Source organism: Abramis brama (genome assembly GCF_963993115.1).
Source record: "Abramis brama genome assembly, chromosome: 14".
In the NCBI taxonomy this organism is placed as follows: domain Eukaryota; kingdom Metazoa; phylum Chordata; class Actinopteri; order Cypriniformes; family Leuciscidae; genus Abramis; species Abramis brama.
Window position 1 is genome coordinate 6,148,576 of NC_139976.1, and position 122,376 is coordinate 6,270,951.

At 38.1% G+C, this 122,376-nt stretch overlaps 1 protein-coding gene across 1 annotated transcript; it reads right to left on the bottom strand.

The window, feature by feature from the left end:
• Nucleotides 1-14,475: 14,475 nt before the first annotated feature.
• LOC311095750 (cadherin-18) lies at nt 14,476-116,687 on the bottom strand. The gene is made up of 12 exons (XM_084134481.1): nt 116,538-116,687; nt 97,237-97,916; nt 69,529-69,823; nt 62,862-62,981; nt 50,484-50,651; nt 48,328-48,515; nt 46,387-46,640; nt 41,833-41,969; nt 35,175-35,296; nt 32,402-32,519; nt 19,135-19,386; nt 14,476-15,358 (listed from the first exon to the last, which is right to left on the bottom strand). Exons 2-12 carry the CDS (start codon nt 97,483-97,485, stop codon nt 14,805-14,807), a joined length of 2,457 nt encoding a protein of 818 aa, XP_083990607.1. The 5' UTR covers nt 97,486-97,916; nt 116,538-116,687; the 3' UTR covers nt 14,476-14,804.
• Between the last annotated feature and the right edge of the window lie 5,689 nt (nt 116,688-122,376).

The following is a 122,376-nucleotide window of genomic DNA, read 5'->3' on the forward strand; positions in this document are numbered from 1 at the left end:
GATAGGCAGGGTTAGTGTAGGGGGATATCATATACAGTTTTATATCCTTGTTATTACTTGTTGAAATGAGAGGACTGTTTGATGAAGTTGAAACCCTTGTCATCCCAGTCTCAGGAGACTGAAAACACGGCTCAGAGCAATGGTCACAAGTGACACTTAACAGTATTGCTGTGTGCCATGTCCAACAGGACAAACTGGACATTATTGATGTGAAACAAATATGCCAACAGTTAATTTCCGTTAAAGGGATAGTTCACTTAAAAATTTAAATTCTGTCATCATTTACTCAGCCTCAAGTTGTTTTAAACCAGTATGCATTTCTTTCTTCTGCTGAACCGACATTCTTCAAAATATCTTCTTTTGTGTTCAGAAAAAGACAGAAATTCATACACGTTTGAAACAACTTGAGGGTGAGTAAATAATGACAGAATTTTCATTTTTGGATAAACTATCCCTTTAATGACAGATGCAGCTCAGCTTCTGGGGATGTCCCCGTCCCCACCAATTTCAAAATCAAACCTACTCCCTTGATATATAGACCCCAAACTGATGTAGAATGTCCAAAAATGATGTCTAGACAGGTAGTACACTAGCTTTTGAGAAACACCTTGTTTTCTTGAGAAATAAAATGATTGATTTCTATAGTCCGGCTCGCTGGCTGAAACAGAGCCTCATTTTTAACAAATCACCATTTTGCTGACTCCAGAAGTTCCTGCTGTTGAGCGGATTGAATTCGCTTGAGCTCTGGCAACCAGGAGTACAGTAATAACAGTTGTTGAAGTCAAACCCAAATTTGAAACAGCTATACAAACTTTCATTCAGTCGTGTTAACAAGAAATCTCAGAGGTGATTACCAAAAGAAAATGTCTAGGTTTCTTACCGGGATATGATAAAGAGAACAAGCCAGGGTACAGAAAGAGGAAAGTGTAACACTCAGCAGATCTACTCAAGCAGAAAGTCAAGCCTGTCAGGATTACCACACAGAACACACACACTGTACACACACATATTTCCCCTTCTCCCTCATGTAAAGATAAACAACACTGCATCATACTGTACACTTCACTGCCAAAATGATTCACAGCGAATATAACACTTGTATGCGTTCTTATATATTCAAAGTGCATATTTGTGCACACTTTTATTTATATTTATGACTTAATAGTACACTACCAGTCAAAAACTTGGACGCACTTGACTGAATTGATGTTCTTCATGACATAAACCCCTTTTAATCTAAAGGTTCATGTTTAAATGCTTGCAGTTCTTTTGGTAGACACATTTAAATATATGTCTACAGATGAGTGTCTTTACAAAACTTTACTTTTTAAATGAATTTGAAGCATATGGTAGGAAAAGCAGCCTATTGCTTAGTTTTGATAGCTTCTCGAATGTGGTCTTCTAGTGTACACTACTGTTCAAAATACTTTTTAAATAAATACATTAATCATTTCATTCAGCAAGGTTGGTTTAAAATGATCAAAAGTAACAACAACATTTGTAATGTCATAAAATATTTCTTTTTCAAATAAATGTTGTTCTTTTGATCTTTTATCAAATAATCTTTAAAAAAACATCACAGTATCACTGTTTCCACAAAAATATTCATAGCATCAGAATATTAAAATGATTTCTGAAGGATCATGTATGAAGGACTAAAAATGACAGAACGAAAAATAAATAAATAAATAAATAAAAGTAGAAATAAATAAATAAATGCAGAAATGATAGTGAAAATAAATACATTTTGGTAATATAAACGGCTATTTCTGTATTTTTACATGTATTTATTTATTTATTTATGCATTTCTATATGTATTTATTTATGTATTTATACATTTATTTATATATGTATGTATTTATATATATATTTATTTATTTATTTATATATTTATATATGTATTTATTTATACATTTATTTATTCCTACATTTATTTATTTCTGTATTTCCACATTTCTACATTTATTTATTTCTGTATTTCCACATTTCTACATTAATTTATTTCTGTATTTCCACATTTCTACATTTATTTTTCCCTGCGCATGTATGCTAATTGACCAATGGCTAAGCCACGCCCCCAAACGCGATGAGCCAATCACAGTACGCATAGCTAACCCAATACACTCGGACATTCTCTGCTTCCTCGTCCATTGCAATGCATTGCGGTTATCAGTTTTCATTCGTTTTTATGTTTTTTCTTGTCATTTTGGTTTTTAAACAGTGTGTGTGTGTGATTTTGGTTGGGTGACAGTTGTAGGTTACAGTTTGACAAGAGTTTACAGTTTGACAAAAGCACAATGTTGTGTTTTACACAAATATAAGTAGGCTAAACACTTTGCAGTTTTAATTATGTCCTGTATGAACAAAATGGAGTATGTTTTTATGTTTCCACTGTTCGATCGCGCCCGCTCTCTGACACACACACACACACACAGACACACAAACACACACACACATTCCAGCAATGCAATCTTGACATCGCAGCCTGTTCATTATTCTGCGCTCACACCAAACGCGAATAGAGCGTCAAATTCGCGCGTATCCGCGTCTAGTTCGACGCTTGAACATTTTGAATCCAAAGCGAATAGGACGCGCGTATAAAGCGAGCGTTTGAAGCGAAATAGCACCAAACTATAACGTTTACACTGTGAACTGTAAATCTTTGTTCTGGAGCTGAAGCTTATCGACCTTCTCAACAATAAAATTATTAATATAACCCTCCAGTGCATATTTAAGGCCCTTTTGGTGACATCGAGATGATATATAATCTTTCTGTCTCCAAAAAACGCCTCGGTTACGACTGTAACCTCGGTTCCCTGAAGAGGGAACGAGCGTTGCGTCGAGAATGACGCTATGGGGAACGCTTTGCGTGATGACGTCTTGAAGCACATGTAAAATCAGTCCAATGGTGTAGCGGGACGTCAGAGGCGGGTGACGTCACGTACCAGGAAGCTATAAAAGCCGGCCCGAAACAGAAAACGAAAGCTTCGTAAAAGTCTGAAGTCGAGCTGACAGGCATGAAGGAGATATGGCAAGGCGACGCAACGCTCGTTCCCTCTTCAGGGAACCGAGGTTACAGTCGTAACCGAGGCGTTCCCTTTCAAGGGAACTCCCGTTGCGTCGAGAATGACGCTATGGGGAACGTCTATACCAACGCCTCCATAGCTACGAATGTCTGTCCTGTGTGTAATCTAATAGAGCAGCACTAGGATGACAAAACATGAGACCCTGGAGCAGAGTCTAGATCCAAAGAGTAAAACCTGACGAAAGTGTGCGGTGAGGACCAGCCTGCCGCATCACAGACATCCTGTAGTGAAACTCCTGAAATAAGGGCCTTAGAGGCCGCCATACTCCTTGTAGAGTGCGACCGGACAGCCAAAGGAGAAGGCTGCCCAGCCGCCTCATAAGCAAGTGAGATAGCCTCGACCACCCACTTGCTCATTCTTTGCTTAGACACCGGCCCTCCCTTGTTAGGGGAGCCAAAGCAAACAAACAACTGATCACTTCTGCGCCACAGGGCAGCTCTGTGGACGTAGGCGTCTAACGCCCGAACTGGGCAAAGCAAATTATTAGCTTCCTGGTCCGCATTCTGGAAGGGAGGAGGACAGAAGGCCTGCAGAATAATAGGTCTGGCCACATTAGTGGGGACCTTGGGGACATAACCCGGTCTGGGATGGAGAAAAGCTTTCACCATACCCGGAGCAAACTCTAAGCAGGACGGAGCAACCGACAATGCTTGAATATCCCCAATTCTCTTAAGAGAAGAAATGGCAAGAAGGAAAATAGCTTTCAAAGTCAGAAACTTTTCCGAAACCTCCTCAATGGGCTCAAAGGGGGCCAGGGACAGGCCTTGTAGAGCAATGGACAAGTCCCATGGCGGCACCCTAGAGCGGACTGCAGGCCTCAGCCTCCAAGTGCCACGAAGGAAACGAGATACCAGAGGGTCCTTCCCCACAGACATTCCACCCAAAGGAATGTGGTAAGCACCTATGGCCGCCACATAGACCTTTAAAGTGGACGGGGTCAGACCTGCAGTGAACCGGTCCTGCAGGAACTCCAGCACTGTACCAATTGGGCAGTGGACTGGGTCCAACCGACGGTCACTACACCAAGAAGTGAATACTCTCCACTTCAGGGCATAAAGTTTCCTCGTGGAGGGAGCTCTGGACTGTAGAATGGTCTCAACAACCTCAGTTGAGAGACCTGACTCTATGAGCTGGGCCCCCTCAGAGGCCAAGCCCACAGGTTCCACAGTTCTGGGCGGGGGTGAAATATTGAGCCCCCTGCCTGGGACAGAAGGTCTCTCCTGACGGGTAACTCCAGAGGATGCCCGTCGAGGAGGGAGACCAGATCGGGAAACCATACTCTGCCCGGCCAACGCGGGGCTATTAGAAGCAGGCAAACCCGGTCCCTGCGAACTCTCTCCAGAACTCCCGGGAGCAGAGCAACTGGGGGAAAGGCGTACAGACGTAGCCTCGGCCACGTCTGAACCATAGCATCCAGTCCCAGAGGAGCTGGATGCGTGAGGGAGAACCAAAGTGGACAGTGAGACGTCTCTCGAGACGCAAACAAATCCACTTGTGCTTGGCCGTACTCCCTCCATATCAGCTCCACCACCTCGGGGTGGAGCCTCCATTCCCCGGGCCTCGGCCCCTGCCTCGACAGAGTGTCTGCTCCTATATTCTGAACCCCGGGGATGTAGGCTGCTCTGAGTGACAGCAACTTCCCCTGGGACCACAAGAGGATATGGCGTGCCAGATTTGATAATGGGCGCGAGCGCAAACCCCCTTGGTGGTTGATGTAGGCGACTACCGACGTGTTGTCCGTATGCACTAACACATGGTGTCCCCTGAGGTCTGTGACAAAGCTCCTCAGAGCCCGGAAGACAGCTAACATCTCTAGGCGATTGATATGCCAGGAACGATGATGGTCTTCCCACAGACCTTGAGCTGAGCGACCCTCCAGGATCGCTCCCCAACCCGTGAGGGAAGCATCCGTCGTTAGCAGTCTGCGACGACAAGAAGCTCCCAACACTGGGCCCTGGGACAGGAACCAAGGTTTCTTCCACATAACCAAGGCACGTAGGCATCGCCGCGTGACCTTGATTGTGCGAAATGGGTTGCCCCTCGGGGAAAACCCCCTGGTCCTGAGCCACCACTGCAGGGGCCTCATGTGCAGCAGTCCAAAAGGTATCACGTTGGAAGCTGCTGCCATGAGACCCAACAGTCTCTGGAACTGTTTGACAGTGAGTAGCTGGCCTAGCTTTACACTTTTCACAGCTGCAAGGATGGACTCTATACGTGGCGGTGACAGGCGCGCCTGCATCGACACTGAGTCCCAAACCACGCCTAGGAAAGTGGTTCTCTGGAGTGGAGAAAGCACACTCTTCTTGGCGTTCAGCCGTAACCCCAGCTCTTTCATGTGGGCGAGAACAACATCTCGATGTTGAACCGCCAACTGATGCGACTGAGCTAAAATCAACCAATCGTCGATGTAGTTCATGATGCGAATCCCCTGAAGGCGCAGAGGCGCCAGAGCTGCATCCATACATTTCGTGAAAGTTCGGGGTGATAAAGCTAGGCCGAATGGAAGAACACGATATTGGTATGCTTTGCCCCCGAAAGCAAACCTCAGGAACTTCCAATGACACGGACGGATGGAAATATGGAAATATGCGTCCTTGAGATCTATCGTGACAAACCAGTCCTCGGACCTGATCTGTGGCACGATCTGTCTCAATGTCAACATTTTGAACTTGAGCTGCATGACTGACTCGTTCAGAACTCGAAGATCCAAAATGGGACGCAATCCCCCGTCCTTTTTTGGAACTATGAAGTACCGGCTGTAAAACCCGGTTTCCCTGTCGGAGGGAGGTACATATTCTATGGCCCCTTTCTCTAACAGAGTGTTTACTTCCTGTTCCATAACCAGAACCTGCTCGGGGCCCACCACTGTGGGTAGGACCCCCATAAACCGAGGTGGGCGTTTCTTGAATTGTATCTGATACCCTTTTCCTACGGTCTGCAGGACCCAACGAGAAACATTTGACAGTAGCTTCCACGCTGTCAAAGATTCTACTAGAGGTACCAGCCTCTCGAGACTGGTTTCTGGATTTTGTTGTTGTTGAGCAGTCAATTCGACGCCCTGTAACGGCGCACCGGCAGGGAGCGACCGAACAGACTGCTCTAACACCCTCCTCGGAGGGGGCGGGCATCCCGAGGCCACTACGTTTCCGGGTGGTCCTTGAGATATGTGCTCGCCGGAGACCGCTGCGCCCTGTAACACTGATGGCGGCAGGGTTGGCAGAACGGTCCCCTGAGGGTACCGAAGAGAGACGGGCACCGTAAAAAGAGGTGTTAACCGCTCTGCTTCGGGGGGGACTACCCTCATTAATCCTGAGCCCTCGGACGTCAGGATTTCTTCCCAGCAGCCTTCTTGGCGGTAATAACGGTCCGCAGATCCGTTCTACCCCTCGAAGACTGCTGGGTTTGAGCGCGCCCTCCGTGTCCCCGAGATTTTTGTGGGGGAGCACGGGAGGACACGCTCTGCTTCTGAGTGGCAGGATGCTCAGCACCCTTTTTAGAGGAGTGAGGCTGCTCCCGCTCAGCAGCCTCATAGAAAGAACGGCGGGGAAGAAGCTTTTGAAGAGCAGATGCTTGTTTAGCGGCTTCTTGTGATTTTGCAACCGCAATATTTACTGCATCCCCAAATAACCCGGCAGTGGAAACCGGAGCGTCTAACAGAACATGCTTTTCTTTGTCCTTAATATCGCTCAGGTTGAGCCACAGATGCCTCTCAGTAGCCACCAGGGCTGCCATAGACCGCCCGATAGATTTAGCGGTCTCCTTGGTGGCTCTGAGAGAAACATCCGTGGCTCTGCGCAGTTCAGCCACAGTGTCGGGACCGATTCCCCCGCCCTCCTCTAAATCCCCCAATAATTCTGCCTGATAGGCTTGTAAAATAGACATCGTATGCAGACACGCTGCAGCTTGACCAGCGGCTGCATAGGACTTATTAATCAGGGAAGATGTCAACTTTACTGGCTTTGAGGGAAGTGTAGGAGCCTTCAGGGAAGATGCCGTTGCTGGAGAGAGATAGCCCGCGAGCGTCTCTTCCACCTTCGGCATCTCCCCATAACCATGCTCTTTATATTGTGAAATAGTGGAATATAGAGAGGTGTGTGGTGTGTAAACTCTGTAAGAGACTGGTCTCCCCCACGATCTCGACACCTCGGTGTGGAGATCGGGGAAAAACGGCAGGCTCCTACGCTGGGGCTGAGCACGAGATGGCAGGAAGCGTTCGTCGAGTTTGCTTTTTGAACGAACGTCCTGCCTATCCTCTGGCCACTCAATAGACAATCTGTCAACTGCTCTCGTGATCACATCGAGCAGTTCTTCAAAAGCATGAGACTGAGGTGGCGAATCCTCAGACTCAGCATCAATACTTACAACATCCAACTCCTCAGAGCTGGATAGTTGCAGTATTGGTGCCTCTATCGGGGGGGAAGAAACCGCAGCGCGTGCTTCCACACCCTGATGAGAGGCACTGGATCTGTCAGTAAGAGGCTGAGATAAGGCAGAGCCCGTCTCAACATCCACTGACAGATCCATTTGCGAACCCCAGGTCTGAGATCGCCGCCGAGCCTCAGCCGCGGCGGGACCCGAGCCCTGGGGAACGTGGTCGGGATTGAACCGAGCCAACCGGGATCTGAGCGTCCGCAATGGAAGCGCACAGCAATGCACACAGTCACCACCCTCGAGTGCTGACTGGGCATGCTCCTCTCCCAAACAAACAACACAAAGAGTGTGTGTGTCACCTCCCGTTAAATAACGCGGGCAGGGATGGACACACACTCGATACTGCTGCTTGCTCGCCATATCTGAATAAATATATATATATATAGACAGACAACACCAAATAACAAGGACAGATTTCAACACAGAGCGCGACTGAAGACTCAGAAAGCTTTCGTTTTCTGTTTCGGGCCGGCTTTTATAGCTTCCTGGTACGTGACGTCACCCGCCTCTGACGTCCCGCTACACCATTGGACTGATTTTACATGTGCTTCAAGACGTCATCACGCAAAGCGTTCCCCATAGCGTCATTCTCGACGCAACGGGAGTTCCCTTGAAAGGGAACCATCAATTGCCTCCTGTGAAATGTCTCCTACTGTGACAGCTGCCAAAGCGTCTGTTACCGAATGTTGACTGTTTGTCCGAGTGAGTGGAGGGGGCGTGGCTTAGCCATTGGTCAATTAGCATACATGCGCAGGGAAAAATAAATGTAGAAATGTGGAAATACAGAAATAAATAAATGTAGAAATGTGGAAATACAGAAATAAATAAATGTAGAAATATGGAAATACAGAAATAAATAAATGTAGGAATAAATAAATGTATAAATAAATACATATATAAATATATAAATAAATAAATATATAAATGCATAAATATATAAATAAATGTATAAATAAATAAATAAATACATATAGAAATGCATAAATAAATAAATAAATACATGTAAAAATACAGAAATAGCCATTTATATTACCAAAATGTATTTATTTTCACTATTATTTCTGCATTTATTTATTTATTTCTACTTTTATTTATTTATTTATTTATTTTTCGTTCTGTCATTTTTAGTCCTTCATAATCATGTGACACTGAAGAATGTAATAATGCGGAAAATTCAGTTTTATCATGAATAAACTACATTTTATATAGATTAGATATATTAAATATAAATCGATTACTTTAAATCACAATCATATTTCAAAATTGTACAGTTTTTAGTGTATTTTTTAATCAAATAAATGAAGTCTTGGTGAGCATGCAAGACTTCAAAATCAAAAACAACGTAGGTATTGAAATGGGAAGTTGACAGTACACACAACATCCCACAATAGCAAAAAAAAAATCCAAACCTTAGATACAGTATAAAAACCTCTGCTTCTGCAATGATATCAGTTCAAAAACAATATATATCAGCTGATAATAAACAAACAATTGAATAATTGACACACAGCTGATTTATGTTGGGTAAACTGGGCCAACCACAGCTGATTCCAGTCTGGCTTAGACTCAGTGGCAGGGGTTATTTTTTTCTATTACATTGACACTTACACAGTAAAAGGAGGACTTTGAGGAGTGATGTTTTTGGAAACAGAAACAGAAAAAGACAAACACTGTAATGTCTGGATGAGGAAGAGTAATGGCGCTTTTCCATTACCAGGACCAGCTCAGCTCGACTCGACTCGACTCGACTCAGCTCGCTTTTCACTCCGTTTTCCATTGCAGATAGTACCTCCACAATAGCGAACGAATAGTCATAGCGACGCCGCAGGAAAATGCCGTGACTTAATCTTCTACGTGAGGCACCCGCTACCCAAACACACAGGACAATGGAGGAAATCGAGTGTATGCTGTTTTTGGATGTTTTTGTTTTTACTGTTTTTTATTCAGGATACTCCGTCTGGCGCGTGCAATGATGACGCAGTGAATGGTGACGATTCTCTCTGACCAATCAGCAATCTGTCGTGTTTTCACGTCACATTTTAGTATCGCCTCAGCTCGCTTAGAACCTCGCCGGAGGTGGTACGAAAAAAAGTACCTGGAAGCAGGTACAACTTTTACACAGTGGAAAACCAAACAAAGCCGAGTCGAGTCGAGGCGAGCTGGTACTGTATAGTGGAAAAGCGCCACAAGAGCAAGGGGCCCAGGGAGAAGAGCAGGCCCAGTGAGAGATGCAGTGAGAGGTGCAGGAGCAGTGAGAGGAGCAGGTGCAGTGAGAGGAGCAGGTGCAGTGAGAGGAGTAGGAGCAGTGAGAGGAGCAGGAGCAGTGAGAGGAGCAGGAGCAGTGAGAGGAGCAGGTGCAGTGAGAGGAGCAGGAGCAGTGAGAGATGCAGTGAGAGGTGCAGGTGCAGTGAGAGGAGCAGGTGCAGTGAGAGGAGCAGGAGCAGTGAGAGGAGCAGGAGCAGTGAGAGGAGCAGGAGCAGTGAGAGGAGCAGGAGCAGTGAGAGGAGCAGGAGCAGTGAGAGGAGTAGGAGCAGTGAGAGGAGCAGGAGCAGTGAGAGGAGCAGGAGCAGTGAGAGGAGCAGGTGCAGTGAGAGGAGCAGGTGCAGTGAGAGATGCAGTGAGAGGTGCAGGTGCAGTGAGAGGAGCAGTAAGAGGTGCAGGTGCAGTGAGAGGAGCAGGGCCAGGGAGAAGAGCAGGCCCAAGGAGATGGCAAGGTAGAGGTGTAAGAATGCGTGGTGGTGGCATTCCAAGGGCTGCAAGAACAGTAGACAGTGATGAAATTCGTGCCACTATCATTGACCATGTAATCAACCACGGTCTTTCACTAAGAGAGGCTGGAGAAAGAGTGCAGCCCAATTTGAGGCGATCAACGGTTGCCTCCATTATACACATCTTTCAACAAACCAACAGGTAAGTATTGCATTTTACATGGATAGTTTCTATTCTCACTTGACATGTCAATAAGGTCATACAGTAATGCATATGTTGAATTTTTTGTCCCTCTAAAGAATGCAACGTCTTCCACCCTCTGGGGGAAGAGGAAAGCTCCTCAATAATGATCAAGAGCTTGCCATTGTAGAAATGGTTGTTGCAAATAATGCAATAAAACTGCATGAAATTCAAACTAGAATTGTGGAGGACCATGAGCTATTTGACAATATCGATAGCATCAGCCTCACAACCATTACGCGGACATTCTCCATACACAGAGTGCGGATGAAGCAGCTCTACACTGTTCCCTTTGAGAGGAACAGTGAGAGAGTCAAGGAGCTACGACGACAATATGTCCAGGTATAGTGTATATTCAATTCAATGTCCAGTTCTATAAGCTTTGCACTTTGTAAGTAGGTAACCTACACAGTAATAGGTTACAGTACAGTATGGTATACAGTAATGACATGATTTACATAAACTTTGGTTATGGAATTGGAGGCCAACCAGGCCCCTCATGAATTCATATAGATAGATGAGGCAAGATTCAATCTGGCCAAAAGGCGTCGACGTGGACGAAATGTAATTGGAAAAAGGGCCACAGTTGATGTGCCAGGACAGAGAGGGGCAAACATTACCATGTGTGCAGCAATTGCAAATGCAGGATTACTCCTTCACAGATGTCAGGTTGGACCCTATAATACCGAGCGCCTCCTTGCCTTTCTCAATGATCTCCACCAGCGCCTGGTTCCAGAGCAGGATCAGGAGGGTGAAAACATAAGGACCTTTGTAATTACCTGGGACAATGTGGCTTTCCATCATTCGCAAGCAATAACAACATGGTTTGAAGTCCACCCAAGACTGGTAAGTCTCTTCCATCCACCCTATTCACCTTTCCTCAACCCCATAGAGGAGTTCTTTTCTGCATGGAGGTGGAAGGTTTATGACCATCAGCCACATGACTAGATGTCCCTCCTTGAAGCCATGGATGCTGGCTGCAGGGACATCACAGTTCATGATTGCCAAGGGTGGATTTGACATACCAAGCGGTTTTATCCCAGGTGCATCGCCTTGGATAATATCAGATGTGATGTTGATGAAAACATGGGGCCTAACCCTGAAGATCGCAGAGATTAGATACAGTAATGTTGTGCTTTTTTTAGTCCCCGAGCAAAAACTTCCGAGCAGCCGCAGGACAAAAGATAAACACTTTCACTCATAAATTAATAAAAAAATTTAAGAGGTAGTCCAAGTCCACCCCAAAATAATAATTCTGTCATAATTTACTCGCCCTTGTGTTATTCCAAACCTGTAAAACTATCTCTCTCTCACACACACACACACACACACACACACACACACACACACACACACTTACTTGTATTCTTACAATCTTTACAGTGGATATCCTGGAAAAGATAGCCCAAGCTAGCCACCAGCATCATTCAAAAGCACAAGAAACACATACATTCTCTCTGACACATGCAGAAATGCTGAAATATTCATAACCTTCTCACTTCATTCATGTAGTCACTATAAACTAGGAACCTGGGGAATATGGACAGAGACTGAGAAAGTGGAAAACAGAGTGTGTATCTTCTTAAGTGTCCAGTGGGAGTCCCACACTCATAAAAAATAAACAGGGTCCTGTAATCACAGTCATGAAGCAGAACATACTTTATATAATGAAATCCACTTCGCTGGTCCCAAAACAGTGAGTTGCCTACGTACTCATCAACGGGACACGCTCAAGAAAAAACACTGTTATAAAAGGTAGGGGGCTTCATTATGCTGCTTCGTGAGAAACTGCATGTATTCTTTTGGGGTAGGAAATCCAAGATGGCTGATTAGACAAGACAAATTATGAGGGGGGCAGGGTTTCATATAATATTGAAGCTTCCCCGGGCGCCGCCATTGATTAGCCGACCCCCACCTGCTGTTAGCATTCCATTGACTCCCATTCATTTTGGCGTCACTTTGACAGCGAATAACTTTACATCTGAGGCGTTTAAAGACTCAATTTGTCCATTATTTATTTCTAAAGAAACACGAAAATGTATAAAAGGCTCCATTACCTTGTATCTTACGTTATGGCCCCGTAGAAGCAGTTTTTGTAAAAATAGGCTAACGATTTCGTCATAACCACGCGACTCGTCGCACAGTAGACAAATTACCGTATGGACAGGAGGAGAAGCTCGCGGGCAATCGGGGGGACATGGAGGCAAAATGACAAAATAATTAATCAGAATTCTTAGCAAAAGTTGCTCCTGCTCCTAGCTCATGGACAGCTCTTACTAACACTCTCCGTCTCTGTAAGTTTCGGAAGGGAATGATTCAGATTTCTCTGGGCACAGCTACTAGAAGACAGATGGGTTGCTCACGTCACATCTACGTCGTCAAGCTCAGTTTGAGTCTGCGCAGTCCGCTCGACCCCCAGGAAGTGAGAGATTCTAATTGACTTCACTTGTCTCCGTTGAATCCAATGGGGTCGATGTGTCCAGTTTATATACTGTCTATGCAAATTATTATAATATACTTGTGTATCATTCAGTACATGCAAATTGTTGTTATAAATAGCTAGATCGAATTTAAAATGGACTTTTAACTTGTTTGATATGCATTTTTATGCTTATTAGTGATATGTTACCTTAGCTAAACAATCAGTCTTAGGTTCTGAGAAAGAGCCTGTATACTATGAAGTGAGCAATTATGGAAATGTTTATGCACAATAATTGAAATGCTTTTAGGCATATCTGGGTTTTGAAGATGATTTTCAGAATTAAAATTGAATGATGTAGTGGAGAGAAGCCTGATGTAACATTCAATGTGTCAGTCTAATATATACCAGTGGGAGATATAGTGTGTGTAGGTGATTCACTCAGAAACTTGCTTAAAAAAATATTAGGAACTTAGTAGACTATTTGATCAAAATTTAAATATCACATAAAACGGCATTGACAAGTTGGAAAGTATCTAAAAAACAGCAATTACCAAAAACAAACCTGTTAAAAGTTTGAAAACAATTTTTTTTATGTTTTTGAAAGAAGTCTCTTCTGCTCACCAAGGATGCATTTACTTAATCAAAAATACAGTAAAAACAGTGATAATGCGAAATATTATTACAAGTTAAAATAACTGTTTTCTATTTGAATACATTTTTAAATGTAATCTATTCCTGTGATGCAAAGCTGAATTTTCATCATCATTACTCCAGTCTTCAGTGTCACATGATCCTTCAGAAATCATTCTAATATGCTGATTTGCTGATCAAGTAACATTTATTATTATTATCAATGTTTAAATCAGTTTTGATTTTTGTGGAAATGTAATACATTTTTTCAGGGTTCTATAGAAAGTTCAATTAACAGTGTTCATTTTCAGTGTGTTTTTTTTTTGTTGCATTTTTTAAAATGTATTTATGAAGTTTATTAAAACATTTATAACATAGAAATATTTAGTAACATTATAAATGTCTTCACTGTCACTTTTGATCAATAGAAATATTAGTTTTCTCTCTCTTGAGCAGCAAATCATCATATTAGAATGATTTTGAATGATGCTGAAAATTCTGTTTTGGATCACAGGAATAAATTATTTTTAAATGTATTAAAATAGATAATATTTCACAATATTACTGTTCTTACTGTATTTTTTGATGAACTAAACGCAGCCTTGGTGAGCAAAAGAGACATTTTATTTTGAATGTTTCCAAAACTTTGATGTACTGTGTTCATATTAAATTATTAAATATTCAGTGTTCATTGTTTCTAAAAAAAATAATATTTGTGTTGTATATCTAAAATGTCTGTTTGAATTTTCCTAAGGCACCAACAAGAATCATAAATAATATACAACCAATACACAGATAGACAGACATATACACACAGAAAGATAGATAGACAGACATAAACACAGAAAGATAGATAGACAGACAGACAGACAGACAGACAGATAGATAGATAGATAGATAGATAGATAGATAGATAGATAGATAGATAACAGTGAAGGATAACTTCATGTATATTTATGTGTCAGGAATTCAGGACTTTATTGAGCAATAAAAAATATACACCAGTTAAAATAGTTTCCTTATTTCCATTAGTTTTTTTTTTATTCTTTTTTGCTTGATTTTCTTTTTAAAACCATTCTTGTCTTGTTGGGATTCAGAGCTCCGAACATCCAAAAGAAATGAGAGAAAAAAGGCAGCCAGTCTGACTTTACAGCTGTAGAGCGCGACAGTCCGAGAGCGTCTCGTTGTATTGATGAAACCATGACGGCGGATGTCGAAAAACATTTTTTTTATTTTTTTTTTTTACTGTTGTTCTTTCACAGTTTTCTCCGACATTGACAAATACTTATGTCTGCTTCTCCGACTCCGCCTTTTCAGTGGATTCAGACGCCGTTTCAACTTCCTCTCCGTAAAGTTCTGCTATTTTTTCAAATTTTGGACCCCAGTCCTCCAGAGAGTTGTAGTCCAGTTCGGAATGTGCTCCGGCTGACCCGAGCGAGCTGACAGAGCCTGCTGGCGACCCCTGACCCTCGTAGGCGTAGGTCTGTAAAGAATCGTATGGCGGGACGCTAGTGTCCTGATCCGCCTCGTCCACCCTCTGTTTGATAAACTCACCGACGTCCGTTTGCTCATCCGTGTCCAGGGACGAGGGGCTGACACGGCCACGGGCCGGTCTCCGTGATGACCACGGCCGGATGCACTCGGGCCGGACGTCCCGTCGGAACTTGAGTTCCTCTGCGGCAGCTGGGTTGCGGAGAGCGATGATGTCAAAAGCCTCGGTGTCCTCCTCCCCGCCTCCTTCGTCGTCATACGTCACGACGTTCTCACGGATGTCCTCCTCCGAGATGATCAACGGCTCTTTTTTGCTTCGCCTCAACGTAATGAACAGAATCACGATGGCTGTGAGGAGCAAGAAGAATACTGCTAATTATATCAAATAAAACTGCTTAATATTCATAAACATGAGTTCTGAAAAATAAAGAGAAATATGATTCAAATGAATGCATAGCATTGCCTTGATGAGAAAAGTTGAGAAAAGCCTGATATTATAACAAAATCAACAGGAATGGGAGATAATTGCATTGTGTTTATTAAATATCATCCGGAGCTGTGGGAAATTTTGCTAGGAGGTTGAAGGTGCATACTGTATTCATGTCAAGTACCGGAAAACTGAAACAATAAATAAATAAAATAAATAAAAATGATTCATCAATGTTATTAACACTGAATAATTTCTCCAGGGAACGCTCCACCATTACAGCAAATGTGTCACGCAGCAGGAGACGTGCGGCACATTACCGGGATAAGGGAAAAGCAGGTGTGAAGCATCGTCAATGCACGAACAAGCAACACATCAGGGGCCAGAGATCAGAGCGGATGAATGATCATTCTTTCATATCTCATTGGAACGGAAAGAGCCACGATAAATGAATAGCAAGTCAATATCACACATTAGTCTAGATTAGCTTTCAGTTCACTGATGCACTATTAGCTGACACAACTAAAGGTTTATGAAAGGACTTCTAACACTGTCTGTACACATGTGAAATATATCTGAATAATATTAAAAACAAGTTCTGTGTGATATTTATTTAAAGTTTCTAAGTCTACAGAGGACTATTTAATCGGATAGAAGGTAAAATCCATAGGAAACTCTTCAAATGAAATTAATAAAAAGTCATGAAAAGAATTATTAAAATAATTATACAATATATATATATATATATATATATATATATATATATATATATACACATACATATACATATATATATATATTTTTTTATATATATCTTTTTAAAAAGCAACTACTGTTTTAATAATTAAATAATTTTAAATTTAGTCATGTAGAATTCATGTAGGATATATACAAGTGCATATATTTTTTTTAAATAAATATATTTATATTATATATATAATCTTATCTCTTAGCTCTGGTACTTATCTACCATCTTATCTAATAAACATAATGATTCGACTAAACATGATTCAACCAAGAATGCAAACAATGTTAAATTGGGTAATTCTTGTGGTAGGCAGAAAGATAACGAAACATCGCGAGCTGTTGTATGAATATTTCATGGTAGCAACACACCATTGTGCTGTTACACAAAACGCAAAAAGTGACGCATTCTGTTCCGTGTTTGCTAACAAACAAGTAGCTCTCACTCTCCTCGATGTAATCAGCTGAGCTAAAGCCAGCAAATAGGAAGCAGATTTGTGGAGTGGAAGGAGGGAGATTTTATCAACAAGTAGATTTTACCAGGAGCAAACAGAGCCGTGTTTGAGCAGGGATGTGCAGAACAAAGCTAGCGCAACATGTAGCACGCCGTTCAGAACTATATTTAGCCCCGGCAGCTGCTAGGGTGAGCGGTGGAAATCTCTCTGGCTTTTGAACAGGAGACGGCATCACAGCCGAGAGGTGAGACCTAACCCATCTATGCATCCAGGGCCGGAGAGAGGGAGGAAAGGGATGAGAGGAAGAGGTGGTAAAGTGCTCATGGATGTCTGCATGAGAGAGAAGCCTATTTTTTTTTTGTTTTAGTTTGGGCTACTGAGAAGTATATATATATATATATATATATATATATATATATATATATACACACATATATATATATATATATATATATATATATATATATATATATATATATATATATATATATACACACACACTGTATACACACACTGTATACACACACTTCTGGTTCGCTATCTTTGTGGGGACTCTCCATAGACTTAATGATTTTTATACCATTTACTTTGTTTATTAACCCATTTCCCTCACCAATGTAGATGATCAGCGCACACACAAACACACGCACACACGTACACACACTTACGTACACACACTTGTCTGGTTTACTATCTTTGTGGGGACTCTCCATAGACTTAATGTTTTTTATACTGTACAAACTGTACAAATCTCCTTACACTAACCCTACCCCTAAACCTACCCATCACAGAAAACTTTCTGCATTTTTACATTTCCAAAAAAACTCATTCTGTATGATTTATAAGCTTGTTTACCCATGGGGACCTCTATTTAGGTCCCCACTGTGACACGAGTCCCCATGAGTCTGTGTGCATTCAGGCAAGTCCCCACCGGGATAGAAAAACATGAACACACACACACACACACACACACACACACACACACACATGCACACATGCACACACACACGCACACAGTCTGGTTTACTATCTTTGTGGGGACTCTCCATAGACTTAATGGTTTTTATACTGTACAAACGGTATATTCTATCTCCTTACACTAACCCTACCCCTAAACCTACCCATCACAGGAAACTTTCTGCATTTTTACATTTCCAAAAAAACTCATTCTGTATGATTTATAAGCTTGTTTACCCATGGGGACCTCTATTTAGGTCCCCACTGTGACACGAGTCCCCATGAGTCTGTGTGCATTCAGGTTGAAGTCCCCACCGGGATAGAAAAACAGGTACACACACACACGCACACACACACGCACGCACACACACACAGTATGGTGCGGTATGTGAACACTACCGCATTTATCAATGTTTTGATGTGGTCACGACCCTTCACCTGCTGTTACGGGACCCATGAAATCCTTTAAGTACGCCCTTTACTTTTGATCCGCAGGTTTAAAAGGTGAAAGATGAAAAGTCAAGGGTTAAACAGGGCTGGATCATGTGGAATTAGGACAATGAATACCAGAATCCTGCTGTGAATACTAAAACTGGAAAGGGGATAATTGGGGAACAGTTGAAGAAAACCAACCTCCATTTACCTAACATACACATTAAAAAAAAGAAAAGAAAAATAATTCTAATTTTCTTCATTATTCCTAATTCTTCAATTCTATAACATTAATTAATATTATATTATATTTTTATTTACTATTTTTAATATTTACTTGATAAATTATTTATTAAAATCTTATTTTTTACCATCTTTTCCATTTAATATAATTGAATATTAAAGATGGTACATAAATAATGTTTAGATATAAATATAATCTAAAAATATAAAAAGTAAATATCAAAAAAAAAAAAAAAAAATCATGTTTAATGATATAATATAATGGTAGACAATTGGTCAAATGTTTAAATATAAATGCATATTAAATAAAAAAATATATAATGTTTTATTTATTTTATATGTTTTTATAATATAATAATCTTTTAAATATAATATAACTATATGTTATATTTATTCAACATTATTTACTATTTTAAACATGTATTATTTATTATTTAAATAGAATATTTATTATTTACAAGTCAATTAATTACATCAAGCAATAATATAATTCCCTAACATCCATAAGACTAGAACACCCTGCCATAGATTATTATTTTCTTAATATTCTGTTATATTCAGAAATATGTTATATTGCAGAAGTTAGCTTTACGAATGCTGTAACACATTACCTATGAATCACAGCACTTATATTCTCATATACAGTTGTGGCACCCCTGGTAAATATCATCAAAAATGTCTGCAAGATAAATCTGCACTATTTATTCTTTTGATCTTGCCTTCAAAAATATTCGCAAAAATCTAACCTTTCATGGAAGTAAAGTAATTAAAAGTGAGTGTGGGGGGTAGGGATCACATTATGAAATACATGTTTGATAAAATAACTGTTGATATGTTCTCAGGCATCATTTCCAGGTTGAACTCACCCAGTAAAATGAGCACACAGAGCAGGATGGCTATGAGAGCGCCCGTGCTGAGCCCTGCGGACGAGAGAAATGCTTCGCCCTGGCAGATCTTCAGTCTGGTGCCTCTCTGGCAGGAACACACCCGGAGCGTGAGGGTACTGGTGCTGCTCAGGACGGGCTCCCCGTCATCCCACACCACCACCGGGAGCTCATAGAGTTCCTGGGTCAGTCTGTGGAAGCGCCTCCGTCTGGCGATGATGTTGGCAGTGTTGTCTGCGGGCAGAGACAGGGATGAGGTCACAATTAATGACTCACTGAGCTAACGGATGGCTTCGGATGAAATATTTGGTTTATATGAAACTTGACATCTGTTGCTTTATGGGAAAAACATCCACATGATTTTAAACTTGAAATAGGGGGAGTAAAAAGTGACAGACTTTAATTTGTTTCCTATGTTATATGGCTGCCACATTAAAAATAGTCTTAGAAAACTAGGCCTTCAATATATATATATATTTTTGTACTTTCCAAATGCATTTTACTGTATGTATAGTTTATTGTTTTATGCTTGTCCCAGACCCAGACTCTTAATCCTAAAACATGGAATATGAAAACAATTTAATCGATCATACAATAGCAACAATAACAATAATAATAAAAAAAAAAATCTATTCCAATTTTTTGTGTACCATTGCCAGTATTTGTGTGAAAATTAATAATATATAATTATAATATAATTTTTACTAGAGCTGTCAAATCGATTAAACGCAATTACTCGCATCTAACATAAAAGTTTGTAAATATAAATGTACACTATATATATATTATATATATATATATATATATATATATATATATATATATATATATACATATACACACACACACACACACACACACATTATATTTGCTGTAATTACCACCATGACCAAAACCACTGTCACTTTTCAAAGTTTTCAAAAGTATAATTGGTAGCCAAAGAGAAGCATTTTTTAAAGTCTGAATATATTATTGTGCGTCATTTCTCAATAAGCTGTACAGCAATTGTGTCAAATTATAGAAAAATAATTTTATTTCATATTTTTGTATTTGGATACATAAAATGCTATTAAATAAGTCCCGTAGTTAATATTATTAGTTGATAGAAATTAGTTTAGGCATTAGTTTTAAATGCCCTTTCTACCAACGTCACTTACTACTAAACTAGATATAGAAATTACATTTGTTGTTTAAGAAAAATAAGGGTTCAGACAAAATGAGGGATTTCATATACATACTCTCTATTGGACATTAGTTTAAAAAAAATATATATATAAAAACATGCGAGTGAGCTTGACTAAAAGTATAGAGGGCCAACAGTGCCCGCAGTTGAAGAAACACAAAAGGCTAATAATTGTTAACAGAACAATGAGCAATTGAATTGAAATTAAGAAATGAAAATGAATGAAAAGAAGAAAACGAGGAAAATCCAAGGGTGAAAAGCAGAAGTAATGAGGAAGAGTGATAACAGGCGAGAATAAATACACAGACACAGAGAGAATAAGAGGAAAAACAGAGAGGGAGAAAGAGGGCAGATAAGAGATCATTATATTAAATTAGTCTGGTTTGAGCACAGGCCACTTTCGTCGAGGCTCTCTGCCTCAGTGTGTGCCATTTCAGAGCATTTAGGAGCCCCATTCCCACAGATGGGCTTTTAATGGGAGAACCCACATTCCCTGAGCCCAGAATACGTGAGGTCTGTCTAATACTGGCCGTCTACAGCACAGCGAGTAAAGCTCTTAACCAGAGAATCAACCTAATGAGCCTCTATCTCGCTCTTTCTGAACTTCACATCCTCCAGCAATCTTTGCGTTTCTAAGCATTTTGAGTGAGGGATGCTGGACGGACAAGGATAAGGGGAAATCAAATACAATTGAGCAGCATATGAGTCAAAGAGTGAGTGAGTGAGAGAGAGAGAGAGAGAGAGAGAGAGAGAGAGAGAGAGAGAGAGAGAGAGAGAGAGAGAGAGAGAGAGAGAGAGAGAGAGAGAGAGAGAGAGAGAGAGAGAGAGAGAGAGAGAGAGAGAGAGAGAGAGAGAGAGAGAGAGAGAGAGAGAGAGAGAGAGAGAGAGAGAGAGAGAGAGAGAGAGAGAGAGAGAGAGATGGAAGGCTTTCCACTTCTGATGTCATTTCTAGTGAGAAATTACTATGGAAGTAATTAAATATTTGCTTAGTTTTGCTGTAGATCATTAAACCATTTCGTTGCATCAGAAGTCTGTCTGAAATCAGTTTCGAGAGGTGTACCTTATCATTGCCTGATAAGGGAGTGAGTGAAGTTTCTGGACGCAGTCAATATATCATTCAGGAATGAAACAAGTGACTTTCAAGTGAACCATTGAATCATTCATCCAACAGATTCGTTCAACAGCACTGATTCATTCAGTAACGCCACAGTGTTGCTCGGAGATGCTCAACGGTTCATTCTGCTGTGGCTCGTTTGAAACTGTTTTTGTGGCAAATCAAAAATGAACAAAGCTTGCATGGGACATCTTGTCACATATAAGATCACAGCAATTGCAAACCACAATGATCCAGTGATCCAATTCATTTCGAATGGAGAAAAATCAAGTCCCGCCCTTCATTTTTCTTGTTCGAGAAGGCATGTCACAATAGGAAAGCAAAGACGATTGCAACTTCCGTTTCATGGCGACTTTAATATTAGTAAATAAATGTATTATAGTGTTATCGTACTGCTTTTCCCCACTCATAATCATCGATAAGACATGATCACATTACTTGACAACTACTTCTACTGCTTTATGTGCACGCACATATGGAGTTTATGTGCACGCACATATGGAGTTTATGTGCACGCACATATGGAGTTTAACACGGATATGTGCATTTACGCCTGCACACATATGGGAACGTCAGAAGCTGCTATCTGTCTTAACATTCCCTGCCAGCGCAACATTAAATACCTGCAGATACACCAAAAGCTCTCGCTCCTGGCACCCAACTGTGTCCCAAAAACAATCACAAGAGACACACTACAGAGAACACACTTTTCTAAACAATGTGCTGTCTTTAATACAGGTAGCCTACATGATATCTGTTTAAAAAAAAATGGAGAGAGAGAGAGGAATCTGAAGGCTGAAATCTACTCCCAAATTAATCTGAAGTAAACATCTTGTTCTTGGCAGACAATACATGACACATGACATCCTGCTCACAAGGGTCAGAAATACAAGAATGTCCAAAGAGGCTCTGCATTAATATTTTTGTCAGTCTTCACAACTCAATTTTCTTGGTCTGGAGGTAACAAAAACCATTACAAGTGCAATAATAATATTATATGTAATATTAATATTAAAATAATATAGTATTTAATAAAATATATAATTATTTACTATATATAATTATTTAAATATATAAATATATATATATGTTTATCTCCGTTAATTTATTTAAAAACTTTGAACAGGGAATAACCCTTGAGAGAGAAAATGAAAAAAATATGAGAAAAGAGAAACAAAAAATAGACATAATTCAATAATGATAAAGGAGTAAATAAAGCTCCTTTGATCTGAACATCTGATACAGTTCTCAGAGTTCCACATCTAGTTCCACATCTTACATCATTTATTATTTGATTTGATTTCAAAGGTTATGATGCATCTGATTCCAATTCTATTGAATTCATTCAATCAAGTATTTAAACCAAAAGTTGATGGCAAATGGTTTTATATGGTTAGAAATGATATGCCTTAATAAATAAATGCAAAAATCCAAGAAAATCAAATGCAGGCATTGAATATTGGCCCTGGACAAGTTTAATTTCACAATGCACACACATGAATTACCAAAACAACAAATAAACTTCTAACTATGAAGACTTACAATCAATAAATCGTTTCCCAAATGATGCTTATAACAAATAAATGGAAAGAAGTTTTGTAGAGAGGGAAACGTTTGTGTCTTGGTTTATGTTGACGTGTGGTCCTGCTGGTGGCTGACAGCACGCTGTCTCTAATTGCACCGCAACACTGCTCAAACTGACATGTGAGAGAATAAGCTGCATGTTCAGGACACAAAAACAGAGCGAAACCACCACCTTCACATCTGTCAACATTTCAGTCCTGAAAACAACCGCCCTACAACTGATATGAGGGAAAATGGGTCTTATCACACACAATGTTTCCATTTCCTTTAAAGGAATTAATTTCCATTGGCCAAATAATGTGCGTATGCTAATGAGATGCTCAGTGATTGGTAGCTAGCACTCCATAGCCAATTAATTCTTATTCGATTTGCTGCTTCACTCAGCTCCGTCAAAAGGCTCATTTAAGACGTCGAGCATCTTGCGATGTCATTCAGCTCTTCCTCACAATCTACACAAGCAAAGACAAATATCAAGTTTGAGTTATTTGCTGCAGATTAAGCGGATGCTTTTGAAAATACTTATGCTTTTACAGGATGAATATAAAGAACAAGCAATCCAACATTCTTATAATTTCATTACTCAGCGCAAACAATAAAAACTAACATTCCAGCTCCCAACTAGGCGGTTACAGTATATCGCACAAAACTGGTCTTTTCGTTCGTTTTTAAGCTAAAGTGGGGCAAATAGCCACCCTGTGGTGAGCAGGAGGTCACCGAGTCCACATCTTTGCCCACTTCAGCAGAAAAAAGGGCCATTTTGATTTTATTTGATAAGAATTCTGTTATTTCTACTGTTACACTGGGCTGCTTCTGAACAGGTGAGTTGATGAAACTGCTTACTACACAACTGTTTGCCAGGCGCTCGGTGTGCATGCTGTTTCTCGGCTCAATATTTACACGCTTGTTTTAAGTCCATCTTCTTGAATCTTTTATCCTTGTCAGAAGCAGTCTGTATGCAACACAGTTTGTGCACTTGCAGCAAATAATTTATTCAGGACAGTTTACGTTGTGCCTGTTATGGAAAGCACAACTGTTTGTATGGCTGATACACAAGGTTATGGATCTGAAAAAAAATCAAGTCTAAAATATTAAACTCCGGAGCATAATTCATAATTCACCTTCCTGACTCATTTGTATATGAATAAAACCTCAAACACCTTGCTGGAGATTTATTTTTCTAAGTCAACAGACTTCACTAAACATTTTCCCTGGCATGCAATAACACAGGCAGGGAAAATCCCATCGACATACACTGTAGGACTAGAACCAAATAGAACAATCTAGCAACCCAACAGAACACCTTAGTAACCCAACATAACACCTTAGCAACCGTAAAGTAATGTGCATTGAAGAGCAGTAATTTAAAGTCAACTTGAAACGGCATTTGGACAAAATATTTCAGAGTAAACAGAGTATTCAACAACAATGACAACAACAAAAAGTGGGCATAATAAGTCAGATGTGAATATCATTGCCTCTTTTTCAAGTATATTGTTATAAGGTGTTTTTGCTCTGTGTTTTGTTGTTTGATTAACATTAAAAAGAAAAAGATAAAATCACCCACTACTCTAGACTGAATAACTTTTGTAACTTTAATAAGGATTAACATATGTTTCATGGCAAGAGTGGCAAAAAGTTAGTTTTAGAATTACAATACAAATTACAAAAGTACACAACAAAATGACTAAAATGATATATAATTGTATATAAATAATACTTAAATAACACTGATAACTATTTGGCTACTGGTTAACACTATTTCTGCAGTAGAGTCATTGCCATTTTTACAAGAACCCTTCAATCGAGCCCTATAAAGTGTGAATGGTTGGAGTGCTTGTTATAGTCCATGTTTGGTCTCTCTCATCTCAAAAAACGTCAAAACCACAGCATAGTCTGGGTAATACGTTATCAAAGAACTAATATAAAGAATTAAATAGAATTAGAAAATATCTAAGCAACACTGAGGCATTCCCTAACCTCAGAAACTCCACTGATTTATCGTTCCCCTTAAACAACAAAAAAAAAAACTAAAAAAAAACAGACAAAATTATAATTTTGAAGCAATAAAAAAAAAAAAACAGCTTTCACTGGGAAAACAGCCATGTTCTGTCGCATAACAACACTTCAATCTGAGTGACACTCCGACTAATTAAAATTCCCAAATATCATCAGCCTGACAGCAGCTTTCGACTCCTCTGATGAAGGGCTGTACTAGAAAGGTCTTTCTGTATGAAAACGTGCAAAAAGATGCCTTCAGAAATCAATTGATCTATTAAAGTAACTGGGTCGTTTAGAGATCTGAGCGCTGGTTTAATTGCCTGTAAAAAAAAAAAAAAAAAAAAAAGGAAAAGAAAATGTCATCGTGATGATTTTGCACCAGCCAAAGGATCAAGGGAAGACTAATTATAAGTAATTCGGAAGTTAGGCCATGTTCCTTGCTCAAATTCAGTGTCTGTTATGAATAAATAAATATATTCTTTATAAATAAGGTTGATTCTGTATTCACACACACACACACACACACACACACCCTTAATCCCGCCGTTTGCCTGAGGGCCATCTAGCTAAGGCAAACAATATGTGTGTGAATAAGAGAGATTCCCCAAGTTCTTTTCTTCGAGTTTTACTTATGATGTAATCCAGATCACTGGACTTAATTTCCATGCTGCTAAAAAACATGATCATTATACACAAAGATTAAGATACTTTAAAACTGTAGTTTCACAAAACAGTCACTCAATCTACTGTAGTTGAACTAAAGTCACGCTTTTCATTTTAGATAGTTTGATGCACATCAAACAAACAACAGAAAGTAACTACACTGAAGCAATTTAATTTTGTTATTCATAGATAATTGTCATGAAGTAAGCATGAAACGAAAGTTGTAATAGTCTTTTCTTCCCTATTGTGATTTGTGACAGTATATATGAGTGAAACGACTTTAATCTACATTACCAAATTACTAAATATTTAGAACGGTTTTGTGAAATTAATCTACTGATTCACTGAAACGATTCAGCTCAAAATATTAATTTATTCATGATCTATTCACACAATGCTACATCTCTCATGAGCTCTTACAAAAGCACCAAGAGCAACAAGATGTTGAGATTTTAAAAGAATAATTGCTTAAATTTCTGTCTGTTTCTCACAAAAAGCTATCATACGTGTCCACGGACCAGAACTAGTCTTCTTCCCTTTCATTATATTGAAAAGACATCTTTTATCATGGTCACTCATAACTCAATATGTTATCTTCAGACTGTATTGCATTCCCATCATCCAGTTAGGAAATGGCCTTATGTTCACCATCATAATAATGATCATAATTAGTGGTAAATGACTAATTTCTCCTGTTACTTTTTGGTTTACAGTCTATCAGGTTTCCTGTCCAGTCGCCCACCAACGGACTGACACCAAATAAAAGAACAGCCTTCTCAGAAGCTGGCTGCATATTAAAACAAGGTAGTGTTAAACACTAAAGAGAAGCACGTCTCTATAAAGGCCTGAAGATACGGTGTATTGAGCCGATGGAAATAGGATGAGAGTCTTTCAGAGACAGATGGAAAACAGGAAGGATAGACAGAGAGTGAGAGAAACAGAGAAACAACTAACAATTTATAGGAAGCGGATGGGTGGGTCTTTTTGCAAGAGAAAAAAAAGGGGGAAAAGTGTAAAAATTATATCTGGGACTTTTGTTAGAGATACAAGGAATAGTTCACCCAAAAATGATATATATATACTTTGCAAACAATAAAATAAAAAAATATTATGCAAATATATATATATTAATTAAAAAAATAAAATAATAATAATAATTTTGGGTGAACTGTTCCTTTAAGATGGTGTTTGAATGTATATGTGTGCAAGGGCTGAACTGATTAGCATGCAGTCAAAGCTAAGATTTCATGTTTGCGTGCCTTCAGCATGTTTTTGACCATGCCATTTGTAAGCTCACTCATGAATAATACCTTTCTAATTACCAGCTCCACTACAAAGCGTAATTGACAAGAGAACATAATCAAACTGAATATCCGTGCGAGGGCCCCTCTTTGCACTCTGGGGCCCTCCATCTTACATCGTTATTCACACAGAGACTGCATTCATAAAGCAAAACGTGAACTGACTATAATTTAGTCCATTTAGCCTTCCCTTTCACTGCGTACCAAATAAATTTGCACCAATAAATCCAGAAATAGAGATGGAAGCAAATTATATTTATTTTGCAGCACTCGGGTAATTCCATTGAACATCTTAAAAAGTCAAAGGTGGAAAAAAGTCAGTCAGTATGTTAAAATGTGTTTACTTTTCACCACTAAACAGTCATTTACATGCATACAGAGTATCTAAGTGCCTTCATAAAGACCCATTTGCGCTTTTGCAGCACTTCTAAAGATGAAAAATTGGTATTATTGCTAAATTTGAAGCACTTTGGATCTTTGTAGACAAGGGGGCTTCACTTACTCACAGTCTCTCTACAGACACAATAAGAGCAGCGCACGTCGACATCGACCACCCGTGGCAAGAGCTGATAATTCTTGGACCGGTAAACAGTGGAGTGTCCCAGTGGAGAGAGATTAAAGAGCGAAAAACTGTGTGAGAAGAGTGAGATTTGCACTGAGTACCACTTGGATAAATGAAGTAAACTCCAAACTGCAGTCGTCTTGATAGGAAAGAAGTGGAACTCACTATACTATATCTAGGGATGCACCGACCATGATTTTTCATGGCTGATTCAAACATTTTTACAAGCAAATTGGCCAATTCTGATACCGTTGGTGATTTTTTACCCCTTTGTTTAAGCAGATGTATTTGTTGTCTATTTGCTAGCCATTTGAAAATATAGGCAACCACTGCATTTTAATCACAATCCAAACAAAGATGCTACACACATGTAACATGAGCATTTGTTTTTGATTTAAGTTAGACGGTATCATTTCAAGATTTAAAGCAAAAACAGAATGGTCTGACTTTATATTTGTGAAATTATGCTACATAAAACATATCTGCACAAAACAAAAACAGCAAAAGGACTGAATGAAAATGCAATTTCACTCTCTGACAGTAGGTGGCGCTTATGGAACAGCAGCAATATATCGATTTCTTGGTTAGCAATATAGCGATCGCTGTCAACGCTTATAAACCCTACTTTAATAGGCATTATACAGAGGAAAGAGGAAAAGAAAATAGCAGTTATAACCCCTCACCCCCAATTCAAAATTGATATTTTTCTTCCAATATTTCGAGCATTGCGAACAGTGAGCTTGTTGAGCTTTTTTCAGTATCTGCTAGCACGCCTCCTCTCTTCTTTGCGTCCTTCTTCAGCGTGTTCCCGATCTGGCCTGTGTTAATGTCCTGTATACAGACTTTATAATATTTCCACACAAATGAAATTTGGGAAATTACTTCAATGCAGTTTGTTTGTAATCTGGAGTAGAGATCAGCCAAAATAAAACGAAAAACCGATATTGTGGGTGATATTGATTTATTGCCAGTCAAACCGGTTCATCTCTAATATTATCCAAGTCAATCTTTGTTGCATTATCACATTGATCTGCCTCTCTTCAGTTTTCTCCAACTGATCTTGAGACATGGACAACATCAAATTTTAACTTATTTATTTCTTAAAATGGCATTTCATTATCACTTACTACCCCTAAAACATCCATTCTGGGTCCATCTGTTAATGTAGATTCAAATTATGGCTGTCAATCAATTAAAAAAAAAAAATCTGATTAATTAGATAATATGCTGATTTAATGAATCAAATGATTACACATTATTATGAATGTCAAATTTTGCTCAGAAAAGACCCCGATTGAAGATATTATTTTGACTGTCAACTCGAGTTATTGAAATTAACGAAAATATTACTTCGGCATGCAACTCACTTCTCTTTGATTTTCAGCGACTTACACCATGAGCGACATGAAGCTGTGTCAAGTTTAAATACGTTCAGCTTTGAAAAGCACATCTTAAGACATATACATTGTGTATTTTTCCTCCAACTGCACTGTCTAGTTTCTCAAGAATGAATTTTGCCTGCTCTCATGAACTAAATTGTTAACCCTAACCCTAAACATAACAACCCTAATTAAAATAAATATGAAATTTAAGAAAAACTTAATCAGGTATCCTTCCAAAACCAACATCAAACCCTCTTTTCCCCATTCTTTTTTCATAAACCCCTACTGGTCCAGATTTGGACCCGAGAGCAGCACTAGAATAAGAGTGGTCTCCTTGGTAACCTCAAGCCCGGAGCATCGGTGTTGAGTATTGCATTAAGCCCGTCGGTTCAGGAGTTTAGAGAGCTGGTAATTCATTCGACAGCAACAGTGACTACACTACTGTGCGAGGTTATACCCGTAATCCCTCCAAAGGAATACTACAGCTTTTGACAGCAAGGGACAGTGATGAGGGAAATAAACCGTGCCAACCACGCTTGAGCTGTGTATTGGAAATCTGGGGGCTGGAAGAGTGCAAAAACTTTACCAGTCACTTTACCCAAAGTTCACCCAAGGCGCCACAGACAAGAAGTGATATTACTTCATGTAGGGTCTAAACAACACCAACATTAAAAAACAAACATATCTTAAACCAGCCTAAGCTAGTTTTCTGGTCTTATCTGGTCTGTTGGCTGGTTTAGGGTACTTTTTTTTATAGGTCAGATTGGGAGACCAGCTTAAACCAGCAAACCAACGTTGGTTTGTTAAAGTCCCCCTGTGGTGAAAATCAAGCTTTTAATGTTGTTTATATGTCTATGTGGTGTATGCTTCAAGACAAACCATGTGTAAATTCATAAGTCAGCACCATTGCTGAGTGGTTTCTTTTTAAAACTGCAGTGAACCAAAAACATGGTTTGAAATTGCCAGTGTTTCTTACATCCCAAACTACCTTGTAACTAGTGTTGTCACGGTACCAAAATTTCAGTATTCGGTACCGATACCAGTGAAAATCCACGGTTCTCGGTACCAATTTCGGTACCAAAGCTTAATTTAGATTAAATTTACATAATTATATTAAAGTGTATATCACAGTTACAAAGATGGAAACTGTAGTATTAAAAACACTTTACAATAAGATTCCATTTGTTAGATAACATTAGATAAAATGACCTAACAAAAAAACAATAGTTATATACTGTCGCAATTATTCTCCTTTAGGGGTTCATTTAAAAATACATTTTTAAAATCAAAAGTTAACATTATTTCTGTTAACATTATTTAATGCACAATGAATGAAGTGAACAAACATGACCAATCAAGTGTTTGTATTAAATAACATTCACAAACATTAATTAATGTTGTAAAAATATATTGTTCACTCAATGTGTTATGTTAGATATGAATGGTATCTTATTGTAGCATTACCAAACTATACAGAAGATTAAATATGTTTTATTTGACTTGACAATACTTTTATTTAATCCAAAACTGTATTCATATTTAACTTTAAAAGGGCTTTTTAAACCTGCTAAGAGTTAAATCTAAATCCAGCCAAGAATAAGACTAGAACTGCTTTTCTGACGGACTGATATTAATGACGGCTTTTTATTTCTCATCTCCATAAATATATCTAGTAGTAAAGCTAATGCAAGGGCTAGAAATCAATTAATAGGCCTATGTCACACTTCCTCGTCGTCATGGAGAGCGCAGTTCGCACAAGCGTTTGTACTCCCGTGGCGTCTGTCGTTGCTATGCATCCATGAACGCGCATGGAAAAGCGAGCGCGCTGCTTCTATTATGAGCGCGCTTGCCGCGCGCCATTTGAAATAACGTATCTGCACCATAGGATCTGCACGCGCAAAAACATCAGCACCTCATCAGCAGCACCGCCGATCGCCATCAGCGCTTTTATGAAGAGGACGCAACTGCACGCGCTTCGGGCATGCACGCGCATCAAGTACCGGATTTGAGAAAACCTGGTACCGTGACGTTTAAAAAAAATTAGTACCGAAGTACCGGGTCTTTTGACAACACTACTTGTAACCAATCACGTCAATGTGCGGGCGGGCTTTAGCATTATCATTTATCATTAACTACGCTGTGAAGCAGGGGTCACAAGAGAAGCAAGGTTATCCCGGTATATTTTTCTTTTGATATGAAAAATCAGGTACATTTAGCAATATAACGAGTGAATTATGTTATCACATTTTTTTTCTTTAGTCAAGTCAACTTAGATAATTCATGTGGTTCAGATAACATACTATTTTGAGTTGCTGTTGATTAAACCAATCAAGTTGCTGTTGATTAAACCAATCTCCTTCATTGTATTAACTAAAAAATTTTATTTCAATGAACTCAAAATTTTAAGGCACCCAGGTTATTTACTTGTTTAAGCAAAATCAACAATCATTTTTTACAGAGTAAAGTTGACAGAGTGGATCAGGTACTCTGATCTTGTGAGATTGTGTGAGGGCGGGGCTAATTTGTGTATTCTTAGAACTGAATGAAACTGTATACTGAATGAAGCAAGGGTGTAGAGTAACATTCAAGCTATTTTAAGGCATGACACACACACACACACACACACACACACACAAAATCAGATTATTTTTTTATTTTTTTTAAATATGTCATTTTGGTGATCAAAGATGAGTTTTAACCACCATCTTACAGATACCCAAAACATACACAGAACAAACAGAGCAAGAGCAATAAATAACTGGTGTTATGGTGGTATTGATTATTGATTATTGAGAGAAATGCCTTTACAGATCACTGATTTAACTTCTCAGCAGCTATTAATCATGCATAAGAGATTTTACTTCTGTCTGCATCTGAACTGTCATCAATAGTCTCTCTTAAGCTTGCGGTCAACATTTAATTAGAACCTAAATGCTGGTTCAACATCAGCCGGGAAGTTCATCGATCATATCAGAAGAATTCTGCAGTCATTTCCACCTTGAAAGCTATGGCAGCTTAAGACCAATATAAACATTTAAAGCTGTTTATATTTTTTAATAAGCAAGGATATGTGAATTTATATGTTTAGCTTGTATGCAAATGGCATGTATAGTAAACATCTTCTGAAAGCTATTGTAAGCCTTTTGCCGTAATGGAAAAGATTATTAGTCCGCACACATCAACACAAACCCATTAGGATTCCCACATATTTTGACTAATTAATTTCAATGACTTTTCCAGTTGTTTTTGATTAAAGGAGTTTTAAATATCATTTTGATAGAGACTACACTCAAAAAGAGCAACTAGCTGATGAAATATTTTAGACTTGTAATTACTATTGTAATTAAAAAAACATTGACATCCTGACATTTCTAGGTTTCCATGACCGTGAAAGAGGCAACCCATGCACATACACTTAAAATGTACCCAGAATAAATAAATAATAAAAATGTTTTTGCATACCTTCATTGTCTTTAATTGTAAAGTTGGGGTTGGCAGGAACTCCTCCGGGAAAAGAGAAGGAAAATCCTTTTCCATTGGCAAAATCATCTTTATCCACAGCAGTGATTGTCTGAATGACCTGCCGTCAACAGAACAAAATCAGGAAAGACAGCGGTGAGAAACACTTTCATGCCCATCTGGGATGGTTTGTGAACTTTCTTAGCTTATCTTTAGCTTTTTTTGGTCTCTCTGGTGAAGGTGGTCTTGCTACAGTAGATAATATGCCTAAATTGCATGTATAGATTCCACCAGAAGTCTAATTCAGCAGGGTTCAGAAGCTCAGCTTATAGTTTTGCTTCATTCTTTCTGTTTTTCTCATTCTCTTTCTCTCATCTCAGAGTGAACTCAGTGCTTCTGAAATCTCTGCAGGCATCTCAGCAGCTCCAGGAAGCTGAGTGCTTTGTGCATCAAAACCAGCAGGTCTGTTGGTCTGAGTTGTCCTGGCAACCCAATAGGCATTCGATTCCTTGAGTGTGGTCCATTATGAGTTGCACATCCCTCTGCCGTACTCCCTGCAAAGAGCAAACACTTCCAACTGAAGAGGCTCAGACCGAAGGAGACCTTAATTGGATCACTTCTCGCTGGTGTGAAACCAGAAATGATAAAAGAACAACTTCAAAATAAAATTTGTAAAGTGAATGCCTGTAAATTACTGTGAATGTTTTTAGAATAATTTTGTTTTTCTATCAATGTTAGTATGTTGCTATTATTTAAAGAAATTAGTGAGACAAAAAGGTTTCCCAAACCAGGTAGTCCCGCACTAAATCCACACCATTGGTTGTCATTGTCAATTGTTTCAATGTTATATAAATGAATTCAGTGTCATATGATCCTTCAGAAATCATTCTAATATATTGATTTGGAGTTCTTGTTATTGCTGAAAACAGTTGTGGTCCTTAATATGTTAGTGGAAACTGTGATACACTACTGAGATGCACTAATGACCATTATTAATAATTAGACACAAATAATAGCTGATAATAATTGAGCACCAATCAGTATATTAGAATGATATCTGGATGATCATGTGACATTGAAGAATACAAACGCTTCAGCTTTGAAACCTGAGGAAACTGGAGCAATTTCTCAAGTCCTAATTTCTCCTCTCTTTATCAAAACTTGCAAAGCTCACTCAGAAAATTATTTCACTTTATTTAAACAATTAATTTCTATTTAACACCACTGTATCAGGTTTAAGGTTCAAATGTGATTGCTTCATGTTAAATTGACTTGAAACAGTTATTCTTTGACTTGATGTTTTCATTTTGAAATAACGTTTCAATAAAGTAACCCAATCAAGCAGGACTTTCACTTCCCATCATGCTTTGCAAAAGGGTTGAATTGGGAGAGCAAATGTCGAAATAAAGTGCTATTTTATGCATTATTTTAGCAAGATGAGAAAATGGAGAGACTTGTTAATGTTTAATGTTCTATTTTGTCGGTTTTTAGAAGTTTCTGTTATGTTAGTGGTTTTGCTGATTACCATTGTGGTGAAATGTTGTGCTGGGTTGATGACCTGCTAACAAGAAGTTGAATTGCTTTGATAATAAAGTAACCACTATGGTAGAGCTTTGGATGAAACCAGTATGTGTAACAAAAAGCTATCTTTAGTGTGTTATGTAAATCACAGGACTAAACAAGAAGCATTCATTTCTGGGGTTCTATTGGGTTTTACTTGTTTCATGTTCAGCCAAAGAGCTGATAATGTATAAAGCATGTTAAAATACTTCCTCCTATCCAGGCATATATGCAGACAACTGTAAAGTAAACCATCTGCATGTTGATTTTGTCAAAAAATCTAAACTGGTGCTGTCAAAACATTTCTCTGTTCTACTCAGCAACACCGTCTCAACCAATGATGTGAGATTGGGGGTGAGGTGATCTATTTTTACAACCAATGGCGGATGGGGGAGGAGTTTGCGATCATCTTTGGTTGGTAAATGTTGGTAAAGTCAGTTTGGTGATGCTAGTGGTGCAGAAAGAACACATTACACTTTTAAAACACATGAAAAGTACCCTTTAATGTGGTACTCCCGTAATGTAATGTGGATAATTTTTGGAACTGAATGTACTGTTTTATGTTGGGAACACAGGGGATATTAAAATGGCCTTGACCTCATCTGTCCTTTATTTTCTCTCACTCTCATCCCTCTCTTTCTTTGGGCCACTGGTGAAAAACAGCTTTTCAAAATTAAATGGAAAAGTGTGGGTAGGAAAATAGGAGTGTGCTTTAGTGAGTCAGAGCTGTCACGCTTTGTTGATCAGATTTTTATTCTCATTGAAAGATGATTAGCATTCTTATAACCCCCTTCCATTTTTCTATTTCAGCCCCTCTAAATATTCACGCTTTCTCTCTTTTCCACACCATTCATGGCAGGGAACTGTGGCGCTCCTTAAGGGAATTTTCTGGGCAGGCTGATAATGTAAATCCATATTGATTAGACCCATAATGTAATCTTTCAGATGACCAACTTAACATTTGTCAGTACAGTAACTGCTAGCATTTTTAATCACTGCACAAACAAATACAAAATGCATATTTGTGCATTACATGCATATACATGATGCTAATAAGTAAATAAACTGATTAAAACAACGGTTAGTTTAATTGCTTTAACTGCTATGTTCATTTTGAATGCATTTTTTGTGGACTCAGCCTCCTTTGACGGGCCGCCACAGACAATAAATGGTGTCAGAGAGAAAGTGAGAACAGTTCGGCTGTTGTGGGACTTGCCTGTCCTGCTCTGGTGCTTTCACAGATGATGATTTCATCTTCTGTGTTGATCTTCGGAGGATTGTCGTTCACATCCAGAACCTGCACTGTAACGGGCACGTGGCTCTGAAGACTGGGATTGTCTGAAAACAAATAGATACATTACAGCATGAGTTAAATACATCAGACGGCTTATGTGAAAGAACATCCGAGGATAATGAAGATCCATCTGTCCATTAAATCATTAACACATTCAATCATCAATCCATCCCTTCATTAATACATTCATTCCATCCATGGTGCATTTAAAATGAAAATCAAATCTTTCATGTGATAATTCCAATTCAGAAGAAATAAATTTGGTTTAGGGTCCAATTCTCACTGCATATTACTAGGATATTGGCTGTTTATTAGTACTTATGAAGCACATAATGCCTTATTCTACATTTCTAATCCTACCCAATACCTAAACTTAACAACTACCTAACTATTAATAAGCAGTAATTAAAAGTTTATTGTGGTAAAAGTCATAGTTAATAATTTAATAATAGTGGGAATTGGACCCTAAAGTGTGTCCAATTGTTGTTGTTTTTGTTTTTGTTTTCAAATAAAAAAATGTATAATGTTTTTTATGTTTTGAGTGACCTCATAAAGATAGTTCTTAAGATATTGACAGGTTCAAACACAGTCTAAATACTTTTTTCACATTGTTTCCATTGAATTTGATGGTAAATCTGCAGAAAACTATATTAAAATAATAAAATAAAAAAGTCAAAATATTTTAAAGAGATCTGTGAGTACTAAATTCTTCTTAGTAGTTGAAATCATTATAAAACTTAGCGAGCTATTTAATTAAACACACAAGGATTGGGGGGTAAAACTTTTTAAACGACAGTAGTTGCAATCTGCAGGGTTCCATGTGGACATTAATGAACTAGAATATATTGCTGAATACAATTAAATTATATGTAATGGCAATGACTAATTCATATCTGATTAACAAACACAGGTTATGCAAATTCCTAGCATTCTGTCTCAAAAGAACACATATCTAAACTGTAATCTCTAAAAAAAAGGTAAATTTGCATGCACCCCTTGATCCCTGGGTGGGATTCGGCTAATTTTGTTTACAAATAGGCTAAATCATCTAATAGCAATTCTCAGAGAGAGTCGGACCCATACTGATTTAATTAATTTGAATCAAAACACTATAAATGCAAAAATGCTAAATTAACAAGACATTATAATGCTCCTAAATTAAAAACAGGTCCACAGCAAGGATATAAAACATTCTGCACAATTATACGTTGAGTAATTAACAAGATAAATTACATTCAGTTAGTGTCTTTTGAATCTACTTAGCATCTTTTAGACTCACTTATCATAGTTTTTAATGAACTAATAATGTTTTTTCTTTTTAAAAAAAAACACATACTTTTGTAGTTTTTACCAAAGCATGCATAGACAGATAGACAGATAGATAGATAGATAGATAGATAGATAGATAGATAGATAGATAGATAGATAGATAGATAGATAGATAGATAGATAGATAGATAGATAGATAGATAGATAGATAGATAGATAGATAGATAGATAGATAGATAGATAGATAGATGGATTTCATAGAGAATGTGAGGGAGTAACAGCCTATTAAAGTTTCTTGGTTGTGCTCGGCGTGTGTAGTGTTTATTATTAGATGACTTCATGCATGTGTTTCACAATGCTTTCTAGAAGAGGTGCATCAGCTCTGTTCGCCCTGTTTCAACAGGATATCTGCTCATTATAAACAGGGAAAATTATCAAATGGTGGTAGTAGGCTTTTTTCTGATGAATAACACCTCGTTGTTCCCTCTATATATTTCCAGGAAGGTACTATGTTGGCGTATAGAGTTGATCATTAGGGAAATAAGTACTAAAAAAGAGAGACCTTCCGTGAGATGTACGCCGTGGGATTTCAACTTCGTGATCTCAATATTTTTTTTTACTAATTGTGTTTAAAATGAGAAATGAGTCCTCCACATTAAGCACTGAATGATGTAATCCAGTCAATTTACTTCCACATTCAAACTATTTGTATACAGTATATCTGATATTTTTAATGCACTTACATTGTTTTTAATTCAACAGTTTTAGATTTTATCTTTGTTTTTGATTAGTTCAGTGCTTCACGAGACAAGTAGTTTGTTCTCATATAAAATATGTTATATAATAGACATTACATAGTCTTGCACCTTTATCTTTTTTCCAATATTCAAATAGTTTTTTCTTCAAATCAAAGTTTGCAATGTTGTGATTCATCTTAGAGCTGGTTGGTTTGGTTCTTATAGAAACTTTGTGAAATGCAGAACCAAACCAATAGAAAAAATTGTTATGCGAGCCTAGGCTGTTTAAAATCTGGCAATAAAAGAGCCAGATCTATCAGTTTTATAACTCAGAATATTCATGCACCACAACTAAAAGTAGCTGCTAAAATAGCATGATTTCTGTCAACGGCATGTGAAAGTGAAATAAACATGCGTATAATTGCCGAGGCGTCTTATAAGTGTACAGGCCAAGTGAGTTCCTCTCCCTCGTCATACTCACTAACAAGCACTCTAACATCAATTCCCACCCAAAGCATGACCAGGAATTCACATTTCTCAGAATGAAGCCTTTAACCGCAAGCCATTGCCAAGGCAACAAACAACACACCATTAGTTAAGAAAAAAAAAACTACTTTTACTCCCTTCAATGCATATTTGGGATTATTATCAGAGGCCACTCCACCACGGACTATACCACACATCCACAGACTCCATTCCCCATAATCCTTTGCTCAGACTAATCATCCATTATCACATTCACCTGTGTCTCATCTTGTTTACTCACCCTATATAAGCCTGGTTCTTTCTGTCATTCCCTGCAAAGTCTTGTTTAGTGTTTGTACTGTTTTTTCCCGTGTTCATGGTTTTCTTGATTCTCTGTCTGTTCCCTCGGATTTATCTCTTTGCCTCAGCCCTTAACTGCTATGGTTTGGATTGTTTGCTTGTGTATGACCCTTGCCTGGATTTGGATTACGATTGTGGAATAAACTGCATTTAGATCCTCAACCTTCTTGTCTCAGAGCAGTACGTGACAGACAGGGATATGTTCACAGCCTGATTGGTCAGCTTTTTTTACGTGTATTTCACGACGAAACTTACCGAACATCCAAAGCAATGCTGTGTGCTGGGCTAAATGCACTTGTTGTATGTGCGTAGCCGACATTTGTTGGTATTTTGACCAGCTGAGAACTCGTGAAGATCTTTTATAATGTCTAAAAAGGAGTCAAAACAGCGGCAGGAATCCCTCCGTCACACACAAACGAAGATCTGCTACGACGAGACGCGGTTCTGACGCCTGTACTGAACTGTGATGGACAACATCACGACTATGATGAGAAAAAACAGTTATGCTTGAGCATTCTGTCCTTTTTAGGGCTGCATCTTCTGACATCATGTCCCATTTTTGGTTTGTTTACAGTTCTTTGGTCCGTGTTGCGTTCATATTTCATTCGAACCGCATCAGAGTTTTTTTGAAAGCGAACTGAGACCCATCTTTTCAGCGGCCTCGTTCCGCTTGTTTGGTGTCACCAGGGTTCAGATGGTAGCGTTCACACTTATTCAAATGAGTTTCTTTTAATCTAACCAAACATGCCAAGTGAGAACACACCCTTAGATTCATATTTTATTGCACTTTCATAGCTCAGAAGATTTGCCACTGATATATATATATAAACAAGTAATAAAAACTCGGTGAGTGTTTTAGCGCAATTTTCTCACCTCATGGGATCACAACACTAAGAGATAGTAAATGTTTTCCGTTTTTTTTTTTTTTTTTTTTTTTTTTGTGCGTTCCCGAGATTAGACCTTCCTTAACATAATGCCGAAAACCCGAAGTCTCTAGGTGGTCTGGTTGACGAGTAGATAGAAGTGCAAGATTGGTGCGCACAGACAGAACAGAAATCATGAGTTAACAATCGCAATTTTGTCCGTTGGAAAATTGCGCTAAAAAAGAAATTCCTTGAGATAAATAAAAAGACAATTGTTCACAAATAGCAATAATATAGAGTTCCATTGGATAGCTCAGATAATGTAGTCATAAAATATGTACCTTGAGTGCACTTTAAGTCGCTTTGGATAAAAGTGTCTGCCAAATGTATAAGTGAAAGAGAAATGTTGATGAACAAATCTGAGCACAGTTTGAGACATAGTTAAGCTTTTTTCTGAGGCTCTAGTGGAGAAAAATGTACATCTCTGAGCAGCAGACTTATGTAAAAGTCTCCATTTGATCTCATCACTGTCTAGAGAAAATAACCGATATATTAAAGTGATCTCATTTTTCATTCACATGCTGGAATATCATTATCATATAGAAGACTGAATGTGTGTCATTCGTGCTGGGTGTAAGGGTAATTACTGTGATAAAATCTACAGCAGAAAAGTCACGGGACTCCATTTATATTACTTCCAGTGATTTTAATCATCTCAGAGATTATACACTCCAAATAAGGTCCCTCTTCGGATTGTAAATTTTACAATCTATGCTTGTTTTTGATCTCTTGCATGAGTGGCTTTTTTAAAGGGATAGTTCACCCAAAATTTAATTTCTGTCATCATTTACTCACCCTCCTTTTGTTTCAAACATGTATTCATTTCTTCTGTGTAACACAAAAGGCGACTCTTTGAAGATTGTGCTGATTGCTCTTTTTCCATGCAATTACAAAGCATCAAAAAGGGCATAAAAGCATCATAATAGAATCAGTGATCTATATACGGCAAGACTTACGAAAGCATTGGATGAGCTTTGTGGAAGGAAAATCTTGACATTTATACTCCTTAGCATGTTAACGAGTTTAAAAGAGTAGCGATGCAAAATCTCTGAATGAATCATTCTTTTGATTCAGAACTTTCAACGAATCTGGAACAGAAAAACTAAATCTGAAAGATTCAATTATAAATCAGACTGAACTGGTTCTCAAATTCAACTGAATCAATGATCTGGTCACAGCAATTAACAGCTCACTGAAAAGGAAGTTTATGAGTGCAACATCTTCCATGTAGAGAATATAGTGCACAAGCCGTATGGACTCTGTAGACTTGGAATTAAACCTTTTTCCCCGTTATTATTTGATTCACGGAACCGGGCACCAGTTATCTTGCCAAGAAAAATCTTTATTTGTCAGCATAGGACTTGAGAAGATGTTGTACAATCCACTTTCCATACTTTTTGGAGTTTTGGATTTTCCATTCCAATCCAAAACTTCCCTTCAGTGTATACATTTGTGGTATATAGGTTTCTGATCTAGGCCTGTAGGCCAATATGTTTGTACTTTGGGGGTCGATGAATTGTCACACCTTTAGTACGGTGGGGGAAGTGTAATCATCTGATTGGTCAGTTTGAATGTCTCACATTTGGGTTTTAGTCACATGGTCAGGGAAAGGATAAAAGAAGATTGAAACTGTTGCTCTGTCTCTTTGATGCTCTGGCTCTCTTCTTCTCTGGGTCCCTTTCTTGGGGCTCTCTTCTTATTCTTGGGGCTCTCTCCTTTTGCCTCCTCTTTTCTTTGTCTCTCTCTCTCTCTCTCTCTCTCTGGTAACATTTTACATGCTGGGTAAGATTAATGGTATAAGTTATCATCATCTCATACATCTATTTTGTAACTATTTTAAGTGTAACCATAACCATATTTTGTCATTAAACCTTTTCAATTACAACTAATGTGCTAACTAGTTTTGATTTGGTATTGACTTTGAAGTGCTACATATTGCAAAACAATATCGTCACTCTCTATAGCAACACTCTCCCACATATTAAGCTTGTAACTGCGCTTATTTCCGTCGTTGGTATAAGTGGCAGTGGGTGGAATAGACAAGAAATGTGCAGTTTTCTACCATCTTGCTAATAACGTTTCTTTAGTCATTCGGCAGTCTTGCAGCTTGAACCACTGCAGGAATCCACCCTTACAGAAATATATCATCATCATTGGAACATCTCTGCTCAGTGAACGCTGCATTGCACACATACCTCTAAGCAAAATATATAACTCTCCCAGCTCCCCTCCTTGTGTCTAAAATATGATCCTTAAACACATGTGTCCATGCAATCTATAGTCTAACTCATGCATTTTAAACTTCGTAAGATAATACAACTGATTATGAATACTAATAAAGAATAATAATACAGATACATAATATTAAATAATGAAATTATATTAAAAGATGAAATTTTAGTCTTCAGACTCCCTTTTAATGATCTTCTACAGTGTTTCTGCTTCTGAAGCTTGAAAACTTTGGGCCTCATTCATTTGAATTGCATGGAAAGAACCAACAACCAGCAGTCTTTAGTTTTCTCCTTTCTCAGAAAAAAGAAACTCATACGGGTTTTGGAACAACATGAGGTTGAGTAAATAATTTTCATTTCTGAGCAAACAATTCCTTAAGTGGTCAGAGGTGTGATCTTTGACTATTAACAGACCTGCAGAGTTCATTTCACAGCAGCGAGCGGGCGAACGATTATTTTTAAAGCGAGAAAATGAACGGCAGTCCGTTTCTCATCAGTGCACGAGGCGTTTATTGCAGAGACTTGTCTTGGAAAACTAATTTGCAAGTTATTAAAGTGACAAAGTTACACCAGCACGGCTTCTGGTAGTACCCACCTTCCTCTGTTGCCATGACAGTGATGTTGTGCCAGGGCGTGTCCTCCCGGTCCAGGAGCTGAGTCGTTCTAATGACTCCACTGATGGATTCAATATCGAAATACACCTCTTTGTCTTCTCTGCGATCGATGAAATACCTAAATATAGAAGAGAGAGCATGAATACTGCATGAGCCTTTCAGTCTTTCACCCCTCTTCATCATAGCTGTGGCATTAATAGCAAAAACAGCTGGAATATGCATGATTATAAGAGAGATGGTTTTGCTGTACATGGCTTGGTCGTGAAACCCTGCCAATTTCACTGGCATGACTTACGGCAGGAATACTCGACAAAGCTCAGCCTAAAGGGGCATATTAGTAATTTATATAGTAATTATTTTACATTTTACCGAACAAAAGCTTATTTCAGAGTAATTATACATCATGCCACCCAGCTCTATGACAGATCACTGTGGAAACACAGAGTGGAATATATAATGTGAAAAACACAGTGACTTCATGGAAAGCTGAAAGGTAAAGATGGAACATTGTAAGAGGTTCATTAATTAAAAAGAATAATGCTCTAAATACAAGAGTTCTTTTCACAGTTTCTAATTAAATTAGCTTACATTATGTTTGTCGGACAAAATGCGCATTGTATTGAGCATTAATATTGTCTCAAAACTCTCATTTTGTTCATATGATTTCTCTAAATGATCGATCACCCTGGCAGACACCAAACAGGTCATTTTCAGTGAGATTTATGAGTGGTTTTAGGTATATACGCAGATGTGTATTAATATTCCAGTTAAAATGACACAGTGAATCAGAACTATTTAGATAACAACAGACCTGGCAGAACCTTAATTATAAAGGGAAGAAGAAAAAGAAAAAACTATTGGAGAAAACTGCAAGGAGAAAATCTGTGAGAAGAAGCATTAGTTGGACATAATTAACAAATCCTCAAGTGACATGCTTGGTAGAGACTCTCAAAAGACTGTCAGAATCTCTTTCCAAGTATGAATGTGAAATTAAACCACATTTGCATTTCCTGAAGAAAATACTAGAGTATGCAAGGCAGCCGAAAATTTGTGTTAACATTTTATGTAAGCTTATAATTGTAAGCTAGTTTTGGTTTAGGAGAGTTGGTTTTTGACTTTGGTTCTGCTGTTTTGCTTTTATATAATAATATATAAAAATATATTAGGGGTGTAACGGTACACAGAAGTCACGGTTCGGTACATACATCTGTTTTAGGGACACGGTTCGATACAAGTTACAGTGCTATTTAAATGAAGGTGCTTCGACTTGACTTGACTTCGTCACCCAACATCCCTTTGCTTGCCGAAAAGACATGCTTAAGTGCTCTAAAAAATATTTCTGTTTAGCTTTTATCATGTTAACTTGGAAGAAATATATGAAACACAAAGATGTCTCTGCAAAACACAAAACATCATCCCAATATCTCTGTTAATTCAATACCAGGGTGTCCATTGTGAAGAATATGTCTTTAAAAACAATTTTCACTGCAGCATCTCATGAGACAAATGCTTTACAAGATATATGATAATGATCAGATGCATCATTATAATGGTTAGGAGCAAAACTAAGGAGATAACAGTGACCTTGCTTATTTTTCCATAAAGCTAATGCTGATTCTCAAACTTCAATGCCATTTTATTTGTATGCTAATGGGTACATACTACAGTATAAATTCTTGTACGGGAATGAAATGCTGTTTTTTATGGGAAATGCAGATTAAAATCGGAAGAGCAGAAACGCAATAAATGGACTGAAAAAAATAAAATAAATGTGCTATCCTTCAACACAGACAAAAAAAAAAAAAAGAGATCAGGGATTATTTATGAGACTTTTCTCTTGTTTTCTCTTATGTATTTTGTTTATCTATTTATCACAGCGATAAATGCTGATGTAAAAGCCGTTCGTGTGAAACCGACGATCTCACTCACATCGACCAATGAGAATCCCAGCATTTGCATGACCGTGAGAGTTATGGCCCCTCCGTCACGCATGGACTGTGAAGGTTCATTCAAAGATGGCTTGAAAACACACATCCTCAACCCACTAGTAGAGAGAGATGCTAATAAACCATACAGGTCATATCTCATTACCACAAGAAAATGTGCACCGTCCTTGACTGCATGAGACATGAGAGAAAAATAACAATAAGGATTTTACACTTTATGCATTTTACTGCCGGTGAAAGGAGCATTCTGACGTTTTATTTTTCATTCCATTGTTCACTGGCGTGTCATTCAAATTGTTATGTTCTGTAGACTATGATGTGCACAACCTTTAATATTAAGTATACTCCATTTATTTTGTTTACAACATTTTTGGCAACACTTTATTTTACAGTGTCCTTGTTACATATGTTACATGTACATATGTTATGCATAATTACATGCAACTAACCCTAAACCAAACCAAACCCTAATACTAACCCTATAGTAAGTACATGTAGTTACTTAATCTCACTCAGTACTTAAATGTATAATTACAGTGTAACAAATACACCTTAAAATAAAGGGTTACACTTTATTTTAAGGTGTCATTGTTACAATGTAATTATATATTTAAGTACTGAGTAATATTAATTAACTACATGTACTTACTATAGGGTTAGGGTAGGATTAGGATTTGGTTGAAGGTTAATTGCATGTAATTATGCATAATTTTTGTTATTACTATGGTAAGTACATGAAACATATGTAACAAGGACACTGTAAATTAAAGTGTTACCAAATAAAGTGTCACCAAACTTTCTTACATACATAATATGATTCTTCTGGACTTTACAGATTAGGTTATCATGCTGCATTCTTTCTTTTTTTCCATAAATCATTACTGTTGGTCACCCTTTACGTCTGTCTGTGGGTTTTGCCAATATTAAACCAATAAAAAGTATTAAAACGAGCTTGTGACTAAACCTTGCAAGTCCATTGGATCCTCAAACATTTTGGACAATCTCTGCTTGTTTGCAATGCAAGGATAAATAAAGAACTGGTTGTTCTTTACTCAAGAAACACTATATATATATATATATATATATATATATATATATATATATATATATATATATAAAGGCTGAAGTTTTATGTATTTGAGGAGCATAGAAGAGTGTCTTAATCTAACATTTGTCGTCGAAATCATAGCCAATACTATGTGTAGCACTTTACCCTTAATAACATGAGATTTTGGCCACATTAGATAAAAAAATAAAAAATAACCTGAGTGCCTACATAGCTACAATAAACTGAATAACCTTTAAGCTGATGAAAACGTAATGCAATGCACTACTTACAGCTTCAGATGTGGCATTCTAATGATAAAGAAAACACATATGTCTGACATTCACTGGTCAAAAACCTTGTAACATATATTTAGATTTGGTAAAATTTTAATAATATAATGATACACACAAGTGTCTGACCATATATAAAGTCACAATTGTTTAATTAAACAGTGTGTAATTTCCATTTCCTGAAAAAATAAGCAGTTTTGGATGTACAAGGTTTCTGCTCATCAGTGACGATTTTTCACATTCATACTTTACCACTGTTTGTACCATTTGTAAACCCAGGGTTAATATTATTATTTGCATATTTCCATAGCATTTTCCATAGCATTGATCAGTCAAGCACAGAGCCAGCATCGACGTTTTAGCAACTGCCTTTGTGCCATTTCAAAACTGCCTTGTCAATAGATGATTCTATATCTGAATATATTCAATAAAATATTTTTGGAATTGTGAGTGAATATTGTGTAAAATATTTATTTTAATTTCAGAATAATTTCAAAAAGTATAATGTATTAAATAATATGTATAGAAGCCAGTGGAATTCCACCGGCTTCTTTAGGCAAGCAGCATGATATCAGTGCACACCCCTCTTTCATTAAAGTGTGTGGCGGTATTGAGCCTTTGGCAGCAGTGTTTTACTAACATGCGAACATGGGGTGCCTTAACTGCTCCAATTAACATTATCCTCCATGAGAGAGAGAGAGAGAGAGAGAGAGGGAGAGAGAGGGAGAGAGAGGGAGAGAGAGAGAGAGAGAGAGAGAGAGAGAGAGAGAGAGAGAGAGAGAGAGAGAGAGAGAGAGAGAGAGAGAGATTATTGTCTGATTATTTTGCTATAGCATGGCATTTGGGCATGCTATAAATAACCCTGATTTACTAAAATCTTGCTAAACTTTACTAAACTTTTTTGATAATATTAATTGAATAAGTATTTATAAGATTATATTATATTGTATGTACTATAATAATTGTACAAAGTTATTTAATGTTAGTATTTGGCTGATAACAGGACATGCATAAGAAAAGCAATTTCAATAATTAGCTAAATATGTAGTTAAATATATATATATATATATATATATAAGATTAATAAAAAATAATATTATATTAATAATAATTTTTATTAATTGGGATAAATCACAATAGTCGTCTAATCGACTATATACATCAGGACAGCACAATAATGTGTGACATTATGGCCTGCGTATAATTGTATTACCGGTCGGAGTGTTATTTTAACCCTTCACATCTTCTTACCTGACAGGGCTGTTTTTGCTGTCTGGGTCTCTCGCTGTGACGGCTCCCACTTCACTTCCAACCTTTGCGTTCTCGTACACCTCCAAAATGTAATAATCCAATGAGAAAACCGGCGGCTCATCCACGTCTCCGACTGTGATCTTGAGCGTGGCATCATCTTTGAATGAGCCCAGATAGGACAAGCGTGGGTCCAGGTGTGTGTTCTCTGCAGCGATGTGAAGGCTGTACTGCTTCTTCTTTTCATAATTCAGTTGCTGAGAAGAGAAAACAGGAAACTTAGGGTGCGTTCGTACTTGTCAGGTTTGGTTCCATTAAAACAAACTCTGGTGTGATTGCTCTGTTAGTGCGGTTCATTTAAATAAGTGTGAACGCTACCATCTGAACCCTGGTGCGCATCAACCAGGTGAACTGAGAAAGATGGGTCTCGGTCCACTTTCAAACGAACTCTGGTGCGGTTAAACTAAAATATCAACGGAACAAAGACATCTAAACTAACCAAACAACCGAACGCAGAAGAATACTTGTTTTTTGTCCTCATAGGAGCTATGTTGTCCATCACAGTTCAGTACTGGCGTCTGAAATGGCGTCTCCACGCAGCAGATCTTCGTTTGTGTGTGACGAATGGATTCCCACCGCTGTTTACACATTTGATAAGATCTTCACGAGTTGTTAGCTCCATCATACGTAGCTACGCACATACAGTGAGCGCATTTAGCCCAGCACACAGCATTGTTTTGGATGTATGGTAAGTTCCTTCCTTTTTTTTCTTTTGTTTCATTAAGTTTGGTCTCAAAAATAGACCGTGTGAACGCTCACCGAACAAGGTCTAAATGTATCATTTTCTTTTTTGGTCCGGACCAAAAGAACCAAGAGAACCAAACTACAAGTGTGAACTGGATTATAGATATACACAATATTTTGCTTTCAGTCAGTCAGTTTTAGTCACTTTCTTGGTGGCTTCTAGCAGTTTCAAGTACTCCAAAAAGTTATGAACTGAGATTATATTGAGGTCAGTCTTTTTTGCTTCCAGAGCGCAGAAGCTAATTCGCTCTCTAGATGGGGTCACGTCTGTAAACGGCAAGAAACCTGCCCGACCTTCACCGCCCGTCTCGTCGGACAGATCTGGCAGGCATTTATTTACAAGACTGGCTATAGGAAAACTCAGTATTCACTGCATTCACAGCTTTCCTGACCCCTAGGACTGAGTGTGGAATTGAAGCTCAGAATTAAGAAAAGAGACCATTAATGAGCATCCGAGCCATGAAGAGTGCCAGACGTCTGCTTGACCTAGTCAGGATGGATAGATTATACATACATGTATTTGTCAGTGTATCTGTGTAATTTCAGCGTCTGCAGTTTCAGATTTGATGCTATTTTGACAACATCTTGACTGGTTTAATTATACCATCCTTTTTCGTTCTTTTGCTGAAGACAAACACTCAAGTAAAAAGTGTGAAAAACCATATTGCAATCTGGATGTTATTCAAATTTTTTACTTGCTAATGTGGGTTTATGCATGACTGCAACTTTTTTGTTGTTGTATTTTTCATGTCTCTGTTGGCTCTGCAGTCTAAATAAAGAGACATTCACTACAATGAAAATATAAACTACATTTTCTGCTCTCTAGATATGGTTCATGTCCTTCCACAAAAAAGTCCACCACAAAATGCTTTTTACATAATTTGAGATGTTGCAGAAATGACACTGTGGTGGAAACGTTCATTACTTTTGGACAGAAATCTCCTGTGATGCATTTATATTCACTGGTGAACAATGTTAGTCAAGTATTTTATCAGAGTTTATTTTCTAAAAGCCCACCAGCCAAAAAGTGTTCATACAGCTGCTTATTAATGAGGGTTTAGAAAACCCTCTAAACATAGTATGAGCAATAATAGCCATGATGCTTGCCTTAGTAAACACCAATGAAAATGACAGCAATACCTTTCTCAGCGTGATAACACCCTCTCTAGTGTCTTTGTCTGTGGAGATGGAGAACATTCCGGCCCCCTCAGGGTTCAGGATGCTGTATTTGATCTCTGCATTGATTCCGATGTCATCATCGTTGGCTTTGATCTTCCCCACTGGCTTTCCCACCTGTGCCGACTCTGGGACAAACACCTGGTAATTCTCTGCAGACACACACAAAAGCCCGCATGGTGGTTTGTTCGATTGGCTGCATGGTATTTTAAAGCATATCTATCATGATGCCTCTTTCCGACTATGCCTCCAAACAAGCCACATTGAACTATTCTAGAAGTATATCAATATCGCTGTCATGCCCCATAAACAACCACAGGCACATTCCCAAACCACCTTATTACAAAAGCTAAATGCAACAGAGTGCGACGTCATGTCGCAGTTTTCCGACGGCCATGGTTCCAGATGTATTTTGGGGATTTCAAAAGCTCTGAGATGAATCACAACATTACAAACTTTGTTCCATGGTAACAGCAACTTCTCTGATTGGTGGATCTTAATGAGGTGAACTCATTTAAAAGACTTCTGGCTTCTACAAAATCACATTATACTGTGCTGTAGCTTAATATTAGAACTCATAGTCTGTCTTAAAAGGTTTATACATTATCCTTAAAAACATATGTTTCTAGGGAGAAAATTAATGTTTTTTTTTTTTTTTACTTTCAGAACCCTGCTGTTGTGCTCTGTTTCTGAGGATAAAAATAAGACAACAAAAACTCAAGATCCAAGACTCATAATTGGAATCTTACACAATAAAACCGTGTCCCTGTCTCTATTCTCTTCATGCTAATTAATGATAAAAATTGCACTGCAATGCACAATTTATATGAGTCATCTGATAGTGAGACTGCATCTACAGTATATTAGGAATATTTCCTTCTCTTCCACCTAATTATATAGTATCCATAAGACACCCTTGAGAAAACAAATTGTCTGGGAAAAAAAACTACTTTGAGAGAGAGAGAAAAAAGTGCATTACAACAGCATACTGTATGGTTAAACTTTAAACAGTAATGAGGATATTTCTAGAAGATGAAGAATCGGAGAAAAGCGAAGTCAAGCTGTATCACTTCTTTTGCCAAGATGTCTCACAGATTTGTTTAAGAAAGTTCAGTCTGGATGAAGTGTTCAAGAGCGAAAACTCAGCAACAGCTCTGTTCCAAAAGCTAGTCAGTTGCCTACAGATTTTAAAGGTTGCATCTTAAGTCAAATAGAGTGCAACAGTCGGGTTCCGGATATAGAAATAGATTTTTAATGATAACTTATAAACCTTTACAGACAGCCTTACTGTGAGCTATGAGGCAGTTAATCGATAGTATTTGCTTCTGCTGAAGCCGTTAGCCTGCAATATTTTAACTTAGTATTAAAATAATCATGTTTAACAGCAGGATTTGTGGTGAAAAACTATTACCCATGATGATGTGCAGAAAATTCCACCAATCAGTACTGAAACTGTGGTAGATTTTTCTTCTATTTCACACCTGACCTAAGTCTATCTGGGTCTCGTCTACAATTGACATCCCCGAACGTCTACAGTCGACGTTAGTACCCCTGGGTCTCGTCTACAACCGATGTCCCCTGTCTCTCACTTGTTCCCCTAACCGACAGACTTCAGAAAATGTCCTCTAAATGCTTTAATCAGAGAATCTCCCCCAAGAAGAAGCATGGCCGGAGGATCTCAGACAAAAAAAAAAAAAACTTTTTTACTTCAAATCAAAGTTTGTAATGGTATGATTCACCTCGTGTAGCAGATTGACTTGGCTCATGGCTTATAACGCTTTAACAATTTTTTATTTTTTTTATCCCTATGGGAGAAATAAATGGAAAAAATACTTCAAGAACCAAAGCCTTTGGAAGTGTGGGCCCTAACCCTAACCTGCACTCTATAGAATCCAGAATTCTGTACTCTATAGAAGTGACAGATTTGGAATGCTGTATATGAGTCATCTGACAGTTTAGGCAGCAATGCTGTGCATTATACGACCAGCGCTCTGTGAAGAGTCTAATGATACTGCCTCACTAGGTTGCTCACTAGGTCTTTGAACCAAAATCTACTGATGTCCTTCTATAGCAATATGTTGCCACTGTATTTGGTTTTCACAGTGGCTAACATTACTCACTCTGAGGGAACTTTGGTGGGTTGTCGTTGATGTCAGTTAGCGTGATGTTGACCGTGGTGGAGCCCGACAACCCTCCAACCTGCCCTGCCATGTCTTTGGCTTGAATCACCACTGAGTAATGTTCTCTTGCCTCTCGATCCATGTCTGCCAGGGCTGTTCTGATGATACCTGCAAAATGCACACAAACATATGGCGGCTTACGCACAGTAATAGTATAAATGCAAGGGTTAATAAAGTGATAAGCCACAAGCAAATTTTCACAGAATTCTTTTCCTCAAATGTATGTATAATTTCTATACTTGATTGCATTCTCACTTACACAGATTATCATCTCACACAGCGTTCAATTTCTTATCATTTTTGGTAAAAATGTTTCAGCCAAAATACGTACGTGTGAACAATTATACATTGATGATTCGTATTTATAATTCTTGGATTAATCTAGTTGTGTATCAACAGAATTGGATGCAGAGGTAATGCCTTGTGCAGTGTGACATTTTGTAAGACTTGTTAAAATAAAACGATTTTGTGTCTGGAAGGTCTTTTCTCCGCCAAGGTCAGTTTCTGTACATTTCACTACCATTCAAATGACATCAAAACCTTGAAGTACTGGTGAACTGAACCATAGTCTTCAATCATACATAACTCAACAATGACATGCATACACTAGATATGGACAATTTTGCTGATTCTATGGTAACATTTTCACTGCAGTGTTTTAGTGGTTGCTAAGTGATTGCTTATTAGCCCAAGTCATAAGAGATGACAAAAAACCAGGCCCATATCTGAGGCCAAACTAAAAATCTACTCAAAAATTTGATTTAATACAATGCACATATTGTGTGCATATATGTTTTTACATTGTACTTATATTTTAAAAAATGCAGGCATGCATTTGCAGCTGTTGGTAATTTCTGTAATTACATCTATAATTACGTGGTTGACCATTCCCTTACACCTACTCATACCACCAAACCTGTCCCTATCCTTACCCGTATCCCACCTCAATAGCAGCAAAAGTGTTTTGCAAAACAAAGTAAACACAATAAGTACATAATACTTATTTTTTTGATGTAACAGTTGGGATTTCAGTAAAATTTTAAGCTTTACTGATCAATGTTACCTCAGGATAACAAATACTTTTTTTTTCACCTTGTACATAATAATTATGCAATGGCAAAAATGGTTAATAATAAAAGGAATGACTTCAAATAGTAACTGCTTGCTGGCAAACATTTTGAAATGCTGTTCTGGCATTTTGGTGCAGAATGTGGAGGTCACGCATATTGCTCTAGAGAACTGCACCCATCAAAAAAAAAAATATATATATTATTCACGTTTGTTTTTGCATTTAGAGTCACATAAATTATTTGTATGTTATGAGGAATTGCTTAAATGTGTTTGCTGCCCAGAAGCAACATTATGCCACAGCGGAATTGACATAACGCTTCCTCTATAGAGACTATTGCAGTTATCAGCTTTCATTCACTAAACATTTTCATGAACAAATCATGAAATGTAGGAACAACTGACATCCCTCACATGCAAAAATCATATATTCTTGGAGGCCTTATAAACAAGTTAAGATTAAATTGTATACATAGATATAGATACATATGTAAAAGAGTAAGTAAAGATGCATTATAGCTTCAGCTGCGAGGTTCTTCTGCATAAAGATGCAGATTTGAGTTTGTACAGCTGGCTAATCAGAGGACTGTGATCTGGGTCTGTTTTAAAGTTTTGTATTGCGTTTGAACTTGTTTTGAGGCTGGCACACACTTGGCATTGCTAGAGGATCTTGCTGCGCGTGCTTTCAGGCAGAAGCCAGTCTTTAGAGAGCATCATGTTCGCTGAGAGTAGACAGAACAAAAGGAAAGAGTCTGCGGAAAGCCCTTATATGGACATGATTTGGCTGCGTTTTATGCAAATTACTTACCTTGAACACACGGTTGCTCATTCAGAATACTCCAAATTCATTAACATTAGAATGAGGTTGAGAACAAATTCATGTGCGCACGCACGTGTTGTGAATTAGACGTAATTTTTTTATGAGAAGAAGAAGAATTTTTCCCTGTGCGTAAAAACATGAATAATCCACGATTAGTGGATGAGACCCAATGTTTTTATTTACATTTTTTCTACATTATCCATTATTGAAGAACATACTTTTTAAAAAACATTTTCTTAACATTTAGGTGAAATTTAAGTCAAAAGTAAATCCAGAAACCAATTCAGTGGCAATCCACTGACTCACCCTGAGAGATCACACAATGACTGTTAGTTCCTTTCCTCTATCTCTTTGTGTCCCACAATGTCTTTCTTTCTCTCACTCAAATCCTCCTCCCTCTCCTTCTCACCTTTGTACTGTGTCACAGACTTTAAGTCCTCATTTGATGATCAAACCCGCAGTCAGATGGAAATCACACAAAAGCCACTGCTGGAAAATCCACAACTCTACATTAGTAGGTAGGCCTGAGAGGTAATTGTTGAAAGTTTGGTAATCATTTCACATAGTTCTTGTGTCATCACTATCACTTTCCATTATTTTAGTCTTTTGTACAATTCCATTGACAAAAGAAAGTTCCTACTGACATCATCTTCCAGGAAGTGACATAATTTTAGAGGGAAAACAACAGCACCAGAATCAATGGATTTGGTGGGTTACTGATATTTTGAGTACTATGATTGGATGGCTTGGACATCGTGGATGATTCTGCTTTATCTTGTGTATAAATATGACCCTTCTTCCTTAATAAACTTGAGAATGTTATGGTATTACACCGTCTCTGTGTCTGCTTGATCATTCTCCCGAGATCTCCTGCCACACATCACAGAGGTTGAGACGTCTGTTTCCATCTGATGACTGATAGCCTCGAGGCTGCCGGTTGAGAGTCTACATGAAAATGAATCTAGCAGATCTGGGGGCTCGTCCGGGATATTCCCAATTCTGTGATAATTTTGTGTTTTTCGATCAAAAACAGTCCAACCTGTTTGATAAAAGCAAATTAGAAATTTGTATTATATAAGCATAATATAAAAATTAATTAATAAATAAATAAATAAAGCTACTGCTCAGAGAGGGAATGACAGTCGACTTATACAGTACATTTACACTACCGTTCAAAAGTTTGGAGGTGGTAAGATTTAACATTTTTGAAAGAAGTCTCTTATGCTCCTCACCAAGGCTGCATTTAATCAATCAAAAATACAGTAAAAACCGTTATATTGTGAAATATTATAAAATGTAAATTATAGTTGTTGTGGAAAAGATTAAATACTCAAGTCTTCAGTGTTGCATGATCCTTCAGAAATCATTGTAATATGCTGAATTAATGCTCAAGAAACATATCTTATTATTATCAATGTTGCAATTTTCTTCTGTGATTACATCCCGACAACCACAGAAACTTCTCCAGACGGGCAAAATATGCTCAGAATGTTAGATTTTATTTGTGTCAGATTTGAGGGATGTTCAGTCAAGGAGGAACGGCAGGAACAATCGCTCTTTACAAAATGAAAGTGTTATCAGACAATCCAATCCTGCTTTATATTTGCTTGAAAACAATAGCGTAGGTAGCCCGCGGCTTCCTCTGACAGAGGGGTTCGACTGACACACAGTCAATACACACAAGCCATTAAAGAACAGATTACAGACTCATGAATAAACAGACTCGGTTTTTGAGTCAGGCTCCAGACCGATTCTCTAAACAAGAATTCAGCACGCCGTTTGCATCCCCATAATTGACTGATTCATTTTTCACTTTATTTTATGAAGTGTGAACAGAGAGAAAATATTGATTTGTCATTATTACACTGAAAAGTGGTTTTGCGTAGACCATAAATAACCGTCGGTTTTCTCCGTTATTGACTACAATCATCCCTAACCTTTTTTTAAATACTTGTTTGGTTTCATTTCCCTCATGATAATGAAGAACTAGAATAAAGAATAAATGATGATGATGCCAGCATTCTGTGCTCATACACCGAGGGCCTGTTCTCCTCATGTGAAGAGTGTTGGGTTGACAGGCTCAGGATTAGCTGTCTGTGGGCAGGTTACAACATCAGATGCCGGTCAAGGCACAAGTGACCGGAGGCAACACTATTAACATGCAGGGCAAGTGAGGTTGACCATTGTCACCTGTCACAGTGAGAGCAGGGCAAAGGCCTGCAGAATGCACTAGGGACGGACCAGGATGTCTTTACTGTTCCAAAAATACCCGAGAGAACAGTCAATTGTTCATACAGTTGAACATTCTTACTTGTTTTTTACAGACAGGTGTTATGAGTGGTTGCAAGGACATTGCTGTGTATTGCTAGGGTACTTTAGTGGTTTCTAAGTGAAGTCATAAGATACGACACTAAATCAGGCCATTCATTTGTAAAAATGAAATAATTAAAACATTTCACAATTGAACTTTCATTTATTTATTTTAGTGTTGTGTTGTGATGCAAGAAAACCAGACTGCATGATGTGATTTTAGTATCATTGATATACTATTATAATTTTTGCCATCGCCGGAATTTTCCGGCAATCCATGTTCACTGTTATACGGTAGGGGACGCTATTACACATCTTCTGAAAGAATACAGAATCTCCAGATAAAAACACAGGCAAAGAAGAAGCAGAAACAAGCCAAAGAAGCGTTACACTCACGTAAGCTAACACGATTATCAAACATTTAAACAGCATATAAATCAAAACTGCCTAGCGTTACACAAAGGACTGTGGAGCTTTGGGGGTGTTGATGGAAGTGATCTACTCCATCTATATTTTGATCACCATTCTGAATCCGATTATTATTTTTTAATTATTAAATGTATTATTTCTTTTGATATATTCTGTGTTCAGATGTTCATACAACAAAATATTCTGAGGGACATGAAAGTTTGTCAAAATGATAAAACAAATCTGTCTTTTTTTTAGCTTTCACACTGATCTAAGCTATTTTACAAGAAGAAAAAAGGTAGCGGGGAAAGAGCTGATATATTATAATGGATTATTTATATATATATATATATATATATATATATATATATATATATATATATATATATATATATATATTCAAAAAATGTTTATAATATATATTTGATTGTATTTCATTTAATAATAATTTTATTTCAATGAATGAAAATGTTTTTTTAAGGTTTTAATTTCAATTAATGATAACCCTGATCTCACCAACCACAACTAAGAAAACCTGCAAAATTTGGCACTTGTAGTGCAGTGTGTAGTGCACTCGCATTTTAGCTGTATTGCCAGTGTTAAATGCACCCTTCCATTTATGTTTCATCATCTGTGAATCGCCCACATCCCAATCCAAGGGGGTCCGTCCTTATTCCACCCCCTCAAACCTGTTGGATCTGTCACCAGTCCTTGTTCTGGGACCTCACAATTTACAAATGAGAAGAGGCATTAAAAAACAATGTCATAAACACATCCAAAACATCTCCTAATAAGTACCGCAAGCGTACCGAAGGTTGGAAGATTTCCCAGAATGCATCTCAGCAAACAAAAGCCCAGCACAATGGTACAAAAGGAGGTTTGTAAACTTTCCAAAATGAATCTCCCATCCATTTCTCCTGCTTTAATGCCATAACTCCATTTCTAGCCTGCCAACGCTCAAGCCCCAGCGGCTAGGCAGAGATATTACTCGAGCTGCAGCATTACTTAACCTAGGCTCCTAAGGCAACACAAGTCTCTGGCACACAGCCATTCACTCCATTAAAACAACACAAAGACTAATGTTGTGACCTTTTCATCAATCGTCAGGGGTGAGGGACTGTCTCTCCGCAGCTATCACTCAAGTTTATTGTGTGGGATTGGTAAGTGCTCTTGAGGAAATGTGATACAGGCTTGCTGTAAATGAGGGAGAGTGTAGTATTTGTTATTAAGATGTACATGAAGGCTTCAGGGAAGCCCCCAAAAATGAAAACCCTAAAAAAAACATCCATCCTTTCATCAGAGCCGACTTTAGACCAGCAGCATTAAGAACCCCGCAGCATTCTTCCTTTGCTCAGAAGAACCATGAGGTATCTATGGAAACCAGATAAGCCAATTCCTGCACAGCCTTCGAGGAACAAGTGGCAAGTCTGACCCAGGGTTAGCTGAGTGAGCACAACTGTTTTAAGCCTTTGACTGGTCTCTCCCGCACCCCTTCTGTCTGTAATCTTCTATCGCTTCGTCTTATTCCCTCTAGGTTTTCAAAGGCTGTACATTTATAAAGAAGGTCAATCTAGGTGAGCAAAGGGGATTATGGGAAATTACCTTTGACCTGGTTGAGCGCTAAGGGCCGTTCACACAGGACTTTGTGAAGTTTACTTCTGTAGCCAGATGGGTTTAAACAGGATATTCAGCAAGACAAATTATGTTATCATCACACAGTGCCAAAAGATCGATTTTGATTTCATGTTGACTTCAAACACCGCCCTGTGTTAACGGCATCTTAGTCTGCAAGACCTGGATTCAAAAAGAAAATGCTGCACCCAATTCAAAGACTTACTGTATTGTATATTATATTGTGTATGTGCTTTTTTTCTCTGGAGGTAAAATAGCTCAGGAGAGGTTGGTAATGTGTTGAATAGCATTAGCGGCTGGGGAAGGCTTTGACAAACTGGCATGCTTTTCTAATTTGATCAGAACAGGAAGTTGCTCTAATCTTTCCTTTTAGAGACTCCCTGATCTGTGTCAGAGAAGCTCTAAACTCACACTCTAAAACCCTCCAGACTCCCTGATCAGCAGAGAAATTAGCCTACTTATGTGTATGGGTATGTGTGTGCGTATGAGAAAGAGGTTCCTACGCTTTGCCCATCATCGAGGCCTCTGAAATTGGGAATTCTGATTATTCCCTGGAACCTCTTTACAAGAAAAAGGGGAAGATGAAGATCCGACCTCACTTATTAACAAGCATTACGTCTTGCTTTACGTGTGCCGGTGAGTGGGACATGTTGAGCCTCTGCACTGCCACTAGCTGATAATGAGGTGTCTTCACACAACCACACTTTCTTTATTTCTAAAGAATATGTTCATTTTCAGATCATAAATCAACAGGGATGGTGCAAACTTGTCAAGTTTGTGACAATTATTAGCATTGCTCGCTAAAAAAACATCACTATTGCTATTGTTTGGTTAGGGTTAGTGATTTGAACAAACCAAATTGCACAGCTTGTACATTACCTTTTTGAATGTCTCTTATGCTCACAAGAGCTGCATCTGTTTGTTCAAAAATACAGCAAAAACAGTAATACCTATCATTACAATTTAATATGACTTTTCTATTTTAATATATTTCAAATGTTGCGAGAAGGTTCATTCTAGTTCCAGCACGTTTGAGTTTCCGCTTTTTGGAGCATCAAAGTGGTAGTTGCGTAAACTCTCAATGGAGAGACAGAAATCACTCTGATTTTGTTAAATATATCTTCATTTGTGTTCCGAAGATGAACGAACGTCTTACGGGTTTGGAATGACATGAGGGTGAGTAAATGATGCCAGAATTTTAATTTTTGGATGAACTATCACTTTAATGCTTTTGTGGAGACCACCATATTGAGAGAACTTCTACCTTGGCCAGTAACCAACCGAAACGCCAAACATCGGTACACTAGCATCCTGATGGAAAGCTTTGCACTATCAAACACCACTCACATTTTCCTTTCATCTAGTTAATTATTAAAATTATTCATTAGGAAGAATCACTATGCTTGTTAACCGCTAGTTTATATGAGCCGAATAAATCCCAACACCTGACATTAACATCTCCTCTGTTTCAAATGGAAATTAACCAAATAAATAAATAAAGCCATTGCTTTTAGTTAACCACTATTTATTGTAATGGAGCGGGAGGTTGAGCACAAATCCATAACCGTGGCATTAAACTTCTGTTTACGGTGCCTTTGTAAATCCCACCAGTTACAAATGAAACTGTATATTACTACTATAGCATTCTCCTCCTAAATGACATGTCATTTTCTGGCCCTGACTTTGTTATTCTTTCTGGGTGCATCTACTGACCTAATGACCACAATCATCTCAGCCAGCTCAAAACAATACGACTGCGCTTACCATATAATCAAAGCAAGATTGACTATTGACCAGCACTCTCTCAGTTGAATTGATTCACGTGGGTTTCTCCTCTGTCTCCTAGGGTGCTTTATCTAAAGTTTTAATCTCATTTGTCGTCTATATTTGTGTTCTCTGACATCCTGAGAGAAAGAATTTAATCGCCAATTACCAGTGAAGCAATTCAATAGCATATTAAAGGGTGGAAGGTGATAGTATCTCATTTCCAAGAGATGATTTGAGTTTGCCAGCAGCTTTGACTGCACGTTAGGTGGAAATGAGCAGTGTTTGACTTTCTTATTGTGAGCTTTCTAATAGGATGTCAATAATTTTATACGCAGAAAAAAATATTCAGGACTCTTAAGGCCCCGATATACTTCAAGCAAAAACTGATGTGAAGTCATATTGAACAAAATCAGGCTAAAACGAAGTTCGTTTGGAGTTCGTTTTGGGAGTTCGAAGCAGCTTTCTTGAAAAGTTCACTCCGGCTGGTAAACACCTTTGTACTACCATTGGTTCGATGTTTTAAAGATTTTTAAACTTTTCCAGTTCATTTCTCCCATTGAGTCCGTCAAGGTCAGATGTCCGTGAGTAAAAACATGAACACGGTAGAGAGCCGCTTTATAGTAGAAAATGAAGTTGTACTTCTGATAAAATGAGACACGGACACTGTTTTTCATGTTTAATACGGTAAAGCTGCTTGATTAAGCAATCTATTGTGTAAAGTGCAGTGCTATATAAATAAATATGACGTGACTTTACTAGAGTGGCGAATTGCATGTGCAAACATATCCACGTTGCTATGATCAGATGCTTTATTTATAAAAATGCTTACTGTTTTCTCAATTTTGTTGTGTTTATTTTGTTATAGAAAGGAAAGCATGCCACGCATATTTACATATTCATCTAAACACTACTCTCAGCAGGTGGCTTAAGATGTTGGATAACAGTATATCGCTGCTCACATATTTAGAACTTCGCTTTATCCCTAAGCGAGGGGGGCTAAAACTTTCATGCAACCATAAAATATTTTGGATAGAACAAAAAATTAGCAAACGTATAAAAAATATAATATTATATACGTTTTATTTCTCAAAATCAATGCTTTTATTCAGCAAGGAACAATTAAATTGATCAAAAGACATTTATAAATGTTCAAATTAATATATATATATATATATATACTTTTGGATATTGTATTCTGGAAAATGTATTATGTACCATAGTTTCTTAAAACTGGAATATTGATGCTGAAAATTCAGCTTTGCCATCACAGGAATAAATTCTATTTTAAAATACACTAAAATAGAAAACAGTAATTTAAATATTTATAATACTATGTACTTATTACATTAATTGCAATAACTGGTTAATAACTAGGTACTAAGCCTAAACCGATCCCTAACCTTAACCCATGTAGTTACCTTATATACCAGTGCTTTCTTAGGCAAGAACACTGTAAGTACACATACCGGTAAGTGCACATACTGTAAAATAAAGTGCAACAACAACAACAACAATAATAATAGTCGTACATACCCCAAACTTTTGTAGTATATATTTTTTTTGTTTTTGAGTGAATGTTGACATAACTGAAAATGTATTAAGCCATATTAAAGGTTATTCTCTATATCGTTCAAAGTGTACTGCATAACAGAAATGACCCATATATGAAAATATATATGTATATATACATAAAATCATATATATATATATATATATATATATATATATGATTTTTTTGTTGTTGTTGTTGTGGGGTAAAATGTGAAACACTAGATTCATTATCTCATCAGTCAATTCAGTCATGTCAAATTCTGTTTTAGGAAAAAATTCACACCAAACTTCATTCATATGTCTTTTGAGGTGCTGTGTAAAAAGACAGCTCAACAGAGGTCAATACTGTTTAATCACATTTTTTGAAAATAAAAATGTCGAACTTAACTGTTGTGTTTTACTTGCAAAATAAAAGCTTTTCAACACCATGCCTGTGATGATCAAAGAAGAACATGAAAATAAAGAGAGAAGTCCCACAAACCTCCTAGAGAAACAACACCTGATACAGCTGTTGACAGCAGGAAACATCAAGGAAAAGCAACCCTCCTACACTGTCTGTCAGAGTATATTAAAAAAGATGTAGATGAGATTAAAAGAGGGGTGAGATACGAAAGAAAATAAGTCTTGCTAACATGACCTAGGGCGTCATGCAAACAACTTTGCATTACCTTCTTTAAATGAAAGGTAGAATCTGCATATACACCCACAGCACTGGGTCATGACTTCAGCATCAGTGCTGGAACAAAATCTTGATACACACTTCAGAAGTGAATACTACCTCAATCTACTTTCTCATCTTTGTGCCTCACACCCTTTATGTTTTCACTAGGTAGTATACATATTATAATATTTATACTCATACACACCTACCTAGTAACCAGTCCTGAGGTAAATTAAGCAGCTTAATTATTTAAGCCAAGCCTCACATAGAATCAGTATTGAGTATAATTGAGTATACATTAGAAACAAACAAACAACAACATCATAAATACATAATATAATATAATAACGTATACAAAGGAAACATTAATATAAATAAATATTTAAATGCATTATATATTTATATTTCTCTTTATTTCTTTAATGTGCTGAGACTTGTCGACTTTGAAGTACTCACAATATGCGCTGACACCATCATCTCCAAATGGGATATTTGTGTCTTCAGTATTAAATGTCCCAAAAGGTAGTTTGTGAGAGATTGAAAGAGAAGTGTCACTAAAAGGCAATAAGTCAAGATAATAAGTCAATCTTTGTTGTCTTTTTTTTCTTTCTCACACAATCCCCTTGAATCGGTTTTCATGTTCCTGTCTAAATGCATTAAGTCCTTGAACACCATCTAAAATGAACTTGAACACTGATACTGTCTCGCCACAATTCCATTAAGCATTTCATCTCTAAAAACTAATATGATATGCCTGCATGCTCTTGACAACTTTGCGGAACAAAATTCTTCATGGTTCCCCTCCAAACTGCTGCATTTGTCTTTACCAAAGGCCAAATGTTCACAAATCTGGATGGACTGTATTATCAGAGCACTAGTCTGTCAGGGCTGATAGAAGGGATTCGCGAGGGCATATTTGGGTGAAGGCTGAGAGGTGTCTAGAGATTTTCATCAAAAACTTCTTTGAGGTATTTCTGACAACATCTTTCAAAATAAGCAGCGTACTGTGGCCATGAATATGTTAGGATCCATTGGTGGTGCTTGCGTGTGTGTAATATGTAGTGAAGTGAGGGGTGTTTCAGCACCATGGACAGCACCAGCAAATCTGATACAAGCCCAGAGGTCCGGGAAGCATTTCAGCACAATGGACAGGGGCTTTTTTTCTCCATTCCCTCATCTTTCTGTCTCTCTTTTTTCATTTCTGCATTTCTATAATTCTTTATTTCCTTCTATACTTTTTTGTACTTTCTCTTACCTTCCTTCTTTTTCTCTTTCCTTCCTTTATGTCCTCACTTCTCGTTCTCCTTCCTTCCTTTTTAGTAAAAGTTCTTTGTCTTTCCTTTTCCCTTTGCTTTTTATTACTTCCTTTTTCTTTCCATCTTTGCTTGGTTTTTTGTCCTCCCTATTTTCCACTTAATTTTTTTTGAGTCTCCTTATTTTTTTGCATTTTAATATTTCAAATTTTCATTCATTCATTATTTCTCTCATTTCTTTCTATACTTACTTATCTTTCTATACTTACTTATCGTTCCTTCTTTTTCTCTTGCCTTACTTCCTTCCTTCTTTCCTTCCTTCGTCTTACTTTTCTTACATCTTTCTATCTTTCAATCCAATTTCTTTTCTTCTGCTTTTTTTTCCGTGAGACAAACACATCCTCTATTAACATTTAATGGTTTCTTGTAAAAACCCTCAAACAATGTCCACCTCTAATGAACACCAAATCCATCTCAAAGCACTCTGAATCTCTTTCTCTCTCCTACCGTCTTGTCTTTATCCCTGAAAGCCTTTACACAATGTTCTCTCCACCTCATTCTCCAGGGATGCTCTCCATTATACAGCCAAGATCCAAACAATACTGCATGCATGTCAAGCTCTATTTCTGCACAGTAAAAGGTGCTAGTGGTGTATTGTATTGCTCACAGCTGTTTTCTGAAGAGCAAACAGTCTAATACAAACATCACATATACAAAGGTAAGGCTAAAACTTTTTAATTGTACATCTACTCGACAAAATGCACCAGCAGCTCGAAACCTTCAAGCAATAAAAGCACTTTGTGTTAATCCACCCTCACGGACACTATGAACAGAAGTCTTGAATTTACCAGTTTTGGGGTCGACGGAGAAATATGGCTGTCCGTGCAAAACGCTGTACACCACCCGCGCACTGTTTCCATACGTAGGGTCATCTGCGTCTGTTGCCGTGACTTGAAAAACTGATGTTCCTGCAGAAAGAGAGAGAATAAAGAATTGGTGGATGTGTTTGAAGGGCGGAATGAATGTACTCAATGTGTTTGTGTGGAAGTACAATGCATGGGAGAACAAAAATATGTCCAAAATTATTCCTTAAACATCTTCAAATTTTCTTCATGTAGACCTAAAATAAGTCCCTCAACCACAAAACCACACTGTTTCTGCTCAGACCAAGTCAACAAAGATTAAAGACAGGCTGGAAATGCAGTTGTGTGCTTTGTAATCTCTCTCTGTGTCTTTTAAGCCCTCTCATTCCCCGCTCTGTCTTTGCTCATTTCAGCCATCCGCTCACAGTCTGTCTTTCTAGCATTCTTTTTTCCCCCCTCCAGCTGACAGTAGATCTCTCATTTCTTGTGCTGGCTCGGGTCGCATTTCTCATCTGCACTTGTTCTTGCTCACTTTCATCACAGCTCACCAGGTTCAATCCATCCATCTGCATTGTCTGGTGCTGACGTACTGCAAACACCACAAAACATTTAATGCATTCTTGAGGGCTGAGGCGTAAAATAGGATTATGGAGGCAGAATCTTGAATTTCATTTTTTATTTCTCTCAGTCTCCTTGCAAATTGTCTCTCTCTTTCTCTCTTGCCCTCTTTTCAAGTATTTTTATTCTAGAATAAAACAGATTCTTACGCAATTGTGGTTCTTGTGTAAATTTGTTTGTTTAAGTACTTGCATCGAAAAACATGACCACATGACTGATTTTCTGCAGTGTTCTCTTGCGGTGAGAGCCAGCCGGAGTAAAGTCGAAAAGCTGTGTTCTCCCACAAAGACTTTCAAAAGCTTTTCAATTACTGTCATCACTCAGCGTAATGCACACGAGAGACACGACGTTCACTGGTTTCTGCATAGTTCAACAGCATAAAGACCTGATAGCCGCAATTACTGTAACCGCTTCAGATAATTGTAATTTTGGTTCTAATCCTGAAGCTTCAGTGGGTTAAAATGAGATATCTCATCCCTCTCTGAACTGTATCCAGCTCTCAGCTTCATAAAAACATTTCTATCAGAGTCTACCAGCAGCTGGAAAGTTGCTGAAACAGCTTGTCTAGAATTTTCTGATGAGCATGTCTCCGAGGGCCAGCAGATGAACAGCGTGTCTGTGTGTGTGTGTGTGTGTGTATGTGTGAAAGGGAGTAATAATTCTGCACCACTAATAAAGATATTGAGGTTTTTTTAGAAACTCCAAATCAAAATTTGACCCATAAAAATAAATTATAGTAAAACTGCAATGCAAGCAGTGGCTGCTAAGTGGGAAGCTGGGTAATATTTAGAAGTCAATACTGATCTTCAGCTGTTATACATGGCTATACACACTCAGCAGTCACTTTATTAGGTACCTCTTCTGAAAAAGACCAGCTTACACCAGCATGAATTTCCAGGCTGGTTTATGCTGGCTTTGGTGCAAATTGTCTGGCTTGTTTTCCTGTTAAATATTTAAAAATCCTTAAAAACAAGATACACTTACAAGTCTTAAAGGGGTCATCGGATGCAAAATGCATGGTGTTTGCACATAAATGTGTCTTTGCAGTGTGTGGAGTCTGTGAACACAACCACCATACAATGACAAAAAAAAATCTATTCACTCCTTTTTTTTAATCCTCAAAAAGCCTTAACACTCTCAATAATCAGGATTTTCTGAGCAGTATGCTGTCATATTGATCATGATCTGCCCACGACCCCTGATGGACTGTCCTGTATTAGCATATTTCCCGTATTGGCATATTTCCGCCCACAGCCATTTGTATACTGTCCACCGAGGCAGCACTATATGTGACTTGTGTTAACACCCCCCATGGATTTAAGGGGTGGGGTGAGCAGTTGCTCATTATCATTTAAAGAGACATGCACCGAAACTGGTCGCTGTGAACAGAGCTGTTTTTGAGGAGGTAAAAATGGTGTTGTTTTACACAACCATTGAGGAATTTTAACCAAAGTATGTTACAAACTTTACATAAGGACCCTAAAGAATCATACCAACTTGTGTAAAATGGGCATTCAATGAACCCTTTAAGATATTAAAGGGGTGGTTGATTATGATTTCACTTTTCTAACTTTAGTTAGTGTGTAATGTCGCTGTTTGAGCATAAACAACATCTGCAAAGTTACGACACTCAAGGTTCTAAGCAAAGGGAGATATTTTCTTTTAAAGAAATTGCTTTTTTAAGGACTGCAACAAACGGCTGATAGGGACTACGCAAGCTTCCTCCAGGGTTAGTGACATCACTAACCCTAAAATTTACATAAACCCCGTCCCCGGTAACGCACAACAAAGCGGGAACGCCATGTTGAGAGCCATCAACTAACCGATCAGAAACATCCTGTTGCATTCTACATGTTGTCACTTCTTGAGTCTCTCCGTCATTGTCAGACTCCGGATTGAACATAAAAGGTTGAACAGTTTCTGACATGTGAGTGTGTGTCTGCAAGCTGCTAATAAGCTCCGCCCTCTTTGCCGGGAGCAGCAGCTCATTTGCATTTAAAGGGATGCACACAAAACAACACGTTTTTGCTCACCCTCAAAAAGTGTCAATTTTAACATGGTATAGGCCTAGAAAATTATCTGTGGGGAATTTTGAGCTAAAACTTCACATACACACTCTAGGGACATCAAAGACTTATTTTACATCTTGTAAAAAGGGCATTATACCACCCCTTTAAGACTTGCTTTCATAAATGGTAGTTTTAATATAAGTGTATTTTGCTATCTATCTATCTATCTATCTATCTATCTATCTATCTATCTATCTATCTATCTATCTATCTATCTATCTACCAATTAACATTTTTTTTTTGGCCAGAAAAAACCCTTCCTAATACATACTTCGAAATGACCAGAAGATCATGTAGTAGTGGACACAATGTATATATGATATGTATGATAAGTAATGACTATTAAAGGATGTATACGTTTGCAGTAATGATCCTCTCACAGTCTTCATTATTAGACCCTCTAGTTTCTCAGAGCTGAAAGGTCCAGTCAATAAATTCAGATTGGCAGAGACAAACCATCAACACACAATTAGATCCAGACACTCAAACGCACAGGGAATATTGACAGCAGTGGACTAGTGCTGCGTAGGGCAGAAGTGTTACCGTCCAGACGGGCTCATTCTGCTCAAAGATGCCTCCAGATAAACGCCTCCAAACACTCAGCCTCAGAAATAAGAGGAAACAACACTAATTATTCATTTCCCTCTTCTTCTGTCGATCCTCGTTACCACAGCATCTCTTCTCCATGTATCTCATCAATACTAATCGACTGAGCATGCGTTCCTACAGCTGCAACAGCCAGTCGAGGTGATGCTGTGCTGGTGGACAACCTTTGGATTATCTGGTTAGTCTTACATTTCAAAGAGCAATATATGTTATAAACCAGGTAGTCCTGATAGCGAAGAGTTTATATCAATGGAGACATTATATAAAAAACTGTAGCATAATACGGAGCGGTACTTTGATTTTACGATTGCAGCCTTAACTCAAATCAAAACCCAAAGCCAATTGACCAGATTCATCTGGTTTTCAAATGTTTGAACAAATCTATCAGATGAGACTGATATCCCATAAAGGCAGAGCATCACCTTGAGATAAAACTAATCTGTGATGGTCAAGTGGACAGTACAGCTCTAACATAACAGCGCTGTGTTCTCTAAGACATCTATAATTGTGATTCTGAACCCAGTCTGCTCATGAATCGCCAACAGTAATGGACAACAGCCAGGCAATAATAGACTCCTTCAACATTGATTGCAGCTGGTCTTCAAATCTTACGATACCACATATCATTTGTATGGGCTTCAGTTGCTACGGCAACAGCCAATTGGGACCTAAATAAACAATAAACCAAGCTTTCTAAACCCACAGGCCATAATCTCCACCGAGAAGTGTTGCACACTGCCAAAATAAAGAGACATATTTCATTACATGCAAGCCAGGAATATAGCCTTCAAGACTCTCAAAGAGATAAAAAAAATAAAATAAAAAAAAAACTGAGTGTGAGACCGTGTGCAACAGTGACATTGGTGTACATATTACAACACCTCTTTTACTTCTGCTATACCAATAATATAATAAGCATTTTCAAGAAATCAACAGTGACATACTGTGTGTGGGTTGGAAGCGAGTTTACAGGAGAAGTGTTTCTCAAAGGCAGGAAGTACAAAAAGTACAAGATACATGGATAAACAATTTGCAAAACTAAATGTTCATCTTCAGCTATCTATTATGTTGCATTAATGCAAAAAAAAAAAACCTTCCTGCCTCTGTAAGTATATGAAATACACTGATTAATGAATGAAACTATTGTATGTCTAAAACCACTTGAATACACAAAACATTGGAATTTCAACTTTAAAAACTCGTAAATAAACTGCACTGCATTCCTCAAACTGTGTGAAACATCAAACGTATACAAAACACAATCATACACAAAACACAACTCATAATGCATACAATAAACTACACTAAACTTGATACAAATATATATAATATATATACACTTCTCCTGTAAATTCGCTTACAACCCACACACAGTATGTCACTGTTGATTTCATGAAAATGCTTATTATATAATTGGTATATCAGAAGTACAAGAGAAATACAGATAATATACATTCACAACTCTTTGCACTTGGTGACACTGTGCAACAACTGGAAATTGATATATAACAAAACATTATAGTACAACACAATACTGCTGTGTTTGACAATATTTTAGATCAAATAAATGCAGCCTATCAATAACATGATAAAAAATCTTATGATATACATAAAATAAATCTTACATCATAAAGCAAATGTAAATCATATGTTTAATGGGTGAATGTCAGAGCACAGAAGTGGAAAGTTAAAGAAAACTTGATTGCTACACAGAAGCAACACCCTGCAAGCGAGAGTCAAATGCTAAATTAAAGGAAAAAAAAAAGTGAATTGCGTTGAACAAATTTAATTATGCTCATAAGTTAATGTATTGACTTATCCCACATTAGCACTTCTATCACAACTGTACAAACCCCCTGCAGTTCCATCACAAACCCCTTGGGGTTCACAATCCCTGGGGAAACCCTGCTGTAAGAGAATCTCTCACTCTCTTTATGTCTTTGCACTATTTCTCTAAGTGGAAGTGGAGCATTCCGGAAGAAGCATGAGCACATAATGCTCTCTAAGAGCTATGGGGCTCCTGAGGGAACTCCAGCCGCAAAACACAAAACAAGCGGATAAAAGCCATGGGCTGGATAGAAAAAAAAAGCAGTTTGACTTGGGAATGGAGTGAATCATGGACATTTGAATTAGAAGTGATGGATCTTAGAGAGTGACAGCTTATACGTTTGCACCAGTACAAGCCTTCGGATATAATTGTTTTTTTGACAGCTATGTTTTTTAAAAGCCATTTCAATTTTCACAAGCCTTTTTTTTTTCCATAGACATGGACCCAATCTCCAAAACTTGAGATAAACATTTTAGACAGGGTGAGCAATATACTATTCTCTTCTCCTCAGAGAAAAGCGAGAACAAATCTCATGTGCTTGAACCAGCAAAGGCACATTTGCTCAGAGCTACGTGGTAATGTAAGAGGTTGTAAGGTGGTTCCATAAAGACCACAAGTCAAAATAACCTACTTTCCTGTATTTGCATGGCTTTAGTCTCTCATTCAATGTAAATCTATAGGAATTCTGTACCTGCTTGATAAGAAATTGTAGGCCAGATTGATTGGAAAATTATCACACCTCACATTCACACTGTCAGTTTTGGGGATTGTCAACCGCATTTACTTAAAGGTGTGTGTCGAAATGTCTGTTCCCACAGCAACTTACATGAGCGTCTCGAATACTGGCTGTATGTATGTGCAATGGGAGTCTTTTTCCAGCAAAGTCGTGACAGTGACTAGTAGTAATATCAAAGATGGCGAAGTCCATAAAAATGAAATGTCTCATCACTTTTGACTCGACAAGAGTCCACTCAAGCTGTGTGTTCATCTGTCAAATCTTCATTAACTGACAATTTTGTTCTCATGCTGACATACAGTTCATAGAGCTAAAGAGCTTGTTCAAATTCTACATTTAACCAACACTGAAAAACTACACTAAAATTACTTAATTAGTTTTTAATTGGTCTGCTTTCCTTGATTTTCAGTAAAAACATCTAAAAATTCTAAAACAAGATACATTTACTTTAGAAGCAACACTAAGATACTATGACTTGATTTCATGGATTGTATTTTGACTTACTGCCGCATTTTTTCACTTGATTCACTTGTTTATATGTAAAATAAGTGACAAAATTTGCCAGAGCAGAAAGAAAAAATACACTGTATTAAAGATTTATTTCTATTAAAACAAGTCCTAATGACTTGCTACGTAAATGTATCTTGTTTTAAATATTTTAACTGGAAAATTAGACAAATCTACGTGTTATGAGTAAGTTTATCAAATGACTGCAAAGAATTTTCATAAAAGACCATATGTTAAGATGAAAGAAAACATTTTACAGAAAAAAATAAATAAACAAGGAAATCTCACCAATTTCCGACATCTCAGGCACAGATGTGACAAAGGGTCCGTCTGGGAATTTGGGAGCGTTGTCGTTAATATCCTGAACTTTTATAATGAACTCTGACTCTGGCTCCAGGGGTTTATTGTTGTTGCGGTCGATGGCTTGTGCATGAAGAACATAATGTGATTTGTTTTCCCGGTCCAGACTCTTGGTGGCGTGGATGTCTCCCGTTACCTCGTTGATGATGAAGATGCTCCCTGCTCCTTCACCACTAAGGATGTACCTGACCGAACCATCACCTTTGTCTGAATTAGAATGCAGCTGAAATGAGAGACAAAGAAACGTTGGTGTGTAACTACTGATGTGAATCAATACACTGCAATACATTCAATAAGCAGGGCTCATTAAGCACAAAATACTCCAATAAACCCTTAAGCTAGAAAACTTTTTTGTACCTTACACTGTTCCTTGCAGACCAGACTGATTTGCAAAATTCATTTGCTGGTGGATAGGGAATTTATCAGTAGTTGCTCGGTAAACAAATATTCTCTAGGAAGTCGACCTATGAACAGCTTACTTATAATTATCCCTGCACATTAAACTGGGACAGGAGAAAGAATTTAACATCAAAACATCAGACGCATCACCTTTAAAGTGACTTGAAAAAGTAAAGGAGGATGTTGGATGTTGAATAATGTATTTGCATTTAGCAAACAGAAAAAAAGAACAGTCTTGAAAGACTTCAACTGCTGAACTGGAGGATCATCCTCTGAGATGTGCAATCTCAGATCATCTAGTGTTGATGTGAGATCTTGTCCTACTGCAATGTCGAAAGAGAGAGAGAAGCAAGCCAAAAAAAAAAAAAAAACTGCTTAATTGATAGGATGAGGATTACTTACAGCTCTCTAGCTGATGGCTACCAACTCAGTTAAAGCTTATGACAAATAAAAGACACTTATAAAACAAATAATTATGCATGGTGGTCCCTGCAGACTGCAAAAACATAAGCATGTTTACAAAACATTAGCACATTTATACGCCGGACTTGCACTACCGTAATGTATCTGGATGTTATTATGTTCTCATTATTGTCAGTAGTGATTTTAAAATATTCTCATTACTGGTTTTGTGCTAATACAATGATTCTATGATGATGATTCTAAGATGATGATGATGACTATGAATAAACCATGTTATTTTGAGGGTTTGTTTCAATCTTATGTTCTTTTGTTTAAATAATTCGTTTATTTTTGATGTCTTTCACTGGGGTCAAACTGATCCCAAACAAACAGTCTTTTATCAGATAACAGATACATTTCTGAAAATTGTTACACAATTTGTGACACAAAAACTTCAGTAAAAGCACAAATGCCTAATGGGCTTTGACTGTATCAAAGGCACATAGTTAAGGACATATATTAAAAGGGACAATATTTATTGATTACAGTTGCTATTTTGAGAAGAACTGTACGTTGTGACACCAAACATAGGCAAAGTCAAATTCACCAGAACAAGACTATTAAAGCTATTATGTCAAATGTTACCCTGGTGTCTAAATACTTCACACTTTCAACAGTATCTCATTGTTTTTTTCACATAATGAAATGTGCTTAATTGTCATGAAAATAAAGTCTCAATGCCAAAACAATCTGTCACGGTTCGTAAATTCATTGTTTCCTTCTCGTCTCGTGTTACTGTTGTTATGTGTGTGTGGGTGTGTGTGAGTGGGCGTCACCGCTCATCCTGACTGATCAGCGGTCCAGCTGATCTCGTTCATCACTCCAGCTGCAGCTCATTCACGCACCTTTAAAACCTCACTGCATTCTCCTCTCATTGTCAGATCGTTGTTTGATGTCTCCCGTGTGTGATCCTGTTCCTGTCGGCGTTCCTGTTCGTGTTCCCGTTCCTGTTTCCTGTTCACCCGGATTACGTCTTCACTTGGATCGTCACGTCTGCATCACTTCACTTCACGGACACCATCGCTGACCATCTAGTCCCTGTGTCACCAGTCTGCCCACTTCATCACCGGACTTTTTTCATCTTCATTCAATAAACAAAGAGTTTTACTTGCACACTTGCTTCCGTCTGTTTGTAACCATGACAGAACGATCTGACCGTTCCATGGAAGCAGCAAGCGAATCATCAGCACTCGAGTCATTTGTCAACACCAGCATACAGCGAATGGATCAACAGGAGAAGAATCTCAACGACACAGCGAGAGCAGTTCAAGCGCTGGTGACACAGGTGTCCGAGCTCACCCAGCAACTCCAACTTATGCGAAGTCCCGCTGCGCCACCCACACCGGCCGTTCCCCCCACACCATCGGACAATGCCTCCCAGTCAGAGCCCCGCCTTTCTGTACCTGAGTCCTATGCAGGTGAGCCCAGTTTTTGCAGAGCGTTTTTAACCCGCTGTTCGATGCATTTCTCCCTGCAACCTAGGACTTTCTCCAGCGAATCGGCCAAATTCGTTCGTGCTCACGCTCTTGACTGGGAAGGCAGCACTTTGGGGAACGGCGGTGTGGGAGAATCAAGACCCATGCTGCACCTCGTTCCAGACACTCTCCGCCGAGATGAAACGAGTCTTTGACCGCGCCAGCACCGGGAGAGAGGCGGCCCGCGTACTAGCTGAGCTCAAACAAGGAGAGAGGTCAGTCTCTGACTACTCTATTGAATTTAAGACTCTGGCGGTAGAGTGTCAATGGAACGAGGAGGCGCAGTGGGACATGTTCCTGCATGGGCTGGCTGACCGCATCCAGAGGGAGATCTACGCCCTGGACCTGCCCACGTCCCTCAATGGCTTAATCGACCTGGCTCTTCGAGTAGACGCACGTTTATCTCGGGTCGAGCGGCGGAGGCTACCCAGCCGACTGACGGGAGAAGCCGAACATCAACGGTCCAGCGGCGGGGATGCGGTCAGCCCCGTCTACGATCACGAGCCCATGCAGGTCGGGCGAGCTCGGCTTACTCGGGAGGAGAAGGAGAGGCTGAGATCCCAAGGGCTCTGCCTGTACTGCGGGGCATCAGGACATTTCGCTTTCAACTGCCCAGTAAAAGGCCAAGCCCGACAGTAAAAATGAGGCTACTGTTGGGTGGGATCTCCGCAGAGAAGACCTCATCTACATCTACGCTCCTTCCAGTAAGACTAAGATGGTCAGCCCACGAGCACGACTGTCAAGCACTGGTGGACTCAGGGGCCGAAGGTAACTTCATGGACTGTTCTTTTGCGCACAAGTTTCAAGTTCCCCTCCTACCACTCACACACAAGACTGAAGTCCACGCACTCAACGGTCAAGACCCAACATCACATTCACCACCGGACACATCACGCTCGTCACGTCAGGCAATCACACTGAAACGCTTTCATTTTACATACTGGACTCACCCCTCGCACCCATTGTTCTAGGACATCCCTGGCTCCTCAACCACAACCCCAAGATAGACTGGCAGCAGCGAGCAGTACTGGAATGGAACACTAAATGTCATGAGTCCTGTCTTGTGTCTGCTTGTTCGTCTGTTTCTGTCTCTGTGTTTCAGGAGGAGGCAGTGGATTTATCTAACGTGCCTGCGGAGTACCAGGACCTGAAGGAAGTGTTCAGTAAGTCTCGGGCTGCGTCTCTTCCTCCACACCGTCCCTATGACTGTGCAATAGATTTACTGCCAGGTACTACTCCGCCTAAAGGCAAGTTATATTTGCTTTCTGTTCCAGAGAGGGGGGCCATGGAGAAATATATTTCTGATTCTCTAGCAACGGGGTTCATCCGCCCTTCCTCTTCTCCAGCGGGGGCAGGGTTCTTTTCCGTGGGGAAGAAGGACGGATCTCTGCGACCTTGTATTGATTATCGAGGGTTGAACAGCATCACGGTAAAGAATACTTATCCTTTGCCGTTGATGTCTTCAGCCTTCGAGAGGTTGCATGGAGCGTCTATCTTCACTAAATTGGACTTACGTAATGCTTATCATTTGGTCCGCATCAGGAAGGGGGATGAGTGGAAGACTGCTTTTAACACCCCCAGGGGGCACTTTGAATACTTGGTCATGCCTTTCGGTTTGTCCAACTCCCCAGCAGTCTTCCAAGCACTCGTCAACGACATGCTGCGAGATATGGTCGACCAGTTCATATATGTCTACCTGGATGACATATTGATTTTTTTCATCATCTCTCCAGGAACACGTGCAGCATGTCAGGCGAGTGCTTCAGAGGTTGCTAGAGAATGGGCTTTTTGTCAAGGTGGAGAAATGCGATTTTCATGCACAGTCTGTTCCTTTCCTAGGTTACATTGTGTCGTCTGAGGGAATACGCATGGATCCTGAGAAAGTTAAGGCTGTAGTAGAGTGGCCAAGTCCAGATTCCCGTAAGGCCCTACAGCGGTTTCTGGGGTTCGCCAGTTTCTACAGACGGTTTATTCGTAATTTCAGCCAACTAGCCTCACCTCTGACCGCCTTGACCTCCCCCAAGACTACGTTCAGGTGGTCAGACGCAGCTGAGGCTGCGTTTGCCAAACTCAAGAGCCGCTTTGTTTCGGCTCCCATCCTGATTACCCCTGATCCATCACGTCAGTTCGTGGTGGAGGTCGATGCGTCAGAGGTGGGGGTAGGTGCAGTGATATCCCAGCGTTCTTCCACAGACGACAGAATGCACCCATGCGCGTTTTTGTCCCATCGTTTGTCCCCTGCCGAACGCAATTATGACATTGGTAACAGAGAGTTGTTGGCAGTCAAGTTAGCGTTGGAGGAATGGCGTCACTGGTTAGAAGGGTCGGGGGTACCTTTTATCGTCTGGACCGACCACAAGAATCTGGAATACATTAAAACCGCTAAAAAATTTAACTCCAGGCAGGCTCGGTGGGCACTTTTTTTCGGACGTTTTGATTTTACACTCTCGTACCGCCCGGGTTCCAAGAACATCAAATCCGATTCTTTATCGCGCATTTTTGACCGTTCCGAACGCCCGTCTACTCCCGAGTGCATTTTACCCGAGAATCTATTTGTCTCCACACTCGTATGGGAGGTCGAATCGAAGATCAAGAGAGCCTTAGAAGGGGTAACGCCCTTGGCCGGTTGCCCACCGAATCGCTTATTTGTACCGGAGGGATTACGGTCCGACGTTATTCAGTGGGGGCATTGTTCCAACGTGGCTTGTCATCCAGGAGTTAGTCGTACCAAGTTTTTGGTCAAGCAACGATTCTGGTGGCCACTCATGGCTCGTGACGTTCACAGTTTTGTTTTGGCTTGCTCTGTTTGCGCCATTGGTAAGACTTCCAATCGACCCCCAGATGGGCTACTTCAACCGCTGCCTGTCCCTTCGAGACCCTGGTCCCACATTTCGCTAGATTTTGTCACCGCCCTCCCACCCTCCCAGGGTAACACGGTAGTTTTGACCGTGGTGGACCGGTTCTCGAAGGCGGCACATTTCATTCCCTTGCCCAAATTACCCTCAGCCAAGGAGACAGCGTTGACCGTCGTTAATCATGTCTTTCGCTTACATGGCCTCCCGACAGATGTGGTTTCCGACAGAGGACCCCAATTTGTGTCCAAATTTTGGCAAGAGTTTTGTAAATTATTGGGGGCGACTGTCAGTCTGTCCTCAGGGTTTCATCCCCAGAGAAATGGTCAAACGGAGAGAGCCAACCAAGATTTGGAGAGAACGTTGCGATGTCTGGTCTCCAAGAATCCTTCCTCATGGAGTCAGCAATTGTCTATGGTGGAGTACGCACACAATACGTTGCCAGTGTCATCTACGGGCCTATCTCCGTTTGAGTGTAGTGTAGGTTACCAGCCACCAATTTTTCCTAGTCTGGAATCCGAAGTCGCGGTCTCCTCCGCTCACGCCTTCGTCCAGAGGTGTCGTCGCACTTGGACTAGAGCCCGTGAGACTCTACTCCAGGTGGGAGCGCACACCAAGGCCATAGCCGATCGCCACCGGTCTAGGCCTCCCGTATACGTCGCCGGTTCCAAAGTGTGTCACGGTTCGTAAATTCATTGTTTCCTTCTCGTCTCGTGTTACTGTTATGTGTGTGTGGGTGTGTGTGAGTGGGCGTCACCGCTCATCCTGACTGATCAGCGGTCCAGCTGATCTCGTTCATCACTCCAGCTGCAGCTCATTCACGCACCTTTAAAACCTCACCGCACTCTCCTCTCATTGTCAGATCGTTGTTTGATGTCTCCCGTGTGTGATCCTGTTCCTGTCGGCGTTCCTGTTCGTGTTCCCGTTCCTGTTTCCTGTTCACCCGGATTACGTCTTCACTTGGATCGTCACGTCTGCACCACTTCACTTCACGGACACCATCGCTGACCATCTAGTCCCTGTGTCACCAGTCTGCCCACTTCATCACCGGACTTTTTTCATCTTCATTCAATAAACAGAGTTTTACTTGCACACTTGCTTCCGTCTGTTTGTAACCATGACACAATCCTACTAAATAGGCTTACTTTTATACTACTTCTGTTGATTTGTGTAATTATAATGTTTTGTTGATGACTCCTTTAGTTCCTGTGTTTCCTCTCTGTTTAGTTCCTGATCCCTTTGATTATATTGTTAGTTTGTTGCTATGGTTACTAATTGATTGCTTGATTATGTTTACCTGTTCTTCATCTAGATTCCTTTGTATCCACTATTTACACCCCCTGTGCTTCAGTGTGGTTTGCATTTCTCCAGTGATATCCTGTGTATTGATTTTGTAAACAAAGACTATTCTGGAATAACCTTCTTGTCTTCGTCTTCGTCTGTGTGTGTGTTGGCAACCGCAGACTGTGACAATTTGAGGGTAAAATGTGATCTGGATACTTTCTTGAATGCTTTCATGAGATTCATCCATCTAAATGTCAACTGCATTTTCAGGACTTCTCGAAAGTCTTTGCACTTGCAATTACCTCTCTTTGGGGACCGAAAGAATGACCAGGCGTGAAAACAAACCGGTACATGGCTGGGATGATGTCTGGCTTGCATGCACTCAAGATGCACCGAACAATTATTATAATTTAAAAAAGCTGTAAAAGACAATACTGTCATTCCCAAAGCATGGTGAAAAATGACAAGACTGGTTAATATTTCAGGAAGGCATAATGTGAACCCATGGGATACCTGTGCACTGGTGTCTCAGCTCTGCACACAAGTAGTATGCTCATTGCATGGTGTCTCAAGGCTCATTGGTTTTGTGATAAGGCAAAACATTGACAGAACACTCAAATCACTGAAAGCCTTGGTTCTCCTGAGTGTTTTATTGTCACTATCCAATAAATGTTAGATTGTGATCCACTCAAGCTCAGTTTAATGACTCAAGCACAGACTAAAGCAAACAAATACATAGCCTACACCTCCAGCCATCCAATCATTTATAGTCCACAGGAATTCAACATTGATGCTGTTACTTTTTTAATACACATTACTAATCTTATCGTGCCTCATCAGTGCACATTTGCAGAGATGAATGGATTATGTTAACTAGAAGCTGAATGGTTTAATAGGCACTGGTATAGCAAACTTGCATTCAGATGTGGATTCATTCTTATATTGAAACATTCTTTCATGATCCAATAAATTCCAGATGTATAGAATACCTATGGTATTTTTCCTCACTGATTATCTTGTTTCACTCTGAAATATGTCACAATACCAAGTAAAATAGGTTGGGACTAAAGGATTGTGATGTTTGTAAAGATACATTTTAATATATATATATATATATATATATATATATATATATATATATATATATATATATATAAACTCTTGATTTTGTTTTTGGGGTCTGAATAGGTTTTCATGCTTGAATGTTCAAATAAAACATAGATTTTCATTTATTTAATATTGTTGCAGCACCTCTCTTTGTCAGTCTGTCAGTAACGCTCTGTTTAGTAACTGTCTCTATGAAGCCCCTCTTTCCGAAAAGCGCAGTGTGCTCTGATTGGTGGGCTGGACCAGTGTGTTGTGATTGGTCAAACTAAACCAGCCCACAACCCTCTGATGTGTATAACTGTACACTCTAGACTACAATATAGGCGTTTCAGGGAGTTCAGAAACAGTGCGCACAGATATACTTTGTAACTTTGCAGACCTTTTTCATGCTCAAGCAGCAACATTACATGTTAAAGGAAGTTGAAAATATAAAAAAGCATTACAGGACCCCTTTAAAACAAACATATCAATATAACCTAAATGGTTTCTAATCAAATAATTCTGAGAGTAAATTATCTCATCGGTGTGTCTGTTTTTATTTCCTAAGAACTTTTATAGAGAAATGTTTGAGCAACCAAATTTTCCTCTGGGCTCAGTTCTGTAGACTGAAGAAAAGTGCAGTTTAAATAAAAAGAGACTTTTCCTTCGTTTAATCTGAATATTGTATGTGGCGTTTTAAATCAAAGCTCAGCTGGTCTAATGATCGTTCAAGGCATATTCTGAAGCTATTAGTAGCTAACTCAACACAAATGAAACACTTTAAAAATGTTAGAGAGCACAAATAAGATCCCAGACATTGATTGTGAAGTTATAATCTGATAAGAATGTATTACAAGGACCGCAGTATTGTCTTTGCAGCCCAGTTTGTGGACATTAGAGAAAAATGGCAAAAAAGATATCAGACACTTCAATCACACCATTCCATGAAGGGGTGAAATTCATTCCCTGGGTTATTTGACTGTTTGAGGCCAAGAAATGTGCAAACCGTGGCCGCTAATACAAACAGCAATGCTGAAATTAATTTGTGATTAAAGGAAAGTGGGGCTGATTGCACAGCCGGGTCGTCGGCAAGAGTGAACTGTCCGTTTCTGTCAGTAAACAGAGCACTCAGGCTGGCAGTCAGTAATTAGCTGAACGGTCAGAGCTCACACTCGGGCTAGAACCTCTCCAATCAGAAGACAAGTTACTGAGACTTTATGTTAGAAGCCCGTAAACAAAATCACTTGCAGACACAGTGAATCTGCACCAATTATTTTACATTATCTTCTCAAAAAAACAATCCACTTTTTCTATGCGCACCTCAATCAGAACAAAAAATAAGCAATTTAAGCTTAAGCAAGAGTGCTTCTGTACTAAATAGCTGAGTGGAAATGAGAAAATGAAAATGATTAAAAATAGAAAATGAATAATAGAAAATGAGTGGACTGAACTGAAGAGAAGAAGCTCCAACATGGATCTGGGAATCTGAAGGATCTGGAGAGATTCTGTGTGGAGGAATGGTCTCTGATCTCTTGTTAGGTGTTCTCCAAACTCATCAGGCATTATAGGAGAAGACTCAGAGCTGTTATCTTGGAAAAAGGAGGTTGCAAAAAGTATTTAATAAAAGGGGGCAAATAACTGTTCCCAATGTGTTTTGGAGAAAAACATTTATTTTATAATGTGATTTTCCCCCCACTTTCAATTATTTTACTTCAATGAAAGGCTAGATTTTTGCATTTTTTTTTAAATAAAATATCAAAAGGATAAACAATGCAGATTTATTTTTTTACAGCCATCTTTGATCATATTTACCAAGGGGGCAAATAATTCTGACCAGCACTGTATGTATGTATATTTATTTATTTATTACTAAATTAACATTGGCTAAACATTTTACTAGATACAAGTAAAAGCAAACATGGACCACAAAAGGAGAATTTTTAACAAATGTCCTTAAATAAATACTAGAATAAATAAATAAATAAATTACCCCAAATGAGTGAATGGTATATAAATATAAAAAATGCATCCCAACAAATATATAGTATGTATATATGTATATATATATATATATATATATATATATATATATATATATGTGTGTGTGTGTGTGTGTGTGTAAGGGAAAGAGGTCAATTTAGCTCAAAGGGAATTATTCATTTATAGGGAATTTTGAAAGACTTGTTTATTTTACAGCCGAACAAATGAATCATCCAGCACTCAGTTAAACAGGCCGTAACTATCAACTCTGTAGCGGATATTATATCCAAACTATAGTGAAAATACTATTTTTATTAGCACGGTAACAAGATCAGCAGTTTAAGACATTAAATCCGTAGGCACATAACACAAAGAACACTTCTCTTTAAATACAGACTTTATTCATTATTCTGACACATAAAACTAATATCTAACACAAACACATGCACCCACACATTCACATGAGTTGCAGAAAGAAAGAAAGTGATGAAAGAATGAGTTTTAAAGAGAATAAAATGATGAAATAACAAGTTTCTAGCAATATATGCACTTTATAAGACCTAACCTAAATAAACCATCAATCATTAATTTAACCCTTATACCGGTTCTTAGACGTGGTTATTAAATTTAAATCAATGCACCAGTTCTGCTAGGATCTGGAGTTATTCATTGCTTATGTTGTTTATGTCTTTGATGGGGATATCCCATGATCGTTGATTCGCTGGAGGCCTTTTCGTGTCTGGAGTGTCTTGGAGCAAAAACTTAGAAAACGAGACTCACAACGGAAATAAAAAGAACTAAGTAAAGAGAGAAAAGAAAAATAAGTGAGGCAGTTGGCTTTTTTCTTCATGATGGTAACTTTATGACTCCTTAAAACCATCCTTAAACCATTTTCATCTGATCGGATCTCATCTCCTCATCTCATCTAATGCTTTGTTTGTCCAACCCTTTGGAGGAGTTTTGACCAATATGGTTTTTGGTTCAGGCTGTGACTTTCTCTCCTCCTCTCACATAACTTAAATGTTATCTGATCAGTCACACAGTCTCTTAAATTCCCCACTCTAGCAGGGTATGATTTAGACATGCATTTTATAATAAGAGTACAAGACATTTTACATGGATTTGATTCATACCGTAATAATTCAAGAAATGAAAAATCATTCACGCTGATATCAAACACTCCATGCTTACATGAACTAATAAATAATTATTAAAAAGGACATCAACAATGAGTGATTGTCAACATCACAGGATGATAGTCAAATGTGTGGGTTGCAGACATTATGTAGAACTATGTGAGGAAATGATTGAAGTTCGTCTAGCATTGTTTTGGAATGATCTGATGCATTTGGATATGGAAAGGCAGTGGTTATAAAGAGGATTTTATTCCTGCGTTCAAGAGAGAGGTCAAACAGAGGTCTTCAGGAAGAAGGTCTGTTTTGGATCTCTGTGATTTTCCTCTGACTCAAGCCATCTCCAAACCAATCTGTCTTTTTAAAAACTGCCTAATATTGACATTTGTTCTCTAGTTCATCTCTTGCAAGCGCTGTGGAGGAGTTAGTTAGTTAGGACAGACTGGACAGGTCTCTTATTTATGGTCCTGGATTGCTGATTTAGGGCCCTATTTTAACGATCTGAAACGCAAGTGTCAAAGCGCAAAGCGCAAGTAACTTTGTGGGCGGGTCTTGGCGCTGTTGCTATTTTCCCAGCGGGATAAATGACTCTTGCGCCAGGCGCAAATCTAAAATGGGTTGGTCTGAAGTAGCTTCATTATTCATAGGTGTGGTTTGGGCGTAACGTGAAATAAACCAATCAGAGCGTCATCTCACATTCCCTTTAAGAGCAGACGCGCTTTGTTCTAAAGCGGATTCCTATTATAACGGCGGATTTGCCAGACGCGCGCCAGGAGCAGTTCACAGCCAAGGAGAGCAACGCTCTCGTCAGGGACGTTGGGGATGGAGAAACCCACCCAAATTAACTTCGGTTAAAAAGGCGTATGATAATTTGGGTAAATGTGTAAGCTAGATGTATGCTTTTATAATAAATTGTCTATCTATCTATCTATCTATCTATCTATCTATCTATCTATCTATCTATCTATCTATCTATCTATCTATCTATCTATCTATCTATCTATCATAATAATGTATGATTTGCAAAAATGAAAACTGCTGCTTCTGTGTAGATGAGAGAATCAAAGTGTATGCGCGTTGTGCACACGCTACATTGATTATGGCCAAGCATGCGCCCTTAAAATAGCATATGAATAACATGCGCAACGCGCCACTGACTTTAAACTATTTTTTCCTGGTTAGTGGCGCAATTGTTTTCTAAACCTGCAAAATAGCATGAAGGAACGTTTGCGGCGGAACACGCCTCCTTTTTTGCGCTGAACCGCCCAGGGAGCGCAAGTTCATTCCCTAGTTTAGCGACGTGCTTCTGTGGAGGGAAAAGCGCGCTTTGCGCGGGTGCAAAATAGGAATGATACATGCGTCAGTGTACAAAGTCAATTGCGCTGGGTGCAAGATAGGGCCCTTGGACTCCCCATGGAATTCTGCTTCTTGGTCAGTTTGAAAGGATCATCTCTGTCTGATCCATTCTCAGTTCCTACATTCATTTTAAATAAACATAAAAGACTTCTTACACAAACACATTTACACTGCAACAGAAAAGTTTCCTATTTTAAGCACTCCAGTTTGGTATAATTTACAGCTGCTGTTGCAATAATGGCATTGTGATAATGGGTATACTGTCGGGATTACACACACAGACTCCCTGTGACAAATAAAACAGGATTCATTGTGAAATCCCAAACGCTACACCATCAGGACTGCTGAACCCAAACCCATTCCTTTTACACTCTGACTCTGCTTCCAAATTTGGTCCCAGCTACACAAGGGAACATAAATTTCACTTAACCTGCAGTCAGGCTTCTAATTTGGCCACTGACTTAGCTGGGCACAGGCTAATACATCACACTCTGTCTCTGCACCGGCTCCTCTGACGCTCAGTCAAGCCCTCACTAATGGCAGGAAATAAAAGTGGCACTGGGTCAATAGAGCCAAGACCAGCCAGCTAAAACACAGGGTGGGCCATCATTTCTGGAGTGATAACAGAGTGCAATGTATTAACTTTATCAATTAAATTTAAGTGGCACATATAAAACTGAATCCGCTCAGTATATCAAATACAAATATATTAAGCCAACCAAACATATGAAGCTAAAATATTAAAAGGCAAATCAGGTGTGACACTAAGAACATTGTGAGAAGAAACGTTTCCTCCACTTAAACGAGTTCTGTCTGAAGAGAGAAAGGCAAATACATAGTGTGAGTTCAGATTTAATCAGCAAAAATACATTTATCAGTATTTTTTAGTGTTCAAGTTATAAAATGTGTAAGACTTGCCTTAAAGAATATGTCTGACTCAATAAATTAGCAAATTAAGTTAATTTATCTTTTACTCCATTGGCAAAGTTTTTTTTTTTTTTTTAAACATAACATTTTTGCTAAGAAACAAGAAATTTAACAAGAAAAACAAAAACTTAATTTAAGACATATTCTCTGAAAACAAGTTATATTGCAAGTAAATTAACCTTTAAAGACGCTTAGATAATTTTCCCAGAGAAAAATTATGATTAAGATTTCTTTGTCATGTAATGCCTAAAAGTAAAGTCTTGTTTTCAATAATGTCTGACTAAAAAATATAGCAAATTAAATGTGTTTTTCTTACTTGAGAGTTTGTATTCTTTGTTTTAAATAAGCATCATTAAATTGTTAGATTTTTTACTTAAAAACAAGAAATGATATTAGTCATTATTCAATTAATATATCATTTAATTTAATTTAATATATACCATTTGAAAACAAGTAATTTAATATTTTGCAAGTAAACTGATCTTTAAGGATTTTTAGGCAATTTTTCCAGAAAACAAGAGGAAATGATGATTAAGATTTTTGTAATGTCTAAAAACAAGCCTTTTTGTGTTGATCACTTATCAAAGACTTGGTTATTTCTAGATTTTATCCACCGCCCTCAGAATATCCTTAAAAAATAACACCTAGAATAAAAAGTCTCACTTGTACAGAAACATCCATTAACAGGAGAGACTGTTGTTACCTCTATAGTGCTCACAGTAACCCTGTAACCTTGGAAACCAAGCAAATTAACTTCTTCCACTTTTTTATTTTCATCTGACAGAAGACAGCAACTGATCTTTCTAAAACCTGGGTTTTTTACACATGCATAAGACATTATTCCAGAATTTCTAGCAAAAAATTAAAAATTTCCCATGAAAGTTACCTTATCACTGACTAGCCTTGAACACAAATATAATTTTGAAAAGTTATTACTAACTCATGTAATTATGATTCACTTAATCAAAAATTACTTAAGTCAAAATTACCTGAAATTGTTATACATTTTGAAGCAAAATGAGTAAAGACAGGTTTCATTAAGTGTGAGTCAGGATGGATGGAGTGTGGGATAGAAAAAAAACCCTCAATGGCGGGACAGAAAGTCTTTCAGATGCGGGAGAGAGACACAGAAAGACAGAATGAAGGAGAGGGAGATGGAGGGAGTATGAGGAGGAGTGAAGGAGAATGAGGTCAAAGAGTAAAATAAACTCATCAATCACCACAGAGCTTTATATTCACAATTAGTAAGGTGGACTTGTCTCTGATTAAACTTATCCTTTTTTCCTCTGAAGAGCTTTTAATCAGTGTGTGTGTGTGGGGGGGGGGGGGGCCTTTGATAGTGATTCAATAATCGCTTAATTTTCTGTAGCCTGCACTTTTCTAATCAGGTGCATTTGGTCAACACTGCACAAAAAAAGAAAAAAAAAAAAGCTGCTGTAGCCGAGACGAGAAAATTATATTTCTCAGATGTTGCTCTTTTATAGCTCAGCAAACTAACTGTTTTCAAATTTTATTTAGCCAAGTACACACTCAAGTACGTCTCAGATGTTTCTCCTAAAATAAAACTATAGGCAAAAATTAGATGTACAAATAAAAGAGTAATATTAAACAGCATTTACTTCTTCAAGCTGAGTGAGTGAGTGAGTGAGTGAGTGAGTGAGTGAGTGAATGAATGAATTAATGAATGAATGAATGAATGAATGAATGAACTGTTTCTCCAAGCCAGCAATCAGATTAAATGGGATAATTTTTTTGTAAGCCTCTACTTTCATATTGACTCTATAGATTGTGTAACTTTAATTATACAGTCTTGTAAGGACTTTTGAGAGTTTTACATCCTGGTAAACATTTTGAGACACTTTCTTTTCTTTACTTTCCAGTCAGCCTTCATTTAATCTCATTCCTGAGAAACAATTGAAAAATTAAAGACGCAAATGTGAGTTTTCATTCCTAAGGGAGAAATTGACTTTGCTGTACAGAGGAGAAGAACAGTAACAGAACCAAAACCTACAACGACACTGACCGAGCAAATAAATATAGTAAACAATAGGATAAAAACGACAAAAAAGTAAAATAGTTTAGCAACTTAAAAGCTACATGACGTGGTGCAGATAAACGTAGTTTCACTATTTGTCTAACACTGCTGAGTGTAGGTAATTCACACATGCTTAATCTCTCTTAGAAATATTAGAAAAATAATGCACACCCGAGGTGGTAATGCGGCCACGACGTGTGTGTGGGCATGTATGCATTTCATTTGACTTAAAATTATATCTCAAACCGTAATGAACATTTACTTACGTGGCAAGCATTTGCACTTTAAATAAAACTTCATAAGAGAAGGCTAAAGTTTAGCCTTGAACACTTTAGCTTCCCCACCCTGCGCTACTCAAAGTGGAAACGGTTCCTTGATTCTGCCAAGGGACCATCCATATATAACCATATGAATAAAACATTCAAACACCTTTTGTATCAGAATATGTCAAGACCTGTAACGCTGACAGAGCAGAACAGACACACTTGAGGATGGAGGGTTTTTTGGACACATTATGTTGAAATATACTCAAACCATTTATATAAACCTTGTAAAAACCCTACAGAGGCTAAAAGTCAGTCATCAGAGGGGAAAGAAAAATATTTTCCATCCTTCTTCAGCTATCTGCTTCAGGACATTTCAATAGTTTTCAATATGCACTTTCTTGTAAGCCAATTTTGGATATAAATGTATAATTAAGGAGTAATTGTAATATTAAATGTTAATATGGGAGATTGTAAGATCCACATGGACCCAAAAAAAATATTTTAGTGTGAGGTTCTCCAGAACCAAAAAGAAACAACTTTACGTAAATGTTTCATAGCAAGACTTAGGCCCCATCCACACTACTGCGTTTTCGTTTAGAAACGGAGACCTTTTGCTACGTTTGCACCTCCCGTCCAGACTAAAACGGCAAAAACGAAGACCTAAAACGGAGAAGTTTAGAAACGCTGCCGACCCCGTTTTGCGTTTTGAATCTCCGGAGGCCGTTTTAGTGAAGACGGGTCAAAACGGCGGACTTTAGAAACGATGACGCAGAGGCTCACGCTCGGCTCTATGATTGGGTGTCATCAGTCATGGAGTATACACAGGTAATATTCAGTACCAGTAAACTCCACTCGCTGGAACAGTTTCTTACAGTAAGAACTGCCATCTTCAGGCGCGGCTCGCGGTAAACGCGTGCATGCTAGAAATAGAACCGACGCCTATTTTTCATGCGACATGCAAGCGTGTTGGAAGTGTTTCCAGGCAAAATAGAATAGGAAAATATGTTTATATGTCATTTTGACACAAATACATATTAATAAATGACATTTTGAGCATTTTTTACAGTCTATGTTTGAAAGTCTCTAGGTTTACACCGGCACGCGCATGCCCAGTGTTGGTGAATGGTCACGTGATCCGCGTTTTCAGTCATTTTAATGTGGACGGAGATCAATTCTAATATGCAGCTAAAACGCTGGTGTGGACGGGGATCGTATTCGTTTTAATTCTCCGTTTCTAAACTAAAACGCAGTAGTGTGGATGGGGCCTTACAGTCTGGAGTCAGTTGAGGCTGGACATAAGTGAGAAGAGACATAAGTGAGTTTTCTACTCATTCCTCAGAGTATTTTGATAAAAGATCATTGTTAAAGTCCACATGAAATCAAAATTGACCATATTTACTTTGTTTGCCTAAATTGATCGTTTTGTGGTGAACAATTCATCCATGCAAGTCAATCCACACAAAAAAAAATTTTGGCTTCGTAATCTTTAATCAAAATCTGAAAATGCCCCTCCCCTCTGCATTGGAGGACCTTCCCTGATGACGTAGGTTTGAGGACTTGGGTTGGGAAACCCTTAACCACTCCCCTCAAACCGTTAGTCTGTTATGAGCGAGAGATGGAGAGGAGGAGCGCTAGAGTAAAACCCTGCCCTCTGTTCAATATTCCTTTTCACTGGGAAATACGTCACAACACTGGAGAAAAGTCGTTTGCAACTTCCGGTTCACGCGGACTTTAAGGGAAAGCTGAAAAATGCTGTGTATAAAATAGATAAGACTGCAGATTTTGTCCTAACAGAAAATTTGTCTCAGACTGCAAAATCGTTCTAAAATAGTGGCCGTAGGAGCAACTCCAGTTTTCCCTACAATCAGGGAAAAAATAAATGCAGTTGTCACTCAAAAAGTATGTGGTCAGCATATCTATATACATAGGTCAAGTTAAAGGAGTCAAAAGTACCAGTATCTAAAAATCAATAAATAATTAAAAACAACAACAACATGTATGTTCTGTGTTCCCCCCTTCATAATGTTTTTGGTTTAGTCCTGTGACCTAGTTTTCCCCAGTCTGTTTGATTAGTCATTTATTTCACCTGTGTCCTTTTCATGATCTGATTAAGCTCCTTTGTTTGCTACATGTATTTAGTCCCCGTGTTCTCCCTCAGTCTCCGTTCTCGTTAATGTTAGCGTCTATGTTAAACTGTGTTAAAGTGAGTGTTTTGTATTAAATCCTGTTTATTCCTATTCTCCGTCTTCATCGTGCTTTTCACTACACCACGTTACACAACAATCAGTCTTTTCACAATAAACCAACTGAATTTGCATACAATATGCACACATTTGCATACTATACGAATATGTATGTAGAGCTCTGAGTTGAGTTACTGCATGACTGACTTACTCTAAACTTTACTCCAGACACTCCAGAATTAGATGATCTCTCAAGACACTAATCCAGTTTAACATTTTGGTGCCTACTAAAGAATCACAAGATTAAAAATGCAAGATTATGAGAGGGATTTTTGTTTGTACGGCTAAAGAGAGGATCACAGGATTGTCTGAGTCTCTCTGTCTCCTCTTCCTCTTCCTCTTGGGTAATGTATGAGTGTCACATAGACCAAGCTTGAAGTTTTTCAAGGACCCTTCTTTAAGAAGAGAGACTGCCTGACAGGAGCCAGAACTGCACCGTTTCCTTTTCAAGGTCTGACAATATATAAAGCTGCACCGCCTTGAATATTCCATCACCTGCACAAACATTATATATCACATATGTTACACATGTGTCTTCATGTAGCATGTTATTTCTCACAGAGCATGAGAAATAACAGTCTCCCAATGTCGAGGATGAATGCACAGGGATGAGTTATTACCTCAGTCAAGGACCTTGAAAGACAGTCTATGTGTTATTAGATGATACATGCTGTGTTTTCTAACTCATAATTGGTTAAGTTAAAGGAGTCAAAAGTACCTGTACTTAATACTTTAAGTTAAAAAACTTCTTCTAAAAAACTAATGAAAAAAACAACAAAACAATACCAGTCTATTCACAGTATACTGACTAAATGTGGTGCCTGGATGCAGCACCTTAAATGAATACCAAGTACAACAGTTATCATTTATTTAAATTGTTTTAAATAAATGTACTTTATATTTATATGCATTTATTTACATAATTATTTAAATAATAAATAATTAACATTTAATGTCAATATGAATATTTGTATTATTATTTATACGTATTAATAGTCATAATAGTTTATAAATTAACGTACATATTAATTTATATATTTAAATTATATAAATATAATGTTATTTTTTAATATTACGTGTAGCATATATTCATGATGAAATCCTGTTTCTGCCTCAGATGTAAAAATTAAAAGGTAATTTTGAAATATTACAAATTAAGAAATAGTCACATTGTGAGATATAAAGTCACTAATAAATGTATTTAATTCACATTTAAATAATTAAGTAATTTATATTAACTATATAAAATATTTAATATACAAATATTTAATGCCAACATTGAAATTCATATTGGTATACATACACATTGTATTTTATATTTATCAGTATACAGCATCCAGAATTAATATATGAATATTTATCTATATATATATTTTTAAATTATGTTTTATATGTATCATATATTTATGGAATCCCTTTTCTGCCATTAAAATAAATAAATAAATGATTGCAAAATAAATGTAAAAATAGAAACACAAGCTGCATCCAGAACTGCATACTACAGTAGTAGGCAAAAAACAGTATGTGACTCAGGCCATCCTTAAAAATATTTTATAGGCGGGAGAACATTTTTCACCGATGTCTAGGGGCTGTTCACACCAGGCCACTTCATGCGTTTTCTCAGATCGGATTGCAATCTGATTTATCAAAACGATTCCATTTACACCTGGTTACATATACAAATGTGTGGGGGTTTTTTTGCGGATATAAATCCGATCTTCAATTCCCGCTATGCAGATTTAATGGAGTGCACGTCACCGAAAGCAACAGTTATGAGATTATTTACATTATTTTATTGATCATCAGCTAAAATTTCTGAATCAAAGCCCGCAATAAGAGAAAGCGGAAACAGCCCTGGTAAGATCATTTTGTTTCTTTACATTTAATGAAGATGATTGTGTGTTAAGCGTCTGCGACTTACTTTCACTTTGATTTGCGATAGCACGTTGATGCTCAGCTTCTCATCTGCGGCGATGCGTGTTGCAGTAGCGTCGTCATATCTGACTAAAACATGACATATAGTCTATTACACGCTCTCACATGTTTATTTTTTAATAAACCATATTCAACAACATATAAAAATGAAATAATCTTTAGAGTAAAGCCGCAGCCATCATTACCAAGCGCGAACCATTGACAGTGAATGAAACGAAGCGAACTTAGCCTACAGGCCGTAGTGTGACATGCATAAACCAATAGTGTAAACATAATCATAGATGACACGCCACGGGTTTTTATTTAAAAGAAAGAACGTAGCTTATGTTTGTATGTAGGTCTAGGCAATTTATATTCACAATACTTAATAACTAATATTATTTTATTGCATTTGTATTAGTTGTTTGAAGAGTAAAAAAAAAAAAAAATCGGTCTGTCTTAACGCATTTTACAACCGGCAAGTCAGTCGGACTAAAAGGGAAAATAAATAAATAATTGGGTCGGTACTAAATTGACAGGGTCGGTCGGGTTACGGCAAACAAGAATATTTTTAAGGATGGCCTCATGAAGAGTAGGCAAAAAGTCTTTGGATGACCTACTACTTCTGACGAGATTCTGAAGTGTGCATACGATGGACACTTTACTATTCCATGAGCCAATGGGAGTGGATTTGTGAATGACAGAGAAGCGACTCAACTGATGCCGGTAGGTCACATGACAATGACAACATGGCGAATGTAGTTCGTCCAGATTACAGTCATACTACACACATTCATGTATGTGCTTTTTAGCATTTGCAAAGTAATAACTTCTTCAAAATAAGTACCTACTCAAGAGAGTATGCGATTTCTGATGCAGCGACAGTCTCAATGTGAGATAAAGTATAACGTCCATGTTATTAGAAATAGTCACAACTGTGAGATTAAAGTCGTGACTCACAGCTACTAGAAATAGTCACAATTGTGAGATATGAAATAAGATATGGGCTTTCATCCAAAGCGACTTACATTGCATTTCAAAGTACACATTTACATTCTTATCAGTTCTTGCTTTCCCTGGGAATCAAACCCATAACCTTAGCGTTGCAAGCACCAATCCTCTACTGTTTGAGCTACAGGAAAGCAAGAACTGATAAGAACTAATAATTCATATTTGATTTCACTGTACTATCGAAAAATGGTGTTGAAAATTATGAAAATGCACTGGTATTGGCATCAACTACAGAAATTCTGGTACTTCAACTGTAATGAGTTGTTTATCCATGGTACATTCATTACAAAACTGCTTCATGGAACGCTGATGAGTTGATTACTCTAATCATATGGTACTTTGACCCCTAAAGACTGCGTGAGTCTTTTGGCGAAATAGCTTTTCCAGTCCCTTTTATCCATCTTTGAGGATAAAGATGCAACCAGTGAGGCACTCAACCACTTGAATGCAATAAAATAAAGAGCAGTGTCTATCATATCAGTTTGTCATCCCTCACGGGAACCTTTCCTGTTCTATTGCAAGCGTCTGCAAGTTTTAATTAAGCAAAGACTCAAAATAAACACATGCACTCACACTCACACACACACACACACACACACACACACAAACGGAGGGGCTGAAGGATTAATTGTCTAGAGTCTTTGCCGATCTAATTAAGGGTCATTTCGCATCATGGCCATATTTTACCAGCCCCTGTGATAGAGGCGGTAATTAAATATGAGGGAGTTAGCCGCACTAACGATCTTGGGACCTTGCCTTTTGCATGCGCATGTCAAATTAAATCCCTCATAACAGCTTGCTCTTAATGGCATTTTATCGTTGCGGATTAGCATATTCTGTTGACGCTGTAAACCTTGTTCAATTTTTGTAAACTGTTTGAGCACGAAGCACAGCGGTGGCCAGAGGGCTTGGGGGTCTCTACCTGCCGTAGTGAACTAACCAATCAGAGCTCTTCAGAAGCAGTCGTGCGGATATGCTAATAAAGGAAGACAAAAAGTAATTATTATTTCATGCAATTAGCAACCTGATAAATCTCTACTTTGAAGTAATGCAATTTTAAATTAATACTATCTGCTTAATAGCCATGTAGCACTCCAGTTACAATGTCAGGCCACACTAAAGTCTAGTTCTGTATGTGGCTTTAAAGAAGACCTATTATACTTTTCAACATTTTTAACTTTCTTTAGAATGTAATGTTGCTGTTTGAGCATGAAAAAGATCTGAAAAGGTCAAAGCACAAAGTCACTCCAAAATGAGTTATTCTCTATATCGGTGTCACTAGCCGCGTTTCCATTACCCTTCAAATTGCGCAAATTGAAATTGTGAATTGAAAATACGGCCAATGGAATCACGTCAATTTCACAAAAACTCCCATTTATCGCAAAAAAGGTTTTACGCTCACATGAGGTGGTTTTTCAGGCAATTCGGAAAAGAAATATTTCGCAAAACTGCAATGGAAACAGTTTTTGCGCATTTACAGGTCACCTGACGTAGATGACGCGGTATGTTTGGGCAGAATACAAGATTTATTTTATAGATTTATACGAGTTCTTTATTAAATTCATATAAGACAAAAGAATTACAGGAATAATGGATTCTAAACCTCAAATAAATGGCACAATCAAGAAGCAGATATGAGGGAGAAACACCCAGAAACACCTCATATGTGCTGCTCACAAGTATAATAAGGGTCGTTCCTTACCATTAATGCTTGGAAAACACACATACATCTCCTTCAATTAATAATAATGGCTAGTGCAGTGGCTGGGATATACATAATACTACCAACGTCCGTTGCCATGGTTTTTGGAATGGTTTTACTTATCGCGAAAGGAAAAAATGTAGTTTTAGTCGCATAACATCGGTTAATGGAAACGCCGTCATTTCGCAATAGTTTTTTGTCGACATTTAGAAAAAAATCGCAAAAGTTTTGCGCAAATCTGTTATGGAAACGCGCCTACTGTTTCTGAATTCTCTGAAACGCCTCCATCGTAGTCTTGAGTTTTCTTCTGAGAATATTAACCTGTAACAATATCCATCAAGGCATGCGCAAAAGAGGGGCATGGCATGGTTGAGTTGTGTGAATAGTGTGTTGAAACTAGGGCTGCGCAATTAATCGCAATTTCCATGTAATCACACTTAAATAGAGTTGGCTTATCGTGATTTTGAAATCGCATAGGCTGCGATTATTTTTTATGCGCAGCTTGTCATTGATATACGGCTCTGTAAACGCTGCTCCATCTGAAAGCACTATGACGACAGTTGAGCATCCTTCTGTGAGATGATGTGGCTTCTTAAACAGAATATGGCAGTCGTGTGTTTATTAGTCATGTTTAATCAATCAAAGCGTTTCAATCTTCTGTTTGTTCAGCTGAAGCGATAGGGATTTCCTGGAATGATGTGCGTTATCTACTTCTGCTGCGGGGCATATTTGGCGTGTCTGTGTGAGAGCGCCCTCTAGATGGAGCAGCGTTTACTACCGATCAGCCGTGCTGCACTGACAAACTGTGCATAAAATAATCACAGCCTTTGCCAGATCGTGTGTGGTTTCATTGCGATTAATTGTGCAGCCCTAGTTGAAACTCACAGTCATTTTAAGGGGCGTGACATTTCCAAAACACGCTCAAAGGGGTTGACCAATCACAACACACTGATCCAGCCGACCAATCACAGCACACTACGCTTTTTGGAAGGAGGGGCTTCATAGAGACTGGGAAGAGAGGTGCTGCTGCAACAATGTAAAATATGTGAAAAATAATGTGTTTTTGACCATTCAAGAAAACCTATTCTAGTAGACTGCAAAAATCAAGACTTTGAAAAAGGGCATGGCCTCTTTAAAGTTCACTCAAGCATTTCAACACCACACTAATATTGGCATTTTATTAGTCTGAACAGACAAAATATAGTTTTACTCAATATAAAAGCTCAGAAATGCGCAAATCACTATCTTATGCATTCAATTTCCCTGTCATGCTTAAAGTTAAAACATGAAGATGTAAATATATAAATATTTTTTTTTCCTCACTTCATTGTCATAAAAATGCATTTTTGTACCTCACAGAGACAATTTTCCATTGCAGCCTTCAAGTCCTCCTGGGAAGTTTGTACTTATGAGCTCAGAAGTCAGAATTATACAGAGATTTGCATTCTAATTTTGCTTGGATGGTTTTGGGACTAATTTATGCTTTATATGTATTTTATGCTTCTTATAAATTATTCACAGAAAATGATGGCAAATAAGTGTCACCTCATAAACCAGCTAAATAAGAAGTATTTTATGCCATGTTATCACTATTCTTCAGCAGCAATGGGTACATAAAAAAACTGTACAAACTACTGTAAATATATAGCCAACCGTCACAATTACAACTTACAATCAAAAACAACTTGATTTAATAATTCAATGTAAATTAAATTTGTAAATGTAAATGACAATTCACAAAGTAACACTTTTTTTTTTAATAGCAACACATTAATTGCAAATATTTAATTAGTAGATGTTTTAGCAGTTACAACCAGTAAGAAAGCTGTTTGAAAGTTATTTCAAAATAAAGGTACATAACTAAAAGCTTACTAGAAAAATAGCCGGGCGATAGCCGGGCAACTGCGAGCTTGTGAATGCTAACGGATATCTTTCTCCAAGTATGATAAACACGCTCATTTCTAATGTATTGGTGTCTTTCCTGACCGCTCACCTCATAAATACAATCATTCCAACATGATTTGAAGGCAGCAAGTAATAATGTCTGTCTCTTTTTCTATCTTTCTCTGTCTGCACGTCTGTCTCTCTTTTCCCTGCATTACCCTATGCTTGAGTACCCTGAATACTGATCAACCGCCACACATTTACATATTTCTGAAGATAAGAGAAACCAAACGCTACACAGACAACTTATCCAGCTTCCTACGGCCTCATTGTACAACGCTTCAGTAGAGAGACGTAAAGCACATGGACATGGCCTGCGGAATCAATCTCCGCTTCAGAAAGAGAGAGAGAGAGAGAGAGAGAGACGATACACAAAGAGAATAAAAGGAGGACACTGGGATGGAGCTTTGCCCCCTGCTAACAGTCTCACAGTACCCATTAAACAACATTTATTGAATCAATTTACGATGCGTAATGCAGTTTTTGAGTACTGGGAGCTCAAGGACAGTGGCAGTGTGTCTTTCATTGAGCTTCTACTGTTATGTGAACAGGTTCTGTTCATAGCTGACAAATAGATTCCAAAATACAATGTATATACTGTATTTGTATAAGGGAAGGTATATATTTTGTAGATATATAGTATATAAACACTGATATCTATGATAGAGATCAAAATAGAGTAAAACACCTTTTGAAAGTAACATGGTACTTCAAATAACGGTTGTATTGACTACATCATTCCACCAGTAGGTGGCGACAAATTACTGTTAAACATGTATTTGTCATTGAATCATTCATTCAAGAGATTCGTTCAAAACTGCTGATTCATCTTGTAATGAAACAAGTGAAGTGTTTATGAGTGAGTAATTGAATCATTCATTCAACCCGTTTTTTTTTTTTTTTCAGTCAGATTAAATAAACATTTTAAATAGACTGCAGCAATTAACTTTTTTTAGAACCTCTAGTAAATTGCATGCTATTTTTTTGTTGTCTGTTCAGAATCGTGGGAGAATTGTGAAAGAATTATCAAGAAGCGTGTAGCTTTAACATCTTGCAATCATTTTTTCTCTTTTCTTTTTCACTAGTGCATTTCAATAGTTCTGTATAAAACAATACTACAATGTAAAATAATATAAGTAATGTATAGTATAAGTAATGTAGAAATGTAAACAGACCCCAATCAGATAAAGTGTGTGTGTATATATATATATATATATATATTAGGGGTGGAGCCGAACCCGAATACGGTATTCGGAAAGGCACAAATAATGTGTTTTTTACGAATACTTATTTCGAACAAATACTTTAAAAATATTTGTATTCGGGAACAAGAAAAACTTTATATCAAAAAGCTGCGTTTCCTCATGAGACATGGCGACCGGCGGTGCTGCTGAGGAGGAAAGAGCCACATATGGAAATATTTTGGATTAGGCTAATGTCACGTTGTCATAAGGGGTCGTTCACATAGCGCGTTTTTTGCATGTGCAGATTTCAAATGTAGGCGCGCGGCAAGCGCGCTTATAATAGAAGCGAGCGGCGCGTTCGTTTTTCCAGGTGCGCCTATGTCCATGTTTGCATAGCAACGACAGACGCCACGAGAGAGCAAGCGCTTGTGGAAAGGAGAAAGCGGTGCGAACTGCGCTCTCCATGATGACGAGGAAGTATCAGCAAAGAATTAATTAATTTCTAGCCCTTGCATTAGCTTTAGATATATTTATGGAGATGAGAAATGAAATAAAAAGCCGTCATTAATATCAGTCCGTCAGAAAAGCAGTTCTAGGCTTATTCTTGGCTGGATAACTCTCGGTAATTTAGACAATAGGCTGTTGACAGAGTAACGTAAGGTAATGGCTGTTATGTTATTTTCTTTTCAATGACGTTCCTTGTTACATGTTCATTGCTGGATTTATGGAAAAACATCAACCAATATTGCATATCCATAATTATTATAATGGATACAATTAAAGAGTACTTACACTATAACGTAAATTAGAAGTGTAACGCAAAAAAAATGGATTTTTACACCTATTTTGAATTTTACTCGAATACAAATACAAATACAAATACTTTTCCCCCCTCAACAAATACAAATACAGATACAAATACCGGCTGCTTTGCACACCCCTAATATATATATATATATATATAAAGCACTGGTCTGTATTATTAGTGTTTCACTTACAATGAAAACAAAGACGTTATTTGAAAATTACATTTTGTCATCTTAAGAGGAAGGCATCCTTATCCGCATCATCCGCCTAAAGATCTCCAAGTATGAAAATAAAATAATTAAATAAAGTAGCCTATACCATTCATCTAGTAAAATACACTCAAATGTGGTCACTGCAAAAGTTTCCATGCTCATTCCAGACTGACTTGCTAATGCTAATAGATTCATGGCCCTATTTGCTATTTGGCACAGGCACAAAAACAAGCCCATGAGGCAAACACAGGAGAACCGGCATGACTTCTAGCTAAAATGATGAAGGCTGTCAAATCTCAAACACAAACCAATAAGTCAAGCTGCAGTTCTGAGCTGCTGTTTTGCTGTACTAAGCTAACTCCATGCAAAGATGTTATCGATCAAGGCCAGCGGGTACAGACAAGTGATGGAATAAGGTCAGAAAAAGAGCAAAAGGTCACTTGCTTGATTTACAAATTTATGTTGTTCATGAGGGTCTAAAATGTTTCAACATTATCTTAGACTGCTGTTTATATCCCTGTTAAAGATGACACCAATAACAACAAGAACAATGTATCTGCTGGTCTTAAAGGCCACCAAAATGGTCAGGCTGGTCTATTTGGTTTCCTATGTGGTTCTACAGGGGTTACAGACAGCTCAGCACAGCTGTCAAGGCTAGGACAACTAACCACCTCAATTCAGCTAAGACCACCAAACCACCTTAGGCTGGTTTCAAATCAAAATAGAGTATTTTTGCCTTGTTTATTAGATTTGAGGTCATCTACAGTATACGCTAGTGTACTCCTGAAGTAACCAAGATACCTTTTAGCAGATATACTCATTAAAGTCCTTCCCTTCCAGGAGAACAAATCAAAGACTCCGCTGAAGAAGAAGAAAAAGCTGTCCGGCTGGTCTTAGCTGGTTTAAAGTGGTCATGCTGGTCTCCCAGCCTGACCATCTGAAGAAGTGACCAAAACCCCTCTAAAACTTGCCTGCTGAACCAGCTTAGGCTCGTTTTAGCTGTTTTTTTTTTATCCTGCACTCTAATTTTTGGTCCAATAGCAAGCAGCAAATCATTATTCATGGCTGTGACGTAACCTAAAGACTATATTAAAAACAACACAGTAAAAGCACAGAACACAGAAAGTAAACTGAACAAATTCTCTTCTCTTTGATTAATTCCTTTAAAATAAAAACAAAATAAATAAATAAGGTAGATTAACTTATACCAGCTAAGACCAAGTATATATATCCAGCAGGGATGATAGGAATCAAAGGTAGGAATCAAAAACTTTGATGTTACATGCTGTGTTACATAAAGTTATGTGGGTTGTAACAATTACAAAATAAGAGAATTGAAAAATTTCCAGAGGAAATATGCTTACCTTTCCTACATATTGTGCATCTGGACCAATGTGTTCCTCTAAGACAAAGAATTGGTTCCATATCCATCCCCGCTTGGGCCGATGGTGGACCTCTGTTTCCCCGTCCTTAGTCTGGTTGTGGTTGCGAGTTGCATTGTGGCTCCTGGAAATGACTTTGGCTGGGGTGAAATGGCTCGCCTCATAACCCCTCTCCAGAAAACACAGGCACAAAAGTACAGGACACAAACAAAAGCTCGGGTTCACCTTCATGACTGCGAACAGGAGCGAAATTCCTAATATTCCGAAATGATTCCAAAAACTACAGCGAAACTCCCAAAAGTTCTGCAATATTCCAAACACACAGTGATATTCCACAAATGGTATATTCCAAAGGGTATAGATGGTTTCCAAACCCCCCCTCCTCCTCCACCTCCTCGTCCTCCACCACCACCAACCAGCTCCACCACCTCTACTCCTTATTCCCCCCCTCTGATGGTCGTTTGAGGGGCTTGATTTAATCAGACGTCGGACCGGAGGTCCAGAAAGCTTGAATGAGGTTCATATTTCAGTCGTTCATCTTCGAAAGGCAGTCGGAATGCATTTACATCATGCACTCTAGAGCACTCGAGGAAGAACGCAGACGCGTTCAAGCCAGGATGCAACAAACTTGTAAGATGACAGCAGCGGCCATGTTGAATCTCCTGTGAAAAGATGAGATGAAAAAGCAATTTTAATATTTCATAATGTTGCCACAAGAAAAGGAACATCTCAAAAGACATTTAATTATGACTACAGAATCCGAATTCACAGTACTCATAAAAGAGAAGGCAAAAAGTACCCGGATGACCTACTTCATCCGGCGAGATTCTGAAGTGCGCATACGATGGACACTTTACTATCCCATGATCCCACGGGAGATAATTTATGAATGACAGTGAAGCTACGCAACTGATGCCGGTAGGTCACATGATAATGACATGGCCAAAAATTAATTCATGCTACACACATTCATAATAAATATAGCTGAATGTTTAGCAGTCGCAAAGTAATTACTTCCCCTTGATAATGTTAACCAATATTCAATTAGCTATTTAGTCATATTTTCAGAAAACTTAGGTTCAATGTGGCTCCATTATGTCACCCAATATGTTTCACATTGGAAATGTGGTTACTTTATTTTAAGGTGTCCTTGTTACAGTGTAATTATACATTTAAGTTCTGAGTGATATTAATTAACACATGTAAGTGCATGTAACATATGTAACAAGGACACTGCAAAATAAAGCGTTACCGAATATGTTCTTTTACACAAGTAAAATGGCAATTTACACTGATGGTAAAGGAAAGTTTCCCCAAAAACGAACAGTTTGTCATCATTAACTCTCAGCATCCACTTGCACACTCTTTCATCCCATTTCATCTTTTATGAAAGATTTCGGACCAACATGAGGGTGAGTAAATGAAGACAGATTTTTCATTTTGGGGTGAAAAATTCCATTAAAAGAAGTAATTTATGAAATTTCCTTACTGAGAACCAAAACAACAGATGCTTGGCACAGTAAGTCCATCACTAATTAACTCCAAGTTATAATCAATATTTTGCTGTTTAACAAGGCTTGGCATAATATAGTACTTTTGGATTCAGTCTTATGCAGTGACTGCAATGCAGACAGAACACGGTCACAATGCAGTCAAATATAGTTTCTCATCCTATATTATCAGAATATAGATAAGTTAATATGAAGATGTAAAAGCTTATCTAATGTAAAATGATTACCTCTCAGAAAGATTGCACTTGGGTAACCTGAAATACAAATCTTCGAGTGTTCTTGGGGATATAAGGAGTTGCTAAACCAGGCAAGCATAAGACACTTTAGTCATGCTTTGGTTATAAACAGAAGACAAAAAACATTTAATCGTAAAATGTGAGAGATCATAGTGGAGTTGCGAATGGCATATTTAGTTTAATGAATGCAGAAATGCTAATCCCTTTCTATGCACTAACAGCACTCTCATCAAGGTTTAAAAGGTCAGGAATATAATAAAATATAATTAAATGTGAGAAATCTAGAGGATTCTGCATTAGTCAATTACCACAAAGTAATTCTGACTTGACTTAAAATATGTTTATGCTAACAAAGCTACTGATATTAAGGTCGCCTGCAAATGACCGTTTGCAGCAGGGAATGCTGGAAATTTGCAAAAGTGAAAGTTCTTCATGCGACCATAAAAATGATAAAACTGTACATTTTGCTGCAATGCAATCTGACTAAAGTCCCGACAGTTTTAAAGATTTGCAACAATGCCATAGAAGAACCATTGATGGTTCCCAAAAAGCACTGTATTAATCAGAAGAACCTTTAATCACTATAAAGAACCTTTTGTGGAATGGAACGGTTCTATGGATGTTACAGGTTCTTCATGTAACCACAGATGCCAATAATGTTGTCTTTAAAGTGTATGTATGTACTGTACATAACAGGCAAACAAATACAATTCTAAACTGAATGGAAAGAGACCAAATTCTCCACAGCTGATATAAACCTGTATTTTTAATTCTGGTTCAGATAAAGAACAAACTTCATAAGAGTTGCTGTTGTGTGTAAGTGCCTTAACTAATATAAAAGTACATATTCTGTACACGCATCAACTGATATTCTCATTGAAAGGGCAGTATCTAAAGTTAATCAAGTTTTAATAGAAATCCAATGTGTATGCATTCAACAGTTTGCAAAGGTTTCCAGCTAATTTTAGGATGACAGAACATCCAACAACTAAGTAACCACTATATATTGAGCATGCATGAGACTATAACTCAACGGATGCCTCTAAAAGCATTTGGAAGCTTCCAAATCTAATACTGTCATGGGTGTCAAATCAATTAAATGGTAAACAGTGGAAATCCCCTTAAAAATGTACATGGATTAAAAATATGTTCTGGAATCTTGGATAATCCTCATGTTTGAGCAAGCTCTTCAGTCAGGAAATAATGCAGCTCGCATTTAGTCACTGGTGACACCTATAAACAGAGCTGGTTGTTAAATCAAGACTTCCATCTTCTAAAAGGGATTAAAATTGTGTATCTTAGTACACAGACAAAGTGCGCACCCTGATCTGTCAGGAATGACTTCTCTAAAGAATACAAGTGTCAGCATTCTCAGTCAAAAAATGGACTAACCTAACTGTGTATGGACTATTCCTTCAGTGTCACTCAATCACTCAGCTGGATAACAAATAGCAAAGGTACACTTCAACAAAACAAGTGTACACGTGTATGTATAGTCAGTGCAGTGGTTCTCAAAGTGTGGGGTTACTGGAGGAGACTCTGAACATACAACATAACACAATGTTTAGTGAATAATGACTCACATTTAGATCTGGCCTTACACAAAGCTATGGCTTTATAAGACTATTCTTATTGCCCTTTTTTAGAGATGATACTTGTCTCAACAGTCAATAGCCATCCATCTCCTTTTGTGGACTATCTCTTCGGTTTAACTCCAACACACGTCAAGGAATTGACATACTAACGTAACGCCCAATATGACAACTGAAGCCTAAATCCTCTTACTTAAAAGTGCCAATCACTATTTCTTATCACTGTAAAATGAGTAAAAACATGATTATAGCTATACATAGTTCCCACATGACGTCACAACATACGGGCATTTGCCGACCCGGCGCCATTTCTGTGGGCATGCTGTGGGCAGAACATTAGACGAAGAAGCTGAAACGAGTTAATTTCGTGATAAAAAGTGAAAATGGTCATCTCCTGCTGGGTCAATGGATGTTCAAATCGTGCCGGAGGTTCAGTTCAATTTGGATTTTACAGTATACCCGTCATTAGACTTCATGAATGTGACAAGACAAAGCTTTTGTCAGAACAACGATGGAGGTTATGGCTGGCGAGGATAAACAGGAAAGAAACTCCCTCAAAACACGCAAGAATTTGTTGTGTTTTATTGCGAGTGTACACAAATATAAGTTAACACTTTGCAGTTTGAATGATGTCCTGTATGTACAAAATGACGAGGTATTAAAAACATACAAAAACAACATTGTTTCCACTGTTCGATCGCGCCCGCGACTCTCTCTCTCACTCACACACACAGACACAGACTGACGCACACACACACATTCCAGCCTTGCAATCTCAGATTATGTCCCTAAAGAACCCGCGTATAAAGTAGTTCCGCATTAACTGTTACATTAATTTGCACGCGAGTTTTAATTATTTTCATACCGTGTATATTCATATTCATGCACATATTTCCAGGCTCGGAATTGCTTACATGTGTTAAAACTCCTAGCCAATACCAGATAATGGTACACATGGATAATACAGTATCTGAGCCAAAGCTGCAAAAACAGTGCTCAGTTTAGCGCATACGGATCCACACCATTTCTGACTGAAATTTTCGCATTGTACCTCTCTCTGTCTTGTGTTAATAGAGTCTCTTTATAATCTCTGTCACTTTGTCTCTTCATGATTTTCGTAACATTATAAATAGAAAGAAATATTCAAAATTTGCTTGTAAAACTTTGTAAACAGCAGCTTATGCCCTCAAAGATGGCGTGTCCGGGGAGGTCACGTGACATTAATTGGTCTGTGGGAACTATGTATAGAAGCTAGATTTATGACACCACTGCTTGTTACTGAAACGCAATCTTGACAAATAGATTTGGAGATTTCTGTCTTTCCCCATTCAAGTAGAAGCTGCACTTGTTAATTTGCATTTGTATGCTTATTAACTACCTAAAAAAGCCCAGGCCCAGGGGTGTTCCCAAGATGGCCCTGAGTGAACCGACTGGCTCTCTGAGACGACGCGGCCGGGCATTATCCTGTGGACTGGATTTGATAAGGTATGTTTGGGATTTAAATTGCTCCGGTGTGTGTGTGTGTGTGCATGTGTGTCGGCACCTCCTGAGTTGCTCTTCAATCAGAGCGCTGATGTAATGATTATATTCCTGATTATAATTAAAACCCTTTTCACCCACCACCCCCTTTTCTTTTCCTCTCAGTCCATTGGTTACGGCTCACAGCTGTGTTCAATCAATGGCAGCTGGTCTCCAGTAGTGAGGCATTCATACAGCAGTGGGGACTTTCTCTACCCTCTGATCAGAGAGCAGCAGGATAGGCATTTCAAGTCATAATGGTTTAGATTACAAAATCAGTATTGGGTTCTGTTCCTAAATCTGCATTATTTTTTAGCAGTAAAGTGGAATATCAGCAGTGTTTAGAACAGTTTCTCAAAAGAACAGTAGAAAAATGAGTCATTATTCATTTTCGGATGTGACTAGTTTTCCTTTAAAGAGGTCAAGACAATTAGTTCACATTTATTGGTAACTTTGTTTCTTGAGCAGCAAATCAGCATATTAGAATGATTTCTGAAGGATCACATGACACTGAAGACTGGAGTAATGATGCTGAAAATTCAGCTTTGCCATTACAGGAATACATTACATTTTAAAATGTATTCAAATAGAAAACATCTATTTTAAATTGTGTAAACATATACTGTAAAGGTCATTTGGGAAACCAGTCTGAACTGTGCTTAAGACAATACAATATATGTGAGAACATTTACAAAGAGAAGGAAGACAGATAAGAACAAGAAAGACCAAAAAGTACTGTGAGTCGATAACATTAGAGCAGAGAAATGAGATGGAGAGAAAGAGAATGAGGCCTTGTGTTGCCTGGAGCGAGTATTTTCATGACCTGCTGTGATTTCTCAGTCTGGGCCCTCTGCTATATCAAACTACAGAAGGAGAGATCGGGGTAGAGGGTCAAACAACCTACGGCAGAAGAGAGAAAGACTAATGGTAACCGCTGTTAGAACACATTGTCAGACAGATGGAAGAGTAATCGGGCTAACAGTGAAGTTGACCAATTACTATTACTACTACTTAATTGACTAATGCTTCTTTAATATTGGGTCTACTTATAAATGGCACCATTTGGTGGGTCTCTAAACCCAACACAGCACTCAACTACTCTTACACTAAAAAACTGTGCTTTCAATCGGAAACTTATTCTCAAGTGAAAAATGTGCAGCAGGGTTAACAGTTAATCCAAAACAATGGCCAAAAAGATTAAACTATTTTGCATAATTATTAATAAAATAAACAATATATATATATATATATATATATATATATTAAAAATAGAAATATGTATTGCTAATATTAAAATAGTAATAAATAGTAATTTTAAATTATATTTTTAAAAAAAATATAAATCACATTAAATTCTTAACATTCAATTAGTCACATGAATTGACAAACATTTAATTTCTAAATAAATTTGCCATTAAAAGGTTTCTACATTAAGTCTAGCTGTTGGTTTATGTTTTAGAAACTGTATATGTTGATATATTACATTTCATCTTTGTCTATCCAATCATACACAAATGTGTTTCCTATACTTATGAATACCTGTGAATGTAAATGAGATCACAGATCCAAAAGCACAAGTGTGAGATGGTTGTTCACAGATAATCTTAGAATAGACATTTCATTTACAATACGGTAACAGCTTCAAGTTACAGGACTGGGGAGGTGAGAAAGGTATCATTAATTACAAGTTTTGCTTTCTGTGTTCCTCTCAATGTTTTTGTGCAAACTAATGTATGTACACTGACTGCCAAACTCTCCCAGATTACATCATGAAATATACATAACAATTTGGAAAGATCAGACACTCACCAATGAAAGTACTTACACACACACACACACTCACAGGCTGAAATGATACAACCGGAGTTACATTGTGAACAAATCTCTCCATCACCTCATGAATATTCATTCAGCCAATTTCCACCATCTTTTGACAGCTGAAGGTGAGAAGGCCACTTAGACATTGTGTTTTCTGGCTGCCTGTGTTGCAATGTCAGAAATAAATCGCACAGCACCTGCAGGAAATGACACTTGTGATTTCTGAGGGCGGTTAAAAGTGAGAAGAGATCTTGCTTCCGATTATTCATGATGCCATGCAGCAGCGGGCAGCGTTCTTTCTTCTGGACTTGTGTTCTGCTCTCACACAGAGACGCCGGGTGGATGATCAGTCAATTACATGTGAAGAAACTTCTAACATTCACAAGAGAGATATCCTACATACCTATTTTTGTCTGGATGGCAACGAGATCACAGAGAGCAAATGGAGACACTGGCTACCGTCTATCAGATTTTTCTCCTAAGAAAACACCAACTTAATCCAAATTTTAATAAAAGTGGAAATAGAGACCTTAAAAAATTAAAGAAAATAAAGAAAAAATAATAAAGAAAATAAAGACCAGAGTAATCTCACATAAAATAAATATGAAAAAAGTAAAATAGAATAACAAAATAAAACAAACAAATTTATTCACATAAAATAAAAATGAAAACAGACAAGGCCAGTTATTTGAAATGAAATGACATGAAATACCAACTTTTCCATCTTTCTTCTGTTCATCGGAGCATATTACTTGACCCCATCTCACTTATTGTTTTTCCTCTTCTCATTGGATCATGTATCCAGAGCAAAGTGACAGCTTTATCGTTCTGTTCTTCTGGCATGTCTGCAGCCATTTTAGAAGACAACACGAAGCCACGAAAGCCAGTGTAAGCGACATTCTCTGCACGGGTTTAGTGGCCTAAATCACTCCTGCATCCCATCTGCCGCACGTTTGATGAAGAGATTGAGAGGGAGGGGAAGGAGAGAGAGGAAAGAAAGGAAGGAAGGAGGGAGGGATGGGATTCTCCTGTCTTTCTCATCACAGAAGGAGGACACTGCCTCTGAGACAGTCTCCATCTGCTACACTCTGCAGAGAGCCATTTTCACTCTGACAGTCTATTTACCTTTAAAACTCTCTTCATCTCTCTCTCTGTTTCTCTCTCTCCTCGTCTTATTCACTTGCTGCATTGCAGCACATGTTGAGTTATGGTTTCACTGATATCATGTAGCAACAAAAAGCTCTTAACTGTCCTACAGTATATTGGGATGGCCGGAACCTCTACTGGTTGCACATTTCTACCACTGAACAGAAAACTGTAAGATTTTGGAGATAGATTTATCTCATATACATATCCATGTGCAGGACCGCTTAACAACATGTACACATTAGAACGATTAAGAAACAATGTGAAAATACAGAGCGACGTGTGACCCAAACAAGTCAAGATGAGGAAGAACTTTGCACATCATTGAATGATATTGTATATTCATGTGGCAAATTGTGGAGTTGCAATACATACATATTTTAGTGGTGTGCAATTACAGCTTTGTCTAAAGATGAAATTACTGTTTACAAACACAGTCTCAGTGGCTATACTGATTATTCAGATTAACGTGCTGTTTAAACTGAGCTGAAAAAGAAAAGAAAAAAGAAAACTTTTACAAAAGATCAGTGTGGATTTGGGCTTCTTTAAGTTTAAATCACATTGGTTGATTGTAATAATGTATTAGTAAATGTTGAAATTAACATTAAAAAGATGAATAAATTCTTTACCAGTATTTTAAATAGTTAGTTCATGTTAACAAATGGAATCTTACTGTAAAGTGTTACAATGCAAATTTAGTTTTTGCATTTAATTTGGATGTCGTATTTCAAATACACACTAAAAAAGAATACAATTAATCCTATTAATAAAAAAGATTTAATTCACCTCATTTTTTTTATTAATCATTTGACATTATTACTCATGTTATATATATATATATATATATATATATATATATATATATATATATATATATATATAAACACAATAAAAATTGTTGTGCATTAACATAAAATCATAACATACACAAAAGAGGTGTAATGGTGCAATGCTTTATGAATATATTAATGGTTGTCAGCACCACTTGAAGCCTGTAGTGCATTGTAAAGTTATTCATAATGCCCCTTTTATTACGCTATTGTGTGTAGTCGCAGGTGTGCATTTATTAGCATTTTAAAATGGCTTTAAAGATGGCTGACACAATGAGAAGTATAATGCATAATGAATGCATTCCAATGAATTAATAAAACCTATATCCTGCAATTTATATGCAGGTTTTTGATTATCTAAAGTGTGTGCAGCAGGTAGAAACCCCACCATCGGAAAGCTTCATCTATAAAAACAGCATGCAGTGAACTCTGCCCAAAAGCTTAGACAAGGAGGCGCACTCCATGTGAACAATATTGAAAGAGCGAGAAATAGAGTTCCACGGCACAACCTTATAAATTAACGTGTGAATGTTGATTTCAGTAACCTACGCGTTTCCTTCCGTACGATATCGTTCTTTTGCGCATGTGGGCAGTTCAGGACCAAAATGATTATGATTCAGGCAGCATTACAGGTCAGAAGTCAGATTGGATAAGAACATTCAGAATATTTATCCAGATCCATCTGGTTGGAAGTTGCAGTCATCACGCCGGTATGGAGACGAGTTTGTTGAGGATCAGTTGTGTCGATGAGGCCTTCACAGGGCTGATGAGGCTGTAGTGTGAACATAGCCTATGGCACCTTTTCTAACTTCTTTCTCACTCTTAGTGACACCTCCCTTTCCTCCCCTCACATAACATCTCTTATATTATTCCCTATGTGTGATTCGTTTTTGTTCTCAGATCTGGGAGACTGAATTGGCACCTGACTCTCTCATCTGTGTTTTAATACACAGAGAGCTCCCTGCTGGGCTCTGAGGTCTTTAACTGCATTTTGGTTGCTAGGAAACAGAAAAGCATCATAAGAGTGGTATCTCTATATGCATATATTCACACACAATACAATATGAGATACAGTGTATTATGCCTAAATACAGTATACAATATAATGGAAAAGGGTCTTACACATAATACCCTGGAGGGGTTCATTTTACGATAATGACTGTGCACTGTCCCACTTATTACATGGCTATTTACCGATGCATGGTAAAATCACCTAGCGCTCAACCTACTTGTAGCTTTTCATGAAAAACATGAAAACACCTCTGGGCTACTTAGCAAACAATTTAGCATGTCTTTATCAGTAATACCCTTTCTTCCACGGTACAAATGCTCATGCATCACACAACTTGTTGGTTGGGCCTAGACTCATGATTCGCCACTGATGATCAGCATATGAAATAAATGAAACATAAATGGAAAGACGGAGAAAGAGAGAACATAAAGGCTGAAGCTGAAAGGAAGCCCTGGGAATCCATGCAGAAAGATAAAACATATGATTAAATCATGATGTCTCTGATGAATGATGAAACCGAGAACTAATAGACACACAAATTCAAACAGTTTCAAGCACTTATGCTCCTGATTTAGCTCTATTTTATAGTATACAATACTATACAGTATGCTGTGCTTTTTATAACCTTTAGATCTTTTCAACATGAAGTTGCATCATTCTCTCCATAAGCAAGTATAATAACGTATTAATGCACACAAAAATGTTTCCCTAGGTAACCCTCGAGAGCTTGTTTTGTCACTGGAGAATCTCTGCAGGGCACCAACGCCATCTGAAATGGAAACATCGTCTCTCATTTTTCAGCACAAAGAGCTCCCAGGTGCCTATAGGTGATGACTTTCTGTCCCTGATTTCCTGCTATGTGTCAGATGTAATGTATAAATAGCCCGTGAACTGTTCGATTCGTCATGCTTCTGCCCTTTGCAATCATAATGATTCAACACAAGTTTAGATGAATACTGCGAGGTTGGACGGAAAAGTCAAATGGCCATAAACAGGAACAACAATATTGATTATGACAACCGTCCGAGAACCCCTAATGTTACATCATGACAAGCGATAATGCATGATCAATGGCTCTCAACGCCGCTCTGGGTTATGAAACTGATCTGATGATCTTTATGATCTTTGCACACAGCTGCGGTCTATTGAGTTGGTGGATTCTCAAAAATAAAAGGTTTCAAAAAGGGTTTACATCCCTTTGCAGTCAAAGGAGGATCTTTAGACAGTGACATGGCTCTTTGGAATCCATCTATGTATTTGCGTTTCATAGATGAGAAACATCTATGTTTACAGTAATCTGTAACTGTAATCTGTACTTATAGCCACACAGGCTGTGTTTTATATAATCTATATATAACCCAATTATACCACACAGTGCAACCCATAGCCATTTAGCAGATATTTTTACATTTCCAAGAGAGTGCTGCTCGAAACAGTCTGACTGACGAGAACAGATCAATCTGGACACTGATGGATCAGTGAAACAAACAGTGATATCGGGATGTGCTTCACTCTAATCCAGTCCGGCATACTCCAGTTGCTCTGTCTGGTTAAATTTGGGAAGCACAGTCTCAACTCAAGGGGGTTTGGGGGGTACTTCTTAAAATGTTATTAATCTAGTCTATTAGTTATTAATTTAGTCTTTTTGACTTAAAACATCTTAATATCCTTGAAACAAGACACTGCATAAGATATTAATTAAACTTTATTTTTGTCTTACTGCACTGGCAGGTTTATGTAAACCTGTTTTTTTTAATCATTTTTTACAACATTACTGTTTTTCCAGTATTTTTGAATGCAGCCTCATTGAGCATAAGATAATTCTTTTAAAAACAATTTAGAAAATTGTACCGACCCCAAACTTTTGAACAACAATGTACATATTATTTTACCTTTATTTACATAAATGTGCTTTCTGCATTACATAATGTTTCATAGCAGCTTTACAGTGATAAACAGGTAAAATACAATTAAAAATATATATATAAAATAAAAGTTTTGTTCCCTAGGTCTGACTCTTACACAAATTGTGTCAAAATGTTGGCCCAACCCTTGCTATAAGCTACATAGGCTATGTGTAGAGTAAACTGTGAACACTATTAACATATTTGTAAGTGCTACTCTGTAACAAAATGGCCAACTGAAATGAAAGTTTTCAAAATGGCCAACTGTGTTTTGAGTCTTCAGGTTCACAGCAAGCAGACATATGACTGTGGTCTCTAAAATAATCAGCATTGGAGTTTAATAGGCTTCTCTCTTTCATCACATCTGTTCTACCCTCTATATCTCTCCTTTTCACTTTGACACTCACAGAATTGCCTTTTCACCTTCTGTGTTTCCCAAAACAGCTCATTTACATTTAAGTTGCTTCTGAGTGGTACTTTTTCTGTATATCTGCTTCACACCATCGAACCAAACCTTCCTCAGAGTTTGGGGCACGCTCCCCGTAAGCATCTCTGCTGTTCTTTCTTTGCTTTGTAATGTACTGCAGCCTATTCTCATATAGTCACAGGTGGCTGTACATGTTTGGATGAGTGTGTCATTCCAAAGCAATTAGTATAAATGCACGTTTCCCCTGCAGTCTAATTTACAGCGTGATGTGTGAAGTGGCTTTTGTATCCCATGAGTGTACGGAATGAGTAGGCCTATGCATGTGTGTGTGTAAAAATTATCCTAGCGAACATTAGTAATGATATTTTTATCATGGCTGCCTTTTTCCTCTGTTCAGTCAATCAAGAGGTTATTCCAATCCGACAAGACTGCAATAAAAAAACTACATGAGACTTAACAGAAAGATAGGGCAAAAGCATTATACAGTATTTCAGTGCATAAAACAGTGTTTTATTCACCAACAACCCAAACTAGTTTAGCCAGGTACTAAATGTGCAGAAAAGGCCTGCACTGCATTTCAATTAAGTCATTATCGTAATTTTCACCTTTAATCATATAGCGCTTTACACAATGCAGATTTCTTCAAAGTAGCTCCACAGTATAAAAATACTGTAATGATCAATGATGCAAACTTCATCAAATGAGACAAAATAATCAAATTCAGCTGTAAAGCAGCGACAGAAGACAACAGTGTTATTATTCAGTTCAAGTCATTTGCAGTAAGTGTTGATTCAGTTCAGTTCAATAACTGTGTAAAGTTATTTTCTGAGCAAACATTGCTTTTTAAATGTAAATTTGGTTTATCATAAATATAGTGTTCGCTTGCTGCAAGTTACACCATTAGCACCAGTGGAAAGCATTATGTAATAATGCATTTAAAAAATGTTTGAGTACATTCCTATTCATATGAAGGGGGTGGATTGGAATCCACTGCTGCTTCAATGTATATGTAATGAGTGATTATAATCAAGGTATTAATCAATATTTTTCCTTCTAAATATCAAATGAGTTGAATGACTTCTCTGGAGATTTTACTTTGTTATAGAAGTTACCAGTGTGATTACTGAAATGTTCTTTTCATGTATTCTTTAATGTCTGTATTTGATATCTGAATGCAGTAAAAGTGCTTGCTTATTTAACCCGGCTTCCAGAAATGAAATAGAGACATTTTTTGTGTTTGAGAAAGGTCTTCAACATGTTAAAACATATAGGGGTCATTGAAGTCTATAGTTTAAGGGACCATTTCTCAGTTAAAGCCTTACTTTCCAGTTAGACTAAAGTGTAGCTCTCCTTGAGAAAGAACGCATTATCTTGATGTTTTGAGAGGACTCTCCTGTTTATAGTTAGAGCCTGGCCAAATCCAACCTTGGAAAAGCTGTGTGTCGGTGTGTGTGTTAGTCTTCTTGGTTACAGGTTAAGGAACCACTGGCATTATTGGAGATTGACTGAGTTGTTGTTCGGGACAGGCTGGCGCCCAACAATGCAAATCTGAGAACTGGAAGGTCACGACGTGCCTAACTTCAGGGTCCGAGTGTCAGCTGCATAATCTATGGAGATATGCTTCAGTCTATCTGTATATGTGTGGAAAATTACTATGTTTATCTATTTCTTAGCCAATGAGAATCATTCAACCTGTAAGCAATGACGTAGCTTAGACCTTGGAAATGGTATAACTGCTGTGATCTTTGTAACTGTAAGCGGGGCGGCCTACGAACTCCTGAGTGAGTCTTGAAGCTGACTTCTGCTGATGAAACTGCAAACTATCTTCAGTAAAACTTTTCTTCAATTTATTATAATTCTGACTCTGGGTCTTCTTTCAGTTATTTATCCTCTGCATTTCACCAATACTGGTATCATTTATTTAGTGAACTGAGCACTAAAATACAATTGCAATATTGCAAGCAAATAAATAGTGTTATCAATGGGTGCAATTCATTTTTAATTCATTCAATGAGTCCTCCCACTGTATATTTGAGAGAGAGGGAGATTATTGACTTGCATGAGTCTGAGTATGTGTTTTAAAGTGAGCCATATTCTGTTTTACTGAGTTCTATCTCTCTCATAACTTTTTCTGTCACGAGAGCTGCTGAGGAGTGAAGCTCATGGGAAATTCTGAGGAGGAAGATCAGAAAAATTTGCACAAATGCTAGGAGATTTCAGAAATGACAGAGCGAAAGATAAAGAGTGATAGAGAGATAAATGTAGTGATATAACCTTTGGTGCGGTAAACAAATCAGTTTTATGAATATAGTGCTTCCATAAAATACCAATGGTGTCGTGAAATGTCTTAAAGCCCTTAAATGTACCACAATAAATGAGAAATGAAAAAATGATGATGGGGTGAAAAATGAAAGGGTGGATTAAAAGAAAAAGAAAAGGAGAGGGGAAGGAAGATGAAGGAGTGCGGAAAGGAAATACTGTAGATGGAAGAGAATGAGAAGGGAAAAGCAAAGGGAAAAGGAACAAGTAAATGAAAGGGGAAATAAAGGAATGGGAACATGAAAACGGGAAGAAAAAGGAAAAGGGTGAGAAAGGAAAAGAAAGAAGGAAAATAATGAAAGAGGAAGGAAAAGGTGAAAGCAAAATGGAAAGGGAAGAGGAATGGAAATGAAAGGGGAAGGGGAAAATAAACCGAAGGGGATAAGGAAAAGAGGTACATGTAGGGAAAATGGAAAGGAAAAGTTGAAGGGATGAGAAGGTAAAGGGTAGCAGAAAAGAAATTAAAGGGGGCGGAGGAGGTGAAAGAAAAAAGGGAACGGACGAGAAGGGGAAAACGGAGGAAAAAGCAACAAGAAAGGGGAAATGGAAAAGGGAAAGAAGCAGGAAATAAAACAGGAAAATAAAAGTGATAGGACCAGGAACGAGGTTAAAAGAGATAAGAAGGGTAAGGGATGAGAAGGGAAAGGAAAGAGGAAAATAAATTAAAGGGGAAGGAAAGGGTGAATAAAGGAAAAGAGAAGAGGGATGGACATGAAAGGGGAAGGAGCAAACAAAACTAAAGGGAATAGGGACAAGAGGAACATGAATGAAGAATGGGAAATGGAAAAGGGGCTGGAAATAATAGCGGAAAAGAAAAGTGAAAGGACTGGGAAAGTAGTTGAAAGAGAAAAGGAAGATATAAGAAGGAAATAAAAGCAGAAAAGAAAAGTGAAAGAACTGTGAAAGAAGTTGAAAGGGAAAAGGAAGATATAAGAAGGGGCAATGAAAGGGGAAAAGGGAAGGGATGCGAAGGGAAAGATAACAGGAAAATAAAAGAGGAATGAAATGAAAATAGAAAAACAATTAAAGGGAAATAAGACAGTAAAAATGTAAAGGAAAGAGAGAAAAAATGTCAGAGGGAGAGGAAAACAAGTGGAAAGAAAAGGGAAAGAAGGATGAGAAAGGAAGTATGGTACAACATATAGAGCAACATATTCAAGATCGAGAAGAAAAGGAAAGACAGAAGAAAGACAAGGAACAGTAGAAGTAAACAACGAAAGGATGAAGACTGCATGTGCCATCACTGGCTCTCTGTGATCCATGCTCATGTTTCATCTACATTCTTCTCTTTTACCAAGACAAATCGGTACTTTCATGACAACCATAAGCATCCTTAACAATCTCACACAGCAGAATAATCACTTCTTTTTGTCTCCATAACAATGTTTCTCTCCTCAAAGTGCTGTTTGAAATCACTGCCTCAACACTTAGCAATAAGCCACACAGTATTTGTCTTGCGCAGACATGCTAACACAACAAAACAGAGAAGTATAGACATTAGCCTCCTGCAGGCAAAGCCAAATCAGCCTCCAATGCTAGTTTAATTCACGCTATTAATGACTTTCTGTGAACTGTGACACAGGCAAGATTTAGCATCAAGAGTATTTGCTTAATTAAAGGGCTACATGAAGTAATGAGCTGTCTGGACTAGAAAGCTGTGTATTCCTGCTCTATTAGGACGAGTCAGCTATGCGAAAGATGAATTAGAGGAGCAGTATCACAGGTCTGAAGGTTATAACATCTCAAGGGCTTCATTCACTAACTGACACTTTGGTTCCCTTTCGAGAACGTTTACTTCGTATTGCGTAGCTACACGCAGTGGGAAAACTCCTTTCCTCGAGAATATTGAAGCCTTTATTTTAAAACGCAGAGCAGCTGCACAACCAGCACAGTGCAGAGCAGACTAGCACGCTGGTTGGCTGGGCTGCGGGAACTGCACAAACCTATGGCGAAGCAGCGAGGACGCACAAGTCTATCAGGGCACTTTGCGCCGAAGCGCACCAGAATGGGCGTGGCTGCTGACTATATAAGCAGCCCATTTCGCCATAGGAGTCAGATCTTAATCTCCTTCAGCGACCGACGTCTTCGCCGACCGACGTCTTCGCTGACTCTTCTGAAGCCTTCACCTCGCCATCGACTAGCCCAGCAGCGGAACGAGCGACTCTGCCTTCCTGCGTCAGCAGATCGGCGCCACTCTCCTGATTCGCTGTTTCCCTGCGGCCATCCGGCGAACGCATATCCTTTCACAAGCCTTCAAGTGTTCGCTGCTGCAGCCCTTGTAAAAAAGAGCAAATTTCTCGTGACGTTGCTACAAATGTCATGCGCTGACTGCACGGCATGCAGGGCCCCCCTAGATATTATTGTGAAGAGTGCGCTTCCTGCCTGGGCCTTGGACACGCAGAAGCGGCACTCAAGCAAGGCGGCTGCTCTCACTGCGAGAGCATGCCACTTGCCTCTCTGCGCTCACGGCTAGCTCTCCTTACTTCGGAGCCTTGGAGGGGCACGGAGCCCTGAGGGGCTCAAGCCTCTGATATCCCATTCGCGGGGCCTGACTCTGTCTCGTCCCCATTGGACTCTGACTTTAGTTCTACTATGAGCCTCGGGCCACATAGCCCTAGGCAATGGTTCAGAGCGAAGTCTTCAGCTAATAGCACGCCATTTTAAAATGGGTTCCCACTGCGTATAGCTACGCAATACGAAGTGAACGTTCTCGAAAGGGAACGTACTCCGTAACCTCGGTTCCCTGAGAGTAGGGAACGAGTATTGCGTAGCCGGCCGTGCTATTAAGCTGCACTTCAGGTCTGTCGCTTCAGTAGATTTAACCTGATTCCTATGGCGAAATGGGCCGCTTATATAGTCAGCAGCCACGCCCATTCTGGCGCGCTTCTGGCGCGTCCTCGCTGTTTCGCCATAGGTTTGTGCAGTTCCCGCAGCCCAGCCAACCAGCGTGCTAGTCTGCTCTGCATTGTGCTGGCTGTGCAGGTGCTCTGCGTTTTAAAATAAAGGCTTCAATATTCTCGAGAAAAGGAGTTTTCCCACTGCGTATAGCTACGCAATACTCGTTCCCTACTCTCAGGGAATCGAGGTTACGTTAGTAACAGAGTACGTTTTCTGCTTTGTTTGGTGTGAACCGCCTTTCAGAAATTAACAGGGTTAAGGTTCAAAGATTGATTTATTATGTGGCTTTTATTTAACACCGCATGTTCTCATGAGAAGACCCTTCAAAAATGGTTAATTTGGTTGTCAGTGGCTGCATTTACTAATGTCTGTAGACTTCTCTCAATGAAGCACTCAAATGGCCATTGGTACTGGCAGTATATAGATTCCAGATGGAAATTCCAATCTTTGAACCACTGAAAGGCAGTTTGCGCTAAATAAATAAATAAATAAATAAATAAATAAATAAAAATTATATATATATATATATATATATATATATATATATATATATATATATATATATATATATATATATATTATTATTATTTTTTTTTTTATGGGTTCATCTGAATGCACTATATTTATAAATATTGAAATAGGTTAAGCTTAGGATCACTCAAAAATAACAAAATAAAATATAATAATAATTATTATTATTTGTTCATATTGTTTGTTTTTTATTTATACATATTTAAATATTTTCATTTACATGGTTTTTACATAATTCATTAGGCCTACATTTCATAAGTTTTAACTTGACAAATCTATTATTGTTGTATAATAAATAATAATAATAATAATAATAATAATAAATTATTATTATTATTATTATTATAAAGAAGAAGAAAATATGTTAGTAGCGTGGTTTAGTATTTTGTGCATGTAATTCAGACATGTTGAGCAGAACATGCAGGTTTGAATCTGCCATGCATGTCTTGATTCCATTCCTGCTCTCTAATGTCTTTAGTTTTTGACTAAAAGTGGCCTCACAGCTCTGTCATGCATTGTCAAAATGAAGTAACAGGATGTGAAGAATCACTAAATTGTCCTTTTGGAAACGACCACATCATTTCCATACGTAACTAGGCCTGTATGTCACTCAGCTGAGGGTGATTTACACAGCCAAACGATGCTGCTCTCTGCTGAGAATCAAATCCCTCTCAAACCCTTCAACCAACTCCTCTGCAAAGTGGCCCAAATTGAATCATTTCAGAAGAAGGAGCCGAGAACGGATGCTCACCACACACAGCAGACTCAAAAAGCTTTCTTTATCTCTTTTCACGGTCGTTTTCTTTCTATCTCATGAAATCTTCCATTTAACCCACTGACAGTCCGATAGCACACACTCTGTATCAAACCACAAGCATCCTTTCAGAGGAGGTAATAGAGCAACGCTGTGTCTCGAACAGCAAACAGCTTTGTGTGCACATCTCTGTGTGTGTGAGGAGGGTGTACCAATGAGAAAACAAGCTGCCTTAGAAGAAAAGTGGCATGAAGCAGAAAGACAGACAGACCTGGCAGACACCACACCACACACACACACACACACACACACACACAGACCGTGCTCCAGCAACTTCTCTGGCAGTGGAATCTGCCCAAACATTATTAGCATTCATCATGATCTCTTCCTCTCCTTTGGTCTGGGTGACGGCGCGACCCTGGCTCAGAGCTCCAGCCGAGCGCTGGATTTTAAGTGCGTCTGAGAAGATAAGCCTTATAAGCCGCAGACATGCACCTCTCAACTGTGTCTGGAAATCTGATGAAGCGCACATCATCTCGTACGCAGCCGAACGCAGTCTGTAGAAGGTTTAGTTCACACGGCGCAGCGGGAGATCCTCAACAGATACTGAACACCCTGAATACAGATCTCTTTTATCCTGATGTCGACTCCTTGTCTCCTGCATGCTTGAATATAGTAGCATTTCTCACTTTCTCTAGTCAGACTTCCTTCAGATAACTCACTCTCTCTCATACTACACAAAACACATTCGGTATGATGCACAAGAATAGAAAATGTTCCACATTACCTAATGATATAAGTCCACAAATGTCTCTTTGCCTCCGGTGCGTTCCGTAAAGTTTCCAAACAGACTTTCTGTCCCATGCGTACCATTGTCACCGTGCGTCTGCGCTCCCTTGTGGAGCGTGTGCTGCTCTGATCGGATCAGGATGTGTGTGTGGGAGAATCCTCTCTCACTCCTCCGCTGCAGCAGCTCAGGCGAGCCGAGAGATCCGATTGGCCGTCTCAGAGCTCACGGAGCGTCCGTCATGCGTGCGCCAGCCCTCGTTGCTTCTCGTGCTCTCTCTCTCCCTCTCTCTCTCTCTCTCCCTCTCTCTCTGCCTCTATTTCTAACCGCCTGCATACACTGCATGCATACCAGCACAAACCATTAATTTCATTTTCTTCGATCATATTAATATTATAACCTCTAGTATTTCATTTTCTTCATTGCACAATTCTGATTTTTCTCTGTCCCCCCCCTGCCCTCCTGTAAGGTCTGTCTTTTTTTAAACATATTTTATTACTCGCCACTCAAGGCTGTATTGACACTGTCATCTCATTTTTTCATAAATATTTCTGACAGACTGAATTATATTTGGGACACTTTCAAATGTGGTAATGAATCTGATATTTGGTAATTTTACCTAATTTTTACCTAGTTGTTTTTACCTGCCTGGTTCTGCCTTCTCAGATTTACGGTACATTTATATGTACAGCAACCATCATAACTCACTTTTTGAAATGTCTAACTTCATTGTTCTCCTATTTCTGAGCAAAAGGATATTTTGAGAGCTTTGCTTTGCTTGGACTGCAAAAAAAATAAATAATAATAATAATAATAATAATAAAATGTCGCAATAAAAACGAAAAAAAAAAAAAAAAACGGATATTTTCTTCCATATTGTGACATACATCTGAGTTTATTGAAATTATTGAAAAAAAAGTGGACCTGAATCGTTTGTTGAATTTTGAGATGTGGGCGTTGCACTCATAAATGAATGCGAGCTTGCAGTCGACTGTGGAGGGGCGGGGTTTAAGCGGAATAAATGATTGGAGAAGTCCGCCATATGTCACCAGAGTGAAGACTATCATTTTCACCATTTATCGCTATACTATCGTGTTTACGAGGTCAACGAAAAATAATCATTCACAATAATATCTATAACATGCATGTAGAAATAAATAGGGAGAATTTTCATGTCATACCATCTTTAAGAGAAAGCCAATTGCATCTGCATTTGATCGAACAAACTAACATGCAATCGAAAAGCTGTAATCCTGATATGATTGGTCCCGCTTTCAGAAAATCAGTTACGAAATACTGGGGGAAAGCGATGTCATCTAATTAATAAGGTTTATAATGTTCCCCCAATCTTTTCAATTCACTACATACCATGTAAATGTGTTTGATCTTTGGTCATTTAGTGTCCTTTTATTTTTACTATTGAGACAGCAAAGAGCACTAATGCTGTACTGAATATTTTAAGTCATAATTTACATAATTTACATAAACATTGAGCCACTGACATGTCATTCAACTAGTCAGCGGGTCAATGTTTATGTAAATAATGTCTGCCGCACCATTATTGTTTATTTAATAACATGTTTTCTGAATGCAAAGTGTCCGGGTTGCGTAATTCCTAATATATTATATAGGTTATTATTATTGTAGCTTCCTGATGATTAACCGAAAATCACTTGTCTTGTCCTTTGGTTCGTATAAAGTGAAAAAACGTTACACACTCACAATGGTAGTCTAATCGTATGTTTCAGTAAGATTTTTGGTAACTCTTTACTTAAAGCCTTTATGTATAAATCATTATAAAGGTATGCATTATGTGCATTATAATACATTATATCTTTTCATAAATAATTGAAATCAATGTTAAAATGCATTATATTTGCAGATTCTGAAATTGGTTGTTTGTCATGTGTTTTAATGCATTATACTTTCTAAAGGTGTTCAATGGATAGTTAAGTATTATAATGTATTATAACTGTGGTTACAATTATTCATGAGACTATACATTTTATTATAAGGTGCATTACAAGGCATTAAATTACTGCATTAAAATAGTTTTATAATGCATTTTACAAAAGGGCTTTAAGTGTTACCAGATTTGTTTTTTTTTCTTTTGAAAGAAAGAAATTAATACTTCAGCAAGGATGCATTAAATCAATCAAAGGTGATAGTATAGAAATGTATAACATTACAAAAGTTTTATATTTCAATAAAAGTGTTGTTTTTAACGCCCCATTATGGATTTTTGAAAATGACCTTTCATGTAGTGTGTAACATAGCTCTAAGTGAATGAAAACATCCTGCAAAGTTTTAAAACTGAAAGTGCACCGTATATAAAGTTATTGTCTTTCAAAAGTAAGAGTCGACTCAAAGTCAATTAAATGAATCGTTTTTCAAACGAGTCATAAGCCGTTTCGTTGTGACGTCAAGACGAAACATTAGCATATTGCCCGCCCACTTATTGCACACGCAGACACCAGGGAAAACTTGAACCTCAAACCAACAGCTGATTCCTGTGGATACTGGACAGCATCATGTCGAGAAGACGCTGTGCTCTACAATGTGAAGGTAAAGCCAGTTTTTTTTTTTTCACTGCCCAAGGACGAGCATGTGAAGAATCAGTGGTTAAAATTCATCTTTACCACGATATCACAGCAGTAGAATCCTAAACTTTTGCTGTGTTCCCTTTATTTTACTGACGACTGCTTCTCAAATCTCGGAGTTCAATACAGGATTCGCAAACCGCTTGCTCTTGAAATATGGTGTTCAAAATACTTAGTTTTGAGTTTTATATTGTGTTGGTCTCATGCTAACTGGTTAACTCACATTATTACTGTCTTACTGAAATTCATCTGCTAATCAGTTGTAGGCCACTATTACATAAAACTGTGTCTATTAATGCAGATTGTCTGTCGTTCTCACTACTTTGAGGAAAGATTAAGCATGGAGCAAGATTTGTTTTACAGCGTTTATGTTACATCAGTCATTCGCGCTAGAGCTCGGCTAAATGCAGTTATTGATACAGTTTCCACATGTTCACCGCAATAAATTAGAAAAATACGTAAATAAATAAGTATAAGTAAAATAATCGGTTTGTTGATGGACATGCACTTGTTCATGCTGATGGTGAGGAATTACAATTGCAACATCTCATGTACCTCAAACTGAGTAGTGTATCACTGAGAAACACTGAGTCCTGCTCGAGTCGTCCTTGCGATGGAGGTTCGGGTTCAATAACTAGTTCTTCCAATGTTTCATCATCGGACTCGCGCTCAGATTGATATGGTAAAATCGACATTATCGTTTGTTACTCTGTTTAGTTTACGGTGTAGGAAGCCTCAGGACATGCAGAGCTGATGTTGTTATGGCAATGGGCGTTTTGGTTTCCGTCACGCGCGCTGCACACGGTACACCAATCACAACAGACTGAGCTGTCTGGCCAATCAGAGCAGAGTTGCTCGAGGAAAGGAGGGATTTAGAGAGATTGATTCATCTGACGAGTCGTTTGAGAATTATTGAAAATGTGGTGATGTGAAAATATATATTATGCGAAAATTAAACAGTTTTTTGACCTTTGATGCATGTAAACCTGTTGTATGTGACTCCAAACCAACATTAGGAAACTTTAAAATAGCATAAATAGGGGCACTTTAACATTCATCAAATAATCCTGAAAAAAATAAAATAATAATAATTCTACAAAAATTAAGCAGCACAATGTTTTTTTAAAAAAAATGTACAATAATAATAAATGTTTCTTGAGCACCAAATCAGGACAACATTTTGTTTTTACTATATTTTGATCAAATACATGCAGTCTTGGTGAGAATAAAAGACTTCTTTCAAAAACATGTTTTCAAAAAATCTTACCGACCCCAAACTATTCAACGATAGAGTAACAAGCACAACTAAAATCATGTGATCCACAAGGCGACACAGACCTAAGAGCTAAATAAAACTAAACCCATGATAGTCACATACTTCATATAGTTCATTTTTGAGTTTTAAGTAAGGCCAAATGCTCCAAATGATGCACAGAACTACTCGACCGACTTGCCCATCAACAATCATAACTAACTTCATCAAAGTCTAAGTAGAACACAAAACGTATTTTGAAAGCTTTGTTTTGCTTGGCCTTGGAGCGGAAAAACCTACGGTATACTCATGATATCAGTGCAAACCAACTAGACAGCAGCAAACAAAAGCATTTATGCCTCCATGTCTACTGATAACACAGCACAGAACAATATACAATGCTTTGCAGTAATTTATTAATGTAAACAGTCAACTATGCCTAAAAAATTTAAACAGAAAATAAATCAGATACACTGTATGTCAAACTATCAAGATGTGCAGTGTAAATGCAGCCAATATACCTCACAGCTTACACCTTTAATTTTATTAAATCGGTTTGTCATCCCTCGCTCATTTTCTCCTCTCCCTCCTGCAGGTGAGTTGAAGACCAGCGGCGTATCTTTTCTCTCTGGGGCTTTGAAGGGAAACTTAATGAATAATGAAGAAAAGATGAGATGTAGCAAAGGAGAGAGTTAAAAAAAATTGATTTGAGGAGATGGGGAGTGGGAATGAGAGGCCCTTCATGAGCCTCCATAGCCTTTGAAATGATAGATATAAAAAAACGATAGAAAAGAAGGAGTGAAGGCCTCTCCAGTGTGTTCACCCATCAATTAGTCGGACAGCAGGAGGTGTGGAGGAGAAGGGAGCAAGAGGTGGAGCGTGTGAAGTGTCGGACGATTAAACCGGCGAGAAGGAGAGGTGAAGGCTGAGGAAAGGAGGACTGCTGAAAGACAGCAGGGACATGAGGCAGTTACTGACTTCTCAACTTCACTCATTCCAGCTATTTATCATTCGCACACGCTATCTGTCCAGTCCCTGGAGTGCACGCGTTAACGTTTGCCACACACAGGGCAGGCAAAGAGCTTCCACTCAAACGAGTTTGTGGTAAAATCAATGACAACCTTTCAACCATGACCGTTCGGTGATACGTTGAGTTCTAAAAATAAAAAAAATAAAAACGCTATCCATGGCTTTCTTGCATTCAACAGAACCAACAAACAGATTTTCACTTATTTGAGTACACTAGCATACAGAACACCTCAAACACATGGGCAAAATCTTCAACATGTACTATTATTTTTATTAAAATAAAAAAGCTAAAAAAAAAATAAAAAAAACTGAGTATGCTATGGTCTGAGTGTAAATTTCACTTTTAGTAGTACACTAGCATACATGCGCGGAATTTTCAACATAAAAAGTGTAAAATAAGAAGTAAAATCATTTTTTTTTTAAATAAAAAATGACATTAAATAGTTTAACAAATAAAAAAAATAAAAAATAATAATAACTAGAAAAATGCATTTCCGGAGGAACTGCGAAGTGTGCTTGCTCGGGTGCGGTTCACTAACGTTAGCAGGTAGTGGATAAGGGTGCGTTGAAGTTTGCTTGATCTGAGAATTTCAACAATAGTACTTTTTTCAAGATTGTGCAAAAAGGTTAAAAGTTATGTGCATCATATGTTTCACGCTGTCAATGCAGTGGTCTGCGTTGCGCTATCGAGTGTAGGTGCAGCATTCTAACATTGAGTCATAATGAGCTGTTTGTGAAGAAATTATCTGCTTCCAAATTGTCATTTTAATCATGAAATTGAAACATTAAAAAACAATTTGCTGTTTATGGTGTGCGAGTGATGGAGCGCGGCAGCAACGAACCAACTGGTCAGCTTGCAGAGTAACAACATTGAATGCTCGGCCGAACAGCTGATCATAGCCTTATTATTTTTCATCTCCATAAATATATCTAGTAGTAAAGCTAATGCAAAGGCTAG

Excerpts from the sequence above, each read along its gene's own strand:
- LOC311095750 (XM_084134481.1), bottom strand. The coding sequence starts at position 97,485 with ATGAAGGTGAACCCGAGCTTTTGTTTGTGTCCTGTACTTTTGTGCCTG. Across the intron at positions 50,652-62,861 it reads CTCCGTCGACCCCAAAACTG|GTATCATCAGAACAGCCCTG; the intron begins GTAAATTCAAGA and ends TGCATTTTGCAG. Across the intron at positions 46,641-48,327 it reads GTGTTATCACGCTGAGAAAG|CAACTGAATTATGAAAAGAA; the intron begins GTATTGCTGTCA and ends TTCTCTTCTCAG.